The sequence below is a fragment of the Lacerta agilis genome, chromosome 15 (assembly GCF_009819535.1).
Source record: "Lacerta agilis isolate rLacAgi1 chromosome 15, rLacAgi1.pri, whole genome shotgun sequence".
Classification (NCBI taxonomy): domain Eukaryota; kingdom Metazoa; phylum Chordata; class Lepidosauria; order Squamata; family Lacertidae; genus Lacerta; species Lacerta agilis.
The window spans coordinates 19,781,322-19,923,359 of record NC_046326.1 but is presented as its reverse complement, the minus strand read 5'-3'; the positions used below and the strand labels follow the sequence as shown (position 1 = coordinate 19,923,359).

The following is a 142,038-nucleotide window of genomic DNA, read 5'->3' as shown; positions in this document are numbered from 1 at the left end:
TGCTCAGCTGATGCATAGCGCCAGCTGTATAATAGGTGCTGTGCAGAGTGCTGAAATGGCATGGTCCTTGCCTAGGCAGCTTATAAATACTGAATATGGAAAAGGAGGGGTGGGAGTAAAGGATTGGCATGGCAGAGGTTGCGCAAGGACTGGGACGTTGCTTTCGTCAATATTTGGAACAATGTGAAACAGAATCCAAATAATTTTGGCGCATCACATGTGTGTGTCCATCGAACCCACAATTATCATAACTGCAGCCCCCTCTCAGATAATTATGACCCATATACAAAGCATTTGCCTGTAAAGGGGTCTCTGTTATACACATCAGGGTGACACACTTTTCTCCTGAAGACTCTTCCAAGCTGGTCACAGAGAAACGCGAGAACTCATGAGCTGTACCTTGCCAAAGATGAGGCACGAGAAGCCATTACATTCCTTCTTCTTGGGCAGATCCAGTGGTAATGATCTCTCAGCCTGCTCTCTGTATAGAATACTTCTCCACAACCACACTGTACTTCTGTTTTCTGAAAATAATGCAGATTTGCAGCATCCCAGATGAAAGCACCCCCCTTTTCTGCTTTGCATCTGCAAGGGTGGCAAATCATAGATTAAAACTGCCCTATGGGGAAACGTTTGCAACTCAGAAATTTGTGGTGGACTTGCCCCAATGTGGCAGTGGCGAGGACTGAAGGTCCCCCACCTTCCCACCACTCTCTTAAGTTTCTTCCTTCCAGGGTTCCTTCCTCAGCAGCCTAAGGCTGCTTCATCTTTTCTCTCTTCGCTCCATTCTCTTCATTCTTCTGTGTATTCTGGAAGACTGGGGGGGGGGGAGCTGCATGCAGCAGGAGGGGGGGACTCCCTGATGCAGCCAGTCTCCACTCTGCTTCTTGACCGCCCTCCTCTCCAGCCTCCACTTCTGCCTCTTGTTCTGAACTGCTCTCTGCCACAACATCTTCCTGCTCACTAAAGCCTGTTGCCCCTTCAGCTTCTGACACCTCCTCCTCCCAGTCTGCTCCCTCTTCTCCCTCCGACCACTCGGCGGCATCCCACCACCAATCCCCTGGCTCTGAGCCTTCTTCCTTTGGGGGTTCCCTTGGGGGTTCTCCAGCTGGTGCCTCCCACCACTCTTCTGCATCCAGCCAGTCCATAACACAGCTTCCCCACCCCCCACCCCATGCACTCGCTTGCCCTCTTACTTACAACCAGCCCAAGAGATGGCACTGCCTGCCAGCTCCTTCCCCCCTCAATCCCAGTCTTGTAGAACTCAGCAGAGAAGTGGGCGAGGAGGATAGGGAGCAAATGAGGATTAATTGGCTCTGCCTGTCATCCGCTCTGGCTCCCCCTACTGTTGGCCTCCCTGGCTTCTGCCCTGCCAGTCCCAATGGGCTCCAGACACCAATGAGCAGAATTGTTGGGCTGTTGGGGAGACAGTGTTGGATTAGGGATGGTGCAGGCGCTTCCTCCACACAGGGAGCCAAGTCAAGAGGGCACAAAATTGAGAAGATACATAATTGAGAAGATCCATTTGGGAGCACCAAATTTTGGCTTTGCTCAAGGTGCCATATTACCAAATATTTTTTTTTTATAAAAATCTGCCCCTGGGGGAGGCAGATGCTAGATATTGGAATATGTTGGTCATAAAACCTTTGACCCTTGTAGTGCTGCTGCCCGGAGCTGTAATCAATCAGCTTTACGATCCAGTCCAACGTTAATGGCCGCCCAGCACACTTTTGCTTCGCACTGCTGCTGTAGTCTTGCTGGACGTTGCAGAGTAGCACAGCGACTGGATGGCATCTGGTCTGCGTCTTAAGTGGTGTCATAAATAAATCAGCTTGACACCGTTGCTACTAACAGAAGCTTTATTTTAGTAGCACATGTCCGAGAGAAGCAAGCTGCATGGCTGCAGCGTTCTCTCTCATACAGCAAAAAAAAACCAACTATATCTGCACACAGCACAGTACAGAGCAAAGAGAAAGCAAAACCAAACACTCCCCTTTTTTAAGGCAAAGGAAAGATGCCCATATGCTGTGGGCTGGACACCCAGAATCAGAACGCATACTGGTGAACAGTTAACTCTGTGTTGACCAGAGGTAGGTAGGTAGGTTTATTTCGGCCATGTGGCCCATATCACATCGCAAAACACATTCATCATAATACACACAGAGTAAAACAATTTAACAAATTTAAACAATACAGTATGAAACCAATTTTAAAACAACCCATTTACACCCTTCTATCTAAGTCACACTGAGATCTGAGTAGTCCAACTGAACTAGTTTTTTTTAATTAAAATAAAAAATCTGTTAAAATGAATTTATCACCTATTTTATCGCCCCAATAATAGGTCTTAATTATTTTCTGCATTGTCATAAATGGGAAGAGAACCATTCCTCTTCTTTGTACATAGCACATTAGTCAAAAACCTAACGACCATATGGGTTCTATTTGGTTCCTCGTCATTTAATAAGTAAATTAATTTAGCATCCTGAGTTCCATCCTGGGTTTTCTTCAAAAGTGGAACCAAAAATTTGGACCGAGCTGCCGAATGAATTGGACAGCAAAAAAATATATGCTGTAAGGATTCTATAGAACCACTATTACAGTCGCAAAGGAGGGAGATTTGACCATTGGAAAGTCTATTGCCCAAAACTTTTGATGTATTGACCAAAAACCTAACACTAGACAAAGTGGGGACAGAAAAGAGCAGTGTGCTGCAGCCTGAGGGGAAGGAAGAAAAGAGAGAAATGGAAAGAGCCGGCCAGGTTTTGTCAACCTGGTGCCATCCAGATGTTTGGGACGGCAGCACAGCCACCCATCCTGTCAGCAATGCACATGGAGGGGATGCATGGCATTTGTGGAATGAAGTAACACAGGGCAGGAACCTGTCCAAAGGCACAGACCCCATTTCTGACTTGTGAATACCACCTGCCCTCTCTCGCATTTTCTAGTTGTTTGTGTTTCCCACCCCCTTTTTCTTTGCAACATGCACAAGATATCTCAAGCTCTCTAGGCCTGTGACATTTCTGCAAATATTGCTGCTTCCATGGTGATGAGGAAGCTGAGTCTGCTTCTTGCTAACGAGAAATGTCTGTTTTTGCCAAACATCTCAGGGGTTGTTAGCTAGAACAGGAAGATGAATCAGGAAAGGACAAGACTCTGGCAAAGGAATTTACAGCACAGAATTAAAAGCATGCAATCTGGGACTTGTCAAAATGTCTTGGGGAATGAAGGAGGGAAGAACAGAACTTAAAGGGCAATGCACATGCACACACACACACACACACACACACACACAAAACTTTGCAGGATCATTTCAACAATGAAGGGAAGAACCTCCTGCTTTTGGCATCCTTCATAGATGGAGCCAGATTCTGGTGGTGCAAAATGCAAGGCCAGCCGTGTGCATCATCTTCGAAGCCTCAATTCGTCCCTTCCTCCCTAGTGTGAACACTCTCCAGAAGGAAAGGGCTGTTTTTGCCAAACTTCTCATGCAGCAAGAAAGCAGGCCAGTGTCCTGAATGGAGAGAGAAATGAATTAGGGAAGGGTAGGAATCTTTTTTCCAGGGAACTGAGGCCCCTTCTACCTTGAATTCCTGAAATTGCTGGAGGGCCCAGAAAAGAAGAGCCCAAGGAGAAGAGAAGGGCTTGAATTCCTGCGGCTGCCAGAAGCATCTGTTTGCCACATGGTGACAGCCACTCACATCTCTCTCTCTCTCTCTCTCCCCTTCCTCCCTCCCTGCCTCCAAATCTCATCACTCTATCCACCCACATCTTTCCTACTTTTGAAGTTAACCATGTTAAGATTCTAGGAACATCAGAAGAGCTGGATCGGGACAATGTTCCATCATTTCCACCTCCTGCTTCCCACAGTGGTGGACCATTAGATCAGATGGCTCCAAGATGCTCCCAGGCAGGCAGCAGCCATCCCTAACTGTTACTCATAAGAACACTACAAGAGCTTGGCTGCTGGATCAGGCCAATGGTCCATCTCCTCCAGGAGCCTGTTCTTACATCAGCCAACCAGATGCCTCAGGGGAAACACTACAAGGCAGGCACAAGCACAACAGCTCTCTCTCTCCACTTCTGACTCCAGGCAAACTGGCATTAAGAGGCATACTGCCTCCAGCAGAGAAAGGAGAACAAAGCCCTTGTGGCCAGTAGCCATTGGTAGCCTCATCCCTCTGCACATCTGTCTATTCCTCTTTTAAAGCCATCCAAGTTAGTAGCCACCACTGCATCTTGTGGCAGCGAGTTCCATAGTTTAACTCTGCACTGCGCGAAGAAGTACTTTCTTTCGCCAGTTTTGGATCTTCCAATGTTCAGCTTCATTGGATGTGTCCCTAAGTTCCAGTATTATGAGAGAAAAGGAAGAGAAAGAAATCTCTGCCCACTTTGTTTATTTCCCACCATTCCTCCAAAGAGCTCACAACAACCCTACAAGGTAGGTTAGGCTGAGGGCAGGGGCGTCGTTGGGGAGGGGCGGTAGGGGCGGTACGCCCCCAGTGACAGGGTGATAAGCGGCGGGTGGGGGTGAGAAGCGGCGGCCCCTCCCACGCGCCGCTGCTCCCTCCGTCACCCCGGGAGCAGCAGCGCTGCACGGACGGGGTGCTCGCTCAGCCAAGCACCCCGTCTGTGCAGCGCTGCTGCTCCCGGGGTGACCGGTGGTGCGTGGGGAGTGGCAGGAGGGGCCGCCGCTTCTCACCCCCACGCACCGCCGCTCGCTCCGTCGCCGTGGGAGAAGCAGCTGCTGCTGCTCCTGGGGCGACAGAACGAACGGCGGCCGAAAGAGAAAGCGGGCAGGGAAGCAAAGCCGGCGCTTAAACGCGCCGCTTTGCTTCTTTTTTCCTCCCCTTTCGGCACTGAAAGGGAAGGGGGGGGGGAAGCAAAGCCGGCGCTTAAAGCGCCGCTTTGCTTCTTTTTTCCTCCCCTTTCGGCACTGAAAGGGAAGGGGGGGGGAAGCAAAGCCGGCGCTTAAAGCGCCGCTTTGCTTCTTTTTTCCTCCCCTTTCGGCACTGAAAGGGAAGGGGGGGGGGGAAGCAAAGCCGGCGCTTAAAGCGCCGCTTTGCTTCTTTTTTCCTCCCCTTTCGGCACTGAAAGGGAAGGGGGGGGAAGCAAAGCCGGCGCTTAAAGCGCCGCTTTGCTTCTTTTTTCCTCCCCTTTCGGCACTGAAAGGGAAGGGGGGGGGGAAGCAAAGCCGGCGCTTAAAGCGCCGCTTTGCTTCCTTTTTTCCTCCCCTTTCGGCACTGAAAGGGAAGGGGGGGGGAAGCAAAGCCGGCGCTTAAAGCGCCGCTTTGCTTCTTTTTTCCTCCCCTTTCGGCACTGAAAGGGAAGGGGGGGGAAGCAAAGCCGGCGCTTAAAGCGCCGCTTTGCTTCCTTTTTTCCTCCCCTTTCGGCACTGAAAGGGAAGGGGGGGGGGAAGCAAAGCCGGCGCTTAAAGCGCCGCTTTGCTTCTTTTTTCCTCCCCTTTCGGCACTGAAAGGGAAGGGGGGGGAAGCAAAGCCGGCGCTTAAAGCGCCGCTTTGCTTCTTTTTTCCTCCCCTTTCGGCACTGAAAGGGAAGGGGGGGGGGAGCAAAGCCGGCGCTTAAAGCGCCGCTTTGCTTCCTTTTTTCCTCCCCTTTCGGCACTGAAAGGGAAGGGGGGGGAAGCAAAGCCGGCGCTTAAAGCGCCGCTTTGCTTCCTTTTTTCCTCCCCTTTCGGCACTGAAGGGGAAGGGGGGGGGGAAGCAAAGCCGGCGCTTAAAGCGCCGCTTTGCTTCCTTTTTTCCTCCCCTTTCGGCGCTGAAAGAAGCCGAAAGGGAAGGGGGGAGCAAAGCGGGCGCTCTCAAGCACCTGCTATTTCCCTTTTTCCCCCCCGGGGGCGTGGCATCGCGCTGTGAACGTGCGTCATGACGTCATGACGCACGCGCGCGTCACGATGCCCCGCCCCCAGGGGTGCCTCTTGGCTTCCCGCCCCGGGCGGCCAAGGGGCTAGGAACGCCCCTGGCTGAGGGAGACTGTGGCTGGCCCAAAAATCTGACCCAGTGAGTTTCATGGCTGAGAAGGGATTCAAACCCTGGTCTCCCAGATCCTAGCCCAACCCTCTAACCACTACACCACACAGGCTCCACATTACTCTACACCATGCATGGTTTTGTATCGCCTTTCCTTCTCTCTGTTGCTGTTTGTGAGCGGCCCAGCTGGCTCTCCCTCCACCGAATGCCAGGCTCCTTCTGCCACTTTGCTCCTTTTCGCTACCAACATCCACATTAGGAAACTGCCCTTTCCATTTCCATGAGTGTTGCAGTGGCAGGATAAATGCAAGAGCCTTTTCAATAATAAATGTATTATCTGGCAAACTGAACCCCCCACTTCCTTATAGCTATGCCTGTAGCAAAGGCGTTCTCTGTGGAATGGGAACTCTCTGATCTTTTTCTAATCTGTTTCTATGGCTTTCTAGACTTCATCCAGAACAGATGGGATACTGGTAGGCAGCTCAGTTGCCCTGCATTTGCTGCATCATCCTCACTGCTCACTCCACTTCCTGTAACCGGAAATAGGGTTGGATCATGGGGGGGGGGGAATTCTTGCTGTACAGAGTGGGGGGGTCCATTTATGGATCTCTCTGCATAGTTGCCTAGTTCCCAATGCCTCAAGCTGTCCTATCTCCTGTTCCCTCCTCCCCAATTCACGTACTCATTCCTCCCATTTCAGAATATCTGTTCTGGGCTCTTGCCTACCTCACTGGCTTTCATTTAGCAATGCTAAAGCAACGCTATGTAATATTGCCCTGTTCAATTGCCATTTTAGGATTCCTAGTGTGCCTTATACTAGTATAAATCAAAAGGGACTACAGTATTTGAAAGTGGGTCCTATAATGCAGGTTAGCAGACCCTCCAAGTGCCCCTATTTTCCAGGGACATTCCTGGATTTACAGAAGCCGTCCCGGTTTCTGATTTGATCCCAGAATGTCCTGCTTTTCCTTAGGACGTCCCTATTTCCATCGGAGAAATGTTGGAGGCTATGGCTGGGGGTCAGAGGTGGGTACTGGGTCTCGACCAGCTGAAGATCTTCATGATGGCACGCAGCAGTTCTTCGGGGTTTCCAGCAGACGTCTGAGCCCCACCCCACCGCAAACTCATTGGTGATGTCTCATATGAGGTTGTAATAAGCAAAAATCTGCCCTTATTCCCTTATGGGGTACACAAGAGCCCTTGCAAAGTCCTTTGCAGGTTCTCCATTGGTAGGAGTAAAAAAGCAGAGCAGCTAGTAAGTTTGATCTTTATTGAAGCTGTTGCAACAGCTGTGTTTTTCAGGGGGAAAGACCCAGAACAATGCTCTTATAAAGACATTTAAAAATCCCTCCTGGAGTCTAGCCCACCCCCAGAAACATCCAATCACAGAAGAGGTGTAACCCAAGACCACCATCCCCCCAGATACATCAGAGCTACATCACAAAATGGGAGGGTCAGAGAAGGTAACTTGGGAATTTTCTACACCTGTGCCATCTCTCCTTGACCCCTCCCAGACACACATTTCTGCAAAACAAAAGGTTTCCTGCCAGTAGGGCTAATTGCTGTCCTTTGTGAGGGAAATGGCCCATACTTTTCAAACAGCCCCCATGGCTGTGCCTTTCACAGGTGTTTTGATTTTCAAACGTTAGCAGGGTTATCTGCACCCCTTCTGAGATCTGTGGACCACGTTTTTTCTTGAGAGCAGAGCTGTTTGTGTCCTTTTTTTCCCCCAGTTAGCAAGCCTGGCTGGGCTTGGTTGGCAGGTGCCAGCAGTGTGCGCTGACTCAGTCCTTAAGCTTTCCAAGAGACACGCACAGAACTGGAAAGCACCATACGGTCTCCTTTCGAACTACTTCTGCAGATTTGCAGAAACAGCCAGGCTCATTGTGCTTGACTAACACACAGCTTCCAGGAAAAGACTCGCATCAGATGAGGAATTCAATAAGGTTTTATTGGAATTCTAAGGTTTTGTTGTGTGCAGACAAGATTCCCTTTTTTGGTCTTTGGCTTAATTTTCTTTGACAATAAGCTGTGGGAAACACTCTACAAATGTTCACAAAACGAGACTAGGACAATGAGCAGTGTTGGGCTCTCCCTCCCAACTCCCCCTTGCCAGATTTCCAATCCTCAGCGGATGAATTGCAGTTACAAACCAAGTCTGGCTGGGCAAAAAATGGTCACGGAGAAAATACCTGAGCAGTAAAATTGGGGAGACAAGCAGTAAAATTGGGGAGACAAGCCAAAGGCTTGGGAGGGTCAAGGGTGATGGAGCGGGCCTTAGCCTAGAACGATAGTGGTGGCTGATGAGAGATGGGCACTGGCTGGGCCCGGTAAGTGCTGAGGAAGGCAGGGTGAGGCACCAGGTTGGTGAGAGAAAGGCAGGAGATAAGGGTTGCCTCATAACCACCCATGGAATTTGTATTTGTGGAGATCCACCTAACCAAACGTCTTCTGGGAAGCCGTCAAGTAGATCCTGAGCCCACCAACCTGAGCCCTCTCCCCAACAAGCCTTAGAAATGCAGCCCAGCTACCACAGCTGTCACTTCCGCCTCTCCTTCCCGGCCGTGTACCACGTGGCGTGGGTGGGGGCTCCAGAAGCTGCTGAAGGCGCTCGCCCCACTCCTGCAGAGAAGTCCGCTTTGTACCGCAGGGGGTGGGGCTTCGTGGGCGGGGCGTGTCCCGGAGCCCCGCCCCTCCTCCCTGTCGCCTCGTGCAGCAGTCTCTCGCCTTGCCCCAGACTGCAGGAGCCAGAGACGCGCAGGATCCTCGCTCCAGACGCAGGTAACGGGGCTTGCTTCTCGCTAGGAGACAGTCGGAGGAGCCCATCTCCAGGGTGGGGCGGCTGCAGAAGGAGGGTAGGTAGGAAAGGGGGCTCGGCGGGAAGCGGGATACCGCTTCTCCTCTTCATATTTTCTTGCCCCCACCCCCGGGAAATTTTGGAGACGCGAGGCCGCAGAACCGGAGGCGGTGGGCGATGGAGAGAGGGAGGGATGTGGAAGAAGATGGAGCAGGAAAGGTGGGATGGAGGAAAGGAGCGGTTAACCGCCCGGGGGAAATGAACGCACGAATAAAAAAAGACTGCATTCCTTTGCGCAAAGGTGCAAGCGCAGCGCTTACTCGTGAGCAAACGTGCCTAGGATTGCGCTGTTAGGGAGAGACAGAGCCGAGGAAGAAGGAGGTGAGCAGGGAGGAGGAAAGAGGCGAGTGGAGGAGGAGAATAGATCTGGGATGCAGGCAAGGGCAGGCAGGGAAAGGGGGATGGGGAAGATCTCGCTTGAAGCGGAGAGTGATTGTCCTGCAAGGGAGCAGGAGTTCCAGAGGGACGTAGTCGACGGGTCGGACTCTTGCAGCAAAAACAACAAGGAGTCTCTTGGCACCTTGGAGACTAACCCTTTTATTGCGCTTTTGTGGACCGGACTCCGCATCCCCAGGGAAAAGGACGGCGGAGGGGGCAGGGTTGGGTCTCTTGCGCTTTTGCCCTTTTGCTTCCTCAGCCTTAGTGATCCTCTCGGGTCCCCTCTGACGCAGCAGCCCCGGAGGACGACACCCTTGGGCGCTGCCATCTTTCTCACCACCCTAGAGCTTTCCTTGGTATTCTTATGAGGGTCTCCCTGTGGGAGGGGGGTGCCACCACGCCCTTCCTCTTGCAGATTTGCCCGTTCTTCCGCCTTACAGACCGTACCGCCACATGCAGAAAGTGTTTGGAGGGAGGCAGGGGGAGAAATTCGTTGTCTGCCCAGAAATGCGTATGTGTGGGAGAGAGAGAGAGAGAGAGAGAGAGAGAGAGAGAGAGAGAGAGAGAGGCTGTACTGATGGAACGGATCCAGCATCCGATTTCCAAGACTGTCTAACGCGGGCATACTTGCTGTATCAGCGCCACAGGGTAGAGAGCCATTGCCCTCGAACCAGTAACCTGATCTCCTTGGGTGGCGGACTCCAGCTGGGTGTCAGGAGCGCTGCGGTCACCGCGCCAAGGTCTAGGAATGTGGAAAACGCAGGTGCAGCCTGGGATTGGAAGGCTGGGTGCGGGACATGGCGGTGCCGCAGACCCTGTGCCAAGCGCTCTGCTGGCGATGCTTTTTCTGCAGCTGCCTGTTCTGCAAGGGCAGCACCTTAGCCAGCCCTGCAGCAGCATCATGGTGGACTGCATTGCTGGTGCAGTCTAGACCAGTCCTTCCATTTCCTGTGGGGTGGGCGTTAAGGTAGGGGGGCAAGGAAGCACCAGCACAGGCTGCTGTTGTTGTGACCAGGGAGGAACCACCTTCTCCTTCTCCAAGTCAATGCAGCCCCCATATACAGCAGTCTTTATAATGAGCCATAGGTCTATGTAGTACTGCCCACACTAAATGGCAGCAACTCTCGGGGGTTTCAGGCAGGAAATCCTGGAGAGCTGCTGCCAGTTGGTGTGGGGAATACAGAGCTACATGGACCAACGATCTGGCTCAGTATCAGCCAGACCATTGGTCCGTCTAGTTTAGTATCGTCTGCTCTGCAGGCAGAAAACCGTGCGTAGATTGGTGTGTCGTCGACTACACTCACTTGCAGTGGATTTTCAGATGGGGCATTTCCAGCCCTGCCTAGAGGTGCCAGGAAACTTTTGCGTGCAAAGAAAATGCTCTGCCACTCAGCTGCGCCACTTCCTCACGAACCCAGGACATCGCACAGCTCATGAGAAATGGCCTAAACCAATGCAGTATGAATTCTCCTCCTGTCTGCCTTGAAAGACTTTATTTGTTCCCAGTGTTTTCTGGGCTGGTTCTGCATAAACAGTGCACTCAGGCTATGCCCAGTGGTGCTGTTCTTACAACATGGGCATAGCCAAGGAGGGACAGGGGGGCAGCTCCCCCCCCCCGGTAGATCAAGTAAAACAATAGAAATACTTAACTAACTGACCAATCACATCAGTTCTGCCAAATTTTGTCCTCACTCATTTTACCAAAGTCTGCTCCATACGGAGCGTGCCTATTGATGTAGAGAGGAGGGGAGGGAGGGAAGCAGCAAGACAAAGGCAGGCTTGATATCAAATTAAGGCATGACCGTCAGAAAAAGGGGAGGAGTTGGGGTGCGCAGTAGATGGGGGCGGTTCATAACAACAGATGTCCGTCCGACAAGCCCATGTCCACCTCCTCCAAATCCCTATTTATCTCATTTATTTGTCCCACCATTCCTCCAAGGAACTCAAGGTGGCGTACATACTTCTCCGCTTCCCCATTTTATCCCCACAACAACCCTGTGAGGTAGGCTAGGCTGAGAGACTGTGACCAGCCCAAGGTCACACCCTGTAAGCTTCATGGCATGGTAGGAATTTGATCCCAAGGTCCTAGTCAGACAAGCTAACCAGAAATACCACACTGGCTCTTAAATATTCCTTCTCATCTCTCTCTCTCTCTCTCTTCCCCCACCCTTCCTCTCTTAAATCCCCTTTCAGGAACCTTGGGAAGCTACCTGATATTGAGTCCCACAATTTGTCCATCCAGCTCTGTATTATCTACCTGGACTGGCAGCAGCTCTCCAGGGTTTCAGGCAGGGCTGCCACCCAGCCGTACCTGGAGAAGCAGGGATGGGACCTGGGACCTTCTGCATGTGGATTAGAGAGGCTCTGGTGCTCAACTATGACCATAGCTCAGTGGCAGAGCAACTGCTTTGCATGCAGAAGGACTCAGTTTCAATCCCTGGCATCTCCAAGGCTAAGAATGACCCTGTCTTTTAAACTCTGGAGAGCTGCTACCAGTCAGTGTAAACAGTACTGAGCTAAATGGCCAACTCAGTATAAGGCAGCATCCTATATAAGGCAGCATCCTATATCCCACTCCTTCCATGAGCTTAGTTTTGCTAATTAGCAACCCAGTGGGCCTGCTTTGAAAGGGGGGGGGGTAGATGGTGCTCTTGGAGCAAGTTAAAACCTTCTGCGTCCTTTTCTGATGCAAATCACACACATACACACCCCTTTTCATATCTGTATTTTTACTCCACAGAGCTAGTAGCAGTGGTGGAAGGGTGGGGAGGAATTGGCAAAAGGTCACACCGGGTTCAATTAAACCCCCTTCCCCACAGCAGACCTTCCCTGGGTTTTCAGAACAGCCACTCACATACACAGCCCAGCTGCTAATTCATTTTTTTAAAAAATGGGTTGTGTCCTAATCCTCACTCTCCAGCATCACATCTCCTTTGTGCCTGTGAGTCATCTTGTAATATATCTTCCCACCGCGGAAGTCAGCATGGGCAGCAGCCACTGAAAACAACAGAAGGGATAATTTTGGGGTACGGGGGGGGGGAGCCTCTGCAGCTACAGAGGGGGTGGGAGGCCCTTGCAAGCTGATGGGCCAATTTCAATTTATTTGTTTGCTTGCTTGCTTGCTGCATTTATATGCCTCCTTCATCTTCCAAGGAACTCAAGGTGATGCACATGGGTTCTCCTCTTCCCCGTTTCATCCTCACAACAACCCTGCGAGGTGGGTTAGGCTAAGAGAGGGTGGCTGTCCCAAGGTCACCCAGTGGAGCTTCGTGGCTGAGTGTGGATTCGAATGCAAAATCCCCAAAATACAAAGCCAGCCCCTTGAGAAGGATCTGGGTCATGGAAGGGGACGCTGTCACCCTCTGGGTGTTACTGGGCGCCATCAGTCACAGAGGGCAGGGCCAGTGATTAGGGGTGGTGGGAGTTGTAGTTCGGGAACAGAGGTGGGGAACCTCAGCTCCCAGAGCTGAAGGTAGCCTGGCATAAGGCACCTTCCTGTGTTTTTGTTACGCAAAATGGCTGTGGCTCAGTGGGAGAGCATCTGCTTTGCATGCCAAAGGTCCCAGGTTCAATCCCCCACCCTGGCATCTCCCAATAGATGCTGCCCATAATTGCAGACAATACTAAAATAAATGGACCAGTGCTCTGACTCGGTGGGAGGTAGCCTTTAGTGCTTAGTACTCTGGGTACAAAAAAGAAAGAAAGAAAATCAGCACAGACCTTTTACAGAGAAAATGACTCCCGTTGCACTGCACATCCTCTCCTTGATCAGCTGGCAATGCCTTATGCCACTGGGGTCCCCAGACTTTTGAGGGTTCCCAGGGAGGCGCATTTTGGAACTGCCATGGGCACCTTTGCCATGTGGGCTTGACAAGTCAGGAATACAAAAAAAATATGGGTCACCTAGTTGGTGGCACACGGAAAGCAAAGCAAGAAGGCAAAACACGTGTTCACACTCTGTCTCCCCCCCACCTCTCCAGAAATGCACTCTCTAAAAAATAAAACATTAAAAGCCAGGCAAGACACACACACACACACACTCCAACCTGCCTAAAACAGCAAAACCCATATGCCAAAATTAAAACCTCAAAACAGGCAACACCCAAAGGGCCTTATCTCATAAATCTGCCCCCAAACCAAAACTTCATACAGGTTTGACCGAGGAAACAAGTTAAATAAAGGCGTAGAAAGCTGCCTCCTTATCAGGTCCTTCTAACCTTGCATTGTCTGCGCTGACTGGCAGCTCTCCAGGATCTCCAACAGAGAAAGGCCTTCTGCACCATTAGCTACTCGATCCTCTTAACTGCAGTTGTGGCAGATCAAACCTAAGGCCTTGGTGCAAGGCATGTGCTCTGCAGTGAGTCGAGACCTCCTTCCCTCTCCTTGCAGCACAGACCAGCAAGAAAGGTGTAAGGGTAAAGGAACCACTGACCATTAGGTCCAGTCGCGGATGACTCTGGGGTTGCGGTGCTCATCTCGCTTTACTGGCCGAGGGAACCGGTGTACAGCTTCTGGGTCATGTGGCCAGCATGACTAAGCCACTTCTGGCGAACCAGAGCAGCACACGGAAACACCGTTTACCTTCCCGCCAGAGCAGTACCTATTTATCTACTTGCACTGGCGTGCTTTCAAACTGCTAGGTTGGCAGGAGCAGGGACCGAGCAACGGGAGCTCACCCTGTCGTGGGGATTTGAACCGCCGACCTTCTGATCAACAAGCCCTAGGCTCTGTGGTTTAACCCACAGCACCACCTACGAAAGGTGTAGAAGGAGGCAAAAGACCCCCCAAAAAACCCTTTGGTTGCTACAACAAAAGGGCACAGGCTTGAAATAACTGCATAGCTTTCTGCTTCTTTGCCCTGCCTGCATTTCACTCCCACTGCTGTTGTTTTCCCCTGTGTCTTATTGTAAGCCCCTTGGGTTCAGGGACCTGTCAGACCTGTGCCTTCTAAAGCAACCGAGTTGTAAAGCTCAGGGAGGTTTATTCAGGCATCCTGCTTTCAGTGCTGCAGGGAGGGGACAGCATGAAACAAAGAGCCCTTGTGCATGTGCAGAGTGCCGCTCCTTGCTCACTCCAGTCCTGATGTATCTGGGATTATGAGGAACTGTCTTTCAGAGTGTGTAACTTTCTAAGAAAGGCTGGAGTCTCCATAGAGTCTTTCTGAAGACAACGTTGGGCAGGGGCAGAGTCTTTTTGAGGCCCAGACTGACTCCAGCTACAAAAGCAGAGGCTGCTGAACAGACTTGTGGGCTGGGGTATTGTTTAGGGCTTTTTGTTACTGTTTTTGATCTCAGTCTTTTGGCATCTTTATTTTTAGATCTTACGATTTGTGTGGAAATTTGGTTGTGTACTTTTGGATGTGTTTTGTTTATTGTTTATGAGTACTTTGGTTATGTTTGTAATTATGTCAATCGCTTTTGTGAGCCACCTTGAGCATAGTTTTAACTATGGAAAGGCAGCATACAAATAAGATGATGATGATACTGATGATGAAGAAGAAAGTGAGTTGGGGGGGAGAGAACCAAGCTTTTTTACCATCTTCCTGAAACTAGAAGAACAGGTAGGGGCTAGGAGCCAAGTGACAATAGGTTTTTCAAAGCCAGATGAAAGACTGGAGTTGGAATAATTCTCCTTGCCAAAGGAGCAAGCCAACTGCTAGCAGCGGTGAAACCCTTGATGGATCTGTCAATACTGATGAAATGAAATTTAAGTTCTGCGTTTGTGCAGCAGGCTGCACGCGCCTCTCTAACCTGCATCCAGGCAATCAAGAGGCATGCTCAGAGTTCAAGGACAAATTCCAGCCTGGCAAAAGCATCCATGCATTATGTGGAACAAGGCTGGCAAGGAATGTGACCTGGAGAGAGAAGTGGTTAGTGAAGAGATGGAGCTTGAATCATAGAACCAAAGAATTGTAGAGTTGGAAGGGACCCTGGAGGCTCATCTATTCCAACCCCCTGCAGTGCAGGGATCTTTTGCCCAGCATGGGGCTCGAATCCATGACCCAGAGATTAAGAGTCTCATGCTCTAGCGACTGAGCCACTCTGAAGAGAACCCCAAGGCCTGATAGACATCCTGGAGGACCTCATTCAGCCCCTAGGCCTGAGGTTACACTCCCCTCCTCTATACTGTCCTTCTGCCATGTCGGAAGGGGCAATAATATCCCACTGAGAGACGCTTTTGATGGCTGCCCCACGACTAGAGGCTTCCTTCTTCTGGAGGTTCTGCAAAGGCTGAGTAACCTCTAGGAACGTTGGGTCTGGGCTGGCAGAGAGAGAACATATTTCAGAATCAGCGCCCTTCCTTCTGCTTTGCTCACCTTGCCTTCTGTGGGCCAGAGGCAAGTGTGGAGCTGCCCAGTCTGCGGTTTTCCTGGTTCCAAACTGTGTTGTGTTGGAGACTTGGGAGGAAAGGTGGAAAAGACTGAGGAGGATGCAGGATTTTCGCAAAGCCAACCGGATGGGACCAAAGGCTGCTGGGAGACAGAGCATGCACAGCAACGATTCCCTAGAGCAGGAGCGGGGGACCGTTTTGACCACTGAGAGCCGCATTCCCTTCTGCATGACCCTCTGGGGGCCACATAACACGGGTCGGCAGGGCCAGAGGCAAAAGCAGATGGGGCAATGAATGCAAATTTTACTCGGTAAACACAGCAGGGCTTGCTTCTGAGCAGATACGCTCATGTGTCTTATTACTTAGGAGCAGTGAGAGAGGTTTTGCCGCTTCTAAGGCATCGTGCTGTATGCTGAAGCCTAGTTGAAGAGGTTGATGGGGGTGGGGACATAGAAAAGCGGGCTGGAGGTTTCTGTAATTTATAGGTTCCTTGTTCCCATTTACCCCAGAAGTGTCTAGAAGATGCTATCTATCTATCTATCTATCTATCTATCTATCTATCTATCTATCTATGTAAAAGCCCCTCTTTTGCCAAAAAGGCACACACTCTCCATCTGCCTGTCTCGCTCTCTGCCTCCTCACCCGTCTCCTTGGCGTCTTTCCCCACTGCAGGAGTCTTAGGATGACTCACCCCCAACTTAGCTCACCCAGCACTGAGTCATGGTTTCCGCTGCAGGGGGAGAAGGGCCGGGTGGAAGGGAATAAAGGGCCTGAGGCGGGAAGCAAGGGGTGTGTGGCGTGTGTTGTCTGTGTGCACACGCTAGGAAACTGCAGGCCCTCTCCTCCAAATCTAGCTCCTGCTTTCTAATAAGCTTCAGACCACGAGACCGGCTGTGTTCAGCCAGAATAATTTTTAACAATTGCCCCCTTTGCCCTCCCAGTCCCATCTCTATATAATCGGGTGCCTTTTCTACATCTAGATTCTTCCCACGCTCCACACCGTAGACCGGAAGGAAGATGAAGTCCACCATTGGTATTGCAGTCCTCGTGACAGGTAAAACTCATTGCCTTGTACTGGTGTCATCAAGGCTGCCACTTCCTTAAATGGAAAGTATTTTTTTTTTTTTAATGCAGTACAGTGGTACCTTGGTTCTCAAACGCCTTGGTGCTCAAACAACTTGGAACCCAAACACTGCAAACCCGGAAGTAAGTGTTCCAGTTTGCAAACTTTTTTCGGAAGCCAAATGTGCTCCATTTTGAGTGTTGCGCTTCCGTTTTGAGTGCCACGCTTCTGTTTCGAGTTTTACGCCAAGGTCCACCTGTTTATGCTGTTTATTTTGCATTTTGGCAACTCTTTTTCGTTTTGTTTTTGTGACTGTGTTCAACCCAGTTCAGCTACTGATCGATTGATTGTGTGACTGCAGTACATTGTTTATTGCTTTCATTTTATGGATCGGTGGTCTTGTTAGATAGTAAAATTCATGTTAAATTGCTGCTTTGGGGATTGTTTTTAAAAGTCTGGAACGGATTAATCCGTTTTGCATTACTTCCTATGGGAAAGCGCACTTTGGTTTTGGAACGGACCTCTGGAACGGATTAAGTTTGAGAACCAAGGTACCACTTTCCAGTAGCACCTTAGAGACCCAACTGAGTTTGTTCTTGGTATGAGCTTTCGTGTGCATGCACACTTCTTCAGATACACTGAAACAGAAGTCCAGTGTTTCAGTGTATCTGAAGAAGTGTGCATGCACACGAAAGCTCATACCAAGAACAAACTCAGTTGGGTCTCTAAGGTGCTACTGGAAAGAATTTTCTATTTTGTTTCAACTATGGCAGACCAACACGGCTACCCACCTGTAACAAGGTACCACTGTAAATGAATCAAAACAATAGAAAACAGACCCCCTCCAAAAGGAGGTGGTGTCCTTGCAGTGACCCAGAAAGGGATGCTCCCCTTTGATTAGTTAATTAACCTAATTTGATGGATTAAAAATGCTCTTGTTGTATTAATTTCACCTCCTAACGGATGAAGCTGCTGGGATTGCAGCTCAGCTCTGCAGATCATTGCTTCTCCGTGTGTTGGTGAAAACCTCTTGCCTTCTCCTCAGTGCTCCAAGTTGCCCGCTGCCAGAGGATTAGAAGCCTGACCGCTTGCATGAGCGACCAAAGCCTGCGCTTGGACTGTGCGTACGAAAAAAAGACCACGAATGCCCTGAGCTACGACTTCCGCCTGAGCAGGGATGCTGGCGTGGGGGTTGTTGTTGCCAGCAACCAGAATGTCCCCAACGCCATGTACAAGAACCGGGCAAACGTCACTGTGTCCAACAACCTGGTGTGCCTTCACCTCATGGGCTTCACCACCGCCGATGAGGGGACCTATGTGTGCAGGCTGAAGATAACCAACGATTATGAGGATAACCAGATGAAGAACATCTCGGTTTTCAAAGGTGAGCAGGAGGACTGGATGCCAGGCAGGAAAAGAACTCAGAGGAGCTGGTCTTGGTCCTGAAACGGCGTGGGTGGGAGAGAAATTCAATCTCATTTGCACCTTAACAAAGAAACTTCCCAGTTCACAATTAGACCAGAACACAGCTATCCTTCAAAATTCACACTTCTCCAAATTTTGCAATGCGATTCTTTGGCCAAATAATGTGCACAGAAATGGAAACCCTGGGGACAACGTGCAAAAAACGGCACCTATTTTAGTGAAAACGAGACAAAAATTATTGTATTGTGGGAAGTCGCTGGCAAAAATGTGTATATTTGTCAAAATGGTGTGGCAGGGGAAATTCACACTAAACTGTTGTCAAACTTTGACAGACTTTTTTTTTAAGCGCAAATTGCTGCAGAATTGTGGAGAACTGATATTAAGGCTGGTTAAGAAGGAGAAATTCGCAGAACCAAAAATGGATGGGTTTGTTCATCCATAAGGGCGGAGAACTGTTAACACAGGCAAAGATGTTTATTGGGTTAGATTTAAGACAGGAGGCAAAGTGACCCTCACGAACTCACAGGGGGTAGAGGGGAGGGTAGAAATCAGGTGGGCACATTTTTGGTGATTTATTTTGGGTTCATGACTTCATTTTATTATCATCCTTATTAAGAATGGTACAATGAGTTAAAGTAAATAGAAAAAATAGAAAGAGTACATAAAAACATTTTAAAAAGCAGAGGGAAACAACAGCAAGAATAGGAAAATGAAATATAATTATGGTTATGGAACTATATAATATCTATGTAAATGGACAAACCTATGGTTTCCCTCAAGTCTACGTTGACTCATGAGTCACTACGGTTTTGATATACTTTCCAAATATCATTAGATTTGTCCATACATCATCTTCGACCGAAAGCAATGCATTCGTGGGTTGCAAGAGTTGTCATGTCATCTATCTATGACTTTATTGAATGATTCTGATAGTCTGATTGCCTTTCCCAAGGTGATTTCCCTTTTTTAAAAAAATAATAATGCTTAAACAAATAGAAGGTGGGAATCCTCAGGCCCAGTGTTTTCATCAGGAAAACTAATGCAACCTTTCCCCACGTCTGAATGCACTCTTTTGTTTCTTGCAGACCGGCTGGAGAAATGCGCAGGAATCAGCCTCTTGATCCAAAACACCTCCTGGCTGCTGCTGCTGCTGCTCTCGTTGCCTCTCCTGCAAGCAGTGGATTTTGTGTCCCTGTAAAGGAGAAGAAGCCAGCAAAGTGGGCGGAGGGAGGGAGGGAGGGAGGGAAGGGAGAGCCGGCTCGCGAGCGGACTTAAACCCAACAGAGCATCGTGGCCCTTTCCTTTTTTTTTCATTGTTGTTCTTGTTCCAGAAAGAGGCAGCCGATAAGGAGGATGGTTTGACGCCAAACCCCGATTGTATCTCTTAATATTATCTCTCTATATCTCTCTCTATATAGCCGCATAGCTGATGAAAGTGACTGATTTGCGCTAAAAGCCTGTATCATACCACCACATTCAAGGAACGGGTCACCCGGGAGGGGGGTGGCGACAGGAAAAGGAGGGGGGAATCCTCAGTGCCCCATCTGGAAATCAAGCATGGCAGAATTTATGTGCCACTGCCTTTCTTTCTTTTGCCCCACCCCATGCCAACTTTGACTATTTCGGTTCCTCTCTTTTTTTTCCCCACCTCCCCCAAAGGTGCCCCCGCTTCTGGTCTTCTGCAGCTTTGTCTTACAGACTCGAGGGAAGGAGGCAATGCCAGCGAGACTCAGCATGCTTTTTAAATTTTAAACCAAAGAGGTGCACAGCAAACTGTAGAGGGGGCAGGCGGGGGGGTGCTCAGCCCCACGTGGGCATAGAGCAGGGGTAGCCAACAGGGTGCCCAGAGGACATCTTAGACTCCAACTCCCATCAGCCCCCCAGCCTGCTTGGCTGTTGATCAGGCAACATGGGAGTTGTGAGTTGCGACAGCATGCATTGAGAGCCCGCATATTTCTTGCAAACCCTTTATATGTTTAAGTACAATCAAGTGATAGTATATACATATTGTTAAATGAAATAAATTAACTTTTGGGGGACAGCCACGCTGCCTACCCCTGGCACACAGTGCCCCTTTCCCTCTGAAGTCCACAGCGGTCTTTATTGCAGCATGGCCCTTATCTCCTGGGTATCCTCCGCAAGAGAACAGGAAATCTCTTGCGCCTAGGGTTGGGTTGCAAAAGGAATAGCAGAGGCTTGCAGATTCACTACCATAGGTGGGCGCTGGCTGCTGAACGAAGGAGTCATAGCTTTAGTGGCATGTAAGTCCTGTGTTTGCATGCAAAAGGTTCCAGATTCAATCCCTGCCGACCTGTCACTGAAAGCTGTTTGCCAGGGAGCAGCAGTGAGGGAGAGAGTTGTATGCTGTTACTTTCATTTGTTTGTTTTCATGCATGGCTTGTGGGCTTCCCAGTGTGGGCAAGTGCAGAAAGTTGGGTGCTGAGCTCAGGTGCAAGTGACCCAGCAGGGCTCTTCTTGCATTTAGGAGAGCCTGGGGTGCAGCGGCGGGTGGCTGAGATTCAAATTTGCCCATCATTTGCTCTGCATAACAGGATCCTCGAATTGGCTGGGTTCCGTGAAGGGGAATTAAAATCAGTCCTGGCCCAAGCCACTGTTATGCTAACCCTGGTTTGTTTGTTTTTTAAGGAAGATTTTAAAATTATTGTTGTTGCACGGCACCCCAGTCTCCAAGTGATGTGATTCCAGCGGTTCTAGCTGCTTACCCAGGGTTCATGGAAATGAGGCATGGCAAAGACTGTGTTGTCTTTAATATATATGGTTTATTTATACACATATACAACCTGAGCCTATGAAGGAGGAATTCACAGCATCAGCACCCCAAAAGGGTCTTGTTTCTCCCATAGTCACAGCCTTGGATTCAAACAGACATCAAATATTGCTTTCTAACATTGCTCTCCCTCTCTTTCTTCAGCTTGCTGCTTTCCTTCTAGGACACATCTCTCCTCACCTCTCAACCCGAAACTCTAGCTTTAACTGTTGAGGGAGGGGGACCCACCCACTCTCAATCTAGCACAAGCCCTTAGGGCTTTTGTTCTCTTAATGGCCCATCACCCAGGAGGCTAGCCTGACTTGATTAGCTTTTGAACACTTGCTGAAACCAGAGATTAGAGGCTTCTAGCATTCTGTTTAACACCCCTAGCCTTGGTTAAACACTTACTGGATCCAGGGATTAGAGTGGTCTGGCACCCACAAACTCATAACACTACCCCCCCCCCAAAAAACCAGACACCTGTCCACACATTTTCAACAAACAGCAAAATATCTCTACCCTGTAGAAAATTCACAGACCAGTAAGCCAAGGCATTAGAACACACATCGTTAAAAACAGATAATAATACACAATGACACTTTTAACCCAACCCAGTACAGTAACAGCTTATTCCTTTCAAACAAGTCAGGCCTTCTCCTTTTTCCTCAGTGCACACTCTTAGTCAGTTCTGCATTCCACACTTGGCATGTCCAAGATGGTGAGTTTTGACATGTTTAAACCAGGATACAACTCTTAGCACCCTTGTTTATTCTTTCCCTTGCGCTCCTGCTGCACAAGGCAGATTTCAAACATACAGCTAGCTGAACAGTTCAAACAAATCATTCAACAGCCCCCATCACCACAAACATGCAAAAAAACACAAACAGCAGCATTCAGAAAATAAAAAAATGCCAAAACTTCCAGGATGTTCCCCAGCAGCAAATAATTAAACAGTCCCAAAAAGTTACAGGTGGGTAGCCGTGTTGGTCTGCCATAGTCAAAACAAAATCGAAAATTCTTTCTAGTAGCACCTTAGAGACCAACTGAGTTTGTTCCTGGTATGAGCTTTCGTGTGCATGCACACTTCTTCAGATACCTGAAGGTGCTACTAGAAAGAATTTTCGATTTTGTTTAGTCCCAAAAAGCACAGCCCACTGTGCGCGCCCCCCAACGCCATGCAGTTGCCTGCATGACTGTTGGTCTTGGGATTTCACAGAGTTCTCAGTTCCAAGTAGATCAACAGTTGCTTTGGGGATCAAATTACACATTCAGGGTTTGTTTTTCAAATTTCTCTTTCCCCTCCCCTCTAGTGGATCGGAGGCTCCAAACTCCAGTCCCCAAACAGTCTCTGCAGCGACATGCAGGCTTCAAGACACAACCATAGGAACACTTATGCTTCTGCACTGGCACACTGGGGGTCCCCTGCATCTTTCCCCCCCTCTTGCTAACCCTGGGCCAGTCCATTTCATCCCCTGCCCCCCAATCAAACTCTTTACCTGGGGTAAAGGATCAGACCCCCTAAGTTGGTGACCAGAAATTGCCCTCTGTTTCCTCTCAACAGCCAGGAATCCACCCCCCCCCCTGCTTACTCCCAACATCTCCTGAATGCTTCATGGACCCAAACAAAGGCAGGTAATCCTCCCAGTGGCTCTTTCCTCCAAAACCCACGGGATCCTGGGTGACTGTAGGTGCTGGGCTGCACCCAGCATAGAGATGGGTCCCCACCGTGCAAGGCCATATCAGGGCACCCAAGGGGCAAAATCATTGTGGGCGGTTATCTCATCCATTTGCTCAGACACCAGCTGCTCCTCTTCTTGCATGCTCTCTCACACCTCCAATTTCTCCTGCTGCATCTCTTTCTTTTGGCACCTCTGCAGGCCACTTATGCCTCTAGCTTTTCCGGTGTCTTTTCCACAACTGGGAAAAACACCGCTGCTCTACTTTCACATGAATATTAACACACCTCTTTTTCTTGCACCTCCGTAAGGGCCGATTCCCCTTGCTCACGCACGCAAACCTTGTGTCTCTCCCACCGCACCGCTGGCACACATGGAGTGAAGAGATCTCTAGGCAGCAGCTCTTCACCTCCATCCTGCAGTGTGCCCTCCACTAAGGCACCTTCCTCCTGCACTCTCCCTTTTCCACAGCAGGCTCCGAGGGAGTGGAGAAATCACTCAGCAGCTGCTGCTCAGCTCCAGCCAGCTGGAGGCGTTGTCTTCCCCCTTGCCTTCAGCTACTAACTTTGCGGTCCAAGCCCCTCAGCTGCCCATCCACACAGTGTATCTGTTTGGCCACCCTTCCATCTAGGCGTCTTGTAGCTGAGCTCCTGGGTCACTTCCAAACCCCTGTAGCATCTCATGAGGCAGGGCTCTCGCCTCGCATGTAGCCATGCTTTCATCTCCATGGAGAATTCGTGGCCACTCTGCCAGCAGCTGATCCATTTTATCCAACCGCCTGCTTTGTTGCTACTTCACTCTCTTAAGCCACTCAAGGAGGGTTGCTGTTGTTCCCTCCGATTCAGGCACACATCTCTCACAGGCCCTCCTCTAGGAAACCTGAACCCCAACTTCTGGCACCAGTGTTGCGCACCAATCCAATCTCTGAGCAATTCAAGATTCTGGGGTTCTGGGAGCTTACCCAAGGTTTGTGTTTCCTTTAGGAAATGAGGCCCGGCAGAGACTGTGTTGCCTTTAATATATATGGTTTATTTATCTGTAATATATTATTTATGAACCTGAGCGTACGATGGAGGGGTTCACAGCATCAGCACCCCAAAAGGGTCTTGTTTCTTCCATACCTACAGCCTTGGAATCAAACAAACATCAAACATGGCTTTCTAAAGTTGTGCTCTCTCTCTCTCCAGCTTGCTGCTTTGCTTCTAGGGCACATTCCTTCTCACCTCTCTACTCTAAACTCTGGTTTTAACCATTGAAGGAGGCCCCCCACCCACTTTTCATCTAGGACAAGCCCTTTGGTCCTTTGTTTTCTTAATGGCCCATCACCCAGCAGCCTAACCTATCTTGATTAACTTTTAACACTTGCTGAATCCAGGGATTAGAAGTGTCCAGTACTCAGTTTAATACTCCAAACCTTGATTAAATTCTAACACTTACTGGATCCAGGGAATAGAGAGATCTGGCACCCATAACTCATAACATTATCAAGTATCAGGGCAAAGCTTTCCAGTTAACCCAGCCCAAGGTGACCAGTTTTTAGTCTGTCAGCAAAACAGATCCTGGTCTTTTCTCTGAAGAAAAGCCTAGTGTGTAAAAGAAGCCACCTTGTACCATTGGCCCACCTAGTCTAGTATTATGTGCACTGACTGGCAGCAGCTCTCTGGGGTTTCAGGCAACAGTTCCAGGAGATGACAAGGATTGAACCTGGGACCTTTCCACGCACAGCAAGATGTTCTCCCACTGTGCCATAGCCCTCCACTGTGCCATAGCCCTGAGCAGCTTGCTTGCATGGGATAGCTCAGTCGGTAGAGCATGAGGCTCTTAATCTGAGGGTTGTGGGTTCGAGCCCCATGCTGGGCAAAAGATTCCTGCATTGCAGAGGCTTGGGCCTTGTGGTCCCTTCCAACTCTTCTGTGAATCTATGATCTTCCCCCAGCCCTCAGGTGGAGGAAAGAAAGGGCGCACAGTCTTACCAGGGGCCAGGAGAAATGACCCCTGGACAACCAGGCTGGAAAGCACCATTAAGTGTGGTTCTCTACCCCAACTCCCCAGTTTGCAGCTGCATATGTCTAACATAGGGGTATGAAGGCAGTAATGGGGTGTGGGGGTGTGTCAGGACCTGCTAAATCATCTGTGGAGTCTCCCTGCTCCCCTCTGCTCTGGAAGTTGCCGCTTTCTTGCCATGTAGTGCCGTGACCAAATCCATGCATCTCCAAACCTAAATCTTCACCACCAGCAACAACCCCTAGCAAATCTGCACCCTGGTGGTCTCTTGGAACCTTGAACAGCCTTTGTAGGTGGAGCCAACCAGAGCCCCGCCCTCCCAGTCTAGATAGGAAAGGGCAAGACTGAGAGATGAGCCCAGGATATGGCTGGGTAGAAAACAGCCTGAGATATTCCTCTCGTTGCACAATTCTTTGGGTGTGGGGATGGTGGCTGCAGTCCCGTAGGGCTTTACTAATGCTAGTCCTGCTTGGAGTAGACCCATTGAAGTTTAATGGGCATGCCCAACTTAGTTTCATCCATTTCAATGGGTTTACTCTTAATAGAAGTGGAAGCGACCCTTAGTCTGCAAGTGAGTGTCATCGTTGACCACAGTGAGTCTTACCACTGAGTAAGCAAGCAAAATGTTCAGCTGTAAAGGGTGTGAAATGTTTTCCTTGGCCGCCAGTTGCCCACCTGTGGCTAGAGAGTCCTAAAGTTAGAACAGTCCTAAGTGGAGAGGCTGTCTTGGATTCTCAGCGCTACTGGAATTAAGGGCAGAGTCCACCTCCAAATGTTGTGGCGTGAGTTTACAGGCTGTGATGCCCAGAAACGGGGCTTGTTTGACAAATGGTATCATTACCTGACTCAGAAGGTCCAAACTTTACATTCTCTTGTTGCATCGCAGCTGAGCAAACCAGGCCCTCCTCATTTGTCGTTCCAGCAAAATCTGCTTAATATTTTCATTATGCCTTTAAATAAATTCCAGTCTGGATTCCTGGAACACGTTTGGAGCGAGCCACTTTCCCTAGTCACTTCTTGACAGCAGAAGGTTGTTTCCAGGAGATATTAGAGGAAAAGCAAATGTACCCAGCCAACTCTGCTAATTGCAAATGATAGAAAACAGATTATTTTACCAGTACTGGTAGAAAACTGTGGACTAGTACCTTGGGTAGACTTTGCAAGGTGCCCTATGCTGTGGGTTCTCTCACACCAATACCACTCTTTGCTTAACCATACCAGCAACTATAAGTATTTCTTTCTAAGCTGCTTTCTGGATAGCATGAAGGAAAGCAAAAACTTTCTTTGAACTGCAAATGACCAAAGTAGATTTGCTTTACTAGCCTACTAGAAAACTGTGGACTAGAACCTTTGGCTGACTTTGCAAAACACTGTGCACCTGCATTTTTCTTAATTTTCTCCCCCCACCACATTCACCTACTCATAGTGGCACTATTTATAAACACACACACACATATAAATTTCCAGTATTTATGTGCCCAGAACTGAGGGTGCAAAATATAAGCAGTTCATGTGCTGTAGTTTTTGTTATGCCATTTGAAATGGGCAGGTGGATATCTGCATGTCACATGCACGTTTTGTGGGATTTCAAGTAAAATGTGTGCTTTTTAAAAAGGGGGAGGGCGGACCCCCCCCCCTTTTTTTAGCCAGGCTTTGTAAACACAGAGAGTGAGTGAGATTACAACTGAAAACAGAGCGATGCGCTTACAGATGTTGCAATTCTTTGCCGGATAAGAAACTTGGAAAGAGCAACTTGCATCTAGATAGATCCATTGTGAAAGAGCTACAGGCTGCCTGGGCTGAATCCTGCTGGAGGCCTGAAACGTAACAGGAAGCTGAGGTTTATTGGTGGGGTATTTGGTTAGGTGGATCTCTGCAAATACAGATTCCATGGGTGGTTATGAGCTGGCCCCTTTCCTTGCTTCTGTCCTGCCCTCACCAACCTGGTGGCCTCACCCTGCCTTCCTTAGCACTTACCAGGCCCAGCCAGTGCCCATCCCTCATCAGCCCCCGCCATCGTGCTAGGCTAAAGCCTGCTCCATCACCCTTGACCCTCCCAAGCTGATGCCTTTGGCTTGTCTCCCCCGACTTTACTGCTCAGGTAGCTTCTCCGTAACCATCTTTTGCCCAGCCAGACTTGATTTTTAACTGCAATTCATCAGCTGAGGATTGGAAATCTGGCGGGGGGAGGAGGGGGGAGGCAGAGCCCAACATTGCTCATTGTCCTTGTCTTGTTTTGTGAACATTTGTAGAGTGTTTTCCACAGCTTATTGTCAAAGAAAATTATGTCAAAGAAAAAAAAATCTGTCTGCACACAATAAAACCTTAGATTGTTGAATTCCTCATCTGATGCGAGTCTTTTCTTGGATGATTAGAAGGGTCTGGGGCCAGCAGACCTTGGCACCACCTGGTTGTCTTCATCAGATACAGGTTACTTGTCTGCATGGGATATAATATCTCCTCTAACTATCTGCCAGCCTCTGTTGCAAGTAGGACTAGCCCTGTTTGACCTAAGAAACCCCACAATAACAGTGGGGGTGGTGGTCGTTTGCACACATATGCTGCCCTCCAAATTGGTGAGGTCCTGGGGTCCAGAAAAATGTGCAGGGAGGGGTGGGCACAGGGCAAATCAATTGCCAAGACAAGGGGTTCAGACGCCCTCGCTCTAATGAAGGTGTGGAGAACCTGTGGCCCTCCAGAGGTTGCCGAACTACAACTCCCATCAACCCCAACCATTGGCCATGCTGGCCGAGGCCGATGGGAGTTGTAGTTCAGCAACATCTGGAGGGCCAAAGGTTTCCCCATGCCAACCTGAATGGTAGCCCTGATGACAAGAAAAACCAATAGGCACTGTCCCCTCAGTATTTAATCAACAGCCGTTTGCATTTTCTGCACTGGTGTTTCCAACAGTGGTGTGGACCTGCGGCACTTTGTGAACTTCATTAACTACGAATCCCACAATTTTGGGTCCTCTCCAAACTGGTGCCAATGTTCTGCGGTTGTTTTGCAGCATTTTGCAAATACAAAACCTGCATTTTTCAGTGCCTACCAAACCAAACCATACATCAAACAAGCATCTGTAAGTAACACCCAAAAATCCAACATTTTCCGATTCCACCCCAACCAGTGCCAATGTTTTGCAATAGTTTTGCAGAATTTTTCAGCAAAAAACTCACATTTTTCAGTGCCCGTTTAGTGGTCAGGCCACACCCTTACATACCTGAAGCCGGCCTTACTGATAATGGATTAGAATGTACAGTTTCACCAGCTGGCGTCTGCAAATCAAACTGCTGGTAAGCAGGTCAGGATTAGAGGGGCAGAGATGAATTTAGGGGAGCACAACCCGTTCAGTTGCACTGGGTGCCGAGCCTCGAGGAGCCATAGGGGATGCCACAACTATGATTTAGAATGGAGTACGAGAAGCAGGGGTGAGGGTTTGCCTTTCACCTCCAGTGCCCTCTCCAGATGACCAGGTGCCTTTTCAATTCCTAGATTTCACCAGAGAGAAAGATGAGATCCACCTTTAGCACTGAAGTCCTCCTGACAGATAAAAAAACATTACAGCAAAGGGCTGCCTTGCGCTGCCATCTAGCGGTCTGAGAAGGCAATCATCTGGGCCAAACCAAATCACCATTTTACCAGTCTAAATTTGTCTACATTTTGCAGCAAAAAAAATATATTAAAAAGCAAAAAAATTCTCCAGGGAATCCTTCACCATTTTTAGCACAAATTTCCCTTAAACTGCTCATTTTTGCATGCAGTTTTGACTAACGTACACATTCTTGCAAGCAACTTACCCTAAAACAATGACATTTTTGTATGGCTTTTTTCACTAAGGTAAGCATTTTCATAAACATGTTTTGGCTGGAAAACTGTGCTGCAATAGATAAGAGCCAATCTCAATGTTCTAACGCTGTTTCAGAAAACACGAATTCGACAGATTTGTCTTTAAATGCAATCAAATTTATTCCCCATCCCTGTGCTACGGGCACACAAAATGCCCCTCCATCCCATGAACCTTGAACAGCACTTTAATGTAGACACTGCTCTTGCTAGGAGAGAGGACTTTTCTAACACCCCATACATAGCAGAACTATTTTTTTTTTTAAAGGAAGGTTCCAATATTTACACCCCTGCAACTGAAAATGCAAAATGAGTTGTTAATGTGTTAAATTTTTGTTGTGCTGCTTCAAATGAACAAGTAGATCGCTGCGTGTTGTTATGTGCACATCCCTTAGATAATCTGTCTGCACACAATAAATCCTTAGGTTGTTGAATTCCACATCTGGTTGGAGTCCGATTATTAGATCAATGTTTGGCTTTCAGAAGGGCCTGCCTTGAATGAAGTTGAGCTGCTACTATTGTCTTTGGAGGGTGAGCAGAAATGGCAAACCTTGCTACCAGCCCCCAATTTATTTCTTTAATGTGCATGCATAGTTAACAGGAAGCAGTAGCTTCTCCCACCATTTCATGTCCTGCCGGAAGATAAAAGACACCTGCACCCACTTAATTCTGATTTTTGCATGTTAGGCCACTGTGAAAAATGAATGCCAACCCTATAAAAACTGCAATAATAAATCTGGCACTTTTAACGGGGTTTTGTTTTTTTAAGAAAAGGGATTGCATTTCAAGATCTCCTTTAAAACAAGCAGCAGATGCGGCGGGAGGCTGCTTTCCAGTCCGGGCCTGAGCTCCAGAACCTCTCTATCGACAAAGTTCACTCCAACAATCTGCTGCATTCCCCTGCGGTGTACTGTAGTTCGATCTTCCAAAGCTGATACACCGATCCCAAGTTGAACACAGCGGTTTTTACTTCCGAGGAAATGCATATATAGAATGGATCGGTAAGGACGCTTTCCTCCACTCACGATCCGCCCCTTCCTGTACCATAGCCTCGGCCATGGAAGTATTATATACGCGTGGCGGGCTCGACCACGTGGCCAGGCGGAATCCCGGCTTAGTTTAATTGGAGTTCACAGTAGGTTGCGCGTCGTTGCCACTACGGTTGCCTCTGCGCGTGTGCGTAAACGGCCAGCAGCGCACCCGATCCATAAAAAAACAATGGGACTGCAGCTTTATTCAGAAGGAGGCGGGTCGCTTGCTATGCCGTTGTAAAAAGAAAACAAAAAACCGCGAAAACCTTAATAGATTACTCGTTTCGAAAGCAAACAGCAAAACACTTTTTTGTGCTTTCAAGGGGGTGCTGCTCTTAAACAGGGTGACCTACATTTTTAATATATATCTCCTGTGTGGGTTTTTTTTTTGTTTGTTTGTTTATGCCGTGAGCCGCTAGGGGGTCCTGCACTGGGAGAAAGGCGTGCTATTAAAGCAATAAGGAGCTGCGCGTTCTCTGAGCGCGTGCAGAGTGCATTTCTAGCTCGCGTGCAGCTACTGCAGCCAGCTCCGGAAAACCTAAGGTTTGCTTCTCCCTGCTCCGTTCCTTCCCTCTCTCCGGCTCCCGGTCCTGCCTTCTCTCTTCCCCGCGCGCGCCGCCCCGCGGGGCTCTCCGGGACGCGGGTGTCGCTTCTGGCCCCGCGGCGCGTCAGCTGCGCCCGGATTGTGACATCAGGCGCCGGCGGCTGGGAAAGCGGCTCCATGGAGCCGGCCGGGTTCGGCTCGTCCCCCCAGGAGAGAGCCAGGTGAGTGCGGGGCGCGCCCCGATCCCCACCCCTAACCACGGGCAGGCGGGGCGGGGGAGGCGCTTCCCTTCGCCCGGGTTAGAGACGCCCGACGCCCGCGGCAACTTCGGAGTTGGGCCCCTCCTCGAGATTGAAGGCGTGGCGAAGCATCGGGGCCGGGTGTGTATTTCCGTGGCTTGGAGAAACTCTTGTGCCGTTACGGTAGCCTTCCCCGACGCGCGTTCGCCTTTTCCCAAGTTACTAGCTCCCATCTGACCCAGGGATACAGAGCTGTCCCAGGTTACTCACTGGCGGATTAAATGAAAGTACGTGGGGAGGGGAGATAGCCAACGGCAGGCAACCGACATAGAGATTAGAAGCCGCTATCACCATCATCATTATTAATAATATTATCAAGTTTAGGGTCTAAGATAGCGTGCGATGGGGTCCAGTCCCATATGTGAAAGGCCCTTCTCCAGGGTAAGGACTCTTGATTGTGTATGGAGACAGACTGCACCCACCGAGGTAGTCAGGAAAAGGCTCTCTGCACATGCTCAGAAGCATCACAGAACACTACTTTTCATTTCTCTCTTGCTAGTCACTTCCAGGCAATTATTATTTTCAATTGAGCCTTCATTTTGATTTGCTTTTGCATAACGTCTGGAGAGGTGAAACTTAATCGTCTATTTATCCAGCTTCCTTTCAGATTCGTTGCATAGAATTGTAGAACTGGAAGAGGGACCATGAGGACCATTTAGTCCAGCCCCTCTGCAATGCAGGAATCTTTTGCCCAGCGTGGGGCTCGAACCCACGACCCTGAGATTAAAGAGCTGCAGGGAGTCACTTAACAGAGCGTCAGGCCAAGACTTGGGGGAGACCAGGCTTCAAACCCCCACTGGGCTGAGATGCCTGCCATCAACTCCTAGCCTTGCCTACCTTTCATGTTTGTGAGGATGACAGGGAGATAACAGGGAGCCTAACCATCCTGGACAAAAAGTGGAATATAAATGTAATAATAAAACGAGTTTGCCCCCTTCCATCCGGTGTGTATACTCTTCCCCCCAACTCCTTGCATGCTGCAAGTTCTAGAAGTTGTCTTGAATGCATCCTAGGAGTTTAAATAAAACTTAGTTTTGTCCTCTTTTTTTGAAGTTGGTGGCTCACCCGATTGCTCTCTGTACTCCGGAGAGCTGCGCACGGTCAGCCAGATGGTGGAAGACCGTTTCGGCTTAACCTCCATCACCGTACTCCAGCTCTGGGACAGGATGTCAGGAAACACCCATTGCGGATCCTCACTGGGCAAGGCAGCGTTCTCTATTAGCTGCTTGCTGGAGCTCCTGCGGGCAAAATTTGGTTTTCCCTATTCAGCTGCAGCCTCAAGCCTTTTGAGCCCTGCCTGGGCTCTCTGTCTGCGCTTAGGTGCATGTGACTCAGAAGCCAGAGCTGTTGTTAACACCAGGAATGATGAAGCTGGCGTTGAGGAATCTCTGCCTGTTATTGCAGTCTGAGTCAGTGCCTGGAATAAGCCCTGGGGCAGCCAGCCCAAGCCCTGGATCCGCCTCTCTTGTGTTGTGTTGCTATGTGGATTTGTTTGCATCTTAAGGGCGTTCTTCAACTGGGGCCCTCCAAATAATACTGCTGCACTACATCAGCTGGGGCTGATGGGAGTTGTAGTACAGCAAAATCTGGAGGTGCCCCTGGCTAGCCCAGCCTGCCCTAAGTCCTTCTCTAAAGACTTTCCTAGGGGGGAGCCTCACATCCCTCTGAAAACGGTTCCAAGTGGGTTAAAAGTGTCCCCCTTTTTCCTTCCTTTAACCTGTGACACCCTGCAGCTCCTTTACCCAATGGGAAGCATGTTGGCTGATTGCCCTAGATTTCTGCTCCCAAAGTTCAGGGCATTGTAACGCCCCTGTCTCCCACCTGTCATTGCGACAATGCCCGTCACGCTGCTAGGCAGGTTGTGCTAATGTTCCCATTTTACAGATGACGGAACTGAGGATGAGAGATACTATCTGCGCCTAAGGGGCGCCACGCCAGTTCATCAAGGCTCTGTGCGTGTGCTGCTCACTTCCTCATATGAATATGGAGTTATTATCATAATAATTTCAATTATTGTTTTACAAGTGCTTTTAACAAAAACAAAACAGCAAGAGGCTATGTGCGCACCAAAATAAAGCTTAAAATGAACAGCAAGAGCCGCTCCAAAAACTGATATTGAGGGCAGTCTGCAGCAACCTGTGAATAACAGTTTTACTTTAAAAAAGGAGGGGTGGGTGGGCTTCTTGTCCTTATGAATTTGCTTGCCCGTTTCTCAGCCGTTCCTCTCCAACCATATCCTTCTGTTCACCTTAGTTCTCTTTCTGGTAACATCTTACTCACTTGCTATCCCCAATGCCCTCTTCCTTCATGTCAACCATGAGTCTAGTCCTGTCTGCACCCCCCCCCACCTTTCTATCAGAGATGAGCCCCCCCCCTCCCCGCCTGGCTGGGCCCCTCCTGCGCTGCCCCTTTAAGTCTCCCCACGCTGGAATGTGAGAGTGCTCCAGCCATCCTGTGAGGTCAGATAAGACACTATATTTATCTGGCTGGTAACCTGAGCTGTGAATTTCTGCTGTGGACTACACCACTACTGAAAGGCATTCGAGTTCATTCTGTGCCGGAGAAGTTGAGCTGCTTGTTGAGATCTCCCCCCCCCGCCCCTCTCTTTAACTGCCAAAAAAACCCTAAACCACCACCCCCCCCCACCACACACACACACACAAATCTGACTTTCACAAACAGGTTAGTACCTACTGGCTCTGTAACCTACCTTTTTTTTCTCTCCACCCGATCCTGCCGCAGAAAAAGCACCTTGCGGAGACAGAACTGAGCCCCATGCCACTACTCCTCAGGCCCGTTGTTCCATGCGCACAGGTGGGTACAAACCGGGGCGGGAGGCTGGAGGGCTGTTTAAAGAGGGACCCTTAAATAGCTCGACCAAGTCCCAAAACAACTCTGTTTCTTCCTAGGATGAGATGTTTTGTGGGGGTAGGAGGTTTATGCGTTTACTCAAATTACTCTCCCAGTAATGCATTTGTTAAGCAATCCAAAGTGGGGAATTTATTATTATTATTATTATTATTATTATTATTATTATTATTATTATTATTATTTTTAAAACTTTGATAAACCTCTTTATTTCGGACCGGTTATAGGTGTTTGTAGGAATCGGCAAACTTTAGGGAAGTTTTTAATGTTTGATGTTTTATTGTGTTTTTAATATTCTGTTGGGAGCCGCCCAGAGTGGCTGGGGAAACCCAGCCAGATGGGTGGGGTATAAATAAATTATTATTGTTATTGGCATGTGCAAAATGCTTTATCTCAGGCAGAGTAGAACGGTAGCAGGCAGCCAGCTGCGTCAAGAGCAGCAATCGCCAACGTGGTGCCCTCCAGATGTTGTGGAACTATATTGCTCACCAAGTCTGGTGAGCTGGAGACCCAAGTTTGGGAAACACTGGTCCACAGCAAGCTGATTGGGCTAGCAGATAGTTGTTGCTTGACTGGTCAGCCTCTGTTCTTAACCACTGGTTGCAGAGTCCATTTCCCCCTTCCTGCCTGTTTCCGCTGCCTTTACAATGTCCTTGCTTTCGACCTGGGCTGAAGTTGTAACTTAAACAAAACAAAACACCCCACTTGTTCAGGAGGGTGTATGCTGGGGCATTAAAGTGCAGGAATTGGTGTCATGGAATTCATCGAATTGTAGAGTTGGAAGGGACCCCAGGGGCCATCTAGTCCAACCCCTTGCAATGCAAGAATCACAGATTAAGAATTCCTGACCGGTGGCCATCCAACCTTCAAGGATGGCGAGTCCATCACCTCCCGAGGCTGTCGGTTCCCCTGTCCTTGCACAGTTAAGTTCGTGAGGCTCTCACTCCTTTAAGTCAGCACACCCAGGAAGCAGTGGGGTGTTGGGGTGTTTGATGGAAATCCAGTCTGCTTGGGGGTGTTGCTGAAATTTGTTGCAATGCAGGGAAGGGTCCCTGGTGTATTCTTTGCAAAAAGAAAATGCCCGCCGGCAGAAAGCCCAGAAGCTGGTGGTGCTCTCTGACATTAGATGGCAGAGGCCCCCACAACCTTAAAGAGCCCAGCTGCAAACTTCCTTGGTGCCCTGGTGGTCAGTGGGAGCCAGTGGTTGTGCAGAGAAAGTGACGGGCTCTTGTGCTCTGGAAGTGGTGGTTGGGAGGAGCAGCTGTGGCTTTAAATTTTTGCGTAGAGGCCATTGTTCTGTAGGGAGAGGGCCTGCTTGGTGTTGTGGACGGTGCCAGATCCAGTCCCTGGCATCTCCAGTTTTTTAATAAAAGGATCAAGTAGCAGTTGAATGAAAAGACAAAAGATGCTGCTGCCAGTCAGAGTAGACCATATTGGACCAGGTGGATAGGTACCACCTATGTTAATTGGGGGAGGGGCCATAGAAGGTCCCGGGTTCAGTCCCTCATTTAAAAGGGATCACGTGATGGGAGAGATTTCTCTCTCTGCTTGAGACCCCAGAGAGGCTCAGCCAGTCAGAGTAGGCTATCATTCTTCTATTTTGGGTCCCAAGTAGGGCTGGGCGATATCTGGTTTTCAACATTGTGATATACTGATACATCACGATGTCTGAAATAAGGATGGAGCTATGTAGAGGCATTGGCTGGCTTCAGGGTTTTTTCCACATTGTGATTTTTGCATAGCACACACACACACACACACACACACAAACACACGCACGCACGCACACGATTTGCAATGTTTAGCCAGGTCAACAATCATGAAACCGATATCATGATATGGACTTCAAACCGGTTTTGGATGATATATCGCCCAGCCCTAGTCCTCATACACTGTTGGACTACAACTCCCATCATCCCCAGCCAGTTTAGCTAGTGGAGAGGGATGATGGGAGTTGTAGTCCAACAATATCCGGGGACCCGGGCTTGAAGGTCGCTGGATGGTTGCTGGTGCCTATCAGGATCAGTATGGCAGAAGGCAAGGAGGCCAAGTGAAGGTGAAGCCAGAGCCAGTATTAACATTTACTCTGACTCCAGTAAGTTCCTGCCACTCGTGTTTGAAGCTGCCTATGCATAACTTTGGCCACAATCCGCCTCATCCTGTAGCTTCTCGAGAAACTGATTCATGTGTCGTCCCTCAAACCAGCCTCCATCCAATCTGAAAACATAAGCTGCCGTTGAGATGAAGCATGCGCAGGTGAAACAGCCATTGCGCATGAGCAGCGGGCAGCTTCACTGAATCGGAGTTTGGGTGGGGTGTGGGGTGTTTCGCGGGAAACGAATCGGGTCATGTGCCTCGAGTGAAGACACCCCCCGCCCCCAGTGTGTACAGTGATCTACAAATGCAATGTGAAACACAGCCTAGTTTTGTTCCCATCCTCCTCCTCCTCGCTAGGAGAACATTGAGGCTCAGGTGGAGGAAGGTGACAGCCTGATTGGCTCTAAGGAAGCAGCTGAGGGCAGACTGAGGTTGGTAGGGCAAGTGCCCCATTTGCCCTAATGGACCAGCCAAGAATGCTGGTAGACGATACCAGTTGGGCAAATGCGGTATAAGGAATTTTCCTGTGCCAGCTCTCCATCTCGTGTTGGGCAAACCATCTCTTTGTCCTTCTCCCTTCAGTTGATCCCAGCTCTGGTCTTTACTACTTGGCCCTCTCCTAGTGCACAGACACCTGTTCTTAATGCCAGCCCTAGAGTGTATGCCATGACGATAAAGGTCTGTAGCATGCTCTCCTTGGAGTGTACTCTAGGCATGTGCAGAGTGCTGTGTGCTGGCCCCAAGTTGTCTTGAGCTTGGCGGCAGGGTTTTCCATTGCTGGGGTTTCATCGCCGTCCTTTGCAAAGAGCTAGGCCAGATATTTGAGTCAGTTCTATAGCAGTTCAACTGTCATGGCTTCTCCCAGAGGATCCTGGGAACTGCGGTTTGCTGTGGGCGCTGAGAATTCTATTAGCAATCCTTTGCTCCACAAACTCACACACAGCCTGGAGGTTTTGGACTACAACTCCCATGAGCCCCAGCCAGCACAGACATTTGTCAGTTGGGAGTCATAGTCCAACATCTTCTGGAACAAACATATATTCCTGCATCATCCTCCGAAACAGGGTTCTCAGTGCAGCTAAGAGTCAATATCACGATGGCAGTGAACAATACTAAACAAATAAATCAACATAATTCCCGCTGCAACAGCACAAATGGTAAACAGCAGCAAAAGCAGGGTTTGTTTGAGAGTTTTCCCAATCCTTCACCTCGCTTCACCTCATTCAGTTTCTATAGTTTCATTCATTCTGTAATGACTTTTATCTGCAAGCGAGTCCAGTTGAACTTCAAACCCAGATGTAGGGAACATTTGACTCTCCAGATTATGCTGCACTACAACTCCCATCATCCCTGGGAAGACTGATGGGAGTTGTAGTCCAGCAACAACAGCTGGAGGACCAAAGGTCCCCTACACCTGTTCTAACCCCACTTACCGGAGAGTAAGCCTTGTTGAATTCAATAGGACTGAGTGGCCGTGAAGTTGCAGCCAGAATCAGATTCGTCTTGGCGCTACAGTTTGCAGAGCAGTTGAACAACCCAGTCCCTCTTCCCAAGGAACTCTGGGAACTGTAGCTCTACGAGGGAAATATAAGAATCCTGACAACTCTAAGAACCCTTAAACAGTTTCCAGTGCCCTTTGGGGGAAGCCACGGCTGTTTAAAGTGGTATGATCCTGCTGTAGTGCTGGTGAGGCCTCAGTTGCAGCCTTGTGGGCTTTTGTACGTGGAATTAGGGAAGGTATCATCCTTTGGTCCTCAAGCAACAAAATGTCTTGGGTTGACCCTGACTGTCACTACCATACCTCAGGGAGCCCTGTGTCCCTGTTACCTGAGTGTAAGCCAACGTAGACAGGTGAAATGGCATAGGGTGAGTTAACTCTTACCCCGTCCAGCCTCCCCCCCCCCCGTGGGGTAAATAGCAGCTTCAAGGTTAGGGGTGTAAATGTTTAGCTTGGGAACTACACTAGGGGGAAAGGAATAAACTCCCCCCAGCCCCTGTTGCTGCCCCCTTCAAATCGGGGCCTGCCTCCGCAGCTGTTTTTCACTAAAAATAGCCACGCAGGGAGATCCGATAGTGGATCTCCTGCTTCTTGTGGAGTTTGGCCCTAAATATCTGGTTCAAAACAGCAACAGGTCAAAACGTTGCGAGGGTTGTTGTTGTTGTTGTTGTTGTTGTTGCAAAACAGCCATGCCAGTACAACACCAGCTGGAGGGCCTCCGAGAGAACCCTCCAGGCTGTTATGGAAAAGAGAATGGGGGAAGAAAACAGCCTATTCTCTGATCACAGAGGATGGAAAACATCTTGAAGGTTTTCTTTCTCTCTTTTCCCTCACCCTCAGTGGCCTTTTCGACTATTGACCCCTTTGCCGGGACACTTAATTATAGGGGACAGCCACCAAGGCGTGATCTGTGACGCTTGAGTCACAGCTGAGGCGAAAACTCCCATCCAGAGGAATCAGGAAGAGTTAAAAGAGCCCGAAAGTGGCTAGCTTTGCATTTTCAGCAACTGGCTAGATTATTTCTTCTCTTTCTTTCTTTTTTGTAGCATAATGACCACTTACTAACAACCCAAAGGTGCAGTAACAGGGCATTCATTACACCCTACCCTCTGCAAAGCAAGCCAAAAATAATAAGAGGAAGGAGTAGTACCGGTAATATAATTCAAGACATCCATATTTCCCATCAGGTGTACCTGGTGAATGCTGGGCATCTTAAGTCTGAAGCATAAGAAATAAAATCCCACCAGGTGACTTAGAAGCATTTTGGGTTCTTCATCCCTCTGCAATTTATGTGTTATTTTCCTCCACGATAGTCAGTAGTCCACAAGTTCTTATAACACGAAGACAATTGCAGATTTTTCAAGTTTTCATTGCTGGTCTTCTGATATCCTAGCTGCGGCTAGCATCCATGTCAGAAGTTCTTGAGAGCAACCAAGCTTTCATGTTACCAGTAGTGACTGTTGTAGGGGGAAACAATGAGTTTACAATAAAACAAAAACAAAGGCACATACATAAAGTACCAAGTTTCTAGTCCTTTTACTTGGTAGCCATAGGAAAGGCAGGATTCTGTTCAATAATAAGCAATAGTTTAAAGTTAATTTTAAATCTGTAGTTGTGAACTGGTAGCCCATTGGTCTCAACCAGCATGGCCAAATAGTCAAGGATGATGGGAACTGTAGTCGAGCAACATTTAAGTAGAATAATAAATAGCTGGCGTTCGTGATGGTTTCCAGGCTGGTTATGCTCCCTCTCAAATAAAGCAAAGGAAGTTACTAGTCCTCAAGGGTTAACCTGCCCACAAGTACCTGTTTAAGTCAAGCGTCTGTGTTGATGGGCTGAAGCATTCAAAAGATCACCCTCTTCCTGTTCACAGCTCTGTTTCAAAAAAAATAATAGATCCCTTTCCCACCCTTTTTTTCTAGAAAGCCTGGTCGCTGAAGATGATAGTTACTTAGCAGAGGCTAATGGTGTAATGCAGCGATGCTGAAACACCATTATTACTTATTTCATAGCAGGGCCAGTGATGCAATCTTCCATGTTGCTGTTTGCCACTCCTCTGCATGGCAAAAAAAGCCTTACTTTTTTGATGGATACACCCATCAAACAGGTTGTTAAGCAGATGGACAGGGGGTTATATTAGCATGCATGGCTGAAGGGTTCAAGTACCACTTCTCTTAAAGAAGAAACACAAAAGCTCCCCAGGTCCTATTATTATTACCAGTCAAAATGTCAGAATATAGCAAGCAAGCTTCTGAGTCCACCAGGGGTGTAGTGGCAGAGAAAACATGAACCCTGGTCCCCCTGGTTCCAGCCCGACATTTTAACCACTACACCACATGGGTTTTCATAAGAAGACGAACTTGAAGAGTAGCCATCAAATCCAGCACCCTGTTTTTATTGTGGCCAACCCAACCAGATGGGAAACCTGCGAACAGGACCTGAGCACAACAGCTGCCTAGCTGAGGTCACCCAGTGCTGAGGAAAAGGCCTTTCTAAGATTCTAGTCCTCATTGTAGTGACTGACTTAATTAGGAATGTAAGAAGCTGCCATGGGCCAAGTCAGACACCTGTCCACCTAGCTCAGTATTGACTACAGCAACTGGCGGTAGCTGCCCAGAGTTTAAAGCAAGGTGGGGTTTTTTTCCTAGCCCTGCCTGGAGATTCCAGAAATGGAACCTTGTGTTGTACCTCTGAGCTACAGCGCCTCCCAACAGTTACATAAGCATGGTGCTGATAACACCGAGGTCGCGGGTTCGGTTCCTGCATTGCAGGGGGTTGGACCAAATGATTGTCAAGGTCCCTTCCGAACTCTACAGTTCTTTGATTCTAAGACAAGCCCTGCTGGGTCAGGCCAAAGGGGGGGGGCGGTCTGGTCCAGCTTCCTGTTCTTACAGTGGCTATGCAGATGCCCCCTAAGCACTCCTTTGGTTTCCAGCAACTGGTCTTCAGAATCACATTGCCTCCAGTGGTGGAAGGTAATGGGCTCTATACCTGTTGAGTCGCTCTTGGCTTCCTCTCCCTCCTAATGGGCTGCGGGAATTGCAAGCCGGCCACTCCCCTTTGAGAGCCTCCCGAATCCTCGCCTCCGCAGTGTGGGAATGATGATTGCATACCTGGCCGGGGTGAACCGCAACACCTCCCAAGCCCTTTGAAGCCATTAGGTGAGGAGGTGCTCCAAAAATGTGGCAGGCATCCTTGATCCTGGTGACGCCTGGGAGACAGAGAGAGAGAGAGAGAGAGAGAGAGAGAGAGAGAGAGAGGAAGGGAGAGAGAAGAAGCCACGCCAAGTCAAGGAAGTGGCCCAAGTTCCCTCTTCCACCCCCAGGGACTTTCTCAGTATTGCCACGCTCTCCCTCCTGCCGTTTGCCTGAGCCTGAGTTCCCACGGGATGCAGGCGCGTGTGTGTCTTTGTGTGTGTGTATCTGTGTATCTCACCTGCTGTCTCCTTCCCTCCTCCCTGCAGCCGGAGCAGCCACAATGGTATGATGCTAAGTTGCTTCTAACATCACAGGGAACGAAGCTCTCATAGACGTGGCAGTCACAGACGGTAAGCGCCCCACGGGAAGGGTTTGGGGCCGGGTGCTGGGCTTTCTAGGGTGGGCTTTCTCTGCTCTCGTGGGCGAAGGCTCCGTGCGCATTTGAAGCGCATTGCTTCTGTCAAAGAATTCCAGGCACTGTGGTTTGTTAAGGGCAGCTGGGAATCGGAACTCTGCAAAGGGAACTACAAGGGCTCAGAATTGTGTGTGTGTGTGTGTGTGTGTGTTTTAAATATACTGGATATACAGCCATTGTCTGCTGCAAGGGTGTCATAGGGAGCACATAGACTGAGGCTGCGTATATATTAAAGCACATTCTTTCCCCTCAGAGAATCCTGGGAATTGCAGTTTATTAAGGGTGCTCGGAATCGTAGCTCTGCGGGGTGAAAACTACAGTTCCCAGGATCCTTTGGAAGCTGCTTTAAAAGTATGGCTTGTACTGAGGAACTGGAGGTGCCTCCAGACTGTCACTTTTTTTGGAGGTGGGGTTTAATCACATACTGGCAAATTGAAGTTTCACTGCTATACAGTAAGCCCACAACTTACACATATTTAATTTGCGCACTTTCAGCTCTATGCATGGGGCAAAGTATTATAAAAAAAAATTAAGGGGCAGGGTTCTGAGGAAAAAGACTTTGGCAACCCCACCTGCCATTGCACGTAATGTATTTTGACTATACACGATTTTAGCTTTAGGTGCAATCCCTGGAATGTTACCCCCACATAAGTTGCAGGCTTCCTGTATTATTATTATTATTATTATTATTATTATTATTATTATTAATTTTAAAAATCCAAAAATGAAACAAATACAATGCAAACTAAATCACACTATATCAAGGTAATGTATCCCGGGCATAGTTGTGCAGTTTGGGCTGCCTGCACAGCTGCTTTCCCAAAAGATTGGGCCTTTTTGAGATTTAGAAAGTGGAGGTGAGATGCACTAGAAAGTGTGAGGTGCCTGTTGCTTTGATGCAACATCGTCTGACCTCCCCACAAAACGAGTGCTGGTTAAATAACTGAAGTCGCCTAATCTCCCTGCAAGTAAATTGGACTGAACTCTCAATAAATGGGTCACATAGGGGCCATCGTGGAACATAGCAAGTCTGAAGTCACGCATTCAGACCACCTAGGGCTGCATAAACACCACCTAATACATCTAAAGCTCATTTCCTGCTCCACCCCAAGAACCCTGGGAACTGTAGGTTCTCGGAATTGTAGCTTTGTGGTTGCTAAACTAAAGTTACAGAATTACAGAGTTGTAAGGGACCCTGAGGGTCATCCAGTCCAACCCCTTTGCAATGCAGGAATCACAGCTAATGCATCCATGACCAAAGACCATCCAACCTCTGCTTAAAAGCCTTCAAGGAAGGAGAGTCCACAACCTCCCAAGGGATTCAATTCCACTGTACCATCAGAAAGTTCTTCTTGATATTTAGCCGGAATCTCTTTTCTTGTAACTTGAAGCATTGGTTCAGGCCCTACCCTCCAGAGCAGGAGGAAACAAGCTTGCTCCATCTTCCTTGAAGATGGCTATCATATCTCCTCTCAGTCTCCTCTTTTCAAAGGTAAACATACTCAGCTCCCTCAACCGTTCCTCATAAGGCTTGGTTTCCAGACCTTTCTTCAGGATCATTGTGGAGACCATGCTTTCGTAGAATCATAGAACTGTAGAATTGGAAGGGATGCCAAGGGACATCCAGTCCAGCTCCCTGGCAATGTGGGAACCACAACTTTACATACAGTCTGCCTTGGTTTTTGAATTTAATCCATTCCTGGAGTCCGTTCCACTTCTGGAACAGTTCGGAGAACCCTGCAGCCAATCGGAAGCCGCACCGGACGTTTGGCTTGCGAAAATCTTTCGAAAGCTGGAACAATCACTTCCGGTTTTCGATCATTCGGGAGCTGAAACGTTCAAGTTCAAAAGCATCCAGCTTCCGAGGTTCCACTGTATCCTTTAAATGTTTGGTGTGGGTGCAGCCCAACTCAGTGCTGTCTGCACCAGCCTTTACCAATGTTTGCCCTCTGCAAAGGCTGCTCCATGCTGGCCACCAGTGACCTTCTGTCGTTTGAAACTGGGGTCACAGCTAGGATTTGCCAGAGAGTCAATCCAGGACTTTTTGCAAGCAAAACTTGCATGTATCCCTGAGCTCCAGCTGTTCCTTGGGACACCTGTGCGTTTTTACTTTTGAGCAGTGGCTGAGCATCTCCCTTTCTTTTCCTTTTATTTATTTATTTATTTATTTATTTGTTTGTTTATTCATTCATTCGTTTGTTTGTTTGTTTATTCAACCCTGCAAGAAAGAGCCACAGGGATGCTTTTCTGGCCACGTGTGGTCATGTGCGCACACGCACACAACCACGCGAAAGAGCTCTGGGCTTTCTCGTTGCGCAAATCTAAGCATATGATTTCACTGGAATCACTTAAGATAGTGACGCGCCGGCGTTGAGCTCTGAGGTGTCGGCTCGGCTGCGCGTGCCAAATTCCATCCCAGTTAATTATATCCTGCCTTGGCGATTCTCCTGGCAAAACCTGTTCTCATTCTACTGCTAACGATCGGTTAGAGCGTGTTCCACCCCAGAAGCAGCTGCCTTTCAGAGCTAGGAAAGAAGACATGACCCCCAGGGACACAAACGGTAATTTATATCCTTGCAGGCCCTTTTTTCCCCACTTGCCAGGGCCAACCTGTTGACTGCAGGAGGGCAGTGGCAGGCGAGGGTGTGGGTGTCTGTGTGTGGTTAAGACAAATTTATCTCTTTGAGAGTCGAGCGGGCGATGTTCCAGAGTGAGAGGTCCAAAAAGTTGCAGAGGTAAAAGATCTCAAAATGTAGAGCAATTTGGATTTTGGCGGGATAGTTGTGCTGAGCACTGTTTGGACCCACAAAGCATTCCGGTCCTGTTGGAAGAGCTTCCTCCCTCCCTTCTTTGATGATGGCTGAGGGCACCTGCCTGCATCACTGCAGCACCCACAGGTGGGTTGCAGGGTGCCGTTTCAGACTTGAGTTGTTCGGTCAAAACTCTGTGCGCTGGCAGGGCCCTGCAGTCTTCAGGTGGAGTTGCAGGACTCGAGGTAGCATGAGACTTTTTCAGGTTGGGCCTTTGTGGCCAAATGGGGCCTGCTTGGAGTGAACAGTGATTGGAAGCCTGGAGATGACTGCAGGATGAAGTGATGGTTGTGTTCTCTGGCATCTGTAGTGTTCTAGCCACTGTGTTGTGGTTTGTTCCTGTGGTGGTTTTCCAGTGGCCCACAGAGTTTCTGGAACAATCCAGAACCAGAACTAACTCCGTGGGCCAAGTTCTTGTGTAGGTACGCTGCAGTGCTAAAATTTGTTATGAAGCTTCAGCGTGGCAAGTGAACTTTGGTGCACTTGGAGAGGAGATAATTTAGGCCCCATCTGTGTTGTAGGTTCAAAGCAGTATCATGCCACTTTACACAGGCAAAGAATCCTGGGAACTGCAGTTTGCCTTGGGTGCTGAGAGTTGTTGGGAGACCCCCTTCTCCCATCGCAGAACTATAGTTCCCAGAGTTCCCTGGGATTGTTCCCTGAGTAAAAGGGATTGACCATTGAAATGCTCCAGGAATTAATAGCTCTGCGAGAATTGGGGACTCCTAACAACTCTCAGGGACGTGGGTGGCGCTGTGGGTTAAACCACAGAGCCTAGGGCTTGCTGATCAGAAGGTCGGTGCTTCGAATCCCCGCGACGGGGTGAGCTCCCGTTGCTCGGTCCCAGCTCCTGCCCACCTAGCAGTTTGAAAGCACGTCAAAGTGCAAGTAGATAAATAGGTACCGCTCCGGTGGGAAGGTAAACGGCGTTTCCGTGTGCTGCTCTGGTTCGCCAGAAGCAGCTTTGTCATAATGGCCACATGACCCAGAAGCTGTACACCGGCTCCCTCGGCCAGTAACACGAGATGAGCGCCGCAACCCCAGAGTTGGACACGACTGGACCTAATGGTCAGGGGTCCTAACAGCTCTCAGGGCCCTTAGCAAACTGCAGTCCCCGGGACTTTTAGGTGGAAGCTGTGATTGTTTAAAGTGCCATGGTGCTGGTTTAAATGCTTAGGTGAGCCTGGGAGGCTGTGGTGCCTTTGCTCCTGATTTCTCTCTGCACGGAGTTTCCCAGGTTGTCTTTCCAGTCTGTGGTGTTCCACATACTTTCACTCGGGTGGCAAGCAACCCACTTAGATATTATTGAAATACTGAGCAGTATATAAATGCTTTATAATACACACATAAGGTCTAAGAAATCAGCAGAGACAGCAAACAGATCCCCCCCCCCTTTTATGGTGTTTTCAGAAGAGAAGGGCTGTAAAGGAGGAGGAGAATGGGACTTCTGTACCTTCTGTTTAAAGATACTTGTGTAGAAGAGGGGATTCTGCGCAAAAGTGGGGTGGAAAGAGCTGGGAAAGGTTTGTTAAGGGTGCTGAGAGTTGTTAAGATGCCCCTATTGCCCCTACAGAGCTACAGTTCCCAGAGTGGTTTAGCAATCAATCCCCCTTCCCATGGAATTCTGGGAACTGTAGCTCTGTGAGGAGAATAGGGGCATCCTAACGACTCTTGCCATATAGTTCCCAGGATTCTTTGGGGGAAGCCATGGCTGTTTAAAGGGGCGTGAGGCTGCAGGTGAGGCCTGGGTGGAGACAGAGCCCAATGATGGGGCAGAGCCAACAAATCCTAGTTTTGTCCCCATCTTCCTCTCTGCTGAGTTCTGCAAGGGGAAGCCCTGAGATTCAGGAGGGAGAGGAAGAAGCTGGCAGGCAGTACCACCCCCTGCGTGGGTTGTAGGTAAAGAAGCAGCAGATGGGGGGGCCAGCCAAGGCCAATTGGTGGGGCACTGCCCCATTTCCTCTAAGGGGCTGGCCTCCACTGCCCAGCAGTACTCTCTGGAAGGGAGTTTGCAAGCCGCGAAGCCATGCGGCTGCTTCCTCTCCCCGGAGCGCATTCCCCTTGGCCGCTTGTTTCCCTGCTGCCTGGCTCCTAGCCATGGGCGGGCGGCCAAGCCCAGAGTTTACGCTGGGCATCTTGAAAGGCCTTTGAAAAAAAAGAGGGCTGTTTCCCCAGCAACCGGAGACTCACAGCCCTGCGAGAGCTGTCCGACTCGAAAGTAAGTAAAAAAAGGAAGGAGAAGTTGGGAGGGAGACACCAACAGGCAGCTAGCCTTGGGGAAAAGCCAGGGCAAACCGCAAGGACCCTCTGCCCTCCCCAAAGTTTCCTGCTTCCTCGGGGGGGGGGGGGTTGGCGCTTCTGGGCTCTAGGGGTGTGGCAGAACAGCACCTGCCCCTCAAGTTGACCAGACTATTTCCCTCCCCCCCCCAAAAAAAAACTCTCAACGCGTCTGTTTGGGACGACGACAGCGTCTTTCTCCTCATTGGAGTGCCAAGCCCCACTAAGGTACGTAAGACTTGGGAAGTCTTTCTCCTCTGTGCAGCTGCAAGTTTTGGGCCATGGCTCCCACCTGTGGCTCTTAGTGGCGGGTTCCGATGAAGTCACCATTTAAAGCCCCGCTTGAGCACTTGACCCGTTGCGGACGGATTTTTTTTTATTTTTGTGCTTCCAAAGGAAAGGGCTCCTATCTGCTTGGACTTTATTCCCTCCAGCTCAAGAGAGCTTCGGTTGTAACCCTAGAGGCAGCTGCGCTGTCAGGGCAAGACTTGAGGGGAGAAGGACAGGACCCCGCTGAAAGGAATGAGCAGGAGAGCTCCCCCCAACCCAATCCAACCCCCCCCCCCCGAAACTCAGCCAGGATGGCTTTGCCGCGTTTTGAAATGAGTGAAGTAATCAGCACAGCGTAGATTTAAAGCGCATTACCCCTCTCCCCTAAACAAGAAAATGAATGCTGGAAACTTAAGTTTCCCCGTCACAGAACTACAGTTCCCAGCACTCACTATGGTTCCCGGGGCTCTGAGGGATAGGAATGTGCTATAAGTATGTTTATGGTATGTACACAGCCTGTGTTGATTAATTCACTGATGTCAAAAGGTGGAAAGCCAGCTTTGCCAATTATCATCTTAACAAAACCCCTTTGGGTTGTATTCAGCATTTGTCATATGTACTCAGTGTAGGTCTATTGAAATTAATGGACATGACTAATTTAAGTCCTTTAATTTTAGTAGTTCTACTCTGAGTATGATTAATGTTGAATGCAACTCATTAAGTCCAGAATCTAAAATTACCTAATTGCGCTGCTGCTGCTGCTGCTGCTGCGGTGTTTGTGACGTCTTTTGCAGGGCAGGGTTGAGAGGAGGCTTTGGTTTCACTTTCTGAATGATGAGGGAGAGGCACTCTGCACATGCTCTGGGATAACTTTGCCTCTTGCAGTGCTCCAATTAAAAGTCATGTCCCAAACCAAAGCTGAATCAAATTATTATTATTATTATTATTATTACTACTACTACTACTAGTAGTAGTAGTAGTATTACTATTATTATTCAAATCTGTTAGGTCATCTGCCTAAAACCAAACAGTATTGCGAAAAGTTGTGGGGTCTCATGCAACCTAGTCATCTCCCCACTCTGCCACTTTATTCTGCTGTAGCTTATACCACTTTCTTTTTTAAAAAAGTAAGTTTGCAAACACAGCTGTGTTCCCCTGTGCCAAAGCCTTATTCCTAATTTCTAAAGGTTGTGTTTTCTTCCCATTTTACACATGGGAAAATATGGGTGGGGTTTCTTTGCTTCTTTGTATTGTGAGAGGAACAGTGTCTGTATGTTTACACTGCAATGTAGCCGAAACAAATTCCAAGTACTGTATGTTGGGAAATGTACTTGGCCAATAATAAATTATTCCTATTCCTATTCCTATTCCTATTCCTATAATTTAGACATAGTTTGCACGGTAGTTCCCTCGTGTGTAGGGCAGAGGTTTTCAACCTTTTCGAGTCCACAGCTCCCTTGACCAACTGCATTCTTTCTGCAGCACCCCTGTAGGACTCAGGAGCCCAGTTATGTCACCCCTTGCCTACAGAGCTGGCAGCCTCTCGTCCTTTTTCGAACACCTTCCCTTGTGGAGTGTTCCCTCAGCCTCCTCTTCTCTCTCCTTGGGAGCCCCCACCTGCCCCAGAGAGAGGTACCTCCTCACACTGCCCCACAGGGACCTGGGACTTTCCTGTCCATTCCCAACAGCAAGGGCTGGGGGACTGGCTGGCTGGGCTCCTTCGCCTGCTTGCTTGCTTGCTTGCTTGCTCTGAAGCCACTTCAGCTCCTGGCAACCAGAACGCCCTGGCCAGCTCCAGAGGCACCATTTGCCTGGGGAGCTTGTAACCGGGGCTGCTGCAAAAAAAACAGTTGTGCAAACCTTTGGGAGACATGATGGCATCGGAGGAGAGAGGGAAGGAAAGAGGGACAGAGGCCAGCATTGCCCGCGGCACCCCTGACCATCATTCAAGGCATCCCAGAGTGCTACGACACACTGGTTGAAAACCACTGGTGTAGGGAATTGGCTGCAGGTGTTCTGGAAGATACTGGTGGATGATTGATTTCCCCAAAGCCTCTCAGCGAGCAAGGGCCAGAGTTAGTACTTTGTGCTTCTTTGTGCAACAAGCAAACGCAGAAAAGGAAACTGTAGAAGCAATTTGCCACAAAACAAACAGGTTGATCTAATGATTCATGTGGAAATAGGAGCATTTCATCTGGAAATTACAGGGCTCCCTACCAGGCACAGGAACCCCAGAGGTGTAGCCGGTCCAGTTTTCTCCCTCCTGCACCAATCAAAGCCTTCATTTATTGAGATACCAGCCAGGCTTGCCTCGCCCCTGGGTTCCAACAGCCTATGCCCCTCAAATACCAATCACCTGCCCACTTTGCAATTGAGGTAGGCGGAGAGGCGGGACTTTGACATGAACAGCAGGCCCAGTGGAAAAACAGCTCCTTTGCTAGATCAGGGAAGGCTTTTCCCTTGCCCATTTGCATCAAACTGGAGTTGATCCGTGCACCTGAATTATTGATGGTGAAGCTGCTTGTGTTGAGCTGAATGGAATAGAGGGGGCTGGGCTGCTTGCAAGGCTCCTCTAACCCCCCACCCCGCAGCTGAAAGGCAAGGCAAGGCCTTGCAGAAAGTCCCAGGTTCAATCAGGCCTTGCAGAAAGACCCAGGTTCGATCATCCACTTTTTTTTTTAAAAAGGATCAAGTGATGGGAAAGACCTGCTGCCAGTCAGAGCATGGAATACTAGCTAGGCAGACTAGTGACCTGGCGGCGTAGGAGACGGTGTCTCCCTCTGTTCCAGCCGCCCCACAACCCCACCTTCCAAACACCACTTTGAGATTTTGAACAGATTAAGTGCCATGGCCCTAGCCACCAGCAGGGCGTCGGACAGGATCCACGACCGCCGGATTCCTTTACGGAATACCCAGCATTTGGAGGGCTAAGCGATGGCCCGAACCTTCCCCTCCGATACCACACTAAACCCAATGCCTAACCGCCAGTCTAACAGAGTTGTGACAATTTGCTACGAGGTAGGCGAAAAACCAAGAGGCTGTGCCAATTTGCCACTTGGACAAAAACTCCTACCAGGCCCCTTGCACAAACAAGGCGACCAACCGAAGTCCATAGCAATGTCCTACCCTAGAAACCAACCTAACGGAGGGTGGGCGGGTGATCCGATGGACGAGCGACGCGGAATGGCGGAAAGAGCCGCCGCGGCTGCCTTAGGAGCAGCTAAAACCCCACCCCTACGCCAGCCCTATTGGCTGCCAGCTAGGGGCACGGTGCGGCGGCGGGAAAAGGCAAGGCTGGGGGCAAATGCCCCCCCCCCGCCTATGCAGGAGCTGGCTCCCGCTCACAACCCCTCCCCTCCCGGAGGAGGAGAGGCTTTCCCCACCCCAAAGCCTTTTTCAATCTACAAGTCCGCAGAGAGCACTCTATACCTTTAAAGCACACCTGAGGCACATTCTTTCCCTCAAAGGATTATGGGAACTGTCGCCCAGCCCTCAGAGTTACAGTTCGCAGCAACCCTTCTCAAACTACATTGCCCACAGGGGCGTCGTTGGGGAGGGGCGGTAGGGGCGGTACGCCCCCAGTGACAGGGTGATAAGCGGCGGGTGGGGGTGAGAAGCGGCGGCCCCTCCCACGCGCCGCTGCTCCCTCCGTCACCCGGGAGCAGCAGCGCTGCACGGACGGGGTGCTCGCTCAGCCAAGCACCCCGTCTGTGCAGCGCTGCTGCTCCCGGGGTGACCGGTGGTGCGTGGGGAGTGGCAGGAGGGGCCGCCGCTTCTCACCCCCACGCACCGCCGCTCGCTCCGTCGCCGTGGGAGAAGCAGCTGCTGCTGCTCCTGGGGCGACAGAACGAACGGCGGCCGAAAGAGAAAGCGGGCAGGGAAGCAAAGCCGGCGCTTAAACGCGCCGCTTTGCTTCTTTTTTCCTCCCCTTTCGGCACTGAAAGGGAAGGGGGGGGGGAAGCAAAGCCGGCGCTTAAAGCGCCGCTTTGCTTCTTTTTTCCTCCCCTTTCGGCACTGAAAGGGAAGGGGGGGGGAAGCAAAGCCGGCGCTTAAAGCGCCGCTTTGCTTCCTTTTTTCCTCCCCTTTCGGCACTGAAGGGGAAGGGGGGGGGGAAGCAAAGCCGGCGCTTAAAGCGCCGCTTTGCTTCCTTTTTTCCTCCCCTTTCGGCGCTGAAAGAAGCCGAAAGGGAAGGGGGGAGCAAAGCGGGCGCTCTCAAGCACCTGCTATTTCCCTTTTTCCCCCCCGGGGGCGTGGCATCGCGCTGTGAACGTGCGTCATGACGTCATGACGCACGCGCGTCACGATGCCCCGCCCCCAGGGGTGCCTCTTGGCTTCCCGCCCCGGGCGGCCAAGGGGCTAGGAACGCCCCTGATTGCCCATAATTCTTTGAGCGAGGAAATCTGCTTTGAATGTGCTTTAAAGACATAGTTGTATACACAGCCCTTGCCTGCTCTACCTTCAGGAAAAGCCCTTCAGATATGTGGGGAGCTGCTATCGTATCTCCTCTTAATCTTCTCATCAAATTAAATTTACCCTGCTCTTTATAGGACTTGGGCCGCACATCTAAACCATACGTTTAAAGCAGTCTTGAATTTAAAAATGCTTGAAATTGATTTTTTTTTTTTTAAATTGTAAACTTGGAGCATCTACCCAGAAGTAAATTACTCACAGCTGCGCCCCATCTGCACTGCACATTTAAAGCATTATTGAACAGTCATGGCTTCCCCCAAAGATTTCTGGGAGCTGTAGTTTGTTAAGGGTGCTGAGAGTTGTTAGGAGACTCCCCTACTACCCCCCACAGACCTACAATTCCCGGAGTGGTTTAGCAATCAATTCTCTTACTAGGGAATTCTGAGAATTGTAGCTCTGTGAATGGAATAGAATTGTAGCTCTGTGAATGGAATAGGCACTCTTAACAACTCTCAGCACCCTTAACAAACCACATTTCCCAGAATTCTTTGGGAGAAGCCATGACTTTATTATAATAGTGCTTTAAACGTAAACGTAAGGTGAAGATGTGGCCTGGGTTTACAGACACACTACTATCACACTTGCCTTTCTCCTTTGGACACGTCCCTGCCTGTCAATGTCCATCTTATAATGTGATGCCCAGAACTGGGCACGAGATGTTATTGAACTACAACTCCCATCATCCTCAGCCACTGGGCATGCTAGCTAGGAATGATGGGAGTTGTAGTCCAGTGTCTCCTAGTCACCTTAGCTTGAGAGGCTGCCAGGAACAGCCTTTGTGATTCAGACGCATCGCCAGCAAGTGCAGTTCCGGGGGGGGGGGGGGGAATGCATGCAGAGCAAAATAGTTCTGAGTGACTCAGGCAAGTGAGTCTAGGCCACACGCCGACAGCATTAATAAAATCCCACGGAGTCATTAGCCAGTTTGCCCTGGGGGGGGGCAGGGAAATAATTGCCCTAGACGTGACAGTTGGTCAGGCCACAAGCAGGGCAGTCGTTGAGTCATTCCCCAAAGAAAATGGTAGTGGAGAGTCAGTCTCAAAAATCATCCCACTGGAATGGAGGGATTACATAAGACTGCTAGTAACCATAACCTTTATTGTTTGGATTAAATAGAGAAAAGTGGAGTTTGAGATGGTTGAATAAGAGCAAGCACAACACCCACAATCCCTAACAGAGGGAGATGGCGGCAGCAGTTTGTGCACCAGGTACTTCCAAGGTTAGATTACTGCAATGCGCTCTGTGTGGGGCTTCCCTTGCGCTCGACCCAGAAGCTGCCGTTAGTTCAGAATGCTGCAGGGTGCAGTTTCCCCTCTGGGAGTTGTTGGAGTCCAGTGGTCGGGGACGAAGGGAGCTGTGGCCCAAAGCCGCTGGCAGGTGCTAGGCTGTGGAAGGGCTGTGATCAGGTTGTGCCCGGTGCCAGGGAGAGTTCAGGTTTCAGCAGAGGCTGCTGGAACAAGGAAACAAGAAGAGCAAGGAAGAGCAATGGTAGCTTTTTTCTGGGCAGCCTGAAAGCCAGCAGGCACCCGGATCTGCCTGCAAGGTTCAGCTGAGCACGGCGTGGGAAGATGGTGCTGGCGAGGTAGACAGCAGAAGTGAAAGAAGGGCTGTCGGAAGCCTGTTATTAGCAGAGCTGGAGATTTAATCTTAAGCAGCACGCTAGGAAAAGCAACAGCCCAGCATTGAGTTTCCTAGAAGCGACACCAGGGGTCGTGATTCTGCATCAGCAAAGCAGTCTGGTTGACCCTGGGAGGTAGGGGCAGCAATCGCGCACAACGCAACCTTTCAAGGGACCTGCATGGCACACCTCGTGATTGCACATGATGGGTCAAGAGCATGCAGCTACGGGTCACCCTGGGCGATGAGGCACTTGGGAAGAGGCTAAGGCAGGCGGGCATGAGGCCTAGCTCTGCCGGGTAAAGTTTACCTGAAGGCTTCTGCAGGTGTGCTGCAAGTGTAGAGGCCCAGGAAAGAACATGTCGTTCCCAGGGAGCTGTGTTTTGGAGGCATTTCCCTTCTCAAATGGCCATGCTTTTTTATTTCCTGAGATAGGAAAGGCTGTGCCTTTAATAGCTGGGTGGCAGGCAGAAATCCCACAGGTGAAGCCACCCACCCACCATCTTCATGCAGTCATAGTATGTGGCCAGCGTGGCGAAAAAGTGTAAGATATTGCCTTATACCTGGCCAGACCATTGACTCATCTTGTATCTTACTATCTCTACACCGGTTTTTTTTTAGCTGTGGGTCCTCGGGTGTTGCTGGATTACAAAACCCATCATCCCCAGCCAGCTTTGCCAATGGTGTGGGATGATGGGAGTTACAGTCCAACAACATCTGGGGCCCCAAGGTTGAAGAACACTGGCAGGGGTTCTCCAGAATTTCAGATGGGGGACATTCCCAAACCTATCCCTATGTCATTAGGGATTGAATTGTCCAAGCCGTACTTTTTCCCTGTTGAGGTTTCTAAGGGATAGGAGAATTCCTCGTAGAATTGCCCCACTAATTCAGCTGTGTTAAAGGCGCAACAGTGCCAATGTGGCATAATGGTTAGACTGTTGGACTAGGACCTGGGAGTGCCGGGTTTGAATCCCCACTCAGCCATGAAGCCCACTGGGTGACCATCTCTTAGCCTAACCTACCTCACAGGGTTGTTGTGGGGAGGAAACGGGGAGAAGGAAAACCATAAGGCCGTACACAGAGAGAGAGAGAGCGCTCTGAAGATCTGGGCCAGACAACTGCATTATCTGAGGTAGATCACAGAACTACAGTTCCCAGCCCCCTTAACAAACTACAGCGCCCAGGATTCTTTGAGGGAAAGTCATTTGATTTAAATGTTCATTGGATGTGCTTTAAATGTATAATCATGTTCAGTGCTTGCTTCTTCTTCTTTTTTAAGAACAAAAGGGTCCCGCTACTGTGTGCCCTTGAGCATCACCCAGTAAAAAAAAAACCACTGGTGGTGTTGATCTGCCAGAAATTCTAGTTTAAAAGAGAGCTCCCCCGTGATATGATCGGGTTGCTGTTCTGTTGCAAAGATGGTCTTGGTCAGAAGAGGGCGCCGGTGGCCTATATGTATGGCTGCAGGGTTTGCAAATGTAAACACACCTTGACAAAGGAATCTGAGTGTTGAGTTTCTGTTTATGCCACCTGCTGTTCCTGTTTTGGAGCTGGCTCCTTGGTGTTCTGACTCTGCAACACCCGCCTGCGGGGCTGGTTGATTCCCACCTACCGCCCCATTTGATGTCATTTTAGTTTCCCACGGGCACCTATGTGGTTGCATTTTTTGAATCTGTACACACACACACACACAGCATTACTAATTCCTTTTTAAAAAATTAGTTTGTTTTATTTATTAAGAATATTAGAATGAGTTAAAGGAAAAGGAAAGGAAAAGATGGAGGAAAACAACAATTACAATACGACAGTGAAATATAATTCAGATTAAAGAACCATATAAAACATATGTAGATGTATGAACTTATTGTTTCCCTCAAATATACGCTGATTCACGGGTCACTATGGTTTCAGTAAATGTGTTGCAAATATCATTAAATTTATCCATACATAATCTTCGCCTGAAAGCGATCCGTTCAAGGGTTGCAAGAGTTGCCATGTCAATCTATCCATTGATCAAAAGAGGTCGTATTTTTTGTCCTTCCAATGTATCAGTATCAATCTTTTGTAGGTGTAAGGGCATGTTGACCAATAATCAAGCCCCATATATTAGGTATATAATTAAAGATAATGTTATCTTCCGACATTCCCCTGTAGTATGTGAAAACAACAGGTCAAGTTCCTCAAAACACATTTCACACCAGCATTAAAGCACAGTTTGCCCTGACAGCAGTGCAGTGGCCAACATCACCTGGACCTTAGTTTTCAAAAGCATGTCTCATGAAGGCCTTAGCCTGCCAGTGGAAGGATATTATTATTATTTATTGAATTTATATACCGCCCTATACCTGGAGGGCAAAGAGGGAGCCAGTCTAGCCTCTCTTGGGAGGGACTTCCATGATCTGGGGGCAGCCGCAGAAAAGGCTATCTCATGTCACCACCAACCATGCTTCTGGTGTTGATGGGACCGAGAGGATCTTTATACCTGGGCAGGTTCATATAGGGAGAGACGCTCTTTCAGGAAACCTGGGCCCAGCCCTGATAATAGTAGTTGGCTGTCCTTAGCTTAACGGCTGCCATCGTGTCCCCCTTTTTCCCCAGCCAATGCCACCAGCGCCGCCCCCAGCGCCCCATCCCGCAGGATGTCCCAGCTGTCTTCCACCTTGAAACGCTATGTCGACGCCCCCCGCTACTCAGACACCTCGTCGTACAGCAAGGCCTCCACCAGCTATGGGAGCTATTCTTCCTACTCCTCCAACCTGTCCTCCTCCTACCCGGACAAGGAGAAGATCGGCCTCAAGCCCACCGCGCCCTCCTCCAGCTACCTTCGGACATCGGGCACCACCGCCTCCTCCTCCTCCTTGACCTACGACAGGCGGCTGCTCCAACGCCCGGACTCCAGCACCAGGCTCAGCCCCAGCTACGGACGGATCCCGGTGAGAACCCCGGGCAGTGGGGGACTGAGCGGAGGGGCCCCCAGCTACTCCTACGGCAACGGCCCTTCCACCAGCTACGGCGCCACACTGGGCCGCAAGAAATCCAGCAGCCACTCGGACCTGGCGCGGGACATCACGTCCATGCACCTGTCGGACTCGTACCGCGCCGACCCGCCCTCTGCCCGTTCCTCGTACATCGCCCGCAGCCGCCAGGACCTGTGCCCGCTGCAGGGGTACTACCAGTCGGATTACGTCAAGGGCTACCTGGAGTCCTGCGGGCGCAAAGGGGGGCGTTCCCCAGGCTCCGGCCTCCACGGCTCCACCCCAGAGGTCATCACGCCCACCCTGCGCCCCACCAGCCGCTCCTCGACTCAACCATGGGAGCGGACAGACAGTCGGACGGACGTCTTGGCCAAGGAAGCCCAGGTAGGGCTCTGCTCTGGCTTTAGGGATGGAAGCGGGGCAGGAGCCCTTGCATTGTGGGGCCGGGAAAAGGGGAGTTGGTGTTTTTGCTGCGTGTGTTGTAGGGGACAGCCCCAGCCAGAACAAGGCCTGTGCAAGGGGTTAGTTAGGAAGATAGGAAGCTGCCTCGTTCTGAGCCAGGCCATTGGTCCTTTTCAGCTCAATGCTGTTGTACCTTGGTTCTCGAACGTAATCCTTTCCGGAAGTCCGTCCGACTCCCGAAAACTTTCAAAAACCAAGGCACGGCTTCCGATTGGCTGCAGGAGCTTCCTGCACTCAATCGGAAGCCACGTCGGACATTCGGCTTCTGAAAAACGTTTGCAAACTGAAACACTCACTTCCGGGTTTGCGGCATTCGGGAGCCAAAATGTTCAAGTCACAAGGCGTTCAAGAACCAAGGTACGACTGTATTGTGTCTACATGGGGGAGGAGGGGTGTTGTCCACACTTCCGTTCACCCTGTGCCTAGACTAGTGACTGGGAGTGTCCGCCAGGACCATATAACACCGGTCCTAAAGGATCTTCACTGGCTCCCAGTACATTTCCGAGCACAATTCAAAATTTTGGTGCCGAGCTTTAAAACCTTAAAACCTTAAACTGCTTCAGCCCAGGTAACTAAAGGAGCATCTCCACCCTCACCGTTCAGCCTGGACAGTGAGATGCAGCTCCGAGGACCATGGAACACCCTCCCATCAGATGTCAAAGAGATAAACAATTATATGGCCTTCCATAGACATCTGAAGGCAGCCCTATATTAGAAAGCTTTTAATGTCTGGTGTAGTGTGCCTTTTTTGTATTCTGTTGGAAGCTGCGCAGAGTGGTTGGGGCAACCCAGTCTGATGGGTGGTGTATAAGTAATATATTATTATTATTATTATTATTATTATTATTATTATTTAACAGCAATCCACTTAAAACCCAATTGCTGTTTGTTCTGATTCTGCACTGGAGATTGGGTTTCCCAGGGGAAAGCTTGCAGAGAAATGGATGTGTGGATTAGCCCTGGGTGGCTGCAGGTCTCTGGGCCCCTTTTCCTCCACAGCAGATGCTCTATGACTGAGCTACAGCCTTTCCCCAATAGGGAAACCTCCAGTTCGAAAAATGCATGTACCACCAGGGGTGAGATTGCTGCTCCCGAGGCAGGTGTGTGGGAACCACAATTCCCATCAGCCCCTGCTGGCATGGCCAGCAGCCAGGGATGGATGATGGGAGCTGTAGTTCAGCAACCTCTGGAGAGCAGAAGGCTTTCCCCAAATCTGTTCTAAAGGCATCCTCTAGCCCTTAAGGTGTTGTTATTGGACTCCAGCTCTCGTTATTCCTGATTGTTGGCTGTGCTGACTGGGGCTGATGGGAGTTGGGAGCCCAACAGCCTCCAGAGAGCGCCAGGTTGGGGAAAGCTGCTTTTAACACTGGAACTTGCGGACATCCCCAAGAAGCTGAATGCTGGAAGGTTCAGGACAGGCAAAAGCAAGTGACTTCTTCACGCAGCGCATAGCTAAACCTAGACGCCTTTAAAAGAAGATGAGATGAATTCATGGAGAAGAGGGCTATTGATGGCTAGTAGCCACAATGACTATGCTCTGCCTTTGCAGTCGGGAGCAGTAATGTTTCTGAGAGGGAGAAGGAGACGACTCTTGTGTTCAGGTTCTGTTTGAGGGCTTTGCACGGACATCTCTGGCTGATCACTGTGAAAAAAGGATGCTGCACTGGATCGGCGCCTGGCCTGATCCACCAGGACTTTTCTTAAGTTCTTATGTTCATCAGGTGATGGCGCTTTGCTATGGCACAGCTGATTCAATTGATCGTCTAAGGTTCCTTTAATCTGGTGCCCCATCCTTCAGTGCATCCCATGTTGCTCTTCCAAATTCAGCACCAGTTTGCGTTGTTTTGCAGGCTTAAGTTTGCTTTAACGGTTGCTGGATTTGCTTTGCTTTTTTGGGCACAGGGGTTGCTCATTGGCTTCAGTGAGTAAACACACCAACCAGGAGTTTTTGTCAAGTGGAAGAGATCTGGTTCTTTTTGTTTGCTTTCCTTTCCAGGCTGTCTGTGTGTGGAATAACAGGTTTCGCTGGCTTAGCATATTGTTTTATTTTTCTGCAGGGAGCAGGGAAGGGAAGGGGGTTGGTTCCAGGTACCCACAGCCCTGTTCCCCTACTTCAGAATTATTGCTGGGCAGCGTGGGGGCATTCAGGTTTTGGTCATTTTGAAACTCACTCAGAGCTGAGCGCTAGGTAAATCTTGGCTCACATTCAGCTCTGGGTCCATGTTTGCCCCCAACTTCCCATGCGCTTCTGGGTCTTTCCTGCACCTGGGAGGGTGGCAGGCCTCCGGGAAATGCGGTCATGTCACGGTGGCCTTGTTTTGTCATGCCAGGGTCAGGTCAAACGTGGCCAAACTTGAGCCACTTGTTCCCACAATCAGCCTTTGCCCCAGGCTCTCTGTGTTCCTGGATCAGAAACACCTGAGCAGCCGCAGTGAGATATATTTCTGCAAAGAACAGTGTCCGGTCACCGACGTGCCCCTCATGTTTAGGGATGCAGGGCCAAGGAGAAACCTACAACTGTCTGGAGGGAATGGAAAGTTCTGCCAGGCATGGATTTAACTCTCTGTGGTTTCTGTTCTAAAAAAGGCAGGCTTAAGCAAAGGGTGTTCAGGTTTGGTTCTTGTAATACAACATATAATGTGCATTGGCCAGAATGTTCAATTGCGTGACAAATGCCTTTCCTTCACACTTCTTGTTCACGTTGACAGGCAGGACTTTCTCAGAAGTCACGGGAGGTGGGCTCCAAGCCATGTTAGAAACTCAGATTTGTAAGATAGGCACCAAATGGCTCCTTAAAAAGAGGGTTACAGCCACCAGAATGAACACCTAGTTCCTATTTTGGGGGCAGACGGCTCGAAAGTCGATTTTCCCCCAATATGACTTTTTGGTTCCTGAAATTCATTCTGATTGTGCAGATAGAATGTAATGGGTAGAATTCTACAGGATGTGCTGCTGGTGTGTGTAAAAAAAAAAAAAAAAGTCAAGATCCATCCAAGGATCCCCAGACATGCGCCTACAGATGGCGGAGACGTCAGGCGCCATCCTGGCACCCGGGCATCTTCACTTGGTCGCAAGTGGCCGATAGCCAGGTGCAAAATGCAGCTGACAAATTTCAAACGCTGGTTCCAAGGTAAAACAAGCTTGGCGTGTGAGGATGGAGAACCTGTGGCTCTTGCTGGACTACATCTGCCATCTTGCTGGTTGTGGCTGGTGGGAGCTGGAGTCCAAATGAAACACGGGAATCTGCCGCGAGATAATCTCGTTCAGCATGGTTTGGATTACTATGACTTGGTGTGATTCTCCAGACTTTCAGACAGGGTGCCTTCCCTCTTAACTGGAGATGCCACCGGGGATTGAGCTAGCAGCCTGCACTGCCATTCCTGCCCAACGCGCAGACTGATCTCTGTTGCAGGAATGTTAAAACAAAATAAAAAATTCTTTCCAGTAGCACCTTAGAGACCAACTAAGTTTGTTCTTGGTATGAGCTTTCGTGTGCATGCACACTTGTTCAGATGTTAAAGTGCAGTTTTTATTTTATTTATTGGATTTATATACCCGGAGGTCTCGGGGCAGTTCACAGAAAAGATCACAGTATATAAAATCAAAACAAGAACAATAACCCAATAACACCACCCCCCAAAAAAGAGCCACATTTTAAAAGGGAATAGGATGTCCATCAGGTCAACCAAATACCTGGTTGAAAAGGAACGTTTTTGCCTGGCACCTAAAGGTGCATAATGAAGGCGCCAGGCGAACTTCCCTGGGGAGAGCATTCCACAGACGGAGAGCCACTGCAGAGTATTATTTTGCTTCATTCCTCCTATCCTACAGTGACTTGCACCGTGAAAGCTAAATAAATGATACACTGCGTGTATCACACAACACACACAAACATGAATTCTAGAGCACAATACTCCCAAGGTAGCTAAGTGCAATGAGATACTACAGCGCAGGATGATATTGACTTAGTTGCCGCGGCAAGTTATTAACTATAAATGGATAATACACCAGTTACGGCTAGGACGGCAGGTTCTGGGGGTCGCTCTGTTTGTCCCATCAACACCCTGTTAATGCGCTGTGTGTGTGAGAGCTTCCTAAAAGTGGAGAGAAAGAAGAAAGGTGAGGTGTCCTGCCTAGGAAACACATCCTGGGGCACAAGCCCTCGACATGGAGCCTCAGATTAGGACCCCTCAATACCAAGATTCTCAGGCCTTCTTGCCCTTGGGACTGAGTCTCCTAGGAGGACCACTTCCTCCCAGTCCTGGCAGCGAACGGGTGATCTGGCAGCAGAGCTCAGAGCCTGTGTAATTAAGTCTCCCTGTCAATCTCTCCCTCCCTGCCTGGCACTAGTCCCCTGAGTTTATGTAACAGGTATAATTGTTTAATGCTCGCTTGAGAACACACACAAACTCTTGCTATGTCAATAGGCCCCCGTGGAGCAGATTAGAGAAGGTTTGGGGTGGGGCCCGCCTGGAGGTGCTCCCCAGAGTGTGTCACGGACTGAGACAGCTGTCTCAGCACTTGGAGGTGTGTGTGCACATGTGTATATGCACACAGGAGCCTCAAGGGTGTGCTTCCCTGGTTCTTCCTCTGCACATGATAGAGCAATGTGCAATTAGTTCACCTTTAGGGATGCAATGTGTGCTGGATGTTTGGCGCATGAGCTCACACCCGCAGCACACCGTCAGAACGCTTTTTTGCCGCTTTTATATATTCATGGGTTCCCACTAAATAATCCACAGCAGTGGACCCCAAATAATGAGGTTGTTCAGTTCCCAATTTATTTCCCCGTCCTTAAGTCTATAAAGTCATTGTCCATAGATTGGTGTCAGACAGGGATCCCTTTGAAGCAGACCCTCACCAGTTTCAGGTCCACATTTTCAGTTTTGAATAGCATATCCCAGTGATGGCTGAGGGTGCTGCTGAGCATGCACAGAGTGAATTCCTTTCTCGCCTAAGTACCGGTAACTGCAACTGGTCTCCACGTGTTTAAGATTGAAGGGCAGGACTTCCATATCGTGCTTTTGAGAGCCTGTCATGTGCTCACCCCCTTTTCACATATAAATATTACTGATAGGGAAGGATGATTGAGAAAAATGAGGGGGTCATATAATAATAATAATAATAATAATAATAATAATAATAATAATAATAATAATAATAATGTAAAAAGCATCAGTGGGACAGTCCAGCTAATCTTAAGTACAGTGGTACCTCGGCTTACGAACTTAATTCGTTCCGTAGGTCTGTTCTTAACCTGAAACCGTTCTTAACCTGAGGTACCACTTTAGCTAATGGGGCCTACCGCGCCGCCGCCACACAATTTCTGTTCTCATCCTGGGGCACTACTTAACCCGAGGCACTATTTCCGGGTTAGCGGAGTCTGTAAGCAAAACCTCCACAAAAGAATGTTGTTTCTGTGGTTTGGAATCTCCGTGGAGAGATTTAAAAACATATTTCCTAATCTTGTTTCCTGGTTAAGTTTCCAAGTGAAGTAAGACGAGCAAAAGCATTTCGTCAAACCCTTCATCCTTCTATTTGTGCGATGCAGTTTTGTGCGTGAAAACAAAGCCCCTAAATAATGTTGTTTTCGATGGTTTGGAATATCTGTGGACAGAGGCAGTCTACCAGAGTAATACTTGCAGAGGGGTGTGGTAGTGCAGGCCCTTTTCGTGAGCTTTTCAGGGGCATCAGCTTGGTCACTGTGGGAAGCAGGATGTTGGGCAAAGATGGCTCTTTGCTGCCAACCCTGGCAGATTCAGGGCTAAGGAGGCACAGCAATGATGCCCAGATTGGCGTTGGAAGGAGCGCTTGGGGCAGTGCTGTTTTTCTAGAAAAAAACAGGTGCTGGAACTCACCCTTTTTCTCTCTTATAATCACAATGGCGCCCGCCTGAGAGGGGCCAGAACTGAGTTCTGGTGAGTTCCAGCTGGAAAAAAAACACACCATGGCTTGGGAACAGAAAGAGGTTTCTGCTCTTCTTCCTCCTCCATCACCACTCCTTTTGTGATTCAGGATTCAGCTGTGTTTGACTAGCACCCACAGCTGGCAGCTTAGAGGAAGGAGGAGGATCCTGGCTGGGTGGAAGCAGGAAGAGTCGGCTGCAAGAGCTCGCTTGCCACGGCTGGTATGCTGGTACATTCAGTGCTCCGCCGCCACCAACTGTTTGTGAACGCAGCAGAGATGACATAACCAGGGATGGGCAATGCCAAGGATGGCAGATCCAGCTGGCGTGCCACTCGCTAGGAGCAACAGAGGTACCCCGCCAGTCTTGCAGCACTTGCTTTTGTCCCTCCTCCATGGCCCAACCCCTCGTTCCTGTCCACAGAGTAGCTGAAGGTTGCCATTCTGAAAGGTAGCATAGACACTCAAGTAATCGAGAAAACCTCAGTGTTGTAAAATGCAACTTTCCGGTCCTGAAGATGGAAAACGTACGCTTGGAACTGTGTGGGCCAGGCTAGGTGCAATCTCAGAAGCTCTTCGGCGCCGCCGGTTTTGGTGGGGGAAGCCGCTCGGGGGGCTCCGTTGCGATGCAGGTGGATGCCGGGTATACAGAAATGTCTTGAGAGCTAAGCTCTGGGGAACTCTTTGTTCAGATTAAGCCCTTCAGTAGACAGCATTGCAAGGAGGGCCTGCTTGTTTGCTTGGCTGTCGCCGGTCACTTCCATAACTCAGGGAAGTTTTCCATGTTTGCAGTAAAATCAGCTAGACTAGAAGCGGGTGGCAGAGAGCACTTAACATTCTGGGAGGCGCCTGCTTTGCAAAGGTTCACGTGCCCTTGCATGCATGCATCGCCTTCTTGAACTCTCTCACACCACAGCCGGTAACTTTCCACTTCAGCCTGAGCAAAGCAGGTGGGCAGGTGGGCTGCATGGCGATTTACTGATGGTTAGACCCAGCGCTTCATGTCCGGGCACACTGAGTTGGTGGAATCCAGAGCATAGCTTTCAACCCTCCCTGCCGTTCCCCACTGCTATAATAAGGGAATTTCCCGCAAAAAAGGGGAAAAGGTTGACAGCTATGATCCAGAGGTAGGATGGCAGAGTGGACTGTACCACTTCATGGTAGAGGTGTCAGGCCAGCGGAGGGTACCATTTTTTCAATCCTCCCTCATTTAAAACAAACACAGGTCCCTGCCAACAGAAAAGTAGCAGAACAGGGAATGAACTGGACTAGAACCTCATCCCCCTAATACATTAGTGTGAGCAGTAGTTGTTTTCTAACTTGCAATGACTTTATTTTTAAGTGAGAAAGGAACTTCCTCCTCTGCCCCCATTCCATGCACACAGTCTGAAAGTGGTTCAGTTCTCTCCCCCCCCCATTTAAGGCTCCACTACCTTGGTGCACAGATTGGGTAAAATGAATGAGGTAGAAAAACATTGTTTATGCTAATTAATCACTTAAACGACGTTTGGTACGTAATTTCGCCACAGCAGACAGTGAGACGAATACAGTAACGTAGTTTTTGTTTGGAAGGTGAAACCATGTTGCATGCGACAATGGCAGGGCAGAACAGGGAGCGATACTTAGAATTACAGAATCGTAGAGTTGGAAGGGGAACCCCAAGAGTCAATGTAGTCCAACCCCCTGAAATGCAGGTATCTTCTTCCATTGTTAGCCCTGCATGGGCAGAGCATGCAGCACTTCTCAAGCAATATGTATCTGAAGCGTTTCATTCTGCCTAGAGCTTGTAGCCTCTACTCCAGAAGCAGCCATTGCTCCTGGTTCGGGTGGCCCCTCTAGTTCTGCCAACTTAACACTTCTCTGCCCACATCCCAATCTGTAGCCATGCCCCTCCCCGCCTTTGCAGATGCAGGTATGAAGTAATAGCAAAGGTGAAAAGTACCTCTGAGCATGTGCAGAGTGCCTTTCCTCTCACTACGGAGGAAAAATGCAACCTGGCCCCCTGTTACATAAAATTAAGGAGCAGGTGGTCTTTCCAGAGTCTGGTGGCAGGACTCTAAGCCAAACCTGGACCCCGGCAAAATCTCTGTCGCTAACCACCCACCAAATGCCAGCACTGTTCCTCTTCTTCACACCCCACACCCCATGCCAGCCCTCTGAGAACAACCCAAAATAATAATTATTATTTAATTTGGGTGTGTGTAGAATTTTGAAGCTCACCGCTTATTCCAACCTTCCTAAAGCTGGAGTTTTGGACTACAGCTCACATCAGCCCCAGCCCAGCACTGTAACAGTTGGTGGTATGAAATGTCACCGAATATCAGCTGGGAGCTGCAGGAGATGGACCAATTGCAAGCAAAGCAGGATGCCTGCCCTGGAACTTTTGCAGCTGCGAGCAGTACTGGAAGCACAAATAATCACAAATAAAAAGGACCCAGAATGTCCTGGGAAGGTGAAACGTTCCCTCCACTGGCTTTTGAATATTACCGTTTCAGTAAATGCCAGTTTGGGGTCTAATCCTCCAAATCAGTCCGTTTTTGCAGACATACCTTCTTTAAGGAGGCGGCTATTTTTTAGGGGGACAGGGAGCTCCTCTCCCCTCCCCAAATCCCCCCCCCTCTCTCCTTCACTCGGAAATTCTTGCCTCTGCCTCCCTCTCTACTCCTCCTTCCGCTGGCCATCAGCTGGCCCTGACCAAACACAGGGCTTGTCTGGTGGGTGGGAGGGGCCTGCCGGCCTCCCAGCTGGCATTGCACACCCCTCCTTCACATGGGCACGCGGCACACCATCTGGCTCCGTCTGGGACAGACACCGAGAAGGCCAGCAAAGCAGCTGGGGTGCTCCTAAGGGTCCCCGTGCAAGCGGCCGTTCCTTTCACCCGTGCACAGCCTCGAGACAGAAGCAGGCGCAAGAGTAGAAGGCGAGCGTGGATAACGGGGGATTTTGTCTGCCCCGATATCCCTCTGACTTTGTTTGCCTATTCACTAGGATTGGAGGCAATCCGTTACGTGTCGTTTGAGAACTGAAAGCAACCCAAGCTAGCAGCAGCGAATATCAGTCATGTTCTCCGGGTTGATTTCCATTGTGGACACGGGATGAATAAGCAAACATCGGTCGTTTCCACTCAACGTTTCTGTTTGGGTCGGAATTCTCTGTCATCCCTTCCCACCTATATGAGAGCCTGGCATGCAGCGTAAGAATCAGCACAGCAGAGTCCCAGATGATGGGAGGAAAACCCAACGCATTCTTCCCTAGCATGATGGGCCTACCAGAACCTTCATGCAAATATAGCCACAGATTTAGAGGCGGATAAGTTGGAGGACGACATACGTTGTCTTGAAGAAGCCTGGGGTCTTCGAAACGTGCTGGAATACATGGGGGGACGTGCGGCCCTGCAGACGTTGCTCTGACCACTGGCCATGCTGGCTGGGGGAGTTGGAGTCCAGCTCCCAACAACTAGAGGGCCACATGTTCCTTCCTCCTGCCCTAATAGATACAGGTGTGTTCAGGGGTAGCATGTCACATTTTGCCACCTGAGGCGAAACAGGAAATGGCTGCCTTGTTTGAGTACCACCCTTTGCTGCTGCCGCTGAAACCACTTCCTAGGGTCGCATGGCTGCAGCTTCTGGGTTCTGGTGAGATTTCGCAAGGCCTCTGTGCGATCTCGCTGGAACCCAGAAGCCGCCACAGCCACATCTCCTCGCTTCCTCGGCAGCGGCAGCAGCCAGGCACCGGCAGAGACAACCCTTCGATTCCACCACATGAGGCAACTGCCTCAGTCTGACTCATGAACAGGCCTGGCCCTGGGTTTGTGCCATTGTGGGACACGAGGTTAAAGAACAGATGCTGCCTTTGGAGGATGCTATTGTTATAAAAAGGACCCTCTTTACCCCAGAAGCAGTCACACCCATCTCTACACACATCCTGTAAATTCCTTCTTCATATGGTGCAGAGTGAGTTTATGGCAGTCTTCCCCACCCTGCTGTCCTGCAGGTGCTATTGGACTACAACTCCCACCATCCCCTAACCATTGGCCATACTAGCTGGGGCTTTGTGGGAGATGGAAGTCAGAGCCAGATGGCGTTCTTCCTAAGCTCTTGCATCACCTCTTTCAAGTATCCTTGGGGGGGGGGGGGGGGGAATAATTTTTAGCCAGTCATGTGCCACATCCGGTGGTTGTAGTAACCTGGCAGTGTGAATGCACTGCAAATCCCATGTGACTGGTGTGACCCACAGCGCTGTCAGTTTAATGGCACAGTACACAGTCCGGGCCACACACTCCCATAAAACACACACACACACACACACACACGCTCTTCGGCAATTTGCATTGGAACTTAACCGATCCTTCATTTCTAGAATGGTTCTTATTTTGCTGCCTGACTCTGAAAAACCAAAAATAAATAAATAAATAAAACCCAAGACCAGCAAATAGCAGCAAGGATCATTAAGCTCCCCTCTCTGTAACCCCAGGGCATGCCTGTATTCAGTTACCAAGTAGCTCAACCAAGAAGCATGCAGAGGGCATTTGAACTGGGCTGCCATAACCCCAAGTGACCCAGAAGAATTGCCTTGCAGAGCTGCTCCTATATTAAGCCACCCAAGGGACGGAGAGAGGCTGGGACTTTGCCATCTCGGGGTGGGGCAGAACGAGAGGCACTTGTTGGCATGAGGCTCCGCAGCTGAAGACAGGACCACTTTTGAAGAGGAGCAAACCTTTCCAGTGTCAGCCTAGGCTTGTTTCTTGCATCTGATCTGAGCTAGGGGGAAATGTTGCCATTTTGCTGTCCCAGCCCAGCACCCATGGGTTGCCACTGTTCTTGTAAGGCAGGGGCAGGCAGCCTCAGACCCAGGGGCAAGTGGCCACTGAAAGGTTGCTCAGAAGGGAATGTGGCCCTCGGGTTGGAAAAAGTTCTCCACCCCTGTCGAAAAGAGAGCTGGGTTTAACCGTGGCCCCCTATGTCAAGGTCCTTCTTCATTCAACAAGGTCACCGAGCCCATTGACAGGTCAGGTATTCCAATAATACCACTCTGTAGATCAGCCTTCTCCAGATTTTTTTAGACAACAGTTCCCATCAGCCTCGGGGCTGGGGCTGATGGGAGTTGTAGTCCAAAGCATCCAGGGGGCACCAAGTGAGGGAAGGCTGGTGTAGATAATTGAAACAACGCTCTAAAAAAAGAAATAGATAAAACCACTGGAAAAGTTAAAACCGACAGCACAAGACTATAATCAGTAAGCCAGCTGACCATAAAAACGGATAGATTCAAATGGGGCCCAAATTGAGTTTAAAGGCCTTGGTAAATAAGTAAGGCTTAGCTTGCCACACAGTCTTGTCTCCAATGCTTTTCTCCAACCCACTCTTGCTCTGCTGCACCTCCAAGACCTCAGCCCCTCTCATCCCCTGCCCTCTTTCTTCTCTGCACCACTGCCACCAAGTACACACACCGCTCAGCCAGTCGGGGCCGCTGTGTGCAGGGTGTGTTCATCACTTTGCCAATTTCACATTCCAGACTTAAGTTCCAACCTTAAGTTCCGTACTCCACATTTCCACATCAGTTTGCAATTTTATTTATTTATTTTAATCCCCATGAAAACTTGCTAGGAGTGCTCCTAACGTACACATGCTGGTGCACTATTTTTGCCTTTTGCACACATCTGTGCAAAGCAGTGTCTTCTGATAAGAGTGCATTTTTGTACGCCGTTTTCACTAACATCAGCACACTTTATCCTAACATGCACATTTTTTTGTGTATACGTTACTTGGCCGGAGAGCAAGCACTGCGAAATTCAGGAAAGTTAATTTCTAAGGATGGCTCTGTGTCACTTCACATATGGTGTTGGAAAGTATGAATTATATACTCCGTCCTGACTTGCAACATCAAGTGATGACCTGCACATGGGGACAAGATCCATCACAGGTCCTACACCACTGTTTCTACCTCATCTTGGTTCAGGGCCAAACTAGATGTTTGCTGGAGTAGCATGTAGCTACATAACTTGTAGTGGTTTTTTCCTTCCTTCCTTTATTCCTATTTATTTCATTTAATTTCATTTAATTTCTGGACTGCCCATGGACCAAAGTCCTCTGGGCGTCTTAGAAAAAACAGTGAAAATAGATGCTGTCAGAGGAAGCATGGCTCTGAATGTGAATATCTGGGAATGACAAGTGGAGAAAGCTCTCAGTTCCCACTTACAGGATTCCGAGAGGCAAGTGCCTGTTGTGGGAGCACAGTGCTGGAGTAGATGGGTCTATACGATATACAATACAACATCATACAAACTATTAAATAATCTTGATGCAAATAACATTAGAATTGCACTCCTAAGTGAGAGGGAAGGAGATCCTTGTTTTTTGCTGGCATCTCGGGAGACGATGGAGGAGTGCACCTTTGGGGGTGAGGTCAAGCTGTTGGACGGTTACAGCGCCTGCTGTGGCTGTAGAGACCGATATAGGAGAGACATGTTTTGTTGCAGCTGGGGCAGATGAAGGCGTCCGGCTGTGCCGCTAGAGATGCACCATGGCGTTTCTTCTCTCTGTCCTCCTCCCAACGGCCATTTCTCCTCCGGTCACTGCTTACAGATACACGACTTGACTGCCTGCCTCCAGGCACTGCAGTCGCCTGTAAGGGATTCCCACAAGGCAGGGTTGACGGTGCCAGCCTTCATGCCACGTTTGCAGACATCTTTGTAACGCAGAGTTGCTCCGCCAGCGGGCCTGGTGCCGGAAGCCAGCTCTCTACAGAGCGCATCCTTGGGGGATCCTTCCCTCTTGCATCCTGTGGGCACAACCATCCCAGCGTGGATGTCGCTGAGACAGGAGTGCGAACATGCTGGGAATGTGGGAACAGAGAACACACAGAAAGGGGATATGCCTCCCTGTAACTTAGGAAGGAAAAAAGGGTTGAGCAAAGCAGCCTTCAGGTTTTTCTTGCCTTTGGACGGATTCTCAGCCCCGTCGCAGGGTAGCTCTCTGATGTTTCCCTGGGGTGTCTCTCTCTCTCTCTGGCCTTTGGACCAAGCCCCCATTGGGACCCACCAATAGCTCTTCACCTCACCGCCCATGTTTGCAATTCTCAGCACATTGCCTCCTGACGTCTGCGGCAGAATTTCCGGAAATTTCTCACCCCATTAATCACCCATCTGCATCGTCCCAGGCTGGTGAACCCAGTGGCCGTTGCCAAGTAGGAAGATCACAACCTCTTCTTTGGGCAACCTAAGGCCAGCTGGTCACTGCCGCGTCTGCCCCACCACCACTGCAAGAGGGGTGTGCGCCACCACGAGCCCCCCTGCTTTGAGAGTTTGTGCACTGGGGCTGCCCAGGAGTTGTATGGCGGCCAGCTTGCATTGATTAATCATTTACTTTTAATTCTAACATTTTCCACCCTCTCGTTCTATAAAATGGCCAGGGTGGCTTCAATAAAATAAAATAATTGGAAGTTGGGAATGAATTTTCTGAAAACCTCCGTGCTGAGCTTGACTGCACTGCCTTTTTTCTAATTCCCATCTTGATCTCGACAAGAATCAAGGCTGAGTGGTTTTGGTGTTTTGTTTTGTTTTTGGCATGTTCTGCTAAAAATTCAAATAATTCTCAGATGATTATATGCATTATAATATTCTGCTCTAGTTGGAACAGAGTTAGTTTTTGTATCTGTATATTATATTATTGTGCTCTGTCCTGGGACAGTTAAGAAATAATGTGTGTAAATAAATGTATAATGCTATGTACATTATTATACATACATGCCCCCCAGGTTTCCTAAAGTAACATAAAGAGATACATAGAACCATGCATGTAACTGTATGAAAATGCATATTCAGTTATGCTGTAGCAATGCAATACTGCACAGGGTTTGATTCTTTCATGCGCATAATATAAGGGATTTTTGTTCCGTTTGATTTTGCACATAAATAATTGGGCTTAAATTGACAGTGCATACGTGGCTCGGATATCAGCAGGGGCTTGATGCAAGAGGAGATTTGATACAGGCAAGGCTTGATTGGGTCAGAGCTGCTAAATTCCATATACAGTGGTACCTCGGGTTAAGAACCTGCCGTATTTTTCCGTGTATAAGACTAGGTTTTCCCCCCTAAAAAATTATGTCAAAAATTAGGGGGCGACTTATACACAGGGCCATCTCCCCCCATTTTCTTAAATCTGAGTCCACCAAAGTAGGGGGGTTAGTGGAGTCTGTAACCTGAAGCGTCTGTAACCCGAGGTACCATTGTATAAATCTGTTTCAAATGAATTCCCATCCCTCTTCTTACCAACAAATAACAAGAGAAGTCATCCAGCAAACAGCAAGAAAATTACAACAATGCTTATGAGGGCAGCTGCAACAGCGTATTTAAAATGGTCCCCTCCCCCCAGTGGCGGAGCTTCAAGCTCCGGCACTGGGGGGTGGAGAGCAGGCAGGGGCGGGGCTGGCGCACATCCCAGGGGCATGGTGCCCAGCGCGGGCGGGGGCAGCTGCGATGGCACCCCACCAGGATAGCGCTGCAGGGGTCGGTGCGCTCCCCCCGCACTCCTCTCCTCTGCCAGTACCCCCCTTCAAAAAAAATGCTTTTCTGAAATAAAGCCATCTTCTCATTGTAGCAGTGCAGCTGGGCAGATCCTCTCTTGGGAGACCACACCAAATTCTGGGAGCCACCACCAAGAAGGCTCTGTATGTGTCGTGCTCGCCTGTAGCTGTGTATCAGCCTGGGGCTTGCTCAGTGCCTGGATAGGTGACCTTTTGGGATCCATGGTAGAAGAAAGGCAGGAATGTCAGAAAATAATTAAACAAGCCGGAAGAGCAAATGTTATTATATGGCCACAGGCCTGGTAATAACAAAATAGATAAATAGTGCACACTGTGCTGATACAGGAGAATGTGGTGATGGTGATGACGATTAAATTGAAGCATAATGACCATTGCTGACAACCCAAAAGAACAGTAGCAGGGTACTACATCATACTATGTACAAGGAGGAGGAGGAGAAATGGTAACACACAAATATAACTCAAAATCTCTATATTTCCTGTCCTGGCATGGACAGTGAATGCTGGGCAACTGAGTCGAAAGCATGAGAAATAAAATCCCACCAGATGACCTAGGAGCGTTCTTGGTCCTCTTTCGCCCTAGAGACCCTCAGTTTAGGTGTTATTTTTCCCGCAGCAGCCAAAGTCCTTAAGTTCTTATACGGCAAAGACAAATGTAGATTTTTCAAGGTTTTCCATTGCTGGGCTATTGAAATCCTAGCTGCATCCAGCATCCATGTCAAAAGTTCTTGAGAGCTTTCATGTTGTCCGTCCACATATCTGAGTAATGACAGTTGTCAAGAAGCCTGAAATTTAATTATTTTAGATATTTTCTTGATAAACTTGGGACCGGAATAATGAGCCTGAGAGGGCATTCCCTCCAGAGATGGAAAAATGTTGCTTGGATCCCACAGGGCTGTGTGATTCTTGAGATACTATGTTACTAGGCTGTTCGATTTTTAAGGTTAAGACCAGCACCTTGAATTTGGCCCGGAAACAGATGGGCAACCAGTGTGGTCCATCTAGCCCAGTATTTGCTGCTCTGACTGGCAGTGGCCCTCCTGGATATCAGACAGGAGTCTCTCCCAGCTCTACTTGGAGATGGCAGGAACTGAACCTGGGATCTTCTGCTTGCATACCAGATGCTCTGCCACTGAGCTACAACCCAGCTCAAGTTCAGGACAATGTGATCCGAACTGCTGGCTCCACTCGGTTGCCCTGGCCGCTGCATTCTGAACCCATTGCAGTTTCCAAATTACCATCAAGGGCACCTCCACACCGAGCATATTGCAGCAATCTAACCCCGAACTGTCATTTGAGAGCAACTGGAACTTTTCTCCCTGCTGAAACTCTCTCTTCTGCACAACTGGAGCTGCACCTTGGCTCTCCGGGGCCATTTGAGGTCTGCCCTAACCCTCACTTGCCTTGGCTGCTGCTGCCCGCAGGGAGGCATTTCAGCTGTCCTCGTGCTCTATCCATAAACTGGCTTCTAGGAATTCTTGGCTATCTGACACTAAAGCTGCTTAAAGAAGCCACAAACCCAGTAAAGTAGATATCTCCCTCTCCCCTTCCCCAATTGCTCCAACTGTGGCAGCTTTCATATCACACAGGACTCTTCAATGCCCTTTAAAAAAGAAAAGAAAAATCAGACAAATGGATAGAGAAGAGTCTTTTGACACCAGGTTTTTTTCAGTGCTTGTCAGACTCACTGAAATTAATAGACATGGCTAACTTAAGTGCTGGAGAAAACTCTTGAGAGTCCCATGGACTGCAAAAAAGATCAAACCTATCCATTCTTAAGGAAATCAGGCCTGAGTGCTCACTGGAAGGACAGATCCTGAAGCTGAGGCTCCAATACTTTGGCCACCTCATGAGAAGAGAAGACTCCCTGGAAAAGACCCTGATGTTGGGAAAGATGGAGGGCACAAGGAGAAGGGGACGACAGAGGACAAGATGATGGACAGTGTTCTTGAAGTTACCAACATGAGCCTGTCCAAACTGCGGGAGGCAGTGGAAGACAGGAGTGCCTGGCGTGCTCCGGTCCATGGGGTCACGAAGAGTTGGACACGACTAAACGACTAAACAACAAAAAACTTAGGTCTGTTAATTTCAGTGGGTATACTCTTAGTGGGCATTAATGCAACAATTGATTGATTGATTGATTGGATAAGTTTCCCATGAGGCTTCATGGAAGCAATTTACAGTAAAGAAAAAAAAACACACAAAATAATTGTTTGCATTTTTAAAAAGCTAATGAAACATTTACATATATATAAGCAATGGGTTGCATTAAACTGAGAGTAGACCCATTGAAATGAATGTACCTAAGTTAGTCGTGCATATTGACTTCCATGGGTCTGTTCTGAGTAGGACTAGCGTTGGATGCATTCCAGTTATATGCTACCCAAGCACCTTAGGGACTCCACTCTGGATTTGTCTAGGGTTTACTCCTTAGCCTTTTCTTCTCCTGAAGATGTTCCCGCAAGGCAGCAGGTATGGATTTTACCTTGTGGTTTACACCCGAAGCCTTTCTCACAAATGAGTAGAGCTGCAACAGTGGCACATTTATAAAATCAGTTCAGGCCGCATCTGCACTATACATTTAAAGCGGTATTGTACCACTTTAAACAGTCATGGCTTCTCCCCCCTTCCCCACCAAAAAGGAATCCTTGGAACTGTAGTTTGTAAAGGGTGCTGAGAGTTGTTTGAAGGGGCCTATTCCCCTCTAAAGTTCCCAGCTTGATTTAACAAGCAGTCCCTCTTCCCAAGGAACTCATTCTGATGAGAGGGAGATGAGATGAGATGATGTTGGCTATTTAATGAACATTCTTTCTTGATTTGTTGATGGTGAGAAATTAGGTGGTGTTGTGTCAAAGCAAGTGTTACCTGCACTTTCTAGTATATTCCAACATCACTTCCCTTATTGCATAAAGCCCAATCTCCTGGGGAAAGCGAGTTGGTTGCGCAAAACCTCCCAGTCATCTAAAATTTCAGAACCAGGGTTTGCCAATATAGGACTGAGGGCTTATCCACACCTCCATTTGCCTCACCTCTTCCCGCTGCCCTGGGAAAACCCACAGTTTGGGCTGAATCGGAACAAACAACAATCTGGTTTTCTGCATATTGCCACTGTTTGTTCTCATGGAGCGCTAACAAGTGGGTTTTCCAGGGAGCAAAGGCAAAACCACTCAGAGCCATGCCCAGAAAGCAGGGGGAGAACCAAATACACTTGGATCTTTGCTCTCTAGGGACCAGGACAAGAGGAATTGCGGACGAGCTCAGAATCCCATCTGGAAACAGCGACAACCTGGAAGCCTCCTGTTGGAAGTTTGGGTGCAACTCAGCTTGCGGAAGAGGGGTTTGCATGGGGTTAAGGCAGGTCCCCAGACTATCTCTGTACCTTTAACCTAGTGCCTTACTTCTCTGTCACCTTGTTGATTGGACTGATAAGTCCTAGGCTGCATCCTGCTTGCCATTTCCTTTTCCTCCTCCTCCTCCTCCTCACTCTCAGACCTCAAGGTGAGAGGTCATCTGTAGCTATCCTCTGAGAGAGCAGTGGAGCAAGCATGGCTCCCATGCTCTCCTCTAGACTAGTTGGTCAGACTAGAGCGAGAAACTGTTCTATTCTCATTAGACACAATGGCATCGTGCCAGTTGCTGGAGCCAAGGGCGGGTGGGTAGGTGCCAGGCAGGGGGAGGGGTGCCAACCCAGCCCCTGCCACTGGAGCAGCACATACCCCGGAGTAAAGTGGGGCCAAGCTGAACTGCCTGCCTGCTCGCTCAGCGGGGAGCCTGGCTGGCTGATACGGCCCTTGGCGAGCAGAGAAGAGCACTGAGGCGGCCCACCGGGGGCGCCTGGTTTGCACCTCCTCAAAAATTCTGCGCTCAGGGCTACGCCACGCCCTCCCCCTCCCCTGGGTTAGGCGTTTCCTATAGTAAACAGCTTTCTTACTTTCTTCTCTATGTCTGTGATTGTGAGAGGTAGAGTCAACTCTCTAACCAAGGTGCCCTAGCTGAACGCTGCTCACTCTGCATATGCAAAGGGCTTCCGTAGGTGATTGGACCCTGTTATTTCAACCCCGCCGCTTCTGTCTGTCTTTCTGCGCAATCTCCTGATATCTGAATGCTGGGTTGGCACGGTGTACTTCTGGACTCTCAACTCTGTGTGGGTGTGCAGCCTGCCTGCGTTCCAACTGTGTTCATGATTGCAAAAACACGCTGAGCGCAGAGCAATTTGGGTACAGTTATAGAACCGTAATTACGTTTTCTGCTGTCGCCTGGGTCTGTGTGCGATATAATAATGCGCCGTTCCTATCACCTCTGTCCCGGGCACGCATGGAAGCATTTGCCCATCCGCGTGCGTCAGCATTTCCAATTCCTTACTGTTCCCGTGTGCTTTTATCTCTGCATTTGCAGATTGCGTTCCCTGAAGTGACAGTGTCGTGCTGATGAGAGGCTTACAAATCTTGTAGATAAATAATGCTGCAATATATATGTGTGTGTGTGTGTGTATGTCTCCCTGGGTTTATTTTTAACGCTGCCAAAAATAGCCCTACCTCATCCAAGCTAAAGTTAGTTCCCTTGCAGCGTCTGCACAAAGAGATCTGGTTGGAGGATGGAAGAAGGTTGGAAACAGCGCAAAAAGGAACAAGCGCTGCTTGATTTATTAAAGAGGAAAGGAAAGATCTTCATTCTTTCCTTTTCTTCCCTCTCAGAAAGCAGTATAGCATGCTCCACAGTTGGAGGCAGCAGCGCTTCTGAATACCAGTTGCTGGAAACCGCAGGAGGAGAGAGCGCTCAGATCCTGCTTGCGGGTTTTGCACAAGCATCTGGCCGGCCACTGTGAGAACAGGATGCTGGACTGGATGGGCCACTGGCCTCATCCAGCAGACTCTTCTTATATTCGTCTGCTTTGGTTTTATGGCTGCGTAGATACATGGCAGTAACAACCCCGAGTGCAACTTTCCAAAACTTCATCCTGACTCTTGAAAGCATCTGACGTAAACAATGGAAAGTTACTGCGGGACAATCTGACCGTTTGCCGGGGGATTTATAGATTTGTGTCGGGCGCTTGGTCAGTCCTGTCTGGAAATTTTAAGAGGTCGCCAGACAATGGGTCTGTTGCGATGGCTGTGGGGAATATGTGGTTTTGCAGGAGAGTCTGGGATCCTGGGCAACGTAGTTGCTGCGCCTGCACAGAGCTTCCCCTTTTATTTCTGTGCCTCAGTTTCTCTCCGTGTGTAAAGAAGGATGCTTGGTCAGGCAGAGGATACTCCGTCAGGGGTGCTTCATTGCAGAGGAAATATTTGTCATTGAAATCCAAGCCAGTGCTGGATTTGGCATCAGACCTCAAGCCCCTTGCAGAGTGCTGACACCAGCAAATTATCTGGAGGTCAGCCAGTGTTACACAAAGTAGGTAAAATGCCACCCAATAGCCATAGCTTGCCTTGGGATACCCTGCGTTCCTTCTTGTCCTTTTGTACTTCAGTGGCTGTCGCTCCTTTCCTTTCATTTTCGATGCTGATACTTTATTGAAAAGTTTCAGTGATAAAATAATAAAAGTGAGGTGTATTGGTTGCTGTGCATGCAAATAGGTCTGAGAGGCAGGTGGGGATTGGCATGCCGGCTGCCGGTGTCACAAAGACGCTGGTAGCTCCCTTGAGCTTGGAGGGCTTTCTCCTTCCAATTTCCCCACATACAACCTTTTACCTTCTTCCCCTTAGTTTTCTGCTCCTCCTTCTCCCACCCACACCAGTAAAGTGGTTTGGGGGTGGGGAACACAGGTTCGGAGGAACTAGCCACCGAACTCAAAGCAGCCGCCTCAGCGCTCTTGTCTGCAGCATTCACACTGTGGTATGGACAGTTAATCTGTGGTGGGCTAGGTGAATGAACGCCTTTGGGTGCAAGATGGTTTGGACTGTGTGTTCTCTTGAGTACTCCTCAATGCCACAGTTCTGCCCTTCAAAGACTAGACACCTTGGCAGGATTGGAGTTCGGCTACCAGCAGAATGCACAGCCAGATTGCACCAAGAGAGCTCCCTTCTTTCTCTGCCCCGCTACTGGGATGTGGGTAGTTTCATGTGCTGGATGGGAGAGAAGCTATGCCACCTGCGGGCATTAGTTAAGGGAAGAGGCACTGCATGGTCTCGGTTGGCTCACTTTGGCGGCAACTCTGTGCGGGGCAACCAACTTCCCTTCTGAGCTTCACCATTGCCTCACCATGTGGACTCAGTGGAGTCACTTCGCTGTGAAAAAAATATGTGGGGCTCTTCTGACATCCTTCTCCTGCCCTGACTCCAATAAAAAGACAGACAGACAGCACTGAGTACAGTATTTCTGTCTGGCTGAGATGAGAGTCATAGTTCCACCCGGAAGAAAAGTTCGTCGGCTTCTACACGCCCCCGGTGCCTGCTCTGAGTATGTGTGTGCCTTAAATTGCTGTGCCCTGCATAGCAGGACCAGGCAGAGCCACCCGTCACACTTCCCCTTGGCTTCCCCACCCGGCGCAGAAAGTTGCCTGCAGCCTTGGCCGTCGGTACCTCCCTGGAGGGAGCCCTCTTCTGTGCAGCCTTGCCTGGGCGTCTGTTCCACCTCCCCTGCTTGATGTCAGAGTGATTCAGGTGCCGTCAGCAGCGGGGAAGGCGAAAGCAGCAGCAGCAGCAGCGGCTTTGCCTGGAGTGACAGCTTTGAGGCGGACCCTGGATTTTAAAGACGCGAGCCGGAGCCGCAGTGTGGAGGGTCGCCCGCGCTCTGCCACACTTCCAAGTCCAGCCAGAAGAACCTGCCAAACTTTTCCTCCCTCCTCCTGGGGAAGAAGCACTTGTGGTTCCGCTTGGGGCAGAAGGCACGCCAAACTCAGCAGCTCCTCTCCCTGTTTTATTCCGCCGGGTCCATCTACGCTTCGGAGGAGGAACGCTGCCTTGCTATCTGAGCAGGCGGAGGAAGGTGTTGAGAGGAGCAGACTCCTCTGAGTCTCACCTTTCTCCACACCTGGATCTCCTACCGAAGGAAGCCTGTGGGGGGAGAAAGGCGAGGGGTGCCTCCTCGCAGCATGCGGAATTCCTACACGGTCACCCTCCCCGAAGAGCCCCCCATCTCGCCTTTCTCTGGCATGCCAAAGGAGCTGCGGACCAAGACGCCCATGCCAGGATCCCTGCTGGTCTCTGCCTTTGTGGGTCTGGTGCTCAATAAAACCAAGGTACAGCTCAGCTTCTCCCCAAACACACACACACACACCATCCATCCTCATGGCATCTTTCTAAGCTGGGTTTGGCTAGGGGTTTTCCCTGCTTTGCCGGATGGACCGGCCACAAATCGCGGGGTGGGTAGGTGGGCCTTGCACTGCATGTGTTGGGTGGGCATGAGCTTAGCCATCGTAGCAGTCCGCTCTGTTGCTGCCTGGCAGGAGCCCTGGGTCCTTGTCTCTGCTCTGCTCCTGATTTCACTGTGTGGACTTGGGGTGGAGGCTGAACCCTGCTCTCAGCCTGGGAGGGGGTTAAACTAAGTGTGGGTGCTGCCCATCCCATAGCAAAGCCAGAAATCGCCTCGTTCCTGTTCTTACTGCACTTTTAAAGACAGTTGGGTGGGTGGGAGAAGCTAAAAGTGGGGAGGTAGTTAACTATCTGCTAGAACAGAAGACAGTTGTCTGTGTGGGTGCAGACACTCGCTGTCAAAAAGCAGGAGTTCTGCAAGAACTAGAGAGGCGACAAGGAGACCCTCCCCCCTTTCCTATAGAAGATGAAGTTTGCAAGAGCAGCCTGAGATATTAAGCAATAAGCTGTTAACTCCCGGTACTGAGGTCCCAAGAGTTTCTGCTGTGAGACCAACCTTTTGGGTGTTGCTCACCAGGTCTCCATTTCTAAGAAGAGGCACAGTTCGCATTTAACCTTTCACCTTTTGACCTTTCCTCCCATGCTCAAATCCATTCAGTGCTTATTTATGGGTGTAAGAGTGTGTGTGTGTGTGAGAGAGAGAGAGAGGGGGGGGGAGGGAGGGAGGGAGAATATCTGCATTCTGAATGCTGAGAAAGTGTTGGTAATTATTCAGCGTGAATAAAAGCACAGCATGCAGGAAGGATCTCATGGGATGTTTGGGGGGAGGGACGGACAGGCGCCAGGACACCTGGGTCTTCCCCCCTCTCCACGTGGCTGTTTGGGGTGTCCTTTCATCCATCCGCGAAGCCAGTACCAGTACCAATTTGACCTGGTTGGGCCAGTGCCCTTCGGGGAGCGCCTTTGTTCCATGCCGTTATGTAACAGACTCCCTTCCGCCGCGGCACCTGTGGCTCAGGGCAGGTCAGCCCCTTTGTTCAGTCGATGAATGGAGCTGGGCATGTTATGTAAGAGTTGTCCGTGCCTCTCTCCCCACAGGCAGCTCGAAACCTCCTTGGCTCCGCTTGCTGAGCTCCCTCCAGCAGCTGAGGCCAGCTAGGGAGCTGTGATCCAAGCTGGTCGGGGAAGGGGAAAGGAGAGTTCAGTTGTCAGGACAGGGGAGGGAGAGGGAGAGGGAGGCAGAGCCATTTGTGACCAGGTGGCTGCTCCTGGCGGCATGTTTGGAGAGAGAGCTTTTCTCTCCTCGCTGCTGCCATAGTGGGTTTCATTTTGCTAGGGAATGTCTGTCATTATCATTATCATTATTGTCATTATTTATTAATCAGTGTTTGGTTTTTTAAACCACGAGTTGCAGAGCTGCCCCATAGTCATAGAATCATAGAAGAGTAGAATCAGAAGGGGGACACAAGCGGTCATCTTGTCCAGCCCCTGGCAGTGAAACTCAGGCTGTTTTTATATGATGCCCTGCATCCTACAGTTGGATATATCTTGATTATGGGGTCCACGGTGCCCAGTGGCGTTGCAGGAAGGGTAGCTGCAGGGTTTAATTTGTCCAAGCTTTGTTCGCTTCCAAACTGGTTTTCAATGCCCCGGCAAAACCTGGGGGCTTTGAAACAAGAGAGTTCTGCTTGATGAGCATGTACAGAGCGCCTTTCCCAGGAGAACTGCCATGTAGACACCGCTGACCTAGATGGACCCAGTGGCCTAACTCTGTATAAAGCATATTCTGCCTGTGCTCCCATGGAGACCTGGGTGTCTGGGTTAGAATGGGAAGCATCCGGAATTCATAGCTGTCAACCCTCCCTGCTGTTTCTCCAATGCTATAATAAGAGGATTTCCCACAAAAAAGGAAAAGGTTGACAGCTATAGGTCCTAGAATGCACACCTGTTCCTTCTGTGCCTGTGTCAGACTGGGAGCGCTGCTTGTGAGGAATTTCCTGGAACAAGGTGCTGGTGCTCCAGGGCAAGCAGTGGCTTTCCCCATCTCTCTCTCTCTCTCTCTCTCTCTCTCTCTCTCTCTCTCTCCTCTCCTTCCTCTGGATTTGTGTGGGCTGGCTGTTCATCTGGGGCCTGCCTCTTCCTCTCCATAGCGGAGGAATGCTGGCTGGCTGGTCCCGCATGCTTTGGCGATGCGCCATTCCCCAGCACACTCTCGGTTCCTTGTTCTCTCCTCAGAGATTTCTCTGTCTACTCCCTTGGGCTGGGAAATGTTTCGGGAAGGATGTATGTAGATTAAGCAGGGCTGGACCCACCCCGAGGAGACCTCAGAGAACCAGGTCGCCTCTGTCACAGCCTCTCCAAACCTCCTTGCCCCTTTGACACACATTGTAGGCACCTCTCGTGTCCTTGTCGCTGCTCAGAAGAAAACACGGTTCTTCTGGACCTTGTGTGATGGCCAGATCAAGCAAAATTTGTTTAGGTTGCCACCAAACACACTTCCAAGGAAATGCCTTTAGGGTGCAAACCCTAAGGTGATGCTATCAGGATCCTTAACTTGGTGCTTGCTTTCAGTGTAATAATTGAGTGGTGCTTGGTTGCCATTGAAGATCTAGACGTGGTCATTGAAAAACTGTGCTTATGGTGCCAGGATGCATCCTATTGTATCAGCACACAAAAAATGCAAGGTTTTGATGCAAGGATGGGTGAGGAGGAACAGCTCAGTTCTCAAAACTAGTATTCTTTCTCTGCCCACCTGTCAGCTAGCATGTGCCTCTCAGTTTAGTTAATCAACTAGGGCAGAGGTGGCTAACCATTATTCAGCTTCCGCCAACCCTCTGGCTACATGCTTGCAGTGGGTGTCACCAGTGATCTAGTGGTCCAAGGTAGCAGGGTGGGTGGGTTGGTGTCAAAGACCCATTACTGTTTCTGCAGCAAGGTCCCTGTCTCCAGCGACCTAAAACCACCCAGTCAGCATGAAAGGGAAGATTTTTTTAGCCACTATCAGTTCCAAAGCTAAGCGTTTAGGAGCACTGAAAACTCAAGAAGCTTCAGCTTCAAGGGAATGGTGCGCAAGTTCTGTTGTGTACAGTGAAATGTCACGGAAATGTGCAGCTTAAGCCACTCCAGAATAAGATATTGGAGCATTCCAAATCATTTGCCAATGTATGTGCAAAGAAAATAGATCTAGCTGAAGTGCAACACATGGAGATCTGCACTGAGCGATGCAATGCATCCCTAATTATTGTTGTTGCATAATTATAAGATTATTGTATAAACTTGGAAAACTGCATAATCTTATAAAGGGTGTGGCTGAGTCATGAAGGGACCTTGCCACTATACTGTTGCGTGTGGCTGTTCAACACATACCACAACTTCAGCTGATCCAGGCAGACCAGATCAGGAGGGTGGGTTACTGCCTGCTTTCAGTTCTTCAGATGCTTTATCTCAAGAGATATTTCAGACTACAGATCCCATCATTCCTGACCACGGGCCATGCTGCCTGCGGCTGATGGGAACTGGATTCCAGCAACATTCTGGAGGACAACATTGCTCTCACATTGATCTGACAATCAGAGAGGAGGGGAGATGTTCTCCTCCACCAGGGTGCTAGACTAGATGGAGGGGTTAAATTTGAGGCTGTTCTGTTCCTAGCATCACTTCTAGTCTTCGCCTGTCTCCCAGGTAAGCATCACAGCTGAAGAAGGATAGTGGGGTAGCTACTTTTCCACAACAGAAGCCCAAAATCCTCTGCATCAAAGCAAATGTAGTTACTTTAATTATTATCTTAATTTCTGTTTATTCCACCTTGTCCTCAAAGTTGAAGGGCTGGGTCGTTGGGTATGTGTGGGTTTTCCCCCTACACACATTTTGTCCTTACAACAACCCTATAAGGTCAGTTAGACTAAGAGAAGTATATACTGGTCTTTGATTACCCAGAATGTTTCAATGTGAGGAGTTTGAACCTAGGTTTCTCCCAGCTGAGTCAAACACTCCAACTACAGCACCCAAACTAGCTGTTTCAGCGATTTTTAATAGCGGGGTAGTAGTAGTAGTAGTAGTAGTAGTAGTAGTAGTAATAATAATAATAATAATAATAATGCAGGTGGATGGGCTTCAGCTAATATTTGTGAAATTAGGGGATCAGGGCTAGGGATGTAGGCATCTGTCCATTTCAATTTATCTTTTTTTAAAAAAATCCCAATTTTAAGCTCAGTTCTCCACGTTTTCTCATCAGTTTGTGGTTTTTTTACCTGTTAGTCCTCTTGAAAATTCAGTGGCAATATAGTGCAATTTTCTCCTACGTATTTTTTACAATTTTATTTGTTGTTGTTGTTGTTGTTGTTGTTGTTGTTGTTGTTGTTGTTACATCTATATCCCACCTTTTCTCCAAGGAGCTCAAGGTGGTGCACGTGATTCTCCCTCTCCCCAATTTGTCCTCACAACAACCCTGTGAGGTAGGTTAGGCTAAGAGACTGTCACTGCCCAAGGCCACCCAATAAGCTTTACAGCTAAGTGGGGATTTGAACCCAGGCCTTAATCCAACACCTTAACCACTGCACCACAACACATCGGCTCTCTTTTCTATGTAAATATATTTTGGGTAATAACACATTTTAGCAATGTATACTTTTCCTAATATAATGGAACCTTGGTTCTTGAACGCCTTAGTACTCGAACATTTCGGCTCCCGAACGCCAAAAACCTGGAAGTAAGTGTTCCAGTTTTTGAACATTTTTTGGAAGCCCAACATCCAATGCGGCTGTCAGCTATTGTTTCCAGGACGCCTGCACCTTGGTTTTCGAACGTTTCGGAAGTCGAATGGACTTCCAGAACGGATTATGTTCGAGAACCAATATACCACTGTATTTGTATTTCCCCTGAGGTAATGAGTTTTTTCCTGTTATTTTCACCGGTATATGCATTTTTTTTAATGCACTGCTTACCTTAGCTCATGCATTTTTGTACACATTACTTACCCGGAGGACAGCACTGCGAAATTCAGAGAAGTGCAAATTTCTAAAGGATGGATGTGTGTTTCGGTCCTCATACACGAATTGGGCTGAATCACCTTTCAATGCAAACAGAATTGAATTTTCCCACCATCCTTAATCAGGGCTTGTTATTTCATTAAGGAACCCCCAAACCCCTTCCTTCTCTCTCCCCTCCTCTGCAATTCCGTCTACCCTCAGAGACGGAGAATAGGGGTCCACTTGTCCCAATCCCTGTCCCCACCCCACTCCCCGATGTGACATGAGGCTGTGTTGCCAGAGCAGAAACGTGTGTTTGAGCCGGTCTATTTTGGGCTGTTGTCAGGAACAGGAGAGGAGGCTGCTTTCCCTCCTACAAACACATGCCAAGCGCTGCTATTTTGGAGCTGGCGAAGCAGCAGGGACCTCCTCCTCTCCCCTCCTCCTCTTCAGTTTCTGGGGTGCCAGCAATGTAAGGAGGTAAGAAGAAGGGTTGACGCTTTAACCCACTGAACCACAAACCCAGTCCAGCCCGGGGGGTGGGGAACAGGGGCACCCCTCCATTCAGCCTGCAGCCCTAAACCATTTTATGAATTTATATAGTGCATTGAAACATACACACACACCAAGACTTCACCCAAAAAAGGCTCCCAGAACAGATTGCATACAATCAGTTGAAACAAGGCAGTCTCTGCCCCCTCTCACGCTTACATTTTAAAATGCAAGGGACAAAAGGAAACAAGGAAGCGGAGGGCAGAGGGGGAAAGGCAAGCTCATGCTCCAGCTCTTTAAGCTATTTCAAGTCCAACGCTCTCTGTCTGCAGCATAGATGCCCCACAGGGACACCAGTCGGAGAGGTTTGCAGTAGAACTAGAAGGAAGAAGCCCTCATCGCCCTGCTTCTTTTGCCTTAATTTCTGTTACCCAGGGCTATGCTGCCTCTGCCCATGGAGGCTCTATTCTGCCATCATGGTCAATAGCCATTAATAGGCACAGCCTCCAAGACTTTGTCCAATCTAAGACAAACAAAACTGACACAGACATTGCTGGGCAGTTTCAATGAGTTCCCTCCAGGATTCTAGTCAGCTATATGAGAGTAGAACTATATATATTATTCTGGGTCCTTCTGGCCGCTGCCACTGCCCCGCCCTACCCTCTGTGCCTGATCTGGTGTGGGGAGGGGAGTTTTGCTGGGGCAAGGTTGCTTTCTAAGGCAGGCATAATCTACGTCAATAGAACTATATAGCTGCATTATAAAACCTGTAAATTTAAGAACTAGCGCCCGGCCTTGATCTTCCCCTCCTCCCTCCCCATCCCTCTTTCCTCATGTGTTGTGTCCACTCTGAGAGCCTTCTTGGCTGGAGAGCAGGCTATAAATCCTTGAGATTGAACCCGGGACCTTCTGCACCCACAGCGCATGCTCTGCCAGGAGCGCGGAATGAAGGTTGTCATCAAGTGCAATGCTTCCAGGCCACCTTTTCTCCCTGTGTCTCGCCTCCTTACCAGCAGGTCTCTGAAGCCACGCAGCAAGTGGCTGTCTGCAGTTTCAGTAGGCAGCCTTTATCCAGAACAATGAAGTTCTACTTTTCCCAAGTTTGGAGCATGGGAAACTGCCTTATACTGAGTCTGACCGCTGGTCTATTTAGCTCAATATTGCCTGCACTGATGGACAGTGGCTCTCCTAGGGTTTCAGCTGGGGGGGGGGTGGCATGTATTCCCAGCCCACCTGGAGATTGAACCTGGGGCCTTCTGTATTGCAGAGCAGATACTCCTTGCATTACCTATGTCAGAGGTGCAAAATGCAGAGAGGTCTCTCTTGCAGGATGAAGTTTGTCCTCCCTTTTTTCCATTCTCTCTTTCCCCACCCCCTGAGCAATGCCCACATGACCTCTGTCCCTCCGCTGGGTGCCAGCTGGATCCATTCCAAGCCCTCTGGGCAGGATTCTGTGTTCCAGGCCCAACAGACTGCCAAGGTGCTGCTGCTGCTGAGGACTTGCCAAGCTTGGTTACTCCCCTGGCTGCTACATTGCCATGTGTGGGGCACCACAAGTACAGGAAATGAGACTTTGCCTTCCCAGGATTTTGCCCTCCTGAACGCAAGGTCAACTGAGTGCTTTGCAGACACCTCCATGAGAGTTGATGCAACACTTTGGGTGGCTCTCTCTGCTGTATGTTCCTCTCTTGTTTTTCTTCTGCCAAAGGCCTCCCTTTGCCTTGCCTGTCTTACTGTTTGCTTAAAGCGGTTTTTGCAAAGCGGTTCTCCAGCCAAGAAATGCGTACAAAAATTCACCCGCTAAGGTAAAATGAGCACAGGGATGAATATATTCATTAAAAAATGCTTTATATTGGAGGAAATTGCTTTGCAAAAATATGTGTATTAGACAATGTTTCATGCAGATATATTCGAGTAAATTGGTGAGAGAGTTTTATTTATTCATTCATTCATTCATTCCCTCCTTCTCTCCTTGTCCCTTTCCCCTTGTGTGCTGTTGTTGTTTTTTAAGATTGTACATAAGCTACTCTGGGAGCCTTTTTTTAGCTGAATAGCGGGATGCAAATGCTCAGAAAAAGTGTAATTAACAAATCTGCACTAAAATGCCTCATGGATTTTTATGAGGATTTTATGCAAACTACTGTGGAGAACTGAATTTAAGACAAGAGAAGTTAGAAACTGAGATTGGCAGATTCTTTCATCCGTACTTCCTACAAACGACATTGTGACCATATACGCACCATCAGAGAGTCCTGAATTTCTTTGTTTATTTGCCTGCTTATTTGATATTTAATTTGTCTGCTGCACCTTTCTCCCAAGTAGGAGAGCCAGTGCAGTATAATGGTTAGAGTGTCAGACTAGGACCTGGGAGACCAGGGCTCCAATCCCACACTCAGCCATGAAGCTCACTGGGTGACCTTGGGCCAGTCACTGTCTCTCAGCCTGACCTACTTCACAGGGTTGTTATTAGGATAAAATGTGGGTGTGTGACAGAGAACCATATATGCCACTTTGAGATCCTTGGAGAAAAGTTGGGGTACATACGCAGTAATAAGCATTGCTTTTTTCTGGGGGTATGCATACCCCAAAACATTATGTGAATCTTTGTACTTTTGTCCATTTACTATATTTATTTTTCCTGATTTGAACTATAAAATGGTGATTTTCTTGAGTCAAAATGAGAGTACCCCAAACATGTTTTTTGGGGGGGAGGGAAGCACTCGTGATAAGTAAATACAGTAAGTTTGCATTCATTCATTCAGCCTCTTGGATTCATTTAATAGGTATGGGGAGAGACTCAGGGCCATGCTGGAAGCCCAGGGGCCCCCAGTTCTAGATGAGACAGACTGACTTAACTTACTTTTTAGAAAGGGAAAGCTCTTTGCACATGCACAGAAGCGCCTTCTCTGTCTCTTCCCCACTCCCTTCGCCATGAATTCCGTATTCTAGGACTGAGCCTGAACGCTTGCTGTCTCTTGGCAGAGCCCAAGATATTAATACCCACATCTGCTACAGAGGCTTTGATTCTGTGATAGCAGAAATTTCCCACGGGCTTTGTCAGCTGCTGCTAGAGTTGGCACTCATTCATTTCTGGCGCTGAGAGTAGGAGAAAGCGGGGCACTGGCTTTGCTTTGTACGCTCTGTTTCTTGATCCCTCGCCGCCACCACTATCCCCCCAGTAGGGAACCTTCCCCTTAAGCCTTGCTCCTGCTCAGCAAGTATTGACAAGGGATGTGTCAGGGGTTTGAGGTTCCCTGCAAGCTGTGGGTTTAATGGCCTGAAATCTTTATGCCCGTTATCCCAAATCTTTGGGAGGATGAATCCCCTTTCTCTTTGGCCTTTGTTTGTCCCCCCACCTCCTTGGATTTGGCTGTGTTTGCATATCCACCTGACCCAGAGTTGCTGCATTCTCACAACCAATGCATGTTCTTCTCTCTCGACAGAATTCCAAAACCGTGCAGGGCCTGACCGGCCTCCGGAACCTCGGCAACACTGTGAGTCCACTCCTCTTTCCATTCCTGCCCCCCACTCCACTTGGGTATATCTGCACTGGGGCGGGAGAACTGAGCTCACATTCACACTGTGAATGGTACCAGTTCAAACAGTCCCATGGCGTTCCCCCCAAAGAATTATGGGAGCTGTAGTTTGTTAAGGGCCCTGAGATTCCCCTCACAGAACTACAATTCCCTGAGTTCCCTGGGAAGAGAAACTGATCGTTAAACCACACTAGCAATTGTAGCTCTGTCGGGGGAGGGGGGAGGACGGGACAGGGAGGTCTCCTAACAATTCACAACACCCTTAACAAACTGCAGCTCCCAATAATTATTTGGGGAAAGCCATGGGCCTGTTTAAAGTGGTATGATGCTGCTGTAAGGGTATAGTATGATTGCAACCTGAGATCTGCTGATAGGCCTTCTGGGTGATTTGAGTAGACCAGAAAAGGGCTTCTGAGGCCTAGTGTCTAAGAACAGCAAGATCCCAAAAGCTTAAACCGCAAATTGCTGGGGGGGGGCACTTGGGATGGGGTGAACCAGGAGTGGGTTTTCACATGAAAGGATTTGTGAGTTTTGATAGTGGCGCCGATCACACGCTCCTGGGCTGAGCCTACGCTCTCTGTTCCTTAATTCTTAGTTTATGTATATCTAGTTAGGTCACTAGTTTGCCCTTGGCTCCTGTTGGCGAGCTGTGTGGCATTTCAGCATAATAAAAACTAGATATATACGGATTGTTTGCATTGCACTTAGAGTGATAGATCCAGACCACCCCTTCAGTTTGCCCACACTTCCTTACCCCCAACTGCTATTGGAGCAAATGACAATCTGGGTCTCTCCCAGATTGCCATTTGTTCTGATCTATCACTAAAGAGTGGGTTTACCCTGGAAAAGGAGCAGGGCAAAGGGAAAACTTTGTTCCTCCTCTTCTACCACCACCACCACCACCTCCTCTTCCTCTATTTCAGCTATTGCCCCCATAATGGAGATGGCAGGACTGAGGCAGAGCTAGAGTGGCTTGTTGAAGCCCACCTCGTAGTGAGATCACGGCAGAAGCAAGATTCAAACGGAGAGCTCTCAGATTCATGTGGCTGAGCCTCTGAATCGCAAGTCCGAACCAAAGCTCTTTGAAATGAATAGTCTCTGTGTGGTTCGAACACAGAGATCACCCTGGACTCATTGCCGGGCGCTGCTGCTGCCGCTGCTACCTCCTTGCCAAATTCACACTGCTAGGCTCACCTTGCAGGGAGAGCATGGCATGACCGCACCACCAAGCAGCTGTCTCTCAGATGCTCACGCACCAGGTTCCTGGAGCCCTGGGGTGATGGCATGCATGTGCTGATTAGTATGGCATAATTACCGCCATTGTGATTCGCATGCCGCTTCCTTGTGTATAGAATCGTAGAATTGTAGAGTTGGAAAGGGACCATGAAATCACCCAAGCCAACCCCCTGCAATGCAGGAATATGCAGCTGTCCCCACACGGGGATCGAACCTGCAGCAACCTTGGTATTATCAGCACCATGCTCTAACCAACTGAGCTGTCTAGGCACTGCACACACACACACACACACACACACACACACACACAAATGTAAGAGCCTGCTAGATCAGGCCAGTGGCCCATCTACTCCTGCATCCTGTTCTCACAGTGGCCAGCCAGATGCTCTAAGGGAAAGCCCACAAGCAGGGCCTGAGTGCAACAGCGCTGTTCCCAACACGTGAGCCCCAGCAACGGCCGTTCAGAGGCCACATTGCCTCTGGCACTGTAATGAGAACATAGTACAGTGGTACCTTGGGTTAAGAACTTAATTCGTTCTGGAGGTCCGTTCTTAACCTGAAACTGTTCTTAACCTGAGGTACCACTTTTAGGGGGCCTCCCGCTGCCACAACACCGCCGCCGCGCGATTTCTGTTATCATCCTGAAGCAAAGTTCTTAACCCAAGGTACTATTTCTGGGTTAGCGGAGTCTGTAACCCAAGGTACCACTGTATGTGGGAAAGTCATGCACACACAATGCCAGCTGAGCCACGGCAGCCCGACGGTCACGGCTGGATTAGTGGTGTGGCACTTCTCCATGCTGGTGGGTGGGTACCCCGCCAACGCAGGAAATTTCGACAGCTCTTTCCACCGCTGTTTGTCCCTCAGTTCCCCTTTGCTGATAGTTGTGGTGGGAATCCCCTGCCCTTCTGAAGGGCCTTTTTGCAATGGTCTCAGGAAGCTGTGTCACCCTCCCACCCCACCAAGCCTCAACTGCTCAGGCCCGTACACATGAAATTAAATGCTCTTTTAGGTTTAACATGCAATGCTTGTTTAGAGTTGTTTTTAAGTGCAGGTAAACATAAGGTTACCAGACGTCCCTGGATTTACGAATCAGTCCCCATACAAAATCCATTGAAGTTGAAGAGTGTCCCTGGATTCATTGAAAAAAATCTGGTAACCTTAGGCAAACACCTACATGTTAAATTCAGAGGAGCATTTAACCTCACAAGGCCTAGTTTGGGCTTGAGCGGCTGGAGGTTTACCCATCCGATAGGTTTCCACACCTGAGCCTTTCAGGAAGAACATTCTTCTCAAGGCAGTTCACATAATGTATGAAAGCGCAATGTCAAATGACAATAAATGCATTTTTGAAAATGTTCCCCGTTAATAAAACTAGGAGCAAGACATTAAAAATGCAGCCGCCTCACTATCAGGTCCCTAGTCACATTTAGGTAAAGTGATAACTGTTAAGGCCCATTTGGAAATATAAGGGCCTGTCTTATATGGATTTTTTTATTCCACAGCCTTGCCATCTCAGACACCCACACCATATGCACGCAGAACATTTATGACACTTGAATAGAGAATCCTGGGATCTGTAGTTTACCCCTCTGAGGTTTATATCACCCTTAAGAAACTATTGTTCCCAGGAGTCTTTGGGGGAAGCCATGTGCTTTTAATGTACAGTATGGTGTGGATGTGATCACAGGTATCTTAGTACAGGTGGGCTTATACAGATTTTTGCTGGCCTCGAACTCAGGGAGGGTGCTGGCGGTAGAGGACAAGGGCAGAGGGGCAAGGCTGACTGCTAACAGAATCACAGCAGACATGGAGGGGAGTTTTAACCCTTTCCTCCCTGCTGCAGTCCTGGGGCGGGAACACCTTCTCTGAAGCTGCTGCTACGCTGGGAGCAGGAGAGAGAATCCACCCACTAGGACAGATGATAGCTTTCTTTCCCATTCAAACAGCACCTGCAGAAGAGGGTTTTTATTAGCCAGGATCACAGCAGGTGGAGGGAGGAAGAATTAAGTTATCAGGCCGGTTAATGACCAGCTCAGCCTCACATGAGACAGCCGATGCTATTTGCATTTAAAAGCAATGCAGATTTGTATCTCCTTACCCCAGAAGGAGGAATCTTGGTTGAAAGACGCACACATCAGAAAAAAGACTCCAGAGAATTATATGAAATTATTTGTAGCATGCTTTTCAGCCATTAAAGGACCCTGGCCCCAAGGGAGCCTCAGCAATAATAAAACATGCATTGTCTATGCTTGGGAACTCGAGGGAAACAAGCTCATCTCTCCCACCATCTCTTTAATGGCCTCTTTGTATATGGTTTAAAAGAAAAAAAAGGAATCCTTCCCTTTTGGGGGAAGCATTTAGACTGCAAACGGCTGGGGTTCCTTTACTGACCTGATTTTAACATTCTCTTGTATTTTCTTTTGGTTCTTACTGCTGCTGGATTATGCCATTTCCTGCCTGCTGTTTTGGTGCTTTGGCTTGTTGTTATGGAAAAATCCCAGGTGTGGAACTGCCCAGCCACCTGGCCCTTAGGGATAGGCCCACTGGTTTCTGCGGAGTTAAATAAAAGAAGTCCAGCCACTGGAGCAAGGACAAGACAGGGTTTATTGCGCAATAGGTTACAGTCAAACTGCCCCCCAGAACAGTGTTACAAGAACTTTTAAAACTCCTATCATATCCCAGAATACAGTTTGGAAACATCATCACTACATCATCACTACCTCACAAAAGGGAAGGGTTATACATGATTTACATATAGGAAAAACAGGAAAGACAAGATTAGCATATGGGGGAAACAGAGCAATATCAGGGAGATAGCCCTGAGAAGTGTGAATGGGTGTTAAGTACTGGCAAGGATACCTTGTGCACTTATCTGGGAGAGAACAATGGGATTCTGGTTGAGGGATATTAGCTTGAAGCACCCAGAGATTACCTGCTGAGGCATTTCCCTGTGTAGTGGTCTCTCGCCTACTGGATCATGGCAGAGAGATGGGTCCCCTTAAGGGCATCACTCCATACCCCAAATGAGTTTACTCAGGAGGAGACTTTGCTTAGGTGACCCCCCCCCCATAATTTCCGTAACATTCCCCCCTTCGGAGATAAATTTGCATCAGGTTCTGAAAGAACCGCAAATCCTTTCTCCGCACTGAACTACAGTTCAGAGATAGACATATTTCCCACCCCCCTTTCGTCCTGCATTGTAAAATTGCAAGCGATATGTTAAAAAGGTTTAATTTACGGTTATGTTTCTGTTAGCTGCCTAACAGAGCTCTTGGTGATGAACGGCAAGATATGTAAATGTTTTACATACCTAAATAAAGTTCTTAGTACGGAAAACCGCTTGCAAATATGTGTATAGTAGGCAAAATTGCATACCAGAATGTGCACGTTAGGATGAATGGGCACTAAAATGCGGTCAGATATTTATGAGATTGGGGGGGGGGGGTCCCGATCTGATGCAGAAATGTGACCAGATGAATTTGAAATTAGAAAAAGGGGGAAAGGAAAAGAAAGTTGACCCTATTTGTCTGTCCTTACACTTCATGCATGTTCATTTGTTTGCCTCCTGTAGTGTTTTATGAACTCAATCCTGCAGTGTCTAAGCAACACCAAAGATCTCCGAGATTACTGCTTGCAGAACCAGTACGCCCACGACCTGAACAACAAAAGCCGCATGCAGATGGCCCTCATGGCTGGTAAGGACTGCAACACTTCACACACAGGCGAGCAGCCTTACACCAATTAGGCCCTTGGACCGCTCGGCTCCATATTGTCAACACTGACTGGCAGCTGCTCTCTCCCCAGAAGTTTCAAACCAGGGTCTTTCCCAGGGGCAGATTTGACTTTAAGCCCCCCCCCCCCCCGGAGAAGGGTGGGTGGGTTCTAGAGGTGGAAGGAAATTCAGTGCTTCCTCCACAGCTGAGCAAAAAGAGAAGCATGCCTCAAAACGATACAGAAATACAATAATAGAGAACTCTGAGGAAATGCTAAATGACTTTTCTAGGTTTCAGTTTTACCCTCTTTGTTTTTCTGTCTCCTCTGCAGCAGGAGATAAACTCCAGTCATGTGTGGTGGGCTTGATGAGTCTCCTGAATGCATTTCCTGCCTACCCAGGAGTACCAAAATGGGGGTGGACAGCCAAGCATCTGAGGGGGGGGGAGAGGTATCTCTCGCTAATGTGGGGTCTCCATCTGAGACCCAGGAGAGCTGCTGCCAGCCAGAATATACAATAGAGAGCTCGGTGGACCAATAGTTGGACCTCCATTTATCTATGGGCTCCTCCCAGATGACCTGATTTGCTTGCACAAAGCTTACACAGAGGTTAGACTATATCCTGACTGTATTACGCATTCACTCTAATTTGTTTGCGGGATTACGGGCGGTAGGTATATGGCAATGAGCCTTTGTCCCACATTCATCCTGATTTGTCTGTAGGGTGTTTATACATTTTCCCATGAGTCATTTGTTCATCTCGCGCTTTCCCCTCTCACCTTCCAAACAGCAAACAGTCTGATTCTTTTTTTGCCAAGTGAATTCGCTGCACTTGAGCAAGAGAGAGAGAGATGCCGTTTTAATCCACATTAATTGTGCAAACCTAAATTTCCAGCGTGCACTTGATTCTCTTCCACAAAATAGCCCGGAGGCAGCCTAAATATAATTATTTATAATATATTGCATTTATATCCCAGCCTTTTTCTCCAAGGAGCTCCCTCCCCCTCACTCTCCATTTAATCCCCGCAACAATCCTGCGAGGTAGGCCGGGCTGAGAGAGGCAGCCCAAGGTCACCCAATCAAGTTCATGGTCGAGTGGGGATTTGAACCCTGGTTTCCCAGCCGTCTAACCACTACATCACACTGTCTCTCCATATCATTGCAACTATAGTACTGCACAACTTGGGAACCACTTATCCATATTTTATGACCTCTTGGGGGGGGGTTCAATTCATCACCTGCCTCTGTTTTCACACTCCCAGCTGGAATTGTCCATCCAATTTTAGCATAGGAAAATTGTTGTTGGCATAGTTGTTCAGACTAGACTTTAGGGTCTTTCAGATACATTTTGTGGAATAGATTCCATGGCAAAGCCATTGCCCTTTCCCTGACAAGCCTAACCTTCAAGTATTTTCTTTCTTTCTGCCCCCCCTCCTCCCCATTCGCCCTCTCCCCTCCACTGTCCAGAGTTTGCCAAGCTCATCCAGGCACTATGGACGTCATCCCCCAATGAATCCGTGAGTCCTTCTGAATTCAAGACACAGATTCAAAGATACGCACCCCGCTTTGTTGGTTACAAGTAAGAATTTTTTCCACCTGCTCATTTTCCAATGGACAAAATTATTTGTTGGGGGGCAGGGGGTTGGTTGGTTAGTTGTCTCCAGATGTAGCCCCTCTGGTCATTTTTATTGTGCATTTGTGATGCTTTGTGCATGTCATAGTTTCAGGGTAAAAAGGTAAAGGTACCCTTAATTATACATAATTCCACTTTCAGTACTGTCTGCGCCTGCAAAAGGTTTTTGAGCGGCTATCCTGGTTCATTTCAAATTGGTGCGTGCCCCGTTACTTCTGTCTGAAATCCTGGGACCTACCACAAGTGTTCCTACTTTTTTATGTGCTGTAGAGCAAGACTGCCCTTTCAAGTGGCAATAATGCATCAGCCTTGGGGAAACCAGTATAAATTGACCACTAATGCAGTATTAATGTATCAATGGCATGTTGCAGAATACACCTGCAAACAAACAAAAAAACCCACAACCTCAAATACGCTTTTAGCTTGCACCAAGCTTTGGGCTCCTTTATACCCACCCACCCAAAATAACCTGGTGCAGAGATAGAGTAAGATTCAGTTACCGTAGTAGGAATTGCTTTAATGCAAACATAGCTAGTGTCAGCTGATGTGAAAGGATGTTTGCAAGGTAGGATCACAACCTTAGGAACCATGGCATTTAACCGCGCCTGCACCCACCAGTTCTTCCTGCAAAAGGCCTGAGTTTGCCCTGAATTTGGTCTCAGAAGCTGGCTAGGAAGCTGACTAGCCAAGTGGGAGTTAAGTTTCCAGCTCTCATGACCCTGTCTAGAAGACCTTACCTGCATCTCTGATGGGGATTAGTTAATGCTTACCTTTCTCTTCTTTGCAGCCAGCAAGACGCACAGGAGTTCCTGCGGTTTCTCCTTGATGGGCTCCACAGTGAGGTGAACCGAGTGCTGGTGAGGCCCAAAGGCAACCAAGACAACCTAGACCATCTCACGTGAGTCGCAGTAGAGTGTGAAGGAACTGGGAAGAGCAGGCAGGGGGGTGGGCATTGGGTTGCGGGTGGCACTGGCTCCTAAAATGAATTACTGTATTTTTTTGTGTATAACATGCCCCTGTGTATAAGATGCCCGCTATTTTGGGGGACCTAAAATTAAGAAAATGGGGGGGAGATTGCCCCCATGTATAAGACTACCCTCCCTTTTAAACATTATTTTTAAGTTTAAAAAAACCTAGTCTTATGCATGGAAAAGTATGGTATATTATTAGGGAAAGTTGCTTGCAGAAATGTATATATTGGTCAAAACTACATGCAAAAGGGCTTAAAAAAATAAAAGCTGCCAACTGATGTGGAAAATGTGGCAGGCGGAGCTTCAGATTGGAAAAATGAGAAATTGTAACTAGGATATAGTGCCTGGCTTTTCTTTTCTTTTTCTCCATCGCAATCCCTTTTTCCATTTTGTGTTGTGCCTATTAGATAGTAAGTTTGAAGGCAGGGAATGTCTTATTATGGACACTTGTAAACTGCTCTGGGAGCAGTTGGCTGTTTGTTTTTGCCAAAGAGCAGGATAAAATTATGCTTTAAGATACACAGTGGCCCCACACCTCCCAAATGTATATTTACATCAGTCCTGTAGGGTTGGGTAGGGTAGGGTGAGAGTGATGGAAGAGCCTTGGATAGACTTTTTCTATCTCCTTTTTTTTTGCAGCGATGATGAAAAGGGCAGGCAGATGTGGATGAAATACCTGGCAAGAGAAGACAGCCGGATTGGGGGTAAGTCTTTGCCAGTAGAGCAGTGCAGTGGGGAACCTGTGGCCCTCCAGCAGCAGCTCCCAGCATCTGAAGGGCCAACAGGTTCCCCACCTGTGATTTAAAGTGCAGCCCTTGAGACTCCAGAGCCACCACAGGATGAATTGGGAGTTAGGAGAAGGCATCAGGATCCCAGGTAGAGGTGGTGGTGATTTCAGCTCAGAACTCTGAATGAGACAGCAGCCTTGTCCTGACATTCCATGACTCAGCACATTTCCCACAGCATCAAGCATTGCACTAACTGTGTGATTTCAGTTAACATTTTAAATTATTTTTAGATCTTACGCCACATCTCTGCACCATGCATTCAAAGCAGCATCCTACCACTTTAAGCAGTCTTGGCTTCCCCAGAGAATCCTGGGAACTGCAGTTTTTTAATGGTTCTGAGCGTTGTTAAAAGGGTAAAGGGACCCCTGACCATTAGGTCCAGTTGTATCCGACTCTGGGGTTGCGGCGCTCATCTCGCGTTACTGGCCGAGGGAGCCAGCGTACAGCTTCCGGGTCATGTGGCCAGCATGACTAAGCCGCTTCTGGCGAACCAGAGCAGTGCACGGAAATGCCGTTTACCTTCCCGCCAGAGCGGTACCTATTTATCTACTTGCACTTCGACGTGCTTTCGAACTGCTAGGTGGGCAGGAGCTGAGAATGAGCAACGGGAGCTCACCCCGTCGCGGGGATTCGAACCGCCGACCTTCTGATCAGCAAGCCCTAGGCTCTGTGATTTAACCCACAGCGCCACCCAAGTCTAACTCTGAGCGTTGTTAGGAGGCTGCTAATCTGCTCGCAGAGCTATAATTTTCAGAGTTGCCCAGGGGGAGAGGTCGATGGTTAAACAATTCTGGGAATTGTAGCTGTCTGGGGCAGAAATTGGTCTCCTGACAACTCTTGGCACCATTAACGAATGATGCTGCTTTAAATGTCTGGTGCAGATGTAGCCTTAGATAGCAGGCCACAGGAGATGGCATGTAAACCTTCCACCTTCACTGCAGTCACGATAAATTTACCTGCCCTTCTCCCATTTCAATGAAGCTGCTTCATTTTTGTGCCATATTTTTAAAAAATGATCTCACAACCATCACCCTCTCTCGCTCTCTCTCACACACATTTGGTATTTAAATGTTAAAAGTGAGATAGGTTAACTGTACTCAGCATCTTGTTTGTCCCTTAAGAGGCCCTTTCAAGTACAGTTCTGCGCAAAATTGAGTCTTGATGTGGTTGTTTAAAATTTGCAGACAGAGAACAAAGGCTGGCTTACGGTTTCATCTTGATCCGTAGTGATTTGGCTTAGTGGGGCTGTTTTATCAGAGCAGCTTGAGAGGGCCTTGGATTTCAAAGCTTGTATAGAAAGATAAGGTGACCTGATTCAGGCCCAGGAGTTGAGAAGGCTTTGATGGTCCATCATAGAGCCCTCACTTTCTTGGGTTCCATGATCACTGCAGATGGTGACAGCAGTCACGAAATCAGAAGACGCCTGCTTCTTGGGAGAAAAGCAATGACAAACCTAGACAGCATCTTAAAAAGCAAAGACATCACCTTGCCGACAAAAGTCCGTATAGTTAAAGCTATGGTTTTCCCAGTAGTAATGTACGGAAGTGAGAGCTGGACCATCAAGAAGGCTGATCGTCGTAGAATTGATGCTTTTGAATTATGGTGCTGGAGGAGACTCTTGAGAGTCCCGTGGACTGCAAGAAGATCAAACCTATCCATTCTCAAAGAAATCAGCCCTGAGTACTCACTAGAAGGACAGATCCTGAAGTTGAGGCTCCAGTACTTTGGCCACCTCATGAGAAGAGAAGAATCCCTAGAAAAGACCCTGATGTTGGGAAAGATGGAGGGCACAAGGAGAAGGGGACGACAGAGGATGAGATGGTTGGACAGTGTTCTTGAAGCTACTAACATGAGTTTGGCCAAACTGCGAGAGGCAGTGAAGGATAGGCGTGCCTGGCGTACTCTGGTCCATGGGGTCACGAAGAGTCGGACACGACTGAACGACTGAACAACAACAACAACATAGAGCCCAGAAGGCTTTCTGAATCATTAAAGCTAATTGGAGAGGCTGGGTCAAAACCTTAGCCTTTAAGAGGCATGTGGGAGAAGCCTGTCCCCAGGATGGCACCTGAAGTGCAAAATGGAACCCCATAAATTTGGATTCCACCTGCCTAGAAAGCCACAGATTAGCCGCCATGCAGATCCAAGATATGTTTCTGCCTGAGGCGAAGGACTAGGTGGTGCCTCTGCCAGGCTGGCAGTTAAATCTTACTTTGAAACTGACAACAGGACATGGACCTCTGCTGCTCCCAGAAGGCAGTAGGATAGCTTGGCGGGCAGGTGGGCAGAACAGGCCCTGTGACACACACAGCTCTCCCTACCCCTTAAGATCTGCCACCTGAGGCAATGGCCTCACTCTGTCACATGACTAGCAAGATTCCACCCAGAGGCCAACACAGAATACCAGTCCTCTGCTGCAAGTAAGGCAGATGGGTTGGTAGAGATGCTAAGTGCCATGCAGAATGGGATTCTGGGACAGGTGTAGCATTCAGGCTACCAGTTGCCCAGTCTTGTTTGGGAAAGAGGTTGAGTGTTTGGAAAGCCTTCGCTGATTGGTCCAGCCAACAACGGTGAACCATCCCTCCCTTGCATGTCCCCGCTCTTCATTTCCCCCAACTTTTTGCCTCTTCAGATCTCTTCGTTGGGCAGCTCAAGAGTTCTCTGACATGCAGTGAGTGTGGCTACTGCTCAACAGCCTTCGATCCCTTCTGGGACCTGTCACTACCCATTGCTAAGGTAACCATGTGCTCTCCATTACTTCCTGGCCACCTCGGTGCTGTTTTGTCTCCCGCACCCCCACCCTTCCCGATCCCCGGCATGCCAGCTCTGGCGGAACGCTCTTAACTCCCACCTCTTTGGTGTGTCTTCCTCTTTTTGCAGAAGAGCTACGGGGAGGTGAACTTGATTGACTGCATGTATCTCTTCACCAAGGAGGACATCCTAGACGGAGATGAGAAACCAGTAAGGGATATTCATGTGCCTTTTTGTTGGCATTTCTCCCAATATACAATATGCATTTGCACAAGCAGTTTCCTTGAACCTTACATGGGTTTATACATTATTTTTGCTAATATGTGCAGCTTTGTACACAATTTTTGGTTGGAGAACTGCATCACAAAAATTAAGAGGAGTGAATTTTGAGCAGCAACTGTGGGGGGGGGGAGGTTGTGTTTTTCATTTACTGGCTAAGGAAGTGCTAATTTGGTAGGTTTTCTTTAAAAGGCAAACTGAATGAATCCTGCCACCCACTTCCTACTCCAAGCAAATCCAGCCAGCATTTGCTGGTCTTTATCTCTCCCTTTCTCCCTAGCTCTTGGTGGCCGTTGGTGCCCCCAGACTTGTTGATAATGTTTCCTAGTGGTGCTACTGCACTCCTGTGCGCATATAGGCGTAGGTGGACTGGAATGCAGGCAGCCACTACCTCAAGGGGTAGGAGCCCTGGCCACCAGGATGGAGAGGAAGAAGAGCTACCCCAGCCGCTTCCCCGTGACACAGCACTCTAATGATACCTTCCCACTAATCAGGATTCCCTTTATTTTCCAGACCTGCTGCCGCTGCAAAGCCAGAACAAAATGCATGAAAAAATTCAGCATCCAGAGGTTCCCAAAGATTTTAGTGTTGCGTATCCTTTGCCTTCCTTGTGGCTGTGTCCTTATTCTAGAGAGCATATAGACGGCAAGTGAATCACAGATGGGGGTGGGGGCAACTGTTCTGCAATAACATCACACAGGGGTTTTGTATTGGGCATAGAATTCAGCATCTCAAGATCTCCACTTTTAATGTTTTGATTTTAAATGTGCAAGATTCTAGCCCTCATGCTAGCCACAAACTATGAGCAAATAAGTTTGAGCTGGGGTGGTGAGGGGGAATGGAGTTCCAGTGCTGCTTCCTGTAACTTGAAATCCAGTTTGTTGGATGTGTCAAATGAGGGCACCCAGGTTCGAATGCCCAGTTGGCTGGGAGGCTTCTTGTGTGACCTCTGCAAGTCTCTCTTCAGCCCCTTAACCTACCTCTCAGGGTTGTTGTGAGAGGAAGCGAACCTTGTACACCACCCTGAGCAACTTGGAACAAGGGCAGGATAAAAATGTGCCATTAAATTTTTAAGCATTCAGAATAACAGGACTGGAATAAATTCAAAACTAAGCAAATGCAATTGACTGGAATAGGCTGTGTAGGTCACAGAATACAGCTTTGTTAGAACTTTGATTTTAAAATACAGTAAGGCGCACACACAGCCCTGATTATGCATGATGGAGTAGCCCATTTTCCACGGGTAGCAGGTTGCCTCAGCAGAGAGCTTCCAGGGAGCCCAGACCCTTCGCTCCAACAATGAGAAACGGGTCGGACAAGTTGCCCAGTAGCCTCCTTTCTTTCCCATAATATATCTGTCCTGTTAGTTCGTCTGCCCTTCTTCCTTAACTTCCTATCCCAGACCTGAAGCGTTTCTCTGAAGCAAGGATGCGATCCAGCAAGCTCACCACGTTCGTTAATTTCCCACTCAAGGACTTGGACCTGAGGGAATTTGCATCCCAAAACTGCAGTGAGTGGGGTTTTTTCCCCCCCTTGCAGGAACTGGAATGGGTGGGAGGAGCCTGAGAGGGGCAAGGTGGGCACTGCAGGTGGGAAGGTTGCGTCAACAATATGACTTCACACTATCAAGTGCAGCTAAATGGAACCTCCATATACAAGGGCAGTCCATCTCTGAGTGCCAGATGCTGGAGACAAACAAACAAGATAGCCATCACCGTCATGCCCTGTGTGAAAGCATCCAAAAGCTTGGCAGCAGCTGTTCAAAGCAGAAGTGTGGACTAGCTAGAGTTTGGTCCATTCTAGCAAAGCAGTTCTTAGTCCTCTTGTATACACTATAAATCAAACCTTTATTGTTGAGCTCAATGAGCAGCATTTTATGTACACTATAAAATGAAGCTAGTTTGAAACTGAATTAACAGTCTTGGCTCCCCACTAGCAGCAGATGAAATGGTGGGGTGACGATGAATAGTTAACCTCCTGAGAGCTGGGTCGTTGTTGCTTATTGGGAGGATAAAGGGAAAGATAACAGAAAGATCAGCGCAGTGCAAATGCATCGGAAGAGCCAGTCCAGTACTCCTGCCAGTGCATTTGCAATTCTCTGGCCTCCCTGCCAGCTGACCCCTCTCCCTCCCAATAACAACAGTAACTCACCTGTCTGGAGGTCAGGTCATTGCCATCACCCCATAACACCATCCACTTCTGCTCCCTGCTGCCACACAAAAGCATCTGGGCATTATAAATCCATGATGCTGTTGACCTTTTTTAATTTTGCTCAGCTGCCCCAGTGCCACAACCCTGCCCAGAATCCCTTGAAGCCACGAGGATTGAATGGGTTTGGATCTGGTTTCAATAAGACTGGCAACATTTCATGCAAACACACAGAAACGCAAACACAGCTAGTTTGTCAAGCTATGCTGAGGGCTCCCCGCAGCCACCTCTCATCCTTTCTGGATGTCCAATGGACAATGCAGGGGTGGCAAAGAGCTAACTCCCTACCATACTTCTGCAAAAGTGAAATTTTGAGCCAGCACCAAAAGAATTTTGAGTAGCAAAAAAGAGGTGTTTAAATAAGACTATAGCAAAATTTCACCAGGGCTTGCCTATGTGATTCATGAAGTCCTGATGCCTGTGTTTCTTCTCCTTTTTACACATTGATAAGTAATGTATAGAGCACAGAACATAAAAATGACGCTGTGTGTGTCTGTTTTGTTCTCACCCTGCAGATCATGCTATTTACAACCTGTACGCCGTCTCCAATCACAGTGGGACCACAATGGGAGGTCACTACACAGCTTACTGCAAAAACCCTGTGTCCGGAGAGTGGCATGCCTTCAATGACTCACGGTATATCTAGGATATCTCTATTGGAAGGGGGCTGCAGCTTTCACATGGGGGCCCGCAGAAGATTAGCAGCACCTGTATCTCAAATCTTAGGTTCTACAAATGCTAGAAACATTCTCTTTTCTTTTTTAAAAAAATGAAAACTGGGAATCCGAGCATTATGGTTTTCCCTTGCCCCCACCACCGGTGGACATCCATGCTTAGTGATAGATCATATGCTTCTTATGCACGCATGCGCATCGCCACAAACCCGGGCATGGCATGAAAAGGAGCACAAAAATGGCAAAAAACAGTGCAAAAGTAGCATCTAGCAATCCCACAAACCTTTGCAAGTGCAATCCCATGAGCCTTTGTGCCAACCTTTGAGGCCTTTGGAGAAGCGATTGTGGTGGGCAGGTGTTTTTGTTTTTTAAGGGTTTCCAAGGGTTTCCAGAGGTTTAGAGGGCATTTGCAGGTTTTCTCAATGATGTTCCCAATATTTGTGATTTCACTTAAGCACACAGTGCCTCGGAACGTAACCCCCACGTAAACGGGGAGTCGCCTGTACTGGAAAATGGGATGCTGGACTCGAACGTTCCTTGGTCTAGCAGAGCCCTCTTTTATGTTCTTTTATTATATACATTCCCTGGGGTTCCACCCCACCCCAGTGCCAGACCTCAGCCCCCTAACTGCTTTCTCCTCTTTCCCCCTGCAGCGTGACACCGCTCTCCTCAAGCCACGTCCGGAGCAGCGACGCCTACCTGCTTTTCTACGAGCTGGCCAGCCCCTCTTCGCGCATGTAGCTTCCACATGCCCTCCCCCTACCACAAACCCTTGAGGAAGAAAGGAAGAGAGCCAAGCACCAGCTCTCTGATGCAAAAAAAAAAAAGAAAAGAAAGAAAAGGAGGGAGGGACAGAACCCAGGACAATGGTGACTCCAGGGATTTTTTAAGCCGGGGTGTTTTTTGTTTTTTTCTTAAAAAAAAAAACCCAAAACCAAACAAAAAAGGGGGAGAAAGAAAGTCCTAATAAAGCATTGACTAAAGCTGCCGACTTTTACGGGAAGGCCTTTCTCCTGCTCCGGGGCTGTCATCGAAGAGTAGCGCGCCCATCAGCCTCACGGACGCCGGGGAGAGAACGCCGAAAATGGAGGGCCAGGGGCACTCCACAGCTCCATCACTCCCCTAGTGTTGTCAGGGGCGGTTTTTAACGTTTTCTTTTTTCCCTCTCTTCCTGCCTCTCTATCTCCCTTTCCCGTGTGTGTGATTCTCTCTTTTATTTCCACCTTTCCCCGCTTTAATAATAAACCGTGAACAGCAGCTCTTGATGGGGCAGAAATCTGTCTGTCCCGTTTTATCCACACAACCCCCACGGCTTGCACTTCTTCGCTGGGTTCAAAAAGTGTGACGAGAAGGGATCCCGAGTGCTGGACATGGGCAATGGAAGGAGACGCCCCCGTTTTCTCTGCTCCCCGTGGAACGGCGCCACCCGGAGACGGGCATTGCAGCTCGGGGAACTGTTTAATTGCACTACGGTTATGGAACCCAGCCTTGGCGTTTCTGCGCCTCCCCGCCTTCTGGCACCGTATTGTCTACCCAGTTGGAGGTGTGAGGCAAAGGAGGCCGTTCTTCCAAAGCTGTGAACAAAATGACTGGTTAAGTACTTGAGATGCCTGCTTCCTGGGACTGTGCACTCATGCCACGCAAGCTCTCCGCAGAGGGCAGCTCTACAGCTCCATTGCAAGCCCACACAGTGCACGGGAGTTGGTTTCATGCTGCAACAAAGGACCTCGAGGGACTGTTCCTTCACTCCCGGCTCGCGTTTGGAGGGATGCTTCTTGGTTCCGTTTTTGTTTTATTTTGAAACGAGCTTTCTTTTCTTCCCAATAAAACCCAGGGGCACTTCCGGCTGGATTTGACGGGCTCCATCAAAGGGCGATGGGTGATAGATTCCTACCTATCTGTTCTCACAACAGTGCCTTAAAACCTTCCGGGTGAAACGTGAGGTGTTTTTATGTGGACAAAAAAAAAAATGCCCTTTTCGAAGAAGCGTGAGGTGTAATGCTTTCTTTGCAGTTCCCCTCTACAAATGCCCACGTGCAAACACACACTCGTATCCCTCTCTCCTGTCCTGGGTCAGAGTGAGGCCTGTTCAGAAATGCTTTGGGAAGTTAGTGCTGAGTTTCCAGGAATGCGGTTGCTTAAGTTTTTTTGGTTTTCTGAGGTAACAAGCCCCCCGGCACAGGCTGCGTGAGGGCAACGGCTTCTCCAGCCAGCAACGTGTTCCTCACAAGGAGGCAAAGGACTGGATAACAGCCTTTGGTCAGCCGACAAATGTCAATAACCTTATTTAAACTTTTATTTATTATCTCCTCACACACACTTTCTCTCACATGCACACACACATGCATTTCAACCCATGTTCAAAATATTATGTACATGAGAGGAACCCAAAGGGGCTCTTTTAACAGCTTCACAACAGGCAGAAATTCAGTGGGGTGTGCTCTTCGTTGTGTCTGAGTGTTGGACCTGCACTTTATTTTTAGTTTCTCCTATCATGAAGCCTTTAAAGGCACCAAATCTTGGTCAGGAAAGTAAGGAGGCAACCTAACACCCCACCCCACAATATTGAATCAGGCAGAGTATTAGATGCCTAACCAGGCATACCGAATGAAATTATTGGCCATGCCAAACCACAAATGGCTTGTAGCATTGAAAATCCCTTTACCCTTCCTTTTTTCCCTATGAAGTCCTCCCTCAGGATCGCACACAGTCACACCCCACATAACATTCAAAGGGAAGCTCCTTTTTTAAAAAAAATTTTTAAAGAAAACAACAACCTCTTAGCAATTTTCACTCCATTTCAAGATGGCTGACGCTAAGGCCCTGAAGTGGGGTGGGGGCTAGATGGGCAATGCAAGATGTAAATGGTTCGTGTGAGGAGGACTTTCTTGTTGTTTTGTGTGTGCTTCCCCCCCCCCCCCCCAGTTTGCTTAATGGCTTGTTTACTGTGTAAGCAAGGATAGGGGAGGGACTTCCTGTCACTCATACGGGAGACTTGTACAGAAATAAAAATTGTAGCTTGACGAACACCTTCATGGATTCTTTATGTTTGTGTATGCGTGGGTGACTCAGGGTGGACGAATCTTGCATACTTCCTACCTTTAGCTTCTCCACATTTCAGCAGATTAAAAAAAAAACACATGTAGCTCCATCAGCATTTAAGTGCACATTTGTTTGTTTGGAAAATCGGCTTGGAGTTAATACACAAGCAAATTTGACTCATTTTCCAAGTCAGGCTGGTAGAATGCATGGCTCAAATACATTTTGAAGCCTGAGACAGAGAATCCAAATTGCACCTCCCCCCCCCCTGCGTGTTGATAAAAAAAATATAGTAAGGTGACTGTAATACTATAATAGCTCTCTAAAGGTGTCACTAACTGTAAGGTAAACACATGGTGGGGGCAGTGTGAGGGGAGCCTCTATCCAACCTGTGTAGGGAGATGTGGATGATAATGTGGAGTGCAGAGCTAGCACAATCAGCCACAGGGTCCTGGGCTCACATGTTTATTGCACACAGAAAAGGCCAAAAATAAATAAATGAGGTCCAAGATTAGCCTGAAATATGACCTCCCGCGTGGGCTGTCTTGCCTTTCCTTGGGACAGACCTAGTGGCGATGGCCCAGCTGGAGACTGTATTGAAACGGCTGCCAACATTTTAAGGCCCATAGATGCAGTGCCCTAGGAGCCACCCTTGTCTGGTCATTTTTCCCTCTCCCTGGACAGGTCCCTGTTCTCCTCCTAACAGACAAAAAGAGAAATTGTGCATGTACACACTTTGATTTTTCAGGGGATCTGGGTAAAACTTGGACCCAGCAAAAGTATGTCTTGAGCCTCGAAGAGCACATACGATTGGCAAGCAGGAAAGAGCTTCCAACTTCCTCCTTTTTTAGTGGAGAAAAAAGTTAACTACCCTCAACACCTGAGAGAGCAGGGGGGCGCTCAGAAGCTGTGTGGGTGCCAAGGGAAGTCTTTGAGGGCGCCACAGCTTCCACAGTCACCACATTGGCGACACCCTATTGTATCGTCTTTGCTAAATGTAGCTTGGCTCACTTCCACAAGCCACCATGAGCTGCTTCTCTTTTCCTGCAGCGCAGCTGATCTCTTTCAGTGGCACACTGTGCCGCTTTCCATGTTATGAAAGATCCCCAAGGCTGCCTCTAAGGCCGTGGGGGGAATGTGCCACAAGGCTTCTGAGTAATCCCTCAGAAAACACACTTCTCTGGCTGCCGAGGCCTACGAGAGGCCCAAGTCCCTCCCTGCCTCCCCAGCAACCCGGCGCTCAAACAATGCCCCCTTTCTCCTCTGCTTTAGTAACAGGGTAAAGAGATTTTGCGCTAAGAGTGTCCTGGAATGTACACGATTTAGCAATGGGCCTAGAGACTCCACAAAAGCCGGCTGTAATGCTGCCGTTATTGGGGAGAGTACGGGAGAGATGCAAGAGATGTCTGCAAGTCCACTCTTTTGTCTTTCTTGCTTCCGGTAGACAAATTTAGGTGGCAGAAATCAAGTTATCATTGCTGTTAAGGAACTGGAAGTCCATATTCTACAAGTCACCCAGAGATCTTCCAGCAGATCCTGATCTTCCTTCTGTCTACTTCTGTGATAGAGAATAGACACCTCTGGTGGGGGGGGGGGGCAGGTGCTGGGAATGAGCACGGCATGCTCAGAGTGGTTGCTCCCTGGCTTTGCTGTGTTGGAAAGAGAGACTGCTTTGGGGTAGTGACCCTTTCAGACTCGCTGTTCAGTTCCAGGCTGCCTTGGACAGAGAGAAAGAGTTTGGCAATCCTGTGCCTTTAAAACTTAAGTTGTCCATGCCAGGGCCTCTGACCTCGTCCTCCTCAGCTGAGTTGGATTAAGAAGCAGGGGGGGGGGGAGGTTGGTGACTTTAATGCTTGTAAATTCTTTCACTTCCCAGGAGCCTGGCAGGCCTCTTGTCCCATGAGCCTGCCTGCCAGGAAGCCAATGCTCTTTGCTGGTGGAGGCTACGACAAAGCGCCGTTGGTTCAAGTGCCCCGTCAGGCTCTTTGTGTTAGAAAAATCAAGCCTTCAGCACAGTCCCCACTGTGGTCCTGGAAGGGAGCCCTCACCGCTGTCCTCTCCTTGCCAATGTGCTGAATATCAGAAGACCAAAGGAAGGGGAGCTGCTGTGCAGCCACGAACCGGATGCCGCAAGAGGTTGGGGGATGCAGCAGCCTAGGAAGGGCAGGGATCCTGTCCACATTCCCCACGCCTTCTCCCACAACCATGAAGGACTACACAGAGGTCATCTTCCAGCCGGAGGCACTGGATCAGAGCAAGGTATGAACAAAGGGAGGGCAGGACATCACTGTTACGGGAACTGCCAATGACACCAATAGCTCTTATTTACCAAGGACATCACCCATTATATATATATAATTTTTTTGCCGCCCATCAGACTAGGGTGCCCCAGCTACTCTGGGCAACAAAATATTAAAACACAAAAACTCACAAACATTAAAAACCTCGCCTTCAGAAGTCTTCTAAAAGCTGTGTAGTTCTCTATCTCCTTGACATCTGACGGGAGGGCGTTCCACAGGGCAGGCGCCACTACCTGGTTCCCCGTAACTTCACTTTTCGCAACGTGGGAACTACCAGAAGGCCCTCGGAGCTGGATCTCAGTGTCCAGGCTGAATGATGGGGGTAGAGATGCTCCCTTGGGTATACAGAGCTGGTCTCTGTGCCTAGTAAAAAAACCCACTATATTTTCTGTGTTCTTGTTCTTGCCTTTTGGGAAGATTTTGGAGTGCTTTTGCTAGTGCATGAGCTGCTGAAGCTGCCTTGATTCCCGCTTTCAGTTCCCCCTCCTCCCCACTACCTGGGTCTCCAAAAGAGTACACACATGATCACGAAGGCACTGTGTAGTGCAAGAGGTGCAGTGTTGCACACTGGTGCTTGTGAGGTCCATTTTGAAAATGTAGATCATGGCTCCTGCATGGAGTTGGAGTTGGAGCAGATGACCTCCAAGATCCTTTCAAACTCTAAAATTCTATTTTTATTTTCTAGATCTTTCAATCAAAAGCAAATCCCCTTTGTGCTTTTGAATCTGTGCCAGATGTAAATGAATCGAGTGTATTTTTAATTATCAGTATCAAGGTTGGCAAACTCTTGCTTGTTGGAGGGTGTGTGTGTGTGTTTCTCTAACACAGGGATAACCAACACAATGGCTGCAGATATTGTTGCATTACATCTCCCATTACCCTGATCAATGGCCCTGCTGTCTGTACTGAGGGAAATGGAGCTCCAACACTATCGGGAGGGCACCACATTGGCTAACCCTGCAGATGTGAAACATGAATGTGGGAAGTGGTGGGAAAAAGATACAGTACATATTAAATGTGTATTTCCCAACTGAAGTAACACACCTGACCATCTAAAGCAGGGTTTCCCAAACCTGGTTCTTCAACTGTTGCTGGACTACAACTCCCATCATCCCTAGCTAGCAGGACCAGTGTTCAGGGATGATGGGAATTGTAGTCCAAAAACAGCTGGAGACTCAAACAGTTTGGGAAACCCTGATCTAAAGGGTGAGGGGCATGAGACCAGTAAGTCCAGGGTACAAAATGGTCTAGCTGCAGATGAATTGGGAAGTTTACAAGTGCATCCCTATTTACGTCTGTGAAATATTAGAGAAAATAGGTTTAAAATATTTGGAAGACTGTGCACCAGTTGCTGGGAAATAATAGCAGGAAGCGGGCTCTGCCTTCCCACTCAGCCTCCCCACACTGGGCTTCCCAGAAATATCTGATTGGACACTCCAGAAAACAGCATTTGTGGACTAGATAGTCCATTGGTCCGGTCCAACAGGCTCTCTTGATGCTCTTATGAATCACCTTAACAGCTTGGGATCTGTTTACTTGAACACTTTGATCTGCGTAACTGGTTCTGTTACAGGTGCCTTGTAATGCTCATTCTTCATTGGTTAAGAAATCAGTCTTCTATTGGGGCAGCACCCACACTTTGGAACTCCCTGCCTATTGACATCAGGCAAACGCCTTCACTGTATGCCTTTGGGAACCTACTAAAACCATTTTTTTGTTTAAGCAAGCCTGTCCAGATGCATAGAATGTTGGTACATGCTTTAATCTGGTTTGTAGCTCATAATTGATTTTAATTATTGTTTGAATATTTTAAGTAGTTGTTTTTTACTTCTTTTCACTGATAGTTTTAGTGTTTTACTCTTTTTGTAAACTGCTTTGAGGATTGGTTACAATCAAGTAGTATATAAATATTGTGAATTAATTAACAAATAAATTTCCTAATTCTGCATTCTCAGGGGTTGTGGGGTAGGCAATTTAAAGGGAGTTCAAAGTCTTTTGGAATTCAGTGGGATCATAACAATTTATTGGAGCGAGGACATTACTCACTGCATTATACTTAGGGATAGGGATAAATTTGATTCAGTTTGCATTTAAAGCAAACCTGCCTACCGGTAATTCACAACTGAAACAAAGTCATCCTTTGAAATTTGTACTGCTCCGAATTTTGCAGTGCAGTTGTCCAGCCAAGTAATGCATAAAAAAGACATATATTGGAGTAAAGTGTGCATAGAAATGCATATATTTATGAAATTAGCATACAAAAATGCATTGTGTTAAGATTGCTCAGCATAAATGTGTATATTAAGCAAAACTGCATGCAAAAAATTGTATATTAGAAGACATTTGCACTGAAATGCTGATTAACTTTCATAAGGACTTTTCTCTATATATATATATAAAATTGCCAACCGATGTGGAAATGTGGAGAGCTGAATTTAAGATTGGATAAATGAGAAACCAAGATAAGATTAAACTGACAGAATCACCCATCCCTATTATGCACACATAGGCTGGTGCACACACTAGCATATGCCAGAGACTAGCAAAGCTGCTAAAAGTGGACTGGAAAGAACCTAGTTTATATCTCAGTTCATGGTTCCCCAGCCTCAGCCCTCCCCCTCCCCCCCCCCCCACACACACACCTGTGACATGACTGTAGCAATACTGGCCCTCCTTGCAAAGCGGTTGTAAGGACCACTGAGATCATGGAGGCTTAGTTCTTTGAACAATTCAGAAATCTGACGTACGAGTGCTGTTATTGTCTGGAGGGGATTGTGCCTGTGGCTATAGCTGATATACAGGCCCGTCTTAGAGGGATCAGCCGCCCTGGCGCAGCGATCCCTCGGCGCCCCCAGCCTGCCGCCTCTCCGCCCGCCTCCCTCCCGCGCTGGCCGCCCCTCGGGAGGGGGGGGCGAGCGGGGGATGAGGGGCGTGGCGTTGGAGCAGGCGCTCGCGCGCCGGCGGGCGGATGATGAGGGGCGGGCGGGCGCTCGCGCACCGGCGGGCGGGCTGCAAGCCGGCCGTCCTCGCCTCCCAGAGCCCCAGCTGGAGTGCTGGAAGGTCGCGCAAAGCCCCGCGCCGCTCCAGCTGGGGCTCCGGGAGGCGAGGGCGGGCGGCTTACAGCCCGCCCGCCGGCGCGCGAGTGCCCGCCTGCCCGTGGGGGCGGGGGCGGGTTGGGGAGGGGAGCCCGGTATGCCGGCGGGCTCGTGGGGGCGCCCCTGGGGCGCCCAGCGCCCTGGCGCACCGCACCACCGGCCTCTATGAATGAGACGGCTCTGCTGATATAGTAACATCATTATTCCTTATGAGCTAGGCTTATGTAAAAGCGCTTGCTTGCTTGCTTGCTCTCATTCTGATTCCCCAAAATAAACCCAATTATCACATTGTGAAAGTATGCAGGAAGAGATCCAGTGCGTTCCTTCCCTGATGAAAGCCACAATCCCTCGGTTTGAAGAGCATCTGCCAGCAAAGAAGAGCAAGTGAGATGGAGGTGTAGTTTAGCACCAGCAGACTCTAACTGCATTCTGTTGACAAGGCCAGACTGGCTTGCTTTGTAACCAGAGATTCCAAACTTTTGGAGGGAAATTCTGAGCTGTATTTTGGTTTTGCATCAGACACAGAAAAATGCTCAGAGCTGCATTTTTGTTTAAGTATTTACAGCTGCTTTACTCTTAGTTACATTTAGAAAAATAAAAAAATGCTCTGCCCTTCCTCCATAGAGATCAAGGGGGTGTGGTTTGTCCCTTTGCTCTGTTTTAGCAGCACAACAACCCTATGAAGTAGGAAGAACAATCCCAAAGTCACCCAGGTTGCAATCCTAAGTACACTTTCCTGGGAGTAAGTCCCATTAAACTCAGTGGGGCTGAACTCCAAAGACACATAAACAAGGATATGCTGCCAGTACGATACATAGCTGAGTAAGAATTCGAACCCAGGTCTGCCCTGATCTGAATTTGACATTCTGTCTACAACTTCAGCTGAAGTTAGACAGTGGCCAATGGCTGCCAGTGGCTAGTCGACCACCTAATGCCAGGATTCTCACCAAGGACCTTGGACTAGCTGAGCTTTGGTGTGATCCAACCAGGATCTTGTACTGCTGTCATTATCAATGTATGTGGAACTAATTAAGAGGATTAGGACAGCAGTCCGGGCGAGAAACTCAGTGAGACAGTGATTCAGCATTGAGCAGGAGGCTCAGAGAGAGTTTGGAATTAAAGAAAGCTTATTTAAATAAAGTTCTTTGTTTTATAATACTCCTGCCTGATCCTTAACGATAATCAACACCAACTGAAACATGATGGCAGCGGTTTTAGAAATAGAACCCAGTTGAAGCAGCAAAGAAAAAAAAACAGAAAAACAAGGATTTTTAGATCATGGAGAGAGGCCTGGAAACCCCCCAGCACCACTGAAGTTCACTGCATTTAATCTAGCCCAGGCATGGAGGTGCTGGAGAGAACAGTTTGAATTCTAGCTGGATCTTGCCTTGGAGAGAGAGGAAGACAAGCATAAGGACTACTTAATGCCAGCTGGAGGGGAGCAGTGGCTGCAGTCCAGCAAAACCATGGCAGTGTCTGGTGCTCTTTTCTGGCTTCAGCGCGGCCAGGAGAGACGTCACTTCCTCCTCCACTGGCTGGGAGGCTTGCCCCCAGTTGCAGCCAATCGTAGGTGAGTCCAGGGCCGTGGTATGGTAGAGTGGACCAGAGGGAAAACTTATTCCCTCTACCGGTAGTCCACTCCCTGGCTGTAAAAGCCAGCTGCACCCAGGACCCAGCCTCAGTAGACGCTGGCTTCCCCACCCACCCTAAGCCATAGCACCCACCCAAATGGTGACCTTGGAGGAGTAGCCCCAATTTGATGTACATAAAGCATGGATCAGCAGCCTAGTATTATCTGGAAACCCTCAAGAAAGCTGTGCATTTGTATCAATCCCAACCTTTGAACAGAGCACTAAGTCACAGCCATTACCCTCTACCAATCATGATGCTGCAGTATGTGACCTATCCTGAGCCAAGGTTTTATCGGTGTTTGATGTAAAAAATGGATTCCGGCGCGTAGAGCCTGACACAGAGTCAAGCTATCTGACCACTTGGGCAACTCCTTTTGGCATATATTGTTGGCTGTGAATGCCAATAGGCATCAACTAAGCCCCTGAACTATTTCTGTGTCGACTGAATCAGGAGCCTGAAAATAATTGCTGATGACATACTAATTGTGGGAGAAGGAGATAGTGGAAAGGCAGCAACAAAAAAAACCATGGGAAAAAGTCAGCATTTTTTTTGGAGAGGTGCAGAGAAAAAAATATATAACTCAACCCTGATGAAGTCAGGTTAGGATTAAAGGAAGGGCCTTTTATGGGCCACCTGTTGAAAGCAGAGGGTCAGAAAGTGGACCCAGCAAAAGTAGAAGCAATCTGGATGATGCCAAGACCTATGGATGTTGAGTGCAAAGATTTTTGGGAATGGACCACAGTTTGTCTCGGAATGTTTCAGGGCATTCCAAAAGCAGCAGGAATTTGATCATCTGACATCTTCACCTTGCAGATTGGGGTGGCTTGCAGCAATATATATGTATATCTCACTGGTGCTTGGTTTCCCCCAGGAAAATGCCAGCTCCCTGGCTCCACCTTTGCCGCGGTTCTTGCTAACAGAATTCTCCAACCCCGTGTTTGAGGAGGATGGCGAGGCACCAGCCCAGCGTCAGCCGGACGTCGAGAACAGAAACAGCACCAAACTCTCCGCCAACGGCTTTGGTATCACCAACGGGCGAAGGAGGGAGCGGGGGAAGACATTGGCAGGGCCCCACTAAGCAGATCTATGTTTGAGGGTGTTAGCATGAGTGAAAAAGAGCAAGTGGTCCAGTGGGGGAATCCTTTCAGGGCAAAGGTGATTGGGGAGCCTTTGAGCCATAGGCCAGGGGTAGAAGGGGTTTTTTTCAGACTGGGGGGGGGGGGAATTTTCTGGGGCTACATGCTAATAGCTGGAAGGGGCTAGAGGCTCAGGTGTGATTTTTACCTGTGTGCTGTAGATTAGCACTCCTCTGCATCCTCCACATCAAAGCAAGCAAGAATCACCATCAGAGTTCAAGTACACATTCCAGCCAGGCAGAAACACTTGAGGAGGGGTGCAAGGCAGGGACAATGAAGGATGTGGCCTAGGACAAGGGGGGGGGGGGTGTCTGGGGATATTGTCAGGGGACAGTCGGTGATGGAGAACTGCCAATCAAGAGTAGCAAGCCGTGCTGCTAAGCTACAGAAGAAGCATGTGCAGGCAGTCATAGAGAACATCAGGGACTGCTCCAGTCAGAACTGTTGCCTGCTCCTCACCCACCACTACCATTTAGTGGTGCTGTGGGTTAAACACAGAGCCTAGGGCTGCTGATCAGAAGGTTGGCAGTTCGAATCCCTGCAACGGGGTGAGCTCCTGTTGCTCGGTCCCAGCTCCTGCCCACCTAGCAGTTCGAAAGTACATCAAAATGCAAGTAGATAAATAGGTACCGCTCCAGCGGGAAGGTAACGGGTGTTTCCATGTGCTGCTCTGGTTTGCCAGAAGCAGCTTAGTCATGCTGGCCACATGACCTGGAAGCTGTACGCCGGCTCCCTCGGCCAGTAATGCGAGATGAGCTCTGCAACCCAGAGTCGGCCACGACTGGACCTAATGGTCAGGGGTCCCTTACCTTACCACTATAAAAACTGCAAACCTGCCTTGGGTGCCTTGGCAGGAAGGTGGTGTGTAGCAAATGCAACGAATAAATAATAAATAAATAAGCTAGATGGCCAAATAGCTTCACTTGTCTGAGGCAACTTCCTATGTTCCAGTTGCAGGGTAGCATGGTGGTGGTACAGGGGAGGATGCTGGGGGGTTTCTGTGCTATGACTGCATGACTGTGACACTCTGCTCCTGCTTCTGTACCTGCAGCCCAACAGGTCCGGGACATGGCAAGCAGGAAGTTCAAGCCAGACTGCAAGTTCTCCTGGCTCTGCGTGGCAATTCTCAGCACGGTGCTTCTCCTCCTCCTGGCCTATTAGTGGGCATCATCATCGCCTCCCGTAAGTTTCAGTCACCGAGACCTGTCCGGAATTCCTCCAGAGGGGGTGGGCGCCTCCTGCTTCCCAGAAAGTACTTCTTTCTGCCCTTACCAACCAACCCACCCCCATTTTTAAGGCAGAGCCGGAAGATCTAATAGAAGCAAGGGTAGTCAACATGGTGCCCTCAGATGTTTTCTATATTTATTTAGTTGTTTACTGCGTTTATCTGGACAATTTACATCCTGTTATTTGTGGTAGTTTCTAAGTTTTGTGCAAGATGAAAATCAGTTAAAACTATGAAATTCAGTTAAAATGCCTTCTGGGATTTTTAAGGAAGTCTTCAGTAGGCACTGTAGATTCAACCGGCGGGGGGGGGGGGGGACCTCTCTGACCTCAGCTGGAAAGGAGGTTCATAAACGTAGGCCCACAATATTGGATATGAGCTGTATGTCTGAGCCATGTTGTGGGTTTCTGTCCAACTCTCAGCACCCATAACAAACCGCAGTTCCCAGGATATCTAGGGGACGCCGTGGTTGTTTAAAGTGGTATAATACCACTTTAAATGTAGACTCTCCCTAAGTCCTCAGTGATTGGGCAGGGCTATAATGGCTCACACTGCTTCCCCTAGTGAAGTGTAGTTTCCCCCTTACAGAGCTGCAACTCTCAGCATCTTTAACAACCTAAGGTTCCCTGGATTCATTGGAGGGGAAGTAACATGCTTCAAATGCATGTTGGCTGTGCTTCAAATGTACAGCGTGGGTCTGTACATTTGGTCCACTGTAGATGGGCCAAAGGTCTGGTTCTGAATAAAGCAGCTTCCTAACTCTGCTTGAGGTGGAGATGCAAACCTCAGCCACTCCTTTCCCATTGCTGCTCTTCTCATCCCTTGTAAATTCTCTTTCTATGGCGGCAGAGCTGAAGTCCCACCATCCCGTCAAACCCTCGCTCGGGGCTTCTCATGCCCACACCATCACCGCTACCCTCAACTCCCATCCCCAGGACCTCGCCAAGACCCCAGCCCACGGGGACACTATCCCAGGGAGGGAAAGTCGCCTGTTACCACAATGCCAGCACCTTGTAAGTAGACAGCTGACGCCAGAGTTGTTTCCCAGACCGCCTTTAGAAGCATGATCACTACCCACTGTGTGTGGGGTGCCTGGTTCCATTTGGTACAATGAACAGTCACAGAGTTGAGACTCTGTTACCACCCCTGACAAGTGGCCCCTGGATAGTTGCCCAGAAGGGAATGGGGCCCTCAGCCTGCAAAGGATTATCCACTCCTGCTGTAAATCCACTCAACGTGTCGTCGTTGTTGTTGTTGTTTTCCCCTCGTACAGTATGTGGGGGGATCCGCTTGGCCCAAGGGCACCTTCAGCTCCCCCAACTACCCAGCCCCTACCCCCCAAACATCTTGTGCAAGTGGCACATCCGGGTGACGGCAGGGATGGCGATCCAGCTGAAGGTGGTGGAGCTAGACATTGAGAGTTCTGCCTCATGCCTATACGACCGGCTGGAGATATTCAAGAGCAGGACGCTTCTCGTTGTGGGATGGGAGTACCAGGTATAGTGCCATCATCCTATTGTTTATTTCAAATGACTTTTATTTTTAATTGCACTGTTTTGCTGCTCTGTCCTTAGGAGGAAGGGCAGGATGACCATTCCTGTTAGAGATTTCAAAGTGCCTACGTGCAGAAAGTCAGCTTATCACGTCTGTAGCAATTACCAGTTGGCAGAAAGCCAAGATCTGCTCTCTCTTCAGACCCTTAGCAACGACCTGTGATTGGTCAATGAGTTCCTAAAGAATGAGCTCTGTGTGAGAGCTGTGTGGTTGGTTGTTAGTGGTGTACTGAAGGTTGAGAGAGAGGACAGAGAGGAGAGATTTATGTTTTGTTTCTTTATTTGTAAAGTCCTGTACATAGTAACTTATGGATGCTAGTTGCTTCAATAAATACTGTATATAGTTATCCAAGTGAGTTGCTGAGTTCCTGCGTTGTGCTGTCCAGTTAATGCTCAACAGCCGGAAGCTTCAAGAAAACCTGCGGTTAACTCTGCTGTGTCCAGGACTACGTTATTTCCTGACACTAAATCTTAAGAATTCCCACCCCTTTTCCCTCCCAGGGGGCCATGGGAAAGCACTAGCTATTTTCCCTTGGCTCCCTTTTTAAACAGGTGGCTTTTGCAGGTACTGTGGTGTCCGTGGCACCGGCAAACGATCAACACCAACTCCAGCCAGCTTCAGGTCATCTTTGTCTCAGATGACAACATTGCTCCCTCGGGCTTCACTGCCTGGTATCGGGCCATTCTGCCCAGTGAAAGTAAGTGAATCCAGGTGGTGTGGGAGGTGGCGGGGGCAGAGAGCAATTCTCTTAGGGGGTTAAAAGAGATCCTTCCAAACGTTTTTATTCCAAGTACTGGGTAGTGCTGGTGATTGGGGAATGTATTATACTTGGTTGCTAGACCCATTGAAGCTAATGGAGAAGACTAAATTAGGTTTGTTCATTTCAGTGTGGTGAACCTCACCTAAGTTAGGTTCATTCATTTCAAGGAGATGGGAGAAGCCATGGCGCTTTTGACCAGTTCCAAAACAAGTTTCAAGCCAGTTGCAATCCTTAGCTTCTTGTCCTCCAGGGTGTTTGTCTGTTCCAGAGAACTGTTCCTGGGATGAGTTTCTCTGTGACCAGGGTCTCTGCCTCCACTCGGCCTACGTGTGTGATGGTTATCATGACTGCCACGACAAGAGAGATGAAGCCAACTGTAGCACAAAGCACAAAGGTACAGTCTGCAACAGCCAACACAACTGACCCCCAATGTTGCTGTGGCAGAAAAATTATTGGTGGGAAGGCATTGCAAAGGGGAGGCAAATGCCAATACTGGAGAAATGAGCTCCAAACCAAATTGTGAGTTTCCCTTTCTATGGGTGGAACAGTTAAGAACATCCAAATTTTCCTCTTTATTTTGGTCCACATTTTTACCAGTCCACACTGACCTAATTTGCACCTCCCAGGTAAATACATGGGTTGTCCCCAAGGATAATCTCTGACCAGAGCCGGCCCACCCAGGACACAGGGTGAAGCATCCACCTCAGGCAGCAGAAGTGCAAGAGGTGGCACTCTATCTACCCCATTGCTTCCATTACTGAGAGGGAGGCATTCTTGCATTCCTTGCGACATCTAAGAAAATTTTATTTGCCCCAAGAATTGTTGATCCAATTTTACAGAGGTACCATTGAAACTGTTCTCTGTAATTCTATTACTGTTTGGTATGGCACAGCCTCTAAGCTGGATAAGAAGAGACTCCAACGAGCAGTAAGAATTGCAGAGAGGGTAATTGGTGTTAGTTTGCCTCCAACAGAGACACTTTATGCTGCCAAAGCCAGGAAGAGAGCAGAGAGAATTGTCGCAGACCCTTTGCATCCTGGACATTACCTGTTTGATTTACTTCCATCCGGACGTCGTTACAGGACTCTATACACAAAAACATCTAGGCACAGACATAGTTTTTTTCCCCCTTTTGCCATCAAACTGTTGAATTTGTAGTTGTGTGTGGAAGGGAGGTCAGTTGGTGGTATGGGGTTCCTTTGTTGTGCTGTTGTAGCGTGAGGGGAATAGTGTTTGTATGAGGTATGTTTTCTTTACATTGCAATGTAGTCGAAGCAAAATTCCAAGTATGATTGATACTTGGCCAATAAAATTATTCCTATTCCTATTCCTATTCCAACTAATTATACCCTCTCAGAGCTACCATTTCCAGAGTTCCTTCAGAAGAGTGATGGACCATTAAACCACTCTGAAATTGTAGCTCTGCAAGGGGAGTAGGGGGTTGCTTAACTCTCAGTGGGGGGGCTTAGCCCTGTCTGTTTCAAAATAGATCTGGGGAGGGGGCTTCTATGTGAAGTGGTTGGGCCAGGTTCCCAAATCTGTTACTGGAATCTGAGTGGACATGCTGGAAATGAAGAGAGACCGCCTGCACCTTTAATATTTCAGCAGTATCATCTGCACAACTATTAAAATTGTAGGACTGCTCTCCTGTTTCTCATCTGAAATAGCTATGGGAGTTGCAAAAAATTTGCCTCTCATTGTGAGAAGAAGGAAAGTACAATAGGAAAAGAGAAAGGGGAGGGAGGGAGGGAGGGGGAGAGGGGGGGAGAGGAAGAGGGAGAGAGAGAGAGAGAAACCACTTGGATATCCTTCTCTCTGGTGCCCATAATGCAAGCCCATCCATCACCACAATATGTGTGTTTCCTTGCAGGTTGTGGGGGGACCCTCACCAGCATGGAAGGGCAATTATTCTCCCCCAAATTACCCACAGCCATACCCCACATCTGCAGGTGAGTGGCGACTTGAGATTATTATGGACCACAGGAAGGGGGCCCATCTTCATTGTCCCTGCCCACACTACCTTACACACAAGGGGAAAGGACAGGGAAGGAACAGAAAAACTAAACTCAAGCACTGATTCTGGGTTGCTCTGTAATACCTGCTGGTACAGTTTTAGCGGCAGGAGGTGCCTGATATAGCTGGTCTTTCAGCAAAGCTGATGGGATGAGCTCCCACCATTCTCACTGATGTATGGCTTCAGTTTTGAAAGTCAGCAACGGGGAGGATGGAGGCAGAAACTAGAGAATAGTTGTCTGTGCCTCTCACAGGCTCTGCCTCCTGCCCCACCAGAATCAATGAGCAGCAGCCATTGGTGGTCTCCCCAGCATCCCCAGGAAGGTCTGGGAGAGAACTCCCTGCCTGAAACCCTGGAGAGCAGCTGCCAATCATTGCAGACAACACTGAGCTCGGGATAAGGCAGTTTCCTACATGTCTCTGAAAAGGCAGGAGTTGTCCCCTGCCTGAAACCGCCCCCTCCAAGAGCTGCTGCCGGCCAGAGCAGACAATACTGACAGGGCATAGCAAGGTGGTGGGGGGTTGGGGCAGTTCGCCCCGGGTGCCACCCTGGAGGGGGGTGACACTCGGCGGCCTCCCCCGCGACCCCCAAGCTGAGCCCCACCACCTGGTAAAGCCTCACTTGGCGGCATGTAAGGTTGCTGCGTGCTGCTGTCACATGCGACAACCTTACAAGCCGCCAAGCGAGCGACACCGAGCAGATTTGCAAGCAAGCTGTGGAGCGACGCTGCATCTATTCGCGACGTGCTCGCGGGGTTTGCCATGGCGTCGCTCCATAGTGTGCATGCGCCATGATGTCGTGACGCATGCGCGCTATGGAGCGACACCCCGCCCCCAGGGGTGCCCCCGCATTTGCCGCTCCAGACGGCCAAGCGGCTCCATTCGCCAGTGAATACTGAGCTAAATGGCCAATGGTCCGACTCAGAATAAGATGGTTTCCTGGGAACCTGAGATCTGAGTAGAAAGAAACCCTCCATAGTCCAGCTTTCATACCGTCATGCTAGGAGCCCCCCTATCGTGTACAGTAGACTTCCCAGACCTGCCTTTCTTTTCCAGCTCTGCCTCTGGCCTATCTCAGTGCCCGTGGGCCACGTGGTGGACTTGCATTTCCACAACTTCAGCCTTGAGTCCCAGGAGGAGTGCAACTATGACTTTGTGGAGGTGTACGACAGCGCTGGGATGGGAGCAACCAGCGTCATGGGCAGGTATGGTGGTCTTTCATACCACCACCACCCCAGTATCGCTAGCAAATTCAAACTGTTACCATGGTCAGAACCAACAATTCCCAGAAGTTTTCATGAAAATATGTGGAGAGCCTGACTGTGGAATCGGGCCAGAAGGGGCTAATCCAGTCAGTGTCCTATTTGCATGGTCAATCAGATGGGAAGTCCTCTTTTAAACCCATCCAGATTGAGTGGCCATCACTGCATCTTGTCCCTGTGAATTCTGTGATTTAGCCCTGCACCATGTGAAGAAGTCCTTCCCTCTGCCTGTCCTGAGTCTTCCAACCTTTGACTTCATCGGATTTCCACAAGTTCTAATATTTTGACTGAGGGAGAAATGCCTTTTTTCTCTCTCCACTTTCCTCGCAGTGACTTTCCCCTGTCCATTGTGAATTATGTATAACATTTCAATGGAAGGTTTTCACCAGAAGAGGGACCCTCTGGCCTAGGTCTATGCTGCAAGCCAGAAACCACTAGCACAGTAACCAGTGTGGCAGCTCTCAGGTGACACAAAGGCGACCAATCGGGTCCTTCCTTCCTCTATCCTATATGCAAATAACAAACTCATTTTCTGAGCGTTGATCCTTCTGTAGCCCCGATGGCACCATCTGCTCTCAAGAGCGAGTGATCAGGTCTTTCGGGGGGAAACCCCAAGGTGTGCAGAATTGCCATATATATCCCTCCAGCATGTTGAGTCCCCAAACTGGGATGCACAGCTTCCCGTCTGTGCTTCCACACCAAGTCATGTGATCCGTGCAAGATCACAGAGACCAAAAGATGCCACATTGAGATCACAGCCCCAATAAAAGCATTTTTCCCGGGGCAATATCTTTGCGTGAAATTGTGTGATATCACGGCACCCAAAATGGCCACCAAGCTCTCATGGGAAACGCCAGCATGTCCAGTTTTTCCAGGACACTTGCAGGGTGTGGTGTATTTAAAGGGGTGAGAGGAAATTAAAGGAGAACCCCTACAAAATAAAACACACTCAAGCCCGTAGAATACTGGGCATGCTCAGTGGAAACAGAACTGCTGAGTATGGACAGAAATGGAAAACCAGGTGGAAGGGGAATGGAATGGAGTACCCTAGAACTTGTTATGTTTGGAACCCTGAGCAGGAGCATTTCACGCAGCAACATTTTACTACAGACCCCAGTTGTAAAGCCTCTGATCCTGGTCTGGTCCCTTAGTCGGAGTGATTCATCACTTCATGCAAAGCCAGACTTCTCTCTCCAGGCATCCCTAGTCTGTCTGCCCAGTCAGTGCTTGCTTTGCCTCCAGATAACCAGCCCCAACAACATAAGGGTGTGTGTTTGCATGTGTGTCCCCTGTATTTAGAATTGGGTGCTTTGTTAAAAGTCAGTTCCCCCCTTCCTCTTTTGCAGGTTCTGCAGCTCTAACTTGCCCCCTGTCCTGACCTCATCACAGCATGTCATGACAGTCCTCTTTGTGGCGGACGAAGGAATAGCTGACAACGGGTTCTTTGCCACTTACCATGCCCACAACGCCACGGAAAGTAGGTGATGGTGGCTCCTGGCACCTTTGTCTACCTGCCAGCTGAGGTAGAATGGGCCAGCCAGCTCTCCCTTCAACATTTGTTTACTACTTGCCCCTATTTCACCAGCCCCCTGCTTACACATAATCTCCTGGAGATTCCTCCCTCCCCACAGTGGGCCTCAGAAAGGGAAGCACTCTGCCCATCCACAGAGGCACCTCCCCTTTTAAAATTGTTACCTCCCATTACAAAGAGAAGACACCTTTCCAGAGCTCTGGGATTCCAGCCAAACTTCCTTAAATGGGGGGGGTGGTTGAACTATAAAGACATTGTGGTTTTAAAACTGGGCCATGTTTTCCCCCCATACCTCACCACCAGTCCCAAACACTTGCCTTGCTATCCAGCCTGGTGAAAGCATTTTGGTGCACTCAGAAGCTTGCGCACTCTTCGTAACAGTACGGTTGTTTGCAGTAAAGGGACTTTAGAATCTTTCAAATCAAGAATGGTAGCTTGACCATTAGCTGTGCATGCTGGTGTAACCTCCTGCTCTTCCTCTCCTCGACAGCATATTTTTCTCTGAGAAAATCCAATTGACTTGGCATGTGGAGGGCTGGAAAATGATTTCCTTGCTGTTGAATAAGTAGGGGTGGGACTTCATCCCTGCTCCCCCGAATGACTTCTGGCCATATGCCTTCCCTTCTGTCTCTGTTAACAGAAGTGTTAGAAGTCGCAGTGGCTGGTCCCCACTGAGACTGGTAGGGCAGCAAGCAGGGAGGCCAACAGTTGGTGGCGCCAGAGCCAATGACGGATAAGAGACAGAGCCCATGTCAGGCAGATCCGGCCCATTTTGGTCTTGTCTCTATCCTCCTCTCTGCTGAGTTCCACAAGGGCAGCACTGAGACTAAGGAGGAGGTTGACAGGACTGCTTGTAAGTAGAAGGCAGGCAGGTGGCTAGCTGAGGTCAGAGTGAGGCCGATAGGGTCGTCCCCCATTTGCCCTAATGGGACAAGTCTGCACTGCACTGCTATCCACACATTTTCTCTTCTGCCTCCGCTAACGAAAAGGACTAGAAGCATGCTTTTTTCTTAAAATGAAAACGGGGGGGGGGGGGGGGAGGGGGCGGAATGAAAGAAGGAAGATTCAGGGCAGAGGGTTATGAAGGGGGCAAGCCATCGCCCTAACAGCTACTTCCCCAATAGCAGAAAAACTCCTGCTTTCTGCCACGTCAGTCATGGAACATTGAGGAGGGGCCTCATTCATAAAAGCCTCAAGGTTGGCACTGATGGTGCTGGATCTGGGGGCGGAGGGGGGAGGGTCATGCTGGCCCACATCTCTTGGGGAAGGACTGCATTTGTTTGTTCTCAAACTCTAGCCCTCCTGGGATTACATACATTTTGGCAGTTAGGGGTTTTTCGGTGTGTGTTTGTTGTTTTCCATAATTACTACTTAGCCTTACAGCAGGAAAATTCCATCCAGGGGAGAGAGAAATCCCTAAGCGGGAATGCCACTGACCCCAAAGCTTTCATTCTCATCATGTGATTAGAGGAAAACTCACATCTGACTCCAGGCCAAACTTGTGAATAGCTAAACTGTACAACTGCACACACTAGGCATGGATGGATCTGTCAGTTTACTTTCTCTCACTTTCTCATTCTTCTAATCTTATGCTAAAGGTCACCACTTCCACAGCAATCTGCACTAAAAGGACAAAAAGCTCATGAAAATTTTATCAGTATTTTAGTGCGATTCCCCCAAATAAATGCATTTTTGGATGCAGTTTTGACTAATGTGCACATTTTTGCAAGCAATTTTTCCTAATACATTTAATTTTTAACGTTATCTTCATAAAGGCGTGTCTTTTATGCACATTTTCCTTTAATATATTCATTTTTGGACACGTTGGTTGGAGAGCTGCATCACAAGATTCAGAGAAGGGTGAATTTCACAGGATAGCTGAGTTCCATTTTGTGCATTGCTTCAGGAAGTGCAAATCAGGTAGTTTCTCATTAAGAGACAAACAAAATCTAACCACCCACCCCCCAAAGTTCCTTTCTTTTTTTGCCATGTAACAAGCTTTATTAATAGTCTTACAATACATTACATATAATAGTACATCTCGTAGAGTAAATTGAGATTTCAATCACACATACACACACAAACATATACTTGTCCTTCTTACATAGTTATAAACCTTAAGCTCAGCTGCGTTTATGCTACTTTTTATGCGGTTATTAACAAAGATTATTAACAAAAAATATTAACAAAAATATCATAAAACTTTGGACTTCCTGTCAATTCCCGTTGTATGCTTTTATTCTAATAGTGAATGTACCTACCATTATTAATCTGTTCTTTGTATATTCTCTAATAACATTCTTACAACAATTTGTTCCTTGCTTCCTCATCAAATGATGATGAGTTCCAGGACAGAGTACCATCCAAGGCTTCTCACGGGCCAAATGATTCCCTTTACTCTTTGGAATAATTTTTAAGTTTCTCTGAAAGAAGAAAAGCAACTTGGAATTCCTGGCTCCCTACTGAGATTTAGTGGCCACTTTGTGACAAAACTATAGAATGATGCTATCTGTGCTGACATGTAGATTAAAGGGGAAAGAAGTGAGCCTTGTAGAGGTTGATTAAAATAAGTTTGTGTTAAAGCGTTGCATGCTGCTTTAGAAGTTCCCCATCCCTTAAGGCTGAAGCTGCCATTAGCAGGGTGTTATCTACCCAAGACTTCTGCGTCCTCTCTCTTGCCTTTCTCAACCCCTCTCCAGAAACGTGCAGCCCCCTGGATTTCTCCTGCAGAAATGGCGAGTGCCTGTCTCAGGCGTTGGTGTGCGATGGCTGCACAACTGCCCAGGATGGGAGCGATGAATTCAACTGCACCAGCCTCAGCCTATGCATCTTTCGGTGAGCGGCAATTCCTTCCTCATGAAACAAGATTCCTAAAGTTGAGGTCCTGTACCAATTGTTGAAAAAGGGCTGCCCTGTCATTTGAGACTGAGTCACAAATAAGGATGGGCAAATTTGCCCATTGTGGTGCCCCACAGTTTCTCACTTCCCCTAACCTAAAGTTCAGAACTTTAGATTTCTGCATTAGTTTGCAATTTTAAAACAAACAAACAAAAACACCCTTATGTTAAATTGTTAGCATTTCCTTGCACGTTTATCCCAATATACCTATTTTTGTATGCGATTTTGTCTAATATGTACATTTTTGCAAGCAATTCCCCCTAATATACTGCATTTCTGTACATTATTTTTCACAAATGTATTCATTTTATGCATACTTTGCCCTAGCATACACATTTTTGCATGCAATCCCTCTTTTCGAAAAATGCATCATAAAATTCAGAGAAGTGCAAAATTAGCTGTGTTTCAGTTCGCATGTTGTTTTGGGAAATGTGAATTAGGTAGTTTTGCATTTAACGTAAGCAACCTAAGGCCCGTGGGCCGGATGCGGCCCAGTCGCCTTCTAAATCCGGCCCACGGACGGTCCGGGAATCAGTGTGTTTTTACATGAGTAGAATGTGTCCTTTCATTTAAAATGCACCTCTGGGTTATTTGTAGGGTCTGCCTGGTGTTTTACATGAGTATAATATGTGCTTTTATTTAAAATGCATCTCTGGGTTATTTGTGGGGCATAGGAATTTGTTCATTCCTATATATATATATATATAGTCCAGCCCCCCCACATGGTCTGAGGGACGGTGGACCGGCCCACGGCTGCAAAAGGTTGCTGACCCCTGATAGACTGGTGTATGTGTTTGTGTGGTTATTTGTTTAATAAAAGTTAACAATTATAGCAGTTAAAAAGAACACTTGAAACCATTAGATCAAGAAGAAATTCCCTAAACATGTGTGCCTTCAAGAGCTGTCGGAATGCCACAAGGTTTTGGAGCCTCTTGTATTTCTGCAGGGAGTGCATTCCACAAGGGGGAACGTGCTGGTTTCCCCTTCCCTCTTGTTTCTCAGTAGCCCCATTCCGGCTCCCCAGTTTGCCCCCAGGCGTATGAGTTCGTTGCTAGAAGGCTATCACTATTTAAGTCCATCGCTCCCTAGTCTAGGGTATTTAGCAAGGCCTCCTCCCCATCAGAACCTGGGGAAATGAACCTGGCATCTAACTAGGCGTAATCTAACTATAAATATGAGCTGCTGGGGTTGGGGGTGTTAGGCAAGACAACGGGGTTTTCACCTCTGGTGCCCAGCGATAATTTTCCTGGAGGGTGGCAACATGCTGGGCTAGAAGTAACTTTGAGCTGGTTGGGAAAAGCTGCTCTGTATGTTCCTGAGCTGAATCTGAAACATTGCCACACAAACACACATAGAGCTGCACCTTTTCTTCTCTTCTACCTGCAGAGCCGTCCTGCGAGCCGATTGAGGTAGAGATGTGTTTGGGTCTCAGTTACAATGCCACCTCTTTCCCCAACATCTGGCTGACCATTATGGATCAGCAAGAGGCAGAAGAGCATCTCGAAGACTATATGGTGAGCCTGGTGGAAGGTGGGGAGGGCTGGGCCCTTGGATTGTGGGGAAGGCAGGGAACATCAACAGAAAGCACCTTGCCACAGAGTGGGGAGCAGGAGAGAAAGATCTGGCCCAGTAGGACAACACCCCCCACCACTTTAGAAAGATTGATAGGTTGGTTCCTGGGCATGTGGAGCCCTGAAAAATGCCACACACACACACACACACACACACACACACACACACACCAAGCCTGTTGGCCACTGCCTATCCTTGGTTCTAGATCAGCTGGAGCCAGAACCAGGAAAATGACTCCCTTTCTGCCCCTTTGCTCATTTTTTAAAAAATTATTTTTATAAATCCATGACATCACACCACCATACAACAATTATAGAAAATAAGTTTGACTTAACCATAATCCACACAGTGCACAGCCATTTTCTACATGTTAAAAGAGAAAATTCGCAAATGCATAATTGCATCCACTTAACAACAACCATCAGGAGTGCTTAGCCAAGGAGGTGTCTCAGTAATACATCTAACTGAAATGATTTTTGAGAAGCAGCAGTTGTATTGCAGCTCTCTGACAGGTCACGTGACAAGGGGTCCCACATATCTTCAGATTTGTCCCTCCTGCTTTCGCCCGTCATTAGCATTTTTCTTTGCAGACGTTTTTCAGCTGGGGCAGTAGTTCCCAAACCCCCCGCCCTATAAACTCATTCTCAGTGCCTCCTGCCCTATAAACACATTGTTCAGAACAGCTGTTTGCACAATCCGCTAAGGAAGGTACACAATAAAAATTCAAAGCAGTAGCGATTAATTACACATTTATTCAAAGCCCAATTAAAACTGTTCAGTTTTCTTGATTCAGCAAATTGATGCACTTAGAATCTTAGAGTTGGAAGTCATTTAGTCCCCCCCCCTGCAATGCCGGAATCTCAGCTAAAGCATCCATGATGATGGCCATCCAACCTCTGTCTAAAAACCTCCAAGAAAGTCCACCACCTCTCTTACGAGTCTGTTCCACTGCTGAACAGCTCTTACTGTCAGAAGGTTTTTTCCGAATGTTTAGTCGGAATCTCCTTTTGAAGGCATTGCTCCCTCCTCCATGTGACAGACCTTAAGATATTTGAAGATGGCTGTAATATCTCCTCTCAGTCTCCCCTTTTCCAGGCTAAACATACCCAGCTCCTTCAAGCGCTTCCCATAAGGCTTAGTTTCCAGACCCCTGATCATCTTGGTTGCCGTCCTCTGCACAGTTCCAGCTTGCCAACATCCTTCTTAAAATAGTGGTGCCCAGAACTGGACACAGTATTCCACTTGATCCTGTGATATTGAGATTCCTGCATTGCAGGGGTTGGACAGATGACACTTGGACCCCTTGAATTCTGTAACTCTGTGTTACCAGCTTCTCAAAGTATGATGCACACTTGCAGCTCCACTGCCCCACAGTGGGCATTAGCGCCCCCTTTGGGAACCACTGAGCTAGGGCAAGAGACCACCATCTCTGCATGGGGTACTTCCGGGATGGGCTACCAAATGCAGTATTAGGTGTTTATACAGTAAACCATTCATGTTTTCCAGGAGTAGTGAGAGAAGGGCTGATCTAACACCTGACAAGTGCCTTTGCCTGCTGCCCCTTGCTCGTTCTTTTTCAGATGCTGAAGGACTTCTCTTGCTACCCATCTCTGCGCTTGCTCCTGTGCAGCCTCTTCGTACCCAAGTGCACCCCGGACGGGGGCATCCTGCAGCCGTGCCGCTCCGTGTGCCTGGCAGCCGAGCAGAGCTGCCAGCAATCCCTCACCCTTCTGGGCCTCCCGTGGCCCCTGAACTGCAATGTCCTGCTAGATTCCAACAACCCTTTGGAGTGCTTCCTGCCATAAAAGGGGCTGCCCCGCTCTATCCGCAACCCCTACTTCACGTGCCATGTAGCTGAATGCTCCTCTCATTGCCCAGCTTGGTGGGAGACCCTTTTGGAGCTTGCCAGTTCCCAAGCGGAAGTTCCCCATCAGAAGAAATCCCCCACCAGAAGGCCTTGGGATCTGAGCTACAATGCTTTGTAGGTCATCCACTGACGAACGTCTCTCCAATGAATCGGTGGAATCTGAGCAACAGGAGGACAATTTGCATTTTGGGGTTGAGTTTTTAGATTGTAAGCACCTTGGGTCAGAGGCCTGTCCTCGTACCCTTCGTAAAGTTCTATGCGCCTCGATGGTGCCCATATAAATAACTTGGATAATAATATATCAGAGGCTGCAGGGGGCTTCCATCATAATTAGAGCTGTAATATTTAGCTGATTGGTTTTTAAGTCTTTGTGGTTGATTTTAAAAGGCATTTAAAAAAAAGAAAAGATTAATGTAAATGATTTTACTGTACATACTGACAATTCCACGGCTTGTGAGCCCTTTCTTAGAAGGGGAGTTCTTTCTTCTCTCTTACGTGGGAGCAAAAGCCTCCTGTGAGATTATGCCTACAGCAGCACATGTGCTAAGAAGGAAGGAAGGAAGGAATATTTGCCTACCAGGATTACGTTGTTAAAATGCAAATTCATCCAGATCATAGAACTTTAAGATTGGAAAGGATCCCAGGGGTCATGTAGTCCAACCCCCTGCAATGAAGTTGATTGATTCGCTGATTAAAAGTCATACAATTCATCCACTAAAAGTTCCTTTCTCTGAGTGACAACCCTAATAATTCTTGATTATATAGCAGCAAAGGAGGACATATTCTTGTTCCAGTTAACGCAGCATCAGATTGCACCATACATAGTAGTTTACTGGATTGTGATTTTACATTAATCTCCCATTTCAGCTCTGCCCTGCGCTCATGAGTTAACTGTGCATGCATTTTTTTTAAAAAAAAAACAACCAAAAAAACACCCTTCAGAATTATTTGTCAAAGACAGCTGAATTTAGCATCCTCTATAAACCATGCAAATCAAGCAAGGCTTTTCCTTATTTTGCAAAATGTGTTCCGTCTGTGCTCATCAGCGGGTGTGGGCAGAGACATGCAGGGCCCTGAAGTCCTGTTCCTGGAACACTGCAAATCTTATTCAGCCACCCACATGATTTCTGAGATTTCAGTGGGCTTTTATACATCTTAAGGACTAGCCACTTGTTGCTGTTGTTTAATGAAAGCTGCTATTCTCAGGAAGCTGTATCCTCCATCCCAAACCACATCCTGTGAGTTTTCTGTGCTTGCATGTAATTGTCAAACGCACCCAGCCCTTGCGGCAAAGCCCTGCTGAAAGTATTTCTTTCCAGAATACATCTGGTTTAATAATGATTATGCAAAGATTTTGAAGACTTCAGAGTTGCCTCATTTGGAGATCGAGCTATTACAGCAGCGTGCTGAGGAGTGATTGAAACAACACAGACAAAACTTCTGGAAGCTTCCAGTGTTCCTTGTATCTGGAAGCGGATGCTTCAGACCTGAGGATGATGTGGAATTGCTCTAGCCTGCCCCTCCAGCACCCCCAATAATTGACAGGGCTGCTGCACAATTTATTTGTTTGATCTTAGCAGAATGAAGTAGTAGCGTGGTAGAAAAGACTGCCCTACTTCATACTGCAGGTGACGGTTGATCCCCTTAAAAAAATAATCTACAAGCAAAAGAGGGGGGAACAACCCACAAGAAGAAAGCTAGTGTGTAAGGGAAAGAGCTTCATGTCTTCCTATGCTAGCTTTCCAGTTAAAAGGAGTTTATAATGCAAGGACTTTCCTACATACATGTTATCCCTCCACCTACACTCTGGGATTATTAGCTTTAACTTGATTTCTCTTCCACCTCACTGCCAACAGTGTGGAGGTGAGAATGCCAGACTAGGACCTGGGAGACCAGGGTTCAAATCCACACTCAGCCATGAAGCTCAGGCCAGTTGCTGACTCTCACCCTAACCTACCTCACAGGGTCATTGTGATTATAAAAATGGAAAGAAGGGAGAACCATGCATGCTCTTCCAGCCCTACCTGGAGATGCTGAGGGTTGAATTTAGGACCTTCTACATGCACAGCAGATGCCCTGCCACTGAGCTTCAATCCTTCCCTGCAGAAACCACTGTCCCTGGTACTGCAGCATTTCAGGCTTCAGTTGAGAGGATACAGAGTTATTGGATTCCTGTCATCAGTAATTCCCCACCCACAGAAAACTGGCACGTCAGCAAAAGAGATCTAGCCTCACTTTTCACACTTGTGTGCAATTGTTTTGAAACAGCATTTGAATCTGCTAAAAGTCCAACCTGCAACTAAATGGTCCTAGGAGCTCTGTACCACCCATGTGTTAATTACTTCACCTTCCATTCCATCCCTGCACAGCAGCCTCTGAGATCATTGGAGTCCAGCTTAAATCTGGGAAGCATCACCCCAAGACAAGGGAGGAGTTTCTACGGAAGGGAGCTGGCAGCAGCAGCGTCTGCAAAACCAGTCTAGGAGCAACGCCCATCCAGCTGCTGCTGCTGCTGCTGTCAAAGCAGAAAAATGCTCAGGGACTTCTAAGCAGGATCTGGGTGCCAAGTCCCATCCATCAAACTCTGCAAACAAGTTGTGGGTGGGATTTGTGCCTGTGTTTGTGGTACACTTGTGCATGTACCAGAGACGGCAGAGAATCAGTTCCCACCCCTTTCTCTCTGTCATAATACTAGAATGAAACAAAGCTGAATAATGAAAGGTTCCAGATGGATGAGAGGAAGGACTTGGTCACACAGGAATCTGCTATCCCAAGAGGCAGCGATGGCCAGCCAAAGAGGACGAGACAAATTCATGGAGGTTCAGGCTACCTGTGGGCTTCTAGCCACAATGGCTACTTCGCAGGGTTAGAGGTAGTGATCCTCCAAGTACCTGTTTGCTGGGCATCTCAAGGGTGGTCGTGAGATGCTGCTGTGCTCAGGTCCTGGCTTTTAGGCTTCCCATGAGCATCCTGCGAGAGCAGGATGCTGGACCAGACGGGCCTTTGGTCGGATTCAGCAGGAGCATGGGGAGCCGTGCTTGCTTGGTTTAATCTAGGTCAGTGATGATCATGCAAATTGGCAGCAGCTCTCTGGAGTTTCAGGCAGAGAGCCTTTCCCAGCTCTGGGGATTTCAGGGATTGAACCAGGCTGGTTTGCATGCAGCCGTGGGTAAGTAAGTTTGCAAGGTGCCTCCTGCATCCCTTCTCTGGTAGACATGGATTTTAAGATGTGCCCAGTATAAGCATTTCCCAAGGGGCTTGGTTTTCCCAGACAGCAGTATACAGTACACATTGATCAAGCAACATGCGTTATCACCCAGCATCCTTATCTTATATTCTAATAGCAAACTGAAATGGAGGGGGAGCCAAAGCAACACCCCCACATGAAAGAAGTACTGCATGAGCAGGCTTAGGGAACCCCCCAAGGGTTGCAGATATCCTGGCTGGGACTGATGGTAGTTGTAGTCCAAAACATCTGGTTGGCACCAGGTTGTGGGAGGCTACTGTACACTCACTCCTATGCTTCTGCCTGGTTGGAAAATATTCTGTAATGTTTTGTTGACTCCCAGCTTTTAAAACACGTTACGTATCCTGTCTGTTAATGTTACTTCTTTTTTCAAGAGGAGAGTAAGCGGAGCTCAGCCTGGCCTCAAAGTCACACCTGGATGCTTCTCTCCTCTAATGTTAGATTCATATGGAGAAGAGAGTTATTGTTAAGTGATGAGCAGCAGGCACTCTGTACATGCTCAAAGACACTTCTTTTCCTGTAGTGAGCTCTTGCAGAAAGTAAGTTCTAGTGTCTGCTCAAGGTAAAGAAACAAAACAAAATGATGGGCACAGAGGAAATGGAACCACCAACCCACTTCTTCTTTGTTTACAGCAGGCATAGGCAAACTCGGCCCTCCAGATGTTTTGGGACTACAACTCCCATCATCCCTGACCACTGGTCCTGTTAGCTAGGGATGATGGGAGTTGTAGTCCCAAAACCTCTGGAGGGCTTTAATTTGCCTATGCCTGGTTTACAGCATTTCTGTCTCAGCCTTTAGCCAAAAGGTGTGTCAGAGTCAGAGCAGCTTACAAAAATCAATCGAAGATGGTCCTGACCTTAGGTTCACAATCTAAAAATATGTGACACAAGAGGAAAATAGGAATAGGAGGGAGAAGGCAAAAACCAAGCTCAAGCACAAGTTCTTAAAAGTGACAGACCATGTCAGTGAAAGTCCTGGCTGTTTTGCGTTTGATGAAATGGGTTTCCTTGCCTTTCATCCCGCCATTGCTTTTATGATGAGGCACTTCCTTGGAACTATAGAGAACATTTATTTACACCCCACCTTGGCTCTCCAGCTGTTTGGGGACTACAATTCCGATCATCCCTGACCACTGGTCCTGTTAGCTAGGGATGATGGGTGCTGTAGTCCCCAAACAGCAGGAGGGCCAAGTTTGGCCATGCCTGCAAGAAGCAGCTCAAGACCTGCTTCTCCCCACTCCTCATTCTCCCCGCACAACCACCCTGCGAGGTAGGCCAGGCTGAGAGGCAACGTGGGCTGGCCCGAGCTCACCCAGAGAGCCTCTACAGCTGAGTGGGGAATTTGAACCCGGATCCCCCGGTCCCACCGCACCCCCACTCTGACCCCTTCTCCGCCGCCCTGCCGGTTCCTGACTCTTCCTCCTCCCTCCCTCCCGCCTTCCTCTCCCCTCTCTGCCCCATCCCAGAGGCGCCCGTCCCTCGGAGCGCCTCTGCCTCCGACGCGCTTCCCCGCTTTGCCTGTAGCTCTTGGCTCCGCTCTGCAACTCTCCGGTTTCCATCGGAGTTAGGGGAGGAGGGAGAGAGGGGAGGGTGGGGAGGGGGAAAAGAAGGCTGGCCGGCGGGGCTTGCTTGCGGCCTCCTTCGCCAGAGTAAGCGGTCCTCCTTCTTCCCCAAGGAGCCGGGAGCGCCAGCTTGCCAGCCCAGCTGCAGAGCGCCGCCGCCGCCGCGTGAGTATCACAGATCCACGCGGGCTGGTGGGCTAGGGAGGCTGGGCGACCGGTTGCCAACTTGTTTGCTGGGAGCTGCCGTTTCTCCCGACTTTGCTGACACCACCTTGCTTTTTGTTTGGGGACTGACACGATCCCTTTAGAAGATCATCCGGGGGTTGGGAAATGCCTAGCGAGAGGAGATTTTGCTTTCTTTGGGATTGATTTTAACCCGAGTCACCCAAAAACCTTGCCCAAAAAAATGCACTGGAAGAGCCAAGAAATTGAAAGAAAAATGGCAAAAGTTTGTGGCTTTTAAGAAGAATGGCTGATCCGGACCCCACCAAGGGGCGAGTGTGTGTGTGTGTGGATTCCAATTTCGAGTTAGTCCTGTTTTGATTGAGTATTCATTCTGATTTGTTCCACAATGGTGAGCCTAATTTGCTTGTGGGGTGTTTATACATCTTCCCATGAATTAGTCGTTCATCCCACACTTTTCAATCCATTTTCCCATCACTTTCTCAGCCACCAAAAGTCTGGGTTGGCTTGTTTAAAAGTGGATTTGTTGCCCCAGAGGAAGAGAGTGCTGCAATCTACTTGAATTACGCAAACCTAGATTTCCTGAGATGCTCTTGAAGCCTTCCTGCAAAATAACATACAGTACAGGATACGCCCAGAGGAGCATCTGGTGAACATTACAGAATTTGAACTGGGGTTTCCTGGTCCTAATCAGACACTATCTGCTAAGCCGCTCTGACTCTTGGGAAGGTGTGGGAATGAGGGCTTTGATTGCTGCAAGTGCCCCACAGGTTGGAAAGAAGGTCAACTGTTCTGGACAGATATTCACCATTATATCTCATGCACAGACACCTCAGCCGCACAAAGGTAACATTCACATTATATGCAAAAGTTACTGCTATTTGCAATCCACAGGCAGGAGACTAATACTAAAAGTCAGTAGTGGAACTTGGTTTTTGCTTAATGCTTAAAAGGGCCTTTGTGCCTTTTATTCTCAGTAATCATTGCAACAGTCCTGCTAAATTGGCCTGTTTTATTAACTCCGTTTTGCAATCCGTTGTAGATCAGACAGAAATCCTAGAGCCGTGAAGACAGTACTATATGCCAATGGCTCATTTTTCTGCCTACATTAGTATAGTTGCATGCCACCCCAATCTGAGCTATGCGAGATTCCAGGGGCACCAGGGATTACCGGTACCCAGGGTTTGGTTTCCTCAGAATGAGGAACAGCAGAGACATTTATCTTTATGATATATTTGCACATATATACAACCTGAGCCTGGGTGTATGGGGTGTTAGGGGGAGGGCAGTACTTTTGCTGGGGGGGGAGCACCCCACCCTGCACTCAGCTCTCACCTGTGGTTCCTAGAAGCTGTGAGCATGTGACAGCAGCCACACCCTGGGAATGGCTTTGGATGGCTGGCTAGACCAGGTGAGGTTAGCTGATTGGTGAGTTAGGGACTTCCCCTGCATGCAAAGACAGGCTCTGGCAGATTGAGCAGACAAGACCAATGGTCAAGAAGGTGGTTTCTGCACATGCTATAGAGGGAAGGGTGGGGCAGATGGGGCTCGCCAACCCGAGAAGGTAGCACATCTAGCAGATGGGGAAACTCTGATCCTCCACTGCCTTGCCGGATATATTTGGGAGAAGAAAAGGCTAAGGAGTAAACCCTACCCAAATCCGGAGTGGAGACCCTAAGACAGTTGGATGCTGCCTTGTGCACCTCCTTCCGGCAACAGCTGGTGCCAAGGCATCTTGCTCTGCTTTCCTGTGGACCCAGCCAACGAGGCCAAGAATCTTGTGTCTGGGCAGTTCAGGACCTCCATACACACTGCCCAGGCTTGCACCCCTAGGAGGTCACTTCAGTGCTGATAATGCAGCAGGTTTGTCTACACACACACACACACACACTGGGATATTGGGGCTAGGCTCCCCGAAGCATATCCTCCTCCTCCTCCTTCTTTGGTGATCCCTCGTAGCCAAGTAAGATTCCCTTCCACAAACACAGTCTTAACAGTGAGTCCGTATGTGACTGTGGAGGCCAATTCAGGATCCACATGCCCTTCCAACGTGGGGACATAGGTTTCCGGGTGGGAGTTGATCATGGTGAGGGTTTTGCCAATGTGCTCTCCTCTTAGCTCGTTTCTCCCTTTCGTCCTGAGTTTGAGTGTCTTCAAAGTCCACAACATCTTTGGTAAAGGCTGTTCTCCCATTGGAGCACTTGCAGGCCAGTGTTTCCCAATCGTGGGTGTTTATACTACATTTTTTTAAGATTTGCCTTGAGAGAGCCTTTAAACCTCTTTTCTTGACCACCAGCATTACGCTTTCCATTTTTAAGTTTGGGATAGAGCAGTTGCTTTGGAAGACGATAATCAGGCTTCCGAACAACATGACCAGTCTTCAACCAGTTGATCTTGAAGAATCATTGCTTCGACACTCACCCCCACACACACACCCCCAATCCTTACCAGGCTCAGGCAATGCTGAAAGAATGTAAAGCATCGAGATTTTGGATGGGTTCGCTGCATTCCAGTCCTATTAGCTATGGCTAAATCCCAAAGCTGAAACTTATAGGAGCTCTGAAGACAACCTGGGCACTTGCAAAAAGTGGCAAAAGATGGCAGGGGCAGGAGGGAGAGGGGAAGAAAAGAGAAAGGAAAGGAGTGTTGTCAGGACAGGCTGGCTGGCAGCAGAAGGAGGCAAAACCAGGACAAAAGTTTCACAGGCTGATTCTGTGGTTTGAAGGCTGCATTGTGTGCCCGGCTGGCTCCTGGCATCAGTTGTGCCTCTAGAGGACTAGCCTCTTGGGAGGCTCTGGCTTCCTTCCTCTGATTCCATGGGAGGCGAAAGGAGCGTGACATCCCAGGCAGTTGCTTAAGAGCCAGTTGACATTTTCTCCTCTCTGTCTCTCTTCCCCCTGCCCCCATCACTCACCACAAAATACACAAAATGCAGCTCAGGAAATCCAGAGAATACTGAGCCATTTGAAGCTCCCAACTGTTCCAAGGGAATCATATGCATTAATGGATTTAGGTTGCACAATTGCTAGTCTTACAGTTGGATTAGGGTGTGGAGGCTCCCTGGGAGATAAACCATGGGGGTGGGTGTCTAAGAGGCAATACTCTGCTCTGGTTTTGCTGGAGTTCTTCTAACTTTTCATGAAACGGTTGCTGCGATTAATTTCTGCAGGGAGAGGTGGAATGCTAACCTGATTAAAAAACCAATTGGACCTGGAATCTAGCTGCAGGTCTGTGGGATAAAGGCACTCTGCACATGCTCAGTGGCACCATCTTTCAAATTAAACCAGCTGGAAAGTTGTGTGGATTAAACAAAGATGGGGAGAACCATGTACACCACCTTGTGTTCCTTGGAGGAAGAGGCGTGATAGCAATATAATAAATGAATAATATAATAATATAATAATAATAATAATAATAATAATAATAATACTCTGACTGACTAAAACTCTGGAAGTCTAATGCACCAGGGAGCAACAAAATTCATAGGGAGCTGCCTTAGACTGAGTCACACCCTTGATCCTTCAAGCTCTGTACTGTCTACACAGATTGGCCGTGGTTCTCCATGGTTTCCCTACCTTGGAAATGCAAGGATTGAACCCCACAGACTTTCTGCATGCAGAGTAGATGCTCTGCCACTGAGCAGCCCTTCCCCTGCTTAGTCTAGTCTAGGCCAAGCATTCTAGCTTAGTTCTCTCCAGCTACACTACTTCCTATTTACAGTGATTGTTTTGTTTTGTTTCAACTGTATGGGAGAACATAAAAGGAGCCGATCTACTAGGTCTGACCAAAGGCCCATCTACAGTGGTGCCTCGCAAGACGAAATTAATTCGTTCCGCGAGTCGTTTCGTATTGCGAAAATTTCGTCTTGCGAAGCACAGTTTCCCATAGGAATGCATTGAAATTTTCGTCTTGCGAAGCACAACCATACAAAAATTTGTCTTGCGAGTCACCTAAAAAAATTGCAAAACCCTTTCATCTAGCAAGTTTTTCTTTGCACGAGGCATTCGTCTTGCGAGGTACCACTGTACATAGCCCAGCATCCTCACAGAGACCAATCAGATGCCAGTAGGAAGCCCGCAAGCAGGACCCCTAGGGCAACAGCACTCCCCCCCTGTTATTCCCAGCAACTGGTATTCAGAGGCTAGGTCATGGCATCCCCAAATCGGCCCTCCAGATGTTTTGGGACTACAACTCCCATCATCCCTGACCACTGGTCTTGTTAGCTAGGGATGATGGGAGTTGTAGTCCCAAAAACACCTGGAGGGCCAAATTTGGGGATGCCTGGGTTAGGTAAGTGTAAAGGGACACCTGACAATTAAGTCCCAGTCATGAATGACTCGGGTTTGCGGTGCTCATCTTGCTTTACAGGCCAAGGGAGCCGGCGTTTGTCCGCTTCCTCAGACAGTTTTTTTGGGTCATGTGGCCAGCATGACTAAGCTGCTTCTGGCGAAATCACAGCAACATACAGAAACATCATTTACCTTCCGCTGGTGCGGTACCTATTTATCTACTTGCACTGTGTGCTTTCGAACTGCTAGGTTGGCAGGAACTGGGACTGAAAAATGGAGCTCACGCCATCGCGGGGATTTGAACCGCCAAACTTTTGACCGGCAAGCCCAAGCGGCACAGCGGTTTAACCACAGTGCCACCCACGTCCCATTCAGGCTACTGAATACTAAACCAGTCATACTGCAGACAGTACATAGGCATCACACCTAGTAGCTACTGGTAGTCTTGAATTTGTTAATCTTCTAAAGCTATCCAGTTGGCAGCCATCACTGCCTCTTCTGGAGGAAAGAAAAATCAACAGTTAACTATGTTATCTGGCAAATTTCAGAAGGCTGGGGAATGCAGAGATGGTCTCAGCTGCTGGGCAGGTTTATATGGGGAAAAGCAGTCCTTAAGGCATCCCAGGGACAGATTTAATAGGCCTAGTTACCTAGGGCGAGTAGGCAGGTGACCATTCAAGGAAGGTTTATTAAACTTGGTCCTTTTGGGGGCATAAACACATTGGATTAGGTAAGCTACCTGTATAAAATAAATGAATTTGTGGACCTGTTTGCAAAAAACCACTTCCCCGAGACCATTTGGAGGTATCTGACAAACTCCTCTCTCTGTAGACCCCCCCCCAGAAATGGAGCACGCCGTCTACCTCTTCGTCTTCCTGCTTACATTGACCACAGAGTCAGTCCAGATTGAGGACAATAAGATCCCCAGCCTTTGCACTGGGCACCCCGGAATTCCAGGCAGCCCCGGGATCCATGGTAACCAAGGCCTGCCAGGCAGAGATGGGCGTGACGGGCGTGACGGAGCAGCAGGGATGCCGGGAGAAAAGGGCGAAGTTGGTCAACCAGGTAAGGGCACCTCTGCCTCAGGAGGATCTCAAAGGCCTTCCTGGTGCCTGAAGGAAAACTGTTGGCCTTTAGATGCAAATGAGGCAGGTTGGGGGCGGGGGGGGGGGGGTTGGTGGGAGAGCACTATTATTTCCAGGTCCATTTCTATCATGCTAAGCAAGCTAATTCTGCAGAAGCTCTGAAGTGGGTAAGTCCCAGCATTATTGTCTCACAGTGTATTTGGGGGAAGGAGTCCACACTGTGTTAAGTTATCAACTCCATAGAGCAGGGCCAGCCTGACTGGTGACCCATTTTTGTCTGTGCGGACAGCCAGCTGGTTTTCAGAGCTATGCAAGCCCCAACCATCAGCAGCTGGGCATGGCTAAAAAGGCCTCGCAAGCCAAATGGGGAGGCCTGGCGGAAGTAATAAGGCCTGTGGGCTGCAAGTTCCTCACCCCTCTGAGGGAAACGAGGTCATTTAAATTAAGACCCAAACTTCTAACCATTGTAGTCGCCACAAGCAAGACGAGGGGATAAGCTGGTGTTTTGCTTTGTACTCTCTTTTTTCTCAATTAATTTTTACTGCTTTTCAAAAAAAAATCATCAAATTAATTCAAATTTAATACAAAAGTTGACTTCCCACCCCGCTATCTTGATGTTTCTCTTCCCTTCCTTACTCACTGCTCAATGTTACATAATTTCCTAATTCCATTTTGAGAGAAGAGTTAGATAGAAAAGGAAAAAAAGTTAGCAAATGATGCAAGTGAAGAACTTCCGATTTCCCATCCGTCAGTTACAGAAAATGTATGTGTGTGTGTGTGTGCGCACACACACACACACATACACACACACACAGTGGTACCCTCAGTTTTCGAACGTCTCCATTGTCAAACATTTCAGTTTTTGAACTCTGTAAACCCAGAAGTAAATGCTTCGGTTTTCGAACGTGCCTTGGAAGTCGAACCGGAAATGCTGCTTCCATTTTGAGTTTTCCGTTTTGAGGCTTCTGTACTGATTTTTCGGTTTTCAAACGTTTCAGAACTCAAACGGTCTTCTGGAACGGATTACATTCGAAAACCAAGGTACCACTATATATAAAATCACCCTCAGTCCATGCAAAAACAAACAAACAAACAAACAAAAACCTTCAGTCCATGCAAACATCCATCTTCTCCACTTTCTGTTAAACAATTTCTTTAAAGTCAGGGTGTCTGAGAATCATTCGTTTCTTTTCCTTAGGAAAAGTTCAAGACAGGTTCCATAATTATTAATAAATGTTAGCCCATCTGTTTCTTTAAATTTCACCTTGATTAATTCAAGCCACCATTACTCCATATTGCATAGTACTGTACTAAATTCTTCCATCCATATCTGTGTTAAAGCCTCTCCATGGCGAAAACACATCAGATCCATATTCCATTCTCAACATATCCTAACACTGTCCTTGGTTGTTGTTTTTTCATTCCGTAAAGGAGCAGTGGGCCCCACAGGAGAAAGAGGCAGCCCTGGCCTCAATGGGTTCCCCGGAGAGAAAGGAGTGCCAGGGGAGTGCGCAGTGGCTCCCCGCTCAGCCTTCAGCGCCAAGCGCTCCGAGTCTCGCAGCCCTCCCTTGGCCGACCAGCCAATCGTCTTTGACGTGGTGCTGGTCAACGAGCAGGGACATTACGACGGCAACACGGGGAAGTTCCTCTGCGAGATTCCGGGACTGTACTACTTTGCTGTCCATGCCACCGTCTACCGCATGAGCCTCCAGTTCGACATTATGAAGAATGGCAAGTCGGTGGCCTCCTTCTTCCAGTTCTACGGCAACTGGCCCAAGCCCACATCGCTGTCCGGTGGCACCCTGGTGCGGCTGGAGCCGGAGGATGAAGTCTGGGTGCAGGTGGGGGTGGGGGACTACCTCGGCTTCTACTCCAGCATCAAGACAGATAGCACTTTCACAGGATTCCTGGTCTACTCCTACTGGCAAAACTCTCCCGTCTTTGCCTGAGAGACGACTTGCCCCTCTCCGCCACGCAATTTGCGGAGGACTCCCGCGTTCCCCTTCTTGGCTCCGCCACAGCTGTCGTCCGTGGGGACACCTGTGGCCCTTCTTAACCCGAGGGGTGCGGCACCCCTTTAGCTAATGCCTGTAAAAGGGTTGTAGGTTTCCTCCCAGAAGGTGTCTGGCAAACCCTCAGGCCAAGGTCGGGGTAGCTGTGCAGCAGAGAAGTTAAGTGACCTTTGTAGCGCACTAGCAAACAGTGTACTCCTTGCGGAGTAGATTTACTTTCTTTCTATAGATATACACATACATACTTAGGGCTCGGCCCCACTTGCTTCGCTCGCCAGCCCCACCTACCCCTTTGGTAACCACCCTTCCCCACATCAGATGTCAAATGACAATATGACTTTTAGAAGACATCTGAAGGCAGCCCTGTAGAGGGAAGTTTTTAATGTCTGGTGTTTTATTGTGTTTTTATATTTTGGTGGAAGCCATCCAGAGTGGCTGGGGCGCATATAGATAATAAAATTATTGTTAATATTTATATCATCTGACCAACCACCTTCCCTTTATTACACCCCCTTGTCCTCCGCTCGCAGCTCGCCTGAACCTCCACACCTTTTATAAAGGAGGAGGGAGGCATAGTTTACTGAACGGCTCTGTGAAGCACCTCTCTTTCCTCTGTCAACCCTCACTGCAGGCATGTTTGACAGAGGTCAGCCAGGCACCATTCAAGAGCTTGCCTGGGCTACCCTGCCATTTCTCGTGCTGCAGCTGATGTGGCCATCTGTCGGCGGCCCTGTGAACTGCAAAGCATGACATTCCGTCCTTTGTTTGTATATAGGGAGACAGGCCATCCTTTCCTACAGTTCCTCAGAAGCAGTCCAACTGGTAGGGGCTGGTGTATTTCTGCAGCTCCTCCTCTCCCTGTCGAAGGGGAAGGAGGGTCCAGAGCAAGATCGCTAGGATCAAACCACTATTAAACCATGAAATCAGCCTTAACTCGTATATGGCATTTAGGGCCAGGCAGTATCTGGTTTTCAACATTGTGCTATATCTCCAGCTAAACCTCATGATATACCAGCAGTGCTGGCAGAGTTAACAGGGACTGCAGGAATCAAGAGAAGCATTGGCTGGCTTCATGATTTTCCCCACATTGTGATCTTTGCATAGAGCACACACACACACACACACACACACACACACACACACACACACACCACACAATGATTCCCATTACATCCCCAGGTAAAAATGATGAAACCAGTATCACAATGTGGACTTCAAACCGGTTTTGGACGATATATTGATATATCACCTAGCCCTAATGGCGTTGCAGAGAGAAATTAGAGTAATCGCACAAATGAAAAATGCCACAGAAGGAATTATTTAAAAACAACAGTAATTGTGTGAATGGGTCTTTCCCCATGTTATCTTCTTAATAGGGTAGCACTTGCACAGAAGCCTCCCTCCCCTCTCTTGCTTTGGCAGCCTGTAGTGGCTGTTAGAAGGTTCCAACACAACAGCCACTACAGGCAGCCACAGATCCAGAGTCTTCTTGTGCAACATTCCCAGCAATGAAAGGGGCCCATCACTGCTCAATCATTTATTTTTAACCTAAGAAGTCTGGAAATCAAGGCTCTGGCTGTGTTGTTTTCCTGTTCCATCTGGTAGGAAAAGAGCCTCTTTCCTATTAGGTAGCTTGGGTCAAGATAAAGGTTGCAAGCTGGCTGCTCTGCTCACAGCCCAACTATCAGAAAGGGTTCACAAATTCTCATTCATAGACCAAGCAGCAATAAAAAGTTTAGCCTAGATGTTATAGACGTGTGGCATGAGTTATCCACTAGGGGCTCCCTGAGCCCAAAGTTAAAAAAAATTCTGGCCAAGTTAGTTAACCCTAGAATAGATTTTGTTTGTAAGATTGTTTCACGCATGACATTTCTTTTTTCCTACATGGAAATTTGAGTCTGTTAGTCTACAATTCCTGTATGCAAAGGATGTGTATATGTATCTTCCAAAGTGTCTTAAATATAATGAAAAGATTTGGGTGCTGTTTTATATCTTTGTATGGCAGGGTGAGTATCAGTGTTTGGAGAGATCTTTTTTACTGGTAGAAAGCATTTTGGAGGGAGGTGTTGCAATGTTTTTCCCGACTCCTGCTCCTCAACATTTTACAGCAGCCCAATAAAGTGAAAATAAGTGGGTGACATCCACCCCCACGCATTAAACAGAGTTAAAGAGAGCAAAACTTCATCTGTTTCAATTCTTGTATACTAGAAATTAAAGAACCTATTGATTCATTCCCTGTCTTTGAACTGATGAATTCATCAATTTAACCCCTAAGCCAGATTGCGTATAGTTATTCCTTTAACATGGACCTTTCTTTGGATGTTGGAGGCTGTATAAGGGATTTTAAAAGGTACCATAAGGATGTAGTCAGGTATTTAAACCATTTCCACTGTTGTGCTATAGTGATCTTGGCAGCATCCATGTCAAAATTCATTTTGGTGAATGTCTTCATAGTGTCTGTCCACGTATTTAGTAGGAATAACTGGGTAGATATTTGAACATGTGTTTTAATAATCTTTGAAATCTCCTAATAAATTTCATTTCAGAATGATGCAACCTGCGGGCATTCCCACCAGAGAAGGGGAAAAGTTCGCTTATTCCCACAACCTGTCTGATGAGTGGTGTATTGGAATTTGGGATAGTTGAATGGGTATGTGATGCTGTCGTTGATGAATATACTAACTCACTGCAAATAAGCCAATGCTCAATAGGACCTGATACCCTAGTGACCACGTCCTGTAATGCTTCCTCTGAATCTGAGCTGGGGAAACTGCTGCCAATGATGCATGTGTGGCCCTCAGCCTGATTTCACAAGGTGCAACCTATTGCAGAAGCCCTTGATGGACTTGTTGCGTATCTCGAGACTCTTAATCCCAGGGTTGTAGGTTCGAGTCCCACGTTGCGTGAAAGAGTCCTGCATTGCAGGGGGTTGTACTAAATTACCCTCATGGACCCTTCCAACTCTGTAGTTCTATGATTCTATGTCTGGGGGCAGGAAGCAAGGCAGCCTAAGTTCTGCGGTTATCTACAAGTGACCCCCAAACCCATTTATCAGTGCCAAGTGTTGCCCACAGAAAGCAATGTGTGCGCATAGCCACAGCTCAGCCTTTCCTACAGGGCTGTGACAGGGACGGGGGCCAGTCAGCTTGCCTTCTCTGGTCCCAGATTCTCCAGTGTGAGAACAGTGACCCAATTTGGAAGAAAGGTCCTTTATTTTTAGCACGGGGAAGGAAGCACGCTTTCTGCATTCTTGCCCAAAATAGGCCTTGTTGCACTCATTTCCCCCAATGTCTCTGGACTGCTCCCAGCTGCAGAACTTTCCCAGTGTCCAAGCAAGCTGCAAACCTCCTTGGGATTTCTGGTCTCACCTGGAGGCTCCAAGGACGCTAGGAAGAAGGAATCTCGCCTGTTTCCGCCAGCATCTGTATCCGGGTGGTACCAAAGCAATTTCTGACAAGCTCTTTGCCAAGCTAGGCCAGGAGGTTTGATTTGATTGGACTTGGACTTGGGGGGGGTGAGGGGCATGTTTTTACAAGGCCATTTACACAGTACTTGGTTTGGGGCTGAGGGATGGGTATATAGGGGAACACAGATAATTCAACCAGAAGCAGAGCTTAGAAGGAATGAGAGATGTGGAGCTTCAGGCTGACCTGGAGTGATCTCAGTT

The 142,038-nt window shown here is 48.6% G+C and overlaps 4 protein-coding genes across 5 annotated transcripts; all 4 read left to right on the top strand.

Moving 5' to 3' along the window:
- The first annotated feature begins 8,638 nt into the window (after positions 1-8,638).
- On the top strand, positions 8,639-19,260 carry THY1 (Thy-1 cell surface antigen). The gene is made up of 4 exons (XM_033172053.1): positions 8,639-8,771; positions 16,536-16,609; positions 17,664-18,002; positions 19,129-19,260. Exons 2-4 carry the CDS (start codon positions 16,573-16,575, stop codon positions 19,239-19,241), a joined length of 489 nt encoding a protein of 162 aa, XP_033027944.1. The 5' UTR covers positions 8,639-8,771; positions 16,536-16,572; the 3' UTR covers positions 19,242-19,260.
- Positions 19,261-29,983: 10,723 nt separating this feature from the next.
- On the top strand, positions 29,984-100,940 carry USP2 (ubiquitin specific peptidase 2). Of its 2 annotated transcripts, XM_033171726.1 has the most exons (14): positions 29,984-30,132; positions 32,953-33,024; positions 54,328-55,088; positions 85,763-85,813; positions 90,666-90,789; positions 92,273-92,384; positions 93,226-93,336; positions 94,049-94,113; positions 96,830-96,933; positions 97,078-97,158; positions 97,741-97,819; positions 98,630-98,737; positions 99,951-100,071; positions 100,763-100,940. In XM_033171726.1, the coding sequence occupies exons 2-14, from the start codon at positions 33,015-33,017 to the stop codon at positions 100,848-100,850; spliced, it is 1,815 nt and encodes a 604-aa protein (XP_033027617.1). In that variant the 5' UTR covers positions 29,984-30,132; positions 32,953-33,014; the 3' UTR covers positions 100,851-100,940. The 2 variants fall into 2 exon arrangements, with proteins under 2 accessions (XP_033027617.1, XP_033027618.1); XM_033171727.1 differs by lacking the exons at positions 29,984-30,132; positions 32,953-33,024; positions 54,328-55,088 and adding an exon at positions 76,519-76,787.
- Positions 100,941-104,993: 4,053 nt separating this feature from the next.
- Positions 104,994-125,973, top strand: LOC117060328 (membrane frizzled-related protein-like). Its single transcript, XM_033172543.1, is given in 16 exon segments — positions 104,994-105,407; positions 111,047-111,197; positions 112,363-112,461; positions 112,464-112,493; positions 113,386-113,549; positions 113,848-114,033; positions 114,655-114,787; positions 115,119-115,244; positions 116,721-116,799; positions 117,501-117,618; positions 117,920-118,068; positions 119,472-119,602; positions 122,356-122,491; positions 123,557-123,591; positions 123,941-124,068; positions 125,707-125,973. Coding segments are annotated over 16 exon segments (2,025 nt in total). The 5' UTR covers positions 104,994-105,272; the 3' UTR covers positions 125,932-125,973.
- Positions 125,974-136,114: 10,141 nt separating this feature from the next.
- Positions 136,115-138,459, top strand: LOC117060248 (complement C1q tumor necrosis factor-related protein 5-like). Its single transcript, XM_033172452.1, has 2 exons — positions 136,115-136,339; positions 137,791-138,459. The coding sequence occupies exons 1-2, from the start codon at positions 136,120-136,122 to the stop codon at positions 138,306-138,308; spliced, it is 738 nt and encodes a 245-aa protein (XP_033028343.1). The 5' UTR covers positions 136,115-136,119; the 3' UTR covers positions 138,309-138,459.
- Positions 138,460-142,038: the final 3,579 nt, after the last annotated feature.

Coding starts and splice junctions, on each gene's coding strand:
- THY1 (XM_033172053.1), top strand. CDS start 16,573: ATGAAGTCCACCATTGGTATTGCAGTCCTCGTGACAG. Junction 16,610..17,663: donor TATTGCAGTCCTCGTGACAG/GTAAAACTCATT, acceptor CCTTCTCCTCAG/TGCTCCAAGTTGCCCGCTGC. Junction 18,003..19,128: donor GAACATCTCGGTTTTCAAAG/GTGAGCAGGAGG, acceptor TGTTTCTTGCAG/ACCGGCTGGAGAAATGCGCA.
- USP2 (XM_033171726.1), top strand. Junction 93,337..94,048: donor GACAACCTAGACCATCTCAC/GTGAGTCGCAGT, acceptor TTTTTTTTGCAG/CGATGATGAAAAGGGCAGGC. Junction 94,114..96,829: donor AGAAGACAGCCGGATTGGGG/GTAAGTCTTTGC, acceptor TTGCCTCTTCAG/ATCTCTTCGTTGGGCAGCTC.
- LOC117060248 (XM_033172452.1), top strand. CDS start 136,120: ATGGAGCACGCCGTCTACCTCTTCGTCTTCCTGCTTACATTGACCACA. Junction 136,340..137,790: donor GGGCGAAGTTGGTCAACCAG/GTAAGGGCACCT, acceptor CATTCCGTAAAG/GAGCAGTGGGCCCCACAGGA.